This window comes from Coregonus clupeaformis, chromosome 35 (assembly GCF_020615455.1).
Source record: "Coregonus clupeaformis isolate EN_2021a chromosome 35, ASM2061545v1, whole genome shotgun sequence".
In the NCBI taxonomy this organism is placed as follows: domain Eukaryota; kingdom Metazoa; phylum Chordata; class Actinopteri; order Salmoniformes; family Salmonidae; genus Coregonus; species Coregonus clupeaformis.
The window spans coordinates 8,961,201-9,105,379 of record NC_059226.1 but is presented as its reverse complement, the minus strand read 5'-3'; the positions used below and the strand labels follow the sequence as shown (position 1 = coordinate 9,105,379).

General features: G+C 43.6%; 4 protein-coding genes across 4 annotated transcripts in view; all 4 read right to left on the bottom strand.

The window, feature by feature from the left end:
• Positions 1–12: 12 nt before the first annotated feature.
• LOC121550701 (probable G-protein coupled receptor 146) lies at positions 13–14,982 on the bottom strand. Its single transcript, XM_041863060.2, has 2 exons — positions 14,721–14,982; positions 13–2,937 (listed from the first exon to the last, which is right to left on the bottom strand). The coding sequence occupies exon 2, from the start codon at positions 2,893–2,895 to the stop codon at positions 1,888–1,890; it is 1,008 nt and encodes a 335-aa protein (XP_041718994.1). The 5' UTR covers positions 2,896–2,937; positions 14,721–14,982; the 3' UTR covers positions 13–1,887.
• A 49,190-nt stretch (positions 14,983–64,172) lies between these two features.
• Positions 64,173–105,732, bottom strand: LOC121551271 (BAI1-associated protein 3-like). Its single transcript, XM_041863839.2, has 34 exons — positions 105,450–105,732; positions 98,786–98,938; positions 86,979–87,066; positions 85,715–85,798; positions 83,863–83,970; positions 81,481–81,540; positions 79,783–79,849; positions 79,094–79,307; positions 78,912–78,956; positions 78,710–78,787; positions 78,447–78,555; positions 77,440–77,547; positions 77,268–77,360; positions 77,057–77,160; positions 76,684–76,801; positions 76,287–76,411; positions 75,496–75,586; positions 75,354–75,410; positions 75,152–75,249; positions 74,979–75,030; positions 74,648–74,799; positions 74,317–74,440; positions 69,118–69,258; positions 68,811–68,906; positions 68,281–68,496; positions 67,920–67,988; positions 67,690–67,769; positions 67,299–67,407; positions 66,678–66,752; positions 66,469–66,552; positions 66,081–66,201; positions 65,738–65,861; positions 65,367–65,572; positions 64,173–64,993 (listed from the first exon to the last, which is right to left on the bottom strand). Exons 2-34 carry the CDS (start codon positions 98,929–98,931, stop codon positions 64,890–64,892), a joined length of 3,546 nt encoding a protein of 1,181 aa, XP_041719773.2. The 5' UTR covers positions 98,932–98,938; positions 105,450–105,732; the 3' UTR covers positions 64,173–64,889.
• A 7,459-nt stretch (positions 105,733–113,191) lies between these two features.
• Positions 113,192–133,076, bottom strand: LOC121550698 (SUMO-conjugating enzyme UBC9-B). The gene is made up of 7 exons (XM_041863057.2): positions 132,944–133,076; positions 127,478–127,559; positions 125,370–125,453; positions 124,924–124,996; positions 123,564–123,673; positions 113,981–114,060; positions 113,192–113,769 (listed from the first exon to the last, which is right to left on the bottom strand). Exons 2-7 carry the CDS (start codon positions 127,541–127,543, stop codon positions 113,709–113,711), a joined length of 474 nt encoding a protein of 157 aa, XP_041718991.1. The 5' UTR covers positions 127,544–127,559; positions 132,944–133,076; the 3' UTR covers positions 113,192–113,708.
• A 4,762-nt stretch (positions 133,077–137,838) lies between these two features.
• LOC121550695 (BTB/POZ domain-containing protein KCTD5) overlaps positions 137,839–144,179 on the bottom strand; it is a 6,711-nt gene continuing 370 nt past the window's right edge. The window contains exons 2-6 of the mRNA XM_041863054.2: positions 142,853–142,961; positions 142,521–142,612; positions 141,794–141,889; positions 140,787–140,912; positions 137,839–140,126 (exon numbers count right to left, since the gene is read on the bottom strand). Of these exons, the coding sequence (XP_041718988.1) occupies positions 140,097–140,126; positions 140,787–140,912; positions 141,794–141,889; positions 142,521–142,612; positions 142,853–142,961 (453 nt within the window). The 3' untranslated portion in view covers positions 137,839–140,096. The remainder of the gene's footprint in view (positions 140,127–140,786; positions 140,913–141,793; positions 141,890–142,520; positions 142,613–142,852; positions 142,962–144,179) is intronic.

Here is a 144,179-nt window from a genome sequence, read left to right as displayed (position 1 = left end):
AAAGAACAGTCATTGTGTTTAATTCCCATGTTAGTTTATTGTTTAATCAGTCCTTGACTCAACACACAACAGAGAAGATTACTGAAGCTAGAGTATCTAAATATATATTTGAGAAAATAATACTGTATTTGTGAGAGGACATGGTGTTTTTCCAGTAAAACTCTAACATACAATATATACAGATATTTCATATTATACATATATACTGGTATATACACAGTCACAAAAGCATCACATCTGAAACTGGATTCATCTTGACCTGTGTAGCTAAACCTCATGAAATAAAATACATTTGTATCTCTGCTTATATAGGTAGATTTAAAAGAATAGCATACTCTAACATACAGTACTGGTTCTTTAAAAATATATACTAATTATGGTGGGTTATAATGGCTCAACATAAAGGGGAGGTAAAGGGCAATGGAATCTGTCTTGCTAAAACTAAGAATCACATTAAAGTGATGCTCCAAAGGTTTCGTATAATTTCAGCCAGTAATTTTGAAAGTAGTGCTCACAAGCCAAAACAGGTCCCCGAAAATGGTGTACTATGTCATCCATTCCATATGATATGTTAGGAATCCTCCCCGAGAATAGTTTTTTCTATATTTTTGCAATTCGTATGATATGTTATGAATTCCAATTTGTACAATATGTTACAAATTTGTAAGTGCTTAAGATCTCGGCCAGAATCTTTAATTGTGAGAATTTACTGTTCCCTATTTCAGTTCCTATTCCTAACAGTTCTTTATTTCCTGGTGTTGTTGGTCATATCTAAAGGTAGCATAACATTGCTTATAACTAAGTTTACCATGCAAGAGCCAGAATCTGCCTCAGTCCTTTTCATTTTGTGACATTTTCAGTGAACTCTACCATCATCCAACAACCCTAGGAATTCAAATTTGCCAATATAAGTCTAGACATAAGTCATTTGTTTGTTTCTGAAAGTAGCAGGGCAGAACATGTGACATGTCTGTCCCTCTGTTGCTCTACTGCTCAAAAAGAGCATTTCAACTGTAATAAATTAGGACTTTGACCAGAGCTTAACTAATGATTAACAGGGTGTGGACTCATTTTTAGGATTCCTCAGCATGAAACTCAAATGGTTTTGCTGATCTTGTAATTAAGTCAATACTTATCATGAGGTGGCCTGGATACACCAGCAGTAGCAAGTAGCAACACGTTTAAACAACGGGCTATAGCTTATCATTATATTGTCTCTTTCAAAGTGGAGATGACTAAACTGACCTTTTCATTTTAGCAACAAAGACTTCAACACTTCATAGCATCACATAATCACATGCAATAACGGACATCATCATAACATGACAAGAGTGAAATGTGATTGACGTGTTCATTATTTAGCTGAATTATAAATAGGACACATTTCATATATAAACAGTCTTCCTCTTTAGTGGGAAGCAAGATAGCAAAGTAGCTGTGCAGGTCACTTCTGTGCCTCTAAGCAGCTTTTAGACATCACATAAACTGAGCCAAGGCAACTGTTCCCCACACAATGACTGGGTGTTGGGTGCAGGCAGTTAAGTGATAGCATTCTAGGACACAAGAGGTAAGTCGGCCATGTCTGAACCCTGAATAGAAGCTGTGTGGAGAATTCTCTAACAACCAAGTGTCCAAGTGACAAGCTTGCTAATGCACTTAGTGGTTTCTGCTTGGTTTGTCTTCTTGCTACAGAACTGGACAAATAAAGTCAAGTTCGGTAAAGTCAATGAAGATTCCTTAGTTTCATTTAAAGTCAAGACTCAGCCAGAGTAGCAGCAATAGACCTGTAGCTGACTTCTAAGGCCATGTGTTGCTGTCTCTGTGGGGTCTGTGATAATAAGTGCAGGCTGGGTAGGAGGATGGGGGTTAGTAAGGCCAGGCCCTGTCTCACGTCACCATCTGCTGCACTGTGGAGCGTTCGTGAGAGCAGGATGTGTCCCTGCAATGTAGCCTCTTTAGCAGCCGCTGCAGCTTGTGGGAGAAGTTCTTGTTCATCTGCCTGTACATGAGAGGCATGGCGAAGCTACTGGAGAAGGCCAGCAGTTCTGACAGACACCTCAGGAAGAAATAAATTGTAAGGCGCTGTTTGTTGTTGTTGCCGTAGCTCCCCGGCGCCCCAGCTATAGTGTGTACCAATAGAGTCATGTAGTACGGGGTCCATAGAACAAACTGCATGCAGACTGAGGCCAGCAGCAGCCTGTGGATAGAAGGGTCCAGGCGGGATGAGTCCTGGTCCAGCGGGGTGGACTCCTTCCTAATGCGCAGGATGAGCACAAAAGCATACAGCACGGCCACGGCCGGAACCACGTAGCCAATGAACATCATGATGGCGTCCGCAGCCTCCTTGTTCTGCATCTTGGAGCACTCGATGATCTTGGTGGAGACGTGGTTGCACACGTAGAAGAGCAGCGAGGAGAAGCTGGTGAGTACGGCGCCGCCCCAGATGAAGCCGCACACGTGCTTGGTGTTGTACACGCTGGACATGTAGGTGCGCGGCAGCGCTCGCTCGATGTAGTAGTCCAGGCTGAGCAGCGTGGTGGAGTACATGATGACCAAGGAGGAGATGTTGAAGAGGATGAGCAGGGTGATGTAGACCTCGTTGTTGTACTCCCACATGGGCCAGCGGGTGAAGCTGGGGCCCAGAAGCTCCACAGGGGCCACCAGGTTGAGGACCAGGCCAGCGATGGCCATGTTGACGAAGTAGACGTCTGGCATGGTCATGGACACCTTGTTGGCGAGGTTGACCACCACCAGCAGGGCGTTGTAGCAGAGCCCTATGGGGAAGCACACCATGAGGTAGAACAAGGAGAAGACGGAAAGGATGAGGCCTAAGTCCTGGCAGAGCCGGTGTTCGGAGCTGGAGTCCGTCTCATTGTAAGCCATACAGCTCCACATAGCTGGGCTCTGAGGGAGGGCTGCACTGGTGCACTGACTTGGCTGGAGACAGACAGACATGGAGAGAGGAGAACAACATTAGTTAAGTTATCTTGTTTTTCATTACATAAACAAGTGCTGATGTGTGATCAAATATTAACACTGCTGACTGAGGAGAAAACGGCTGATGTGTGGTCAAGTATTAACACTGATGACTGAGGAGAAAACGTTGTCCTCAGAGACCGGGGTTCAATCCCCTGGTTCAATCACCCGGTCTGACATTTCTCCACCCTCATCTGTCTCCCCCTCTCCTTCCTACTGTTTCAATTAAATCAACAAAAATATGAAGAGATAATAGGATCCCATTTTCCTTTAAACAATCTCATAATCCACCATAAATATATTTTTCTATGTGGGAAATCACAAACTAAACTAAACAATAGTCATTGGTTTTTCTCATTTCAAGTGTTTGCTTGAGACATGTTGTAGGACTTTATCTATGTATTGGTGTCATTCTTGTGGTTCTTTAAAAGTGCTATGCTGTGGAGAGAAGAAGCAAGACCCCTCACACACACACACACACACACACACACACACACACACACACACACACACACACACACACACACACACACACACACACACACACAAACAGGCCAGACACGGCATGGCTATTATGCCTGGGGTAACACCATGAATTCCACTTCATTGCATTTCACTGGCTGAATAAAAAACTCCTCACAATATGTTTCATTGGCTATCTCCAGCCTTAAAAAAACATTATTTCTTTCTGCAGTGCTCAGGGCCGCTCCAGCCAGAGCAATTGAGGCCCTTGTTCTAATGGAAGAATAAAAAAGTGCATTTGTTTGACACCCCTGTAAACTGCCTTGCTCTCTCTGCTTCTTATTTTCTTTGTCTTTCTCCTTCCCTCTTTCTCTGTGCAGGCCCAGTCCTCTGTCACAGTCACATGCAGGGGCCAGGCTGCCTTTGGAGAGTTGCCCTTGTGCCTTTCAAATGGCCCTCCAGATGAAGACCTCCCTCTTTACTATAGCCTCACTCTGCAGGCCGCTTGGCTTCTACTTCTTCCAATCCATCTTCCAAAGCATGACAGCCTTCTGTTCAGGTTACTACTCTGGTGTGTGAGTGAGAGCGAGAGAGAGAGAGAGAGAGAGAGAGAGAGAGGGAGTGAGAGAGAGCGCAAAGGAGTTTGCGGGATGTTGTGGGTGATGGGTAGATTTATAGACTGTGAAATGTGATGCAGGCCCCCTGCGCCTGGCCGGGCGGGCCCAGGGAGGGGTCAGTGTGGAGTGGACTGAGCGTGAGGTTGGAGTTCAGGGCAAGGTCAGAGAGAACGCCTGGACACATGGAGGGGGAACGGCCTGACTTGGGATCAAGCCTGCTGCTCCGCGCAGTGCGAGGCTGCTCATTAAAACACCTGTTACATAACTAACTCTGCCTGCCGGAGTCTGAACTGGAACATGCCAACTCAGATCATATTAATTCTGCTCAGGAAGAAGTGAAAGCATACGCTAACTAAAGAGCTTATGTCAGGTGGGAAAGGAACAAGGGGAGAATTCTCACCATTGTATTCAAGCTTGGACAGTTCATAATGAAAAATATAGAATCAATGATAAGATTCCACTAAGAGAGATGTGGGGTTTGATGCTTCGTAAAAGCGCCAGACAAAACAACTTATGATTTCAAAAGGTTGGATGAATCAACTGGTGCACAAGTCGCTCTCGTGCAAAGTAAGGAAGCAGTGTTTACCTGGTGACCGGTCAGACTACTACAAAATACAATTTCCAGACAATGTTTTGGAAACAGAGCAGAGGGATGATTTTGTTTGCAAGAGGCTGAGGCCGGGAAGATGCCACTGCCAGTAAAGAGAACATTCCTCCTTTCAATTACATAACCTCCATTTTTGCCTGAGGACACACACACACCCACACACATGCATATTGATGCCACAATTACCTCAACTACCTTGTATCCCTGCACATTGACTCGATACAGGTATTCCTGCTATTTTATTGTGTTACTATTTCCATTTATTTATTTTTGCTAATCTTTTCCAACTTTTTAACTCTACATTGTTGGGAAAGGGCTCGTAAATAAGCATTTCACGGTAAAGTCTACACCTGTTGTATTCGGCGCATGCAACAAATACAATTTGATTTGACACACATACACAGTGTTCCTGTGTGCTCCTCCACACCTCTCCAGCTGGCTGTAAGGAGAGTACCCTGCATGGAGGGGCATGCAGCAGGGGGGCGGTGTACGGTTACCCTTTCAAAAACTCCCAGACGCTTTCCCATCCCAGAGACAGGTGAAATGGGGCTGCCACTGCCCCTTGTAAAAACCACTCTAAAACCACCAGGTGACTAGTTTTCTGCTTGAGTTGAAAGGGGTGGGAGGAGGGGCTCACTAAGACTAAAAGGCAAAGGCATGTGTAACTTGTTTTGGCCCTGTGGGTAAGGCAGATCCTGGGCTGTCTCTGGGACTAAGACCCTGCTGTACTGAACAGGAAGAACAGGTGTGTATCTTGAGCTCTCAACCCCCTAGTTACAGTCTGTCTCTCCTCAAATCAAAGTTTATTGGACACGTACACAGTTTAGCAGATGTTATAGTGGGTGCAGCGAAATGCTTGTGTTACTTGCTCCTAACATAGAATCCAGTATATGAATAAGAATCCAGTATACACTGAGTGTACAAAACATTAAGAACACCTTCCTAATACTGAGTGCCCAGTATATAAATACGCGGTGTGTATAAACGGTGTGACAAAACTGCAATGTACAGTAGTAGATATATTAGAAAGAGCAATTTGAAGAACACAGTATAAATACACAGTGTGAAAAACAGTATAAAAGAAACAGTCCAGTGTTTAATGTCTCTATATTCATGAGCCAGCAGTGTTGGTTGTGTGTGTCCTCCCAGAGAGACCTTGGCCAGTGTGTTAATAATGAACACAGCAGCCTAATTGGCTGTGGAAGAGTGTGTGAACAATCAAAGGCACAGCACACGGTGTGCTTGAGACGTAATTGCCTTTCATGTCTCACTGTCACCCCCTCTTCATTACCCACACTGAACATAAAAACACAACTCATTTCTTTTGTATTCCAGTACACTCTTCGTGTTGGAATAGACTGCAGTGGTTCTCTGTAAAGCTCTTTTCATTCACCGGTTTTCCAGCCCCTTTTCTCTCTCAAGAGACCATGACAAAACATGGTGTGAAAACAGTGAGCTACGCCGCTGACGCTTCACTTACAGTAACAGGCACATCAACACAACAGGGCATTCCATAGGCGCTTTCATCACTATAAAGGGCACCTGGTTGAGATGGGAAAATGTCATTCACAGGACACCTGGTTGAATTGTAAGACGCCTTCGGTCAACAGTATGTCACGAAACCCTACCATGACTCTGGTATTACACTAGCCTGCTCCAATATTGTATGCTGTAACCATAGAAGTTGACTACAGCACATTTAGTTTGGGAACACCAAGATAATATTACACCTGACCTGATCCAAGGCAATCTGCTCTTTTCACTCTATCTTCAAGGTTCAACATTGTTAGTTTAATATTCCCAGAAGTAGAATAGGACAATCTCTGCTTTGGCAGGTCCCGTTCAGGGACACAGATGGACTTGACATCTTTGGGTTTTTGATGTGAATAGTGTGACGCGCTGTGATTGGCTCACACCCCTCATATCCCCGCTGGAATGTACAGCTATTTCTCAGAATTGCCTGAAGGACATCACATGATAGCACATACATGCATGTCTGTAATCGTGTTTGATAGCAAGAGCAATAGCAGCTTTTTGGAAAGATCATACTGCACATTTGGAGACTTACTTAGATGTTGTGCAAACTAACAACAGAGCATTCAATCAACTCTGAATCTAACCACAATTAGATTAGGCCAATATTTCCTACAAAGCTCATTTCATACCATACAAGCAATTTCATCTGCTCAAAAATCTATCTATTCTCCCAAACAGCATAACATTGGCATCACATCTGGTTTTACACCGATTGTGCTCTTTGCACTTTGTTAGAGGAGAGGCTAGGAGGGAACACACATTAACATTTCAGAACGATGAGAGAATACGTTACTGTTTCATGAATAATTCCACCTGTGAAAGTCCTTCAGCTCTCATGCATAGCTCCATTTGATATTCTCACCTGCTTTCTATTCCCTCAGAGCTGCATAACAAATGAGGGGAGCGGCGTGTGATTTGTGCCCGCTCTGGTGTGCCGCAGGCTTAGGGTTTGTTATATACCATAACACTCAACAGTGTAAAACCTGGTGCATTTTCACTCATTATAATTATTTGCCGTACCGTGACTTTGTTACACAATCACAGCAAAACTATGAGCAAAACTATGCATTCTGGTTTTGTATGTCATGTGGCAGGTGGCTTCTCTTACTAGTTCAGTGCACAAAACCAAGCTTATTTACAATATTGCGGTAAATAGAGTTTGACACACTCTAATCTACTGACTTTATTCCACACTATTCTTCACCTCACCTCACCTCACCTCAGTGCTTTCTATTTATAATCCAGCCGGTCCTTAATCTCAGCCAGTCTGTGTATACAGGCTAGACAAGAGACTAGGGGAGATAAAGAACAGTGATCAACCTCAGTCTAAAAGTGTGACCTCTGACCTCTTGAAAATATTGCATAATTCCTGTAAACACTTTTTCAGTTGTTTGGATCCAAAAACCAGTTTGGACGGCACTCTGAGTGAAGTGACGACGAAATGGGAAAATGTGATAATATGTCTCTTATGTAATCCAGTAGAGAGAGGTTGTCAGCTACACACTTGGAAAAACCCACCCGAGTGCTTCCCCTAGTTTTCATATAGGGGAATACTGCTACTAAGGAAGCATGGATTCATTTAAACTCATGAACTTCTGTTCCATATTGGCATTCCAGAGTTTTTCTTCATTAACAGCTTGACAAAATAATATAGTATGCTAATCTTTGAGATGCTGCAGAACTTCTGAGGACCACTTGTTTCATGGCCTTCAGAGGAGGATGAGTGTCCCTAAAGACTGATCAGCTGGAACAACATTAGGCTACTATCACACTTGATGATAAAGATGTGTAGTCCTCAGTTACAGTTACCCATCCACAACAAACACAGAGGACATGTTAACAGAACTGTTTTGATGCTCTGGAGCTTGCAGTTAAGTTAAGTTGGTTTGTCCTGTGGTGCTACAGCCATGGTGGCTTCCTATAGGGACACCATGCTGAAGGTATAGAGGCCACCAACAAAAGTCTCAGTTCAATGATATTTCCACATTATGAGATCGAAATAACACTAGAAAATTATGACAATTTTGATAATGCACTTTTAGTGTAAGAGCTTAAAAAATAAATTTAATAAAACTAGAATTTCAGCCTATTCAGGTGGGATGGAGTTTTTGGCCCACAGTGTGACATCACAATCGGATCCGATTATTCTGACCAATGATCAGTCATCTTTTATTTGCATGCGTATCCTCCTACTTTGAAGGGGTAAGCGGGAAAGGCTCTAGAGCAGGGGTATTCAACTCTTACCCTATATGGTCCGGAGCCTGCTGGTTTTCTGTTCTAACTGAAAATGAATTACACCCACCTGGTGTCCCAGGTCTAAATCAGTGCCTGATTAAAGTGGTCTAGAAGATCCTATCCGCCAATTTTATTTATTTATTTCACCTTTATTTACCCAATCAGGGCTGTGTATGTAAATATATTTACAGTGAGGGAAAAAAGTATTTGATCCCCTGCTGATTTTGTACGTTTGCCCACTGACAAAGACATGATCAGTCTATAATTTTAATGGTAGGTTTGTTTGAACAGTGAGAGACAGAATAACAACAACAAAAATCCAGAAAAACACATGTCAAGTATGTTATAATTTTATTTGCATTTTAATGAGGGAAATAAGTATTTGACCCCTCTGCAAAACATTACTTAGTACTTGGTGGCAAAACCCTTGTTGGCAATCACAGAGGTCAGACGTTTTTTGTAGTTGGCCACCAGGTTTGCACACATCTCAGGAGGGATTATGTCCCACTTCTCTTTGCAGATCTTCTCCAAGTCATTAAGGTTTCGAGCCTGACGTTTGGCAACTCGAACCTTCAGCTCCCTCCACAGATTTTCATGAGAACCAACATGTGAAGTTCATAGGAGCATATCAAATTGAGTGTCAAATGAAAGCTAAGAGTCTATTTTTTGGGGAAGTGAAGGCATAGATACATTTTTCAACCAGTTCCATCTTAAAAATTAGGCATAAGTAATGACTTTGATTTCTGGTCAAACAGATGGAAAAGAGGTCTTAGAAAACATCTACCAGAAAAAGTCTTAAAAGGTATTAGAAATACATCAAAACACATTAATATCGAAGTAAAGACCTCTGACAAATAATATCAACACTTATATTTAGTTTTGGGTAAATTATTTGCCTTCTGTAAGTTTAAGAAACATTGCCTTGTGCATTGTAATTTCGTTACCAAAACCCCACATATCTTTAAGATATTTTTTTCTTTCTCTCCCTCATGAGGGAGGATAATGAAAGTTTGCACATGTAACAAGTAAAGGTAGACCTATCATTTCGTTTTTTCACTGATATACATTTGTATTTATTAAAACTTGTAATTCTATCACCAAATCAGTAACAGAATGATGAAAAATCTGTAACAGAATTACTGCAATTGAATTGGCTACAATGGGAAATCATAGTAGTCACAAACCACAGTTGGGTCACCTGCTACTGTCCTCCCTCCCACTGGCATACTGTTATGTTCAGCTCATACTGTTTTCTTTCTCTTTCTGTTGTCTGGTAGTCAAAGCGAGAGTGTGAAAACAGTCTGGAGAATCCCTCCCTCTTCTCTCTCTCCCCAGTTAATGTTACCTCTCCCGGCTCTTACTGACACCTACCTATGAGCCCCGTGTCTTTCCACTTACTGTAACCAGCATCAGCACTGGCCGTCGCTGGATTCTAATGAACTCTTTTGGTTGGTCTGGACCGGACCAAATCTGAACTAACCATAGACGTCTATGTTTCACAAGTTTGGACAGCACAGCACAGTACAGTAAGAGTACCCATGTCCGATGTCTGTAGGAGCGACATCACCATGAAGATAATGACATTCATATCCATAATTATGCATTTCTGTGTAGTACAGATCAGGTACCCATGATGTAATTATGTTACTGCAATTCTGTTACTGCACTTACTGTAGTTCAATAACCCAAACAGATTTTTTTCAAATTCAAGGTGTCTTGTCATAGCTGACACCCCATTCTTTCTGCATCTTTGAATCTTAATTCGGAGCAGATATTTAGTTTTGGGAAAACGTGGTCGCATTAAAATCTGAGGGAGATTTTACCGTAATTCTGTTACCAAACTTTGCACCTGTACAGTTCTTCCAGTAAATGTGTTTTTGTTCAATTTTCTGTGTAAATTGTTCAAAGTAGTCCTTGTGCATATATTTGTATGGTTTGTTACACTTTTAAATCAATGGTTTTTGTTTGGCATACATTTTAAAGTGAAAAATCTGAGTCTGAACGTAATTCCGTTACGTGGAATTGCCCTTGATGCAATAGGCCCATAATTACACATTAAAGTCACAGGTGGACTTTAACAACATGGTTTCAGAGCATTTCGTATTATTCTGTAAGGAAATCCGAAACACTTCATTTAATATATGTTATGTTTCGTATGGTATGTATACATTTGTGGATGCCCATCATCCATTTCGTATGATATGTCACAAATTACAATTCGTATGATATGTTACAAATTGCAATTCAAATCAAATGTTATTTGTCACATACACGTGTTTAGCAGATGTTATTGCGGATGTAGTGAAGTGCTTCTAGCTCCGACAGTGCAGTAATATCTAACAAGTACTATCTAACAATTTCAAAACATACAGTTGAAGTCGGAAGTTTACATACAATTAGGTTGGAGTCATTAAAACTTGTTTTTCAACCACTCCACAAATTTCTTGTTAACAAACTATAGTTTTGTCAAGTCGGTTAGGACATCTACTTTGTGAATGACACAAGTAATTTTTCCAACAATTGTTTACAGACAGATTATTTCACTTATAATTCACTGTATCACAATTCCAGTGTGTCAGAAGTTTACATACACTAAGTTGACTGTGCCTTCAAACAGCTTGCAAAATTCCAGAAAATGATGTCATGGCTTTAGAAGCTTCTGATAGGCTAATTGACATCATTTGAGTCAATTGGAGGTGTACCTGTGGATGTATTTCAAGGCCTACCTTCAAACTCAGTGCCTCTTTGCTTGACATCATGGGAAAATCAAAAGAAATCAGCCAAGACCTCAGAAAAAAATGTGTAGACCTCCACAAGTCTGGTTCATCCTTGGGAGCAATTTCCAAACGCCTGAAGGTACCACGTTCATCTGTACAAACAATAGTACGCAAGTATAAACACCATGGGACCGCGCAGCTGTCATACCGCTCAGGAAGGAGACGCGTTCTGTCTCCTAGAGATTAACGTACTTTGGTGCGAAAAGTGCAAATCAATCCCAGAACAACAGCAAAGGACCTTGTCAAAATGCTGGAGGAAACAGGTACAAAGGTATCTATATCCACAGTAAAACGAGTCCTATATCGACATAACCTGAAAGGCCGCTCAGCAAGGAAGAAGTCACTGCTCCAAAACCGCCATAAAAAAGCCAGACTACGGTTTTCAACTGCACATGGGGACAAAGATCGTACTTTTTGGAGAAACAAAAATTGAACTGTTTGGCCATAATGACCATCGTAATGTTTGGAGGAAAAAGGGTGTAGCTTGCAAGCCGAAGAACACCATCCCAACCGTGAAGCACGGGGGTGGCAGCATCATAATGTCGGGGTGCTTTGCTGCAGGAGGGACTGGTGCACTTCACAAAAGAGAAGGCATCATGAGGAAGGAAAATTATGTGGATACATTGAAGCAACATCTCAAGACATCGGTCAGGAAGTTAAAGCTTGGTCACAAATGGGTCTTCCAAATGGACAATGACCCCAAGCATACTTCCAAAGTTGTGGCAAAATGGCTTAAGGACAACAAAGTCAAGGTATTGGAGTGGCCATCACAAACCTCAATCCTATAGAAAATGTGTGGGCAGAACTGAAAAAGCGTGTGCGAGCAAGGAGGCCTACAAACCTGACTCAGTTACACCAGCTCTGTCAGGAGGAATGGGCCAAAATTGTGGGAAGCTTGTGGAAGGCTACCCGAAACGTTTGACCCAAGTTTTAAAAATGTAAAGGCAATGCTACCAAATACTAATTGAATGTATGTAAACTTCTGACCCACTGGGAATGTGATGAAATAAATAAAAGCTGAAAAAAATCACTCTCTACTATTATTCTGACATTTCACATTCTTAAAATAAAGTGGTGATCCTAACTGACCTAAGACAGGGACTTTTTACTAGGATTAAATGTCATTAATTGTGAAAAACTGAGTTTAAATGTATTTGGCTAAGGTGTCTGTAAACTTCCGACTTCAACTGTATACCCAATACACACAAATACATTTGTACAATATGTTACAAATTGCAATTTGTACAATAGGTAATGAATTTTGCTAAATGTACAACATATTCCGAATTAACAAAACGTATGATATGTTACGAATTCCAATTTGTTGTGGCTAACGATGGCTAGGTGGCTAAAGCTAACATTTGCTAGCACTAGGGGGTAGGAGTTAGGTAAAAGGGTTAGGGGAAGGGTTAGCTAAAATATTTAAGGTTAGGGTTAGGGGAAGGGTTAGCTAACATGCTAAGTAGTTGCAAAGTAGCTCAAAAGTAGTAAGTAGTTGCAAAGTAGCGAATTAGCTCAAATGCTAAAGTTATCCGTGATGAAATTCGAACACGGAACCTTTGGGTTGCTAGACGTTCATGTTATATGCCTACCCATCCACCCCGACCAATCACCCTCTTTTTGTTTTTTTGCCTTGAGTAACCTTCTATCTTATGTAACCACACAAAACATAACATACACTATATATACAAAATCATAGGGTGTCACCTTTCCAACAAGTCAGTTCGTTAAATTTCTGCCCTGCTAGAGCTGCCCCAGTCAACTGTAAGTGCTGTTATTGTGAAGTGGAAACATCTAGGGGCAACAACGGGTCAGCCGCGAAGTGGTAGACCACACAAGCTCACAGAACGGGACCGGCGAGTGCTGTCCTCGGTTGCAACACTCACCACCGTGTTCCAAACTGCCTCTGGAAGCAACGTGAGCAAAATAACTGTTTGTCGGGAACTTCATGAAATGGGTTTCCATGGCCGAGCAGCCTAATATCGCCATGTGCAATGCCAAGCGCCAGCTGGAGTGGTGTAAAGCGCGCCGCCACTGGACTCTGGAGCTGTGTAAACATGTTCTCTGGAGTGATGGCTTCACCATCTGGCAGTCCGACAGACGAATCTGGGTTTGGCGAATGCCAGGAGAACACTACCTGCCCGAATGCATAGTGCCAACTGTAAAGTTTGATGAAGGAGGAATAATGGTCTGGGGCTGTTTTTCATGGTTCAGGCTAGGCCCCTTAGTTCCAGTAAAGGGAAATCATAACTCTACAGCATACAATTACATTCTAGATGATTCTATGCTTCCAACTTTGTGGCAACAGTTTGGGGAAGGCCCTTTCCTGTTTCAGCATGACAATGCCCCCGTGCACAAAGCGAGGTCCATACAGAAATGGTTTGTCGAGATCGGTTTGGAAGAACTTGACTGGCCTGCACATAACCCTGACCTCAACCCCATCAAACACCTTTGGGATGAATTGAGAGCCAGGTCTAATCGCCCAACATCAGTGCACGACTTCACTAATGCTCGTGGCTGAATGGAAGCAAGACCCTGTAGCAATGTTCCAACACCTAGTGGAAAGCCTTCCCAGAAGGGTGGAGGCTGTTATAGCAACAAAGGGGGGACCAACTCCATATTCATGCCCATGATTTTGGAATGAGATGTTCGACGAGCAGGTGTCCACATACTTTTGGTCATGTAGTGTATCATACTAATTTGAGTGTCCCGGATTTACGTTTACTATGTTACAGTCTGTCTAGTCTATGAGACCAGTCTGACTTTAATGGTAGGTTAATGTAAAATGTCCATATGTTTGTAAGTTATTTCATCCTTCAAATCAATGTTGTTGATGATAGTCACAGTATAACCTACCTATGCATGAATTAGATTGCTGGTGATAGGGTATTTAGTAGATTTACCAAACCTATGTGTGCAAGTGTTTCCAGAAACATTAAAGCACATCAATGCTTCTGAGTTATGTGATCACTGCTAATCAGTCCATTAAATGTTGGCTATCAAATCAAATGTTATATGAATACATGTATGTAGGTATGAATTATGTTATTTTAGACAAATTATTTAAAAGTCAGCTGTGTGTTTATGTTTCTTCAAGCTGTTAAAAGATTACTTTTTCGTAACTTATTGAACTGTCATGCAATACATCCTGCTAAACTAATAGCAATGTATCATTATATCGGTTACAGAATCTGGACACGCGGATACGTTGTATCCATTTGCTTGTTTCCTATTCGGCGCCGATTTCTTATGGGTGCTTCGGATCATTGAGATCTAAGCGAGGATAACTGTCATCTATTGTTGATAAAAAAGCAATAACGTCTGCGAGGCTACTGTTGACCACTACATTCAAACACACGCTATATTTTATCATAGCCTACCTATTTATTCTACAGCCATATTCAACCGTAAAGGCAATGCTTTCGTCCGAACATATATAGGAAATATGTGTGTCTGAAACTCCATATGCAGTCTGCTGAAAAAGGATACAAACATTTTTGGAAAACTCACCAGAAAAGTAAAGATTTGGCACGGCGACAAGTCTACGGAGGCATCGGGTTTTGCTGTACTTCCACTGACATTTCTCTGTAGTTACATTTGGTGTTGACTTGCAACAAACATCGTATCCTTTTCTATTCGAATTTTTTTGTACAAAAACGGTATAGTTAGATCTATTACTTTTTGCGTAGTTACTTAGGCTACTGCTGCATTTAGCAATACCGTTTGTAGTCTGACGAAGCTTGTTCTCGAAAGGGGAGGACGTTGACAACTTACTACGAATTGAGTGGTACTGAACCCTACACTGTATACACACGTGACCCTCCCCCACAGTCTCCTTCGTTTGGTCGATGAGGCCCGACTGGCCCTCGACGCACTCATTGGACGAAGTAGATCAGAAGGGTGCTTGGAGGGACTCTCAACAACATACCCCGCTTCTACATGCGAAAAAACACTCAGTCAAACGGAGGGAGTTTTAGGCCAGTAATGTATGCTGTCATATGCAGGAAAAGTTGTTAGGAAAATCAGTTTTACTTTGAGTTTGCCGTTATCAGTGTTCTGTGTTTTTGTCTCTCTCAATCAGTAATAGCCTACTATTCACTGTAATTGTGAAAATGTATTCCTTATTACTCACAAGCAACAGGGTTGTTTGGCTGTCTTCAAAGTGCATGTACGCAATGTATATCACAATCACCTGCTTCTAATATAAATCTGACAACTCCAAACAAATACAGCCCTAATTCTAGAAATTGCAATGTAGCTAGTAATAAGCAGAAATTGTGATGATGCATGATGTAACAGGATTATATCTGGACATGGAATGCCTGTATCAGATAACTGGAGCTATGGCTATGTTTTAACTCTTTCACACCTCATCTCTGTGTTTTCATTTGGTTATGTTTACATAAATATATTGACCAACTCTGCATGAAATACTAATAATAGTGTGGGATGAACTGCCCTGTGGTCTGTTCGTCAACTGTCTGGTGTGAAGTGATTGTTGCTTTGACAGGAGAGGGTTGTGGATTTGGGGGTAGGTTTGTGTGTTGTCCCTGTCATGTCCCAGAGAGGCAGGTCTAACTTAACTCTAACTGGAGAAATTCCTGAATCAGACAAATCTATCCCCTGATCTACCACTGGTTTGGACCGGTGGACTGGGGAGAGGGCTAAAAACAGAGGGCTTACAGCAGTCTTTGCTTACTTTAACTGAGAGGGGGAAATCTTATAATGCAAACAGGTACTGATGAACTGCATTTTCTTAATAAGCATATACTCAAATGAATAAGAAGGATGTTCTGTTAGTTATAACAACATTTATTACATTATAAGGCATACTGTTTGTGGTTGGAATGAGACTACTGGAGTTTGCTAAGAAGAATAAGGATTACAGAAGTAGTGGCCAACTGTAAATAGTTTACTACTGTTTATGACCCACATACTCTATCTCTGTGCTGACCCACACAGAGAGAGGGTTTGTAATGAACTTTGTGTGTGTTCTAATTGGACAACAGCCAGGTTCAAGCTCATATACAAATGACAGGGTGAAACATACTATTGATCATGTTGTTCTATCTTAAAACAGATTATCTATAAACACTAATCTGTTCATTAATCATGTTTATAACAGCGTTGTAACTTCGAGATGCATTTCTGACCCAAATATGTCAGCATGATCATTTGCTTGGAAACCTACCTATTATATACTACAAGCTTGTGTTTTAGATGGGTATAGTCAATCTTGTTAAGAGTGAAACCACTGATTGCCCTTCTCACCATTGAGTAATAGTTTTTAAGTGGATAATACATCAGGTATATTTTATTATGATATTTTGGATATGCAGTTTGATAGTGAAACCAATGCTGTTTTTTGGTTGGTCTTTGTTAGAACATATCACACTGAGAAGACATCCACTATCAGCATCATGTTACATTTCATTAGTCTGTGTGTCCTGCTAAAACCCCTCTCTCAACAGCTCCTTGAGATTTCTCTGAAGAGATTTCACCAGAGGTTTCTGATGACATGGTCAGGTCTTTATTAGTGCTGGGCTCCTATGAACACAGAGCCACACTTTCATTTCCTGCTCTGCACCTGAGGGGCAGAAGAGATACGGCAATAAAACACCCTGGGCCGAACCCTCTGGGTCGTCACTGGTATGAGGCATGTGATGACCTTGCTGCTGCTGTTGTTTCATTTGAAATGTCCTGGTATACGCCCTATCTATCCCTCACACCCTCTACTCAAACAGTAAACTACACTCGAGCAGGTCTATTGCAGCTTTTGTAAATAGCTAAATAGTTCGGCCCAAGAAGATCCATGCAGCCGATTCCCTGGTGTAAGTGTTACTGTAAGACCATACAGAGGCACTAGGGGAGTATATGAATACCATAGCAGTAAGAATATGTGTGCCAGACCACAATGTTCTCCTCAGGGAAAGGTTATGGTATTGATCTCCACCTTTTAAATAGGGGAATATAGCAGTATATTTATGCCTCAGGGCGTTTGCGTCATCCTATTGATTGATGTGCTTGAGTGATGTGGGCTCATATTTACAATACATATCCCCAATGAATATGGATGAACAAATCAACGTTTTGAATCAAATCAAGCTTTATTTATACAGCACATTTCAGACATGGAATGCAACACAATGTGCTATAAAGGAAAAAACAAATAATGGTCTACCTCTTCTTGTTTGTGCCGTGGGGGAAATTATTGGGATTTGTCTGTGTTTGCCATTCATAGAGATTCAAGTGTACCTTTGTGTTTGGAACTGTGGGATTTATGTAATAAAAACACGTAAACACAGTACTCCTGAGTGGCGCAGTGGTCTAAGGCACTGCATCGCAGTGCTAACTGTGCCACTAGAGATCCTGGTTTGAATCCAGGCTCTGTCGCAGCCGGCCGCGACCGGGAGACTCATGGGCGGCGCACAATTGGCCCAGTGTCGTCCAGGGTAGGGGAGGGAATGGCCGGCAGGGATGTAGCTCAGTTGATAGAGCATGGCGTTTGCAACGCCAGGGTTGTGGGTTCGATTCCCACGGGGGGCCAGTATGAAAAAAGAAAAAAAAAATGTATTCACTAACTGTAAGTCGCTCTGGATAAGAGCGTCTGCTAAATGACTAAAATGTAATGTAAATGTAAATTTTAATGTCGAGCTTCCTGAAATCCAGGATGTTCTAACACGTAATTACAGGGTACAATGCATGGTTGTGGCTGGACAGGTTTAAGACTCAGGGAACTCTAACCAAAAATTGGTTATTTTCAGTTCCTTCAGTTCTCCAGCTCCATCATAAAGCTACTTAAATGGCCTCTCGTTTTGAGTTGACTTGTGTTAAAAGTCCCTGGGACAGCCAGGCCTAGTGTGCTCCTTGCCAGAGACTTGTGTCTCGTGCTGTCTGACGTAGTTCCTGACTCTGGAACACAGTCTTTCCAGGTGTCTTCTGAGAAGTTTACCCCTCCTAAGGATTACGTTGTTTTGATATGACTATTTCTTCTGCTGATTTGTTTATGCATTTGTAGTAATAACCGTAAGTCAGGGAAGGAGTAAGGAAAGGGAGGTTGTCTGCATCCAGAGCATGAGACGATTGGCTGTTGTCTCCAATTTAGAGTGGATTTGTAAGCTGTCCAGTTTAGCTGGGGGAGTGAGGTGCTGGATAGGTAATGCCGGAATTTGAACCTCGTGTGTCTGTTAGCTTTCACTGTCAGGGCTAGGATCACAGCACAGATGCACATTTGAATTCTCTGGGATGACTGAGAATGTGGTCTTGTTGTTGTGACATTGATTGCAATTGCCTTTGCACACTGAAGAAGGCTCATACACGAAACGTTCGTGAGGCAATAGAAATATGTCAATTTAAGTTGATTCACCGGAGTGCTGTCCTATTCTGTTTTTTTTAATTTGAATTATCTCCCAGGTAAATGAAGAAGGAAGTCAAAAGGGTGCCATCTGACAAGATTATAGAGCCCAGTCTGCATTTCCCCCCAACACCTTATGATCTTGACCTTGCACAAGCATAGACCTTCCCCTCCCATTCTCATGCAGATATATTACAGTAACATTAACACCATGATAATGGTATTACAAGAGTCTTATCACAATTATCAGTGAGAGGGGGATTAAAGATGTACTATTGTTAGTTTAATCTGACATAAATACATGTTTTGCTGGCAGCTCCAGCAGGAGCAGCTGTGACTCAGAGGTGAGAAATGATTAATGGGTGTATCCATGAACTAAAGACAGGGGAAACAAACACTACATGAGCTCACTGACAGGCAGACCCTGTAAAAGGGCAGAGACGGGCTGGAAATGAACAGCCTCGTATGATCTTCAAAGTCCCAGAAAAAGAGTTAGAGATTTGATAGATCCCAAATCCCTTATGTACTTTGCATTTTTCATTATACAGATGTAGGATCCTAATTTGATCAACTGTTGCAGGAGAACTTTCCTGCAATGCAGGGCATTTAAAACTTGTAGTGTATTTGAGGTTTAAAAAGGCTTTTGAAGTTTGTAATTTCCACTTTTAAAATAAAATGTAAAAATGTATCAACCCCTACAAAATTGTACCTTAATTATAATCAACATAATAATTCAATTTTCCTCTTGCTGCAGGATTATTTTCCTGATGTAGCAAACTGGCTCAAATTAAGATCCTACATCTGTACACTACTAAACTGTCAAGTCTAATTAAGAACTCTGCATGCTGTATGATATGGTGATACTGTATATAGGGATTTGCATAGTGATAGCATTTTGGAAAGTTGTACTGTGGTCTGGTTTTACAAACATACTGTCAATTAGGTTTAGTGCATTTTTGAAAATGTTATTGAGTTACAGTGTTTGCTACTTCAGATGCTTTAGCCTTGAACGTTCACTCAACAATCTCCCTGTTGAATCTCCTTTCTGTCAGTTCAGTTCCCTCACAAAGAACCTGTTCCATGAGTCAAACTAGGCCATGTCAGAGGTATTCCATTGACAGGAAACTGAATGTTTTTCAGTTAAGCAGCATTGTTCTGTCCCCTTATATGGCCATTATGGTTTCATCCAAGATGTGAGTCATACTGAGAATTAATGGGACGACATCTTATCATAACTGGTGGAATGAGGGCTGTACAGTAAGCATGCAGGCTTCTCTGTATGAGGATGCATTCAGCGCTGAATGTTCTGCTCTGAAAGTTGTCCTGATATTGACCATGACCAAACACAGACCGTGATGAAGCAGAGATTGTCTAGCTCTTCTAGAACCTTAACTTCTCTCTATGTACTACACTGGTGCAGTATGACCTCTGGAGGAGTTGCGGTGATGAATTGGAGGACTAACAGTTTTTATAGTGGATTGAAAGCATTTTTGTTGTGTTTGTATAATACAATTATGATAAGAAGAAGAAAACCAACTTAAGTGGGAGCAGATTTGTTCCGTGTTTTAGGTTTCTGTCTGTGTCTGTAACAGGATTTGTAGCATAGCTATACATGTCCTTTGCATTGAGGAGGGAGAGTGAGTGAGTGGAGAGAGAGAGGGAAAAGGTTTGAACCACCATGGACCCTGAAGATTAAATCACTGTTTATCCCCAATCAGGCTCTAAAATCTGTCCTATTCCTGGAAGCTCCAGCAGCACTGTAAGGCAATGGCCTGCATTCACCTTCCTTTTAACACTAAAACCACTTGGCCTCGAGGGACCCCCCTTCAAGCTAATGAGCAGTCATTTTGACTGCAACATTCTAACAGTGTAATTAATACATTTGATATATGCTATCGCAAAAATAATCATTTGGTTGTGTTTATGAAGTTCTAAGGTAACAGTAACTAAGGTAACATTTTATTTAAAGTAACACAATAGCATTTTCTGGCCCTACTGTCAGGAGAAGGAGGGGCACTGGGTAAAACCATAAAGAAAATGACAAGCCCTCATAAAACTGGTTATAACTCCAGTTCTGTTTGTGATATTAAGATTCTAAATTCATGAGCAGTCAAAATGACTGTTTATTGTTAAAGACATTAGGGCGACATATGGGCTGTTTACAAATGAAAGTCCGCCAGTACTCTCAGCCTCAGCCCCACTCACAGCTCACGGCTCCGTGTCAACTGTTTGCTCAGTTACTCTCACACCAGATGGCCAGAGACACGTAATACTGAATGTGTGGGTGATAATGAATAAAAACAAGGCGGTGTTGGAAACATTGAAATGCTCATTGCTTGGATTCTAAAGAGATTGAGTAAAGTCTTTCCTGGTAAATGGGAGGGTTGTTGAAATACCATATATTTCCTGGACAGGAAGCCTAGCTCTACCCTTTGATGCTTTCTGCTGCTCTTCCTGTTGCTGGGGCAAAGGCCTTCCCAGCAGGAACCTTCCCTTCTATGTTTGTGGACTTGTATGTTGAGGACTCATCACATAACTCTAACTGTGTTGTTAGGCATGTCCTGAGCTAGCTATAGGAAATCAGCTGATTAGAAAGCAGTTGCACTTCTTTTTTACTGGAGGACATAAACAAAGTCATTTTCAAAGATTGTAGAACAAACACACACACACACACACACACACACACACACACACACACACACACACACACACACACACACACACACACACACACACACACACACACACACACACACACGCCTGTCAGCCCAGATAGAGGCCTGGTGGTAGTGCACATTAAACCCATTAAGGCTGGTGGAGATTATGGCCTATAGCAGCCAGCCCAGCCCAGCCCAGCCCAGGAACGGGCAGGCGGAGGGAAAGCGTATGTGACATCCCCAGGGAAGGGAAGAGGCAGAGAGAGAGATTTAACCCCCCGCCCCTTTAGTATCACTTCAAGATGTGACCACAGATCCCATACAGACAACTGGCAGACAGTCATGTCTTATAAATGCAGTATAACAGAACACTGAGCACAGCCAGTTACAATAACTTAGATATTTTCTCATCTTGTTATGTGGATCTTGTTTAAGTGCTATGTAAATCTCAGAGATGGTGATTAATTGGAAATACACATACAACAAATACATTGTACACATTTGCTGTCTGTTTAGTAAAAGGTTAAGACTTCCATTTGTCAACTGTCTTTTTTATAATGTTTTATTACTGTAACAGGGCACGTCAACAGGTTGGATGGCAACAGGCCTGATGCCTAGTAACCTGTAAGGTTACCTAATGTCATTTTCCCTGGGAGGAATAACAGATGGAGAGGGAACAATCAAGTTATTTATCAGATCCGGCCTCCTGCAGGGAGGACATTGGCTTTATGATACAAACATCACTGTGACCCGTCCTCTTGCTTATGTTTTGTTCTGGTGATAGAGATGTGACGACTGTGACTGCACCACACTGAGGTTGTCATCCTGTCAGATTGGTTAATGGAAAAAGGCCTCTCGGACCGGGACCCCATGGAGCTGCTGATGTTTGTAGGAGAAGGACCAGATGCACAGGCTGTGTGTTTGTGTGTGCGTGTGTGTTGATGCTTGATTCTGTGTGTTTTTGCATATATGCATGGATGTCCGTCTGTGTGTACGGGAGCAGATGTAGGTATGCATTTCCAGGCGCTGCAGAGAGGGAATGGAATGGCATTGGTCCTGGATTAAGATAAGGTTGTGTAAGCCAGTTTCATAAGCCTGTGTGTGTGTGGTGCTTGTGTTTGTGTGTTTGTCTGCTGGAACAAATGATGCTTTGGAAAGATTTTTCGATAATACAATTTCATTTTGATATCCCTTCCCCATCTGCTGTAGTACTCATATGATTTTCCCCATGTCTCATTAACCTTTTGTGCTTTGCAACGCAAATTATGTCATGGGCAGTGGTGATCCCTGGCCCTGCCATGCAGGCAGGCCTCTCTCCTTTGTTTATACTCAAATGAGTGGTGGGCCTTGGTGGCAAGGGGCTGATAACATCTCTGCTGAGAGGCAGCATCTCTCTAGAGCCTACCTCCACTGAGGGGTTAATCTCCCTGGAAGAGGCCAAGGGGAGCCTGCTCCAAATGTGGGCTCTACTCTGTCTCCTACCCCCAGACAACAAGCTTCAAAGGGGCTGCTGTAGGGCATAGTTACTTTAGAGTCAGATGAAAATCAAGCGAGGAAGTTAAAAGAGTAATTGCAGAGTTACTCTGGCGATAAAAACTAACAACCCAGCCAAAACACTGATGCTGTAATTCCCAGAGAGCACATCCCAAATGTGCAGGATTGCACACAGATGCACATACAAATACACAAATGCAAGAAAACACCCACTCTCACACAGATGGGAGGTTTCCGCACACATACGCGTCATACTACTTGGCTGGAGAGAGGCCTGCATTGCAGAGAGACATTCCTGGAGTCAGTGAACTGGGCAGATAGTGTTTTGGCACGCGTGTCCACAGGGAGATCACAAGGTTGAAGTGTCTTTGGCTCAGAGTAGTCAGTTCGTCAGGCAGCAGCAGCACATCAAACCTGGCAGCTCAGTTGAGTCTGTCCGACCACTGCTCTGAGTCCGTCCGCCCACTGCTCCGCCCACTGCTCCGCTGAGCTCCAAACAGACCCATGGTGTCTTACGCCTCGACCACACCTACAGCGTCATTGTGCAAAATGGTACGTAGCATCATCTGGATATGTGTGCAACAAAAGTTAAACATTCACCTTTTGCTACCATTTCTGTCAACCCGTCTACGCAAACAGCTTGACGCATACGTTCGATAAATCCAACGTATGCACCATACAGAACGCACTGCTACTGCCTCTACAACGCAGTGCTGCAGGGCAAACACAGCACAATTCCATTGGAAATGAATGTACTTCTGATGTACCAAAATGCAATGACGCTGTCGGTGTGATCGAGGCATTAGGGAGTGAGGCATGGATGACTGACCTGAAGTCAACCCTGTAATGTTGCCTTTTCAATAACATCCACCTCCACCATACACTTAAACAGTTTTTTATATGGCACTTTCCCCATTTTCCTCTTTTCATCCCCTTGAGAGGAGATTTATACATGTTGTCTTCTGTCACATTATAGGAGTCCACCTTGGGATAACACCCATATCCTGAGTGTAAGGGCAGAGAACGGCTCCTGAGACACTCCAGGCGGCTCCTGTTATCAGAGCATATTGACCTTAAACTGAGATTAACCCCTAATCCTAATTCCAATCCTAACCCTTGCCAACCACACCAGCCTATGTGGTCAGCCAGGCCAGGCAGACACCACACATTCAGGCTGGCAGTGATCACATCTAGGTTAAGTCATAGAAAACACCCCAGGCCCTTACAGCAGGTCAGCATCTACAGCTTGTATTAATGCAGCCTGGTCAGGAAAGTCCATGGTAATCCTTTTGCACCTAATCCAGTGAAGAATGTATAGGGTTTAGACCTTTTTATTGTCTGAGAGAGCCTTGTTGGATTTAATGCTGAGCCTTGATGTCCATGCTACAATAGGCACATACTGTAGGATCAGTCATTGCATTCGCATGCAGTTGCACATGCACATAGAATGACTGTGTAATTATAGAATTACTACATGGACTGAAACATTGGCACTAAGGTCTGTGGAGATTATCCAGGGTAAATAGGACAAGAACTAGATGAACAAATAGTACTAATTAGCTCATTAATCATATCAAGAGATTTGTGTGTGTGTGTGTGTTTGTGTCTTGTCTGCCTGCGTTTGTGTTGCCTGCCTGCTTGTGTTTGTGTAATGATATTTGAATGACACACAATGCACTTTCCTGGTAATGGTAATCTGGGGTCTGTTATAGAAATATATTGGAACAGTATTGGTATTACCCAGAAATGCTCTGGGGTGGTGAACAGCTGGAACTTGACAAAGCTTTGTTACATACTGTATGAACTCTTATACAACGGGTGGGTCTAATCCTGAATGCTGATTGGTTAAAACCACATTCCAGCGGTGTCTATTCAAGTTACCACCAGCTACATTTATGACGTTAAACTGCCTATTTACTCTGTTCCATCTGACTTCTCAATCCACTGTCTCATCAGCCCAGCCAGGCAACTTAAAAATGTGATCTCCACTATAAAAAGCATCTAGACATTATCTCACATTTCTTTTAGACTAATATTTAGTTTTCAACTAACAACACCCATGCCAATATATCCTCCAAACACCGGCTTCTCGGGCATTATCACCCTGTGGTTCAAATGATGTCATAAAGTATTTCCACAGGTTCAGTCTATTAAAACATCAGCAAAGTGATGAAGTATAATCAGGAAATGTGACCTTTGGCCACTGTAGTAGTAAGTTACTTCTTATACAGAAGATCTCCTAAGAACTGCCTGCTGGGGTAGCCACTAGCTCTGAGGCTTTACATCTTATCCAGAGCAATTAGGGTTAAGTGCCTTGCTCAAGGGCACATCAACAGATTGTATTCACCTTATCAGCTCGGGGATTCAAACCAGCGACCTTTCGGTTACTGTCCCAACTCTCTAACCGCTAGGCTACCTGCCACACACTCTTCACACTCACTACAGGTGTCTGGGATGTTACAGATCAGATGTGTGTGTGTGCGTGCGTGCGTGCATCGGGGAGTGTGAAGCAGATGCTACCCCAGGATGTTGTTTGATTTCCTCCCCCGTGTGGACAGGATCAGTCTCCCTCTGGCTGTAAAGAGACATAGAGAAGAACAGAGCTGAGCCGCGAGGCCGCCAGCCAGGCCTCCAGCCCACGTCTCTGGTCCTGGGCCCCCTGACCCATTCTTCTCTGGGTGTAAGCCAAGATTATTACGCTGTTTGGTTAACCAGATGCTGCAGCGCCACTGGATGAGTTCCGTCTGGCCTGGATGGACACATATATAAGGGGGATTAAAGGGTTGCTGGGGCCGAGCAGCGGGCGCCGGCGGGAGGCCGTCCACACACAGCTGTGTGTCTCTGTGTTTCATAATGCCAAGGCCCCAGCCTCACCCCCACCTCTGCCCACAGCCCCCCGGCCTCGGCTCCACCCTCCTCTCCCAATGACCCCCATGGCAGGCAATCTGCAGCAGGAACTCTGGAAAAGCATGAGCTCTCTAGGAAACATGATTCTCCCTCGTGTTTTCTGGGTTACATTGGGGAAAGGCGAGAGGAGTGATTCTTCAGCCAGATATTGATATATGTACTCCGTGTCTACATGCAATAATGCAATTGCATCTGTTTGTAATGTGTACTATATATATATACAGTGCATTCGGAAAGTATTAAGACCCCTTGACTTTTTAAAAATTTTGTTACGTTACAGCCTTATTCTAAAATGGATGAAATTGTTTTTTTTTTCTCATCAATCTACACACAATATCCCATAATGACAAAGCAAAAACAGGTTTTTAAACATTTTTGCAAATTTATTTATAAACGGAAATATGACATTTACATAAGTATTCAGACCTTTTACTCAGTACTTTGTCGAAGCACCTTTGGCAGTGATTACAGCCTCGAGTCTTCTTGGGTATGACGCTACAAGCTTGGCACACCTGTATTTGGGGAGTATCTCCCATTCTTCTCTGCAGATCCTCTCAAGCTCTGTCAGGTTGGATGGGGAGCGTCGCTGCACAGCTATTTTCAGGTCTCTCAAGAGATGTTCGATCAGGTTCAAGTCCAGGGTCTGGCTGGGCCACTCAAGGACATTCAGAGACTTGTCCCGAAGCCACTACTGCGTTGTCTTGGCTGTGTGCTTAGGGTCGTTGTCCTGTTGGAAGGTGAACCTTCGCCCTAGTCTGAGGTCCTGAGCGCTCTAGAGCAGGATTTCATCAAGGATCTCTCTGTACTTTGCTCCATTCATCTTTCCCTCGATCCTGACTAGTCTCCCAGTCCATGCCGCTGAAAAACATCCCCACAGCATGATGCTGCCACCACTATGCTTCACCGTAGGGATGGTGCCAGGTTTCCTCCAGACATGACGCTTGGCATTCAGGCCAGAGAATCTTGTTTCTCATGGTCTGAGAGTCTTTAGGTGCCTTTTCGCAAACTCCAAGTGGGCTGTGATGTGCCTTTTACTGAGGAGTGGCTTCCGTCTGGCCACTCTACCATAAAGGCCTGATTAGTGGAGTGCTGCAGAGATGGTTGTCCTTCTGGAAGTTTCTCCCATCTCCACAGATGAACTCTGGAGCTCTGTCAGAGTTACCATCAGGTTCTTGGTCACCTCCCTGACCAAGGCCCTTCTCCCCCTGATTGCTCAGTTTAGCCGGGCGGCCAGCTCTAGGAAGAGTCTTGGTGGTTCCAAACTTCTTCCATTTAAGAATGATGGAGGCCACTGTGTTCTTGGGGACCTTCAATGCTGCAGAAATGTTTTGGTACCCTTCTCCAGATCTGTGCCTCGAAACAATCCTGTCTCGGAGCTCTACGGACAATTCCTTCGACCTCATGGCTTGGTTTTTGCTCTGACATGCACTGTCAACTGTGGGACCTTGTATAGACAGGTGTGTGTCTTTCCAAATCATGTCCGATCAATTGAATTTACCACAGGTGGACTCCAATCAAGTTGTAGAAACATCTCAAGGATGATCAATGGAAACAGGATGCACCTGAGATCAATTTAGAGTCTCATAGCAAAGGGTCTGAATGCTTATGTAAATAAGGTATTTCTGTTTTTTATTTTTAATACATTTGCAAACATTTCTGAAAACGTGTTTTCGCTCAATTTTAGAATAAGGCTGTAACGTAACAAAATGTGGAAAAAGTCAAAGGGTCTGAATACTTTCCGAATGCACTGTATCATATAAACCATAAGAAAGTCTTCTTAACTTTATCAACTTTTTGATCTATTATTCTATATTGGGTTTTGCATCTACAGTATTTTCAACAGTATTATGCTTCTCGTGAGAGTTCTTGATCAAAACCCAAACATACCCATTTCCTCTCAAGGACAAAAAGTAATCATATAAACTTCACAATAATCATCAAGGGACCAACCAAATGCCATGTCTATGAAGGTTTACTAAACATTGGCTACCTGTATGTGACAGAGGGAGCTGTTGCCATGACAGGGCAGGTGAGGTTGCCAAGTCCTGTTTAGATCCTGTCAGCACGTGTGCTCATATTTCATGTCCCCATGGCTGCAACTGGTGACTGGTGACAGGTCCTATTTACCGAGAAGAAAAAACTGCCGAACAAAGGTTTTCCCTGATGGAAAATATCAGATAGTAAATCTCTCATGGTGAGAGTCAGGTGTTCTGATGAACACCATTATAGGTGTTGCAACAGCTTACTGTAAATTACTTACTCACTGGTTACTGGGAAATTGCTGCAACATACAGGACATTCTCATTGCTCAATAGCAAACCAAAATACTTTTTCCAAGAAAAGGGAGCGTGAAGAGGTCAAGAAAACTACCCTCCTGCACTTTTATCTCTCTCTCTCTCTCTCTCTCTCTCTCTCTCTCTCTCTCTCTCTCTCTCTCTCTCTCTCTCTCTCTCTCTCTCTCTCTCTCTCTCTCTCTCTCTCTCTCTCTCTCTCTCTCTCTGGCTCAGTACAGAGTGGTTACTTTGGGCTTCATTCTGACTCATTGGCTTACTGCCTACTCCCTGCGGTCTACCATCCACTGTAAGAGCTGCCAGTGTGTGTGTGCATTCATGCGTGCGTGTGTTTTCCACAATTAACATTATTCTGTTTTGAATGTTATTCTATCTTGAAAATGGCTTTGTTTTTGTCTGAAAACAACAAAAGCATGTCCTCCAGGTCACAGTACAAATAAACACATACACTGAGTGTACAAAACAAAACTGCTCTTTCCATGACATAGACTGACCAGGTGAATCCAGGTGAAAGCTGTGATCCCTTATTGATGTCTCTTGTTAAATCCACTTCAATCAGTGTAGATGAAGGGGAGGAGACATGTTAAAGAAGGATTTTTAAGCCTTGAGAGAAAATTGTGTATGTGTGCCATTCAGAGGGTGAATGGACAAGAGAAAAAATGTAAGTGCCTTTGAAAAGGGTATGTAAGTAGATGTCAGGCAAACCGGTTTGTGTCAAGAACTGCAACGCTGCTTGGCTTTTCACACTCAACAGTTTCCTGTGTCTATCAAGAAAGGTCCACCACTCATATAAGGAAACAGTCAATTGAAATAAATTCATTAGGCCCTAATCTCTGGATTTCACATGACTGGGAATAGAGAAATGCATCTGTTGGACACAGATACCTTTAAATGGAATGGGTGACATGTCTGGTGAGTATGCAGGCCATGGAAGAACTGGAACATTTTCAGCTTCCAGGAATTGTGTACAGATGCTTGCGACATGGAGCCATGTATTATCATGCTGAAACATGAGGTGATGGTGGCGGATGAATGGCACGACAATGTGCCTCAGGATGTCTTCACGGTATTTCTGTGCATTCAAATTGCCATCGATAAATTTGCAGTTGTGTTCATTATCTGTAGTTTATGCTTGCCTATAACATAACCCCACCACCACCATAGGGGACTCTGTTCACAATGTTGACATCAGCAAACCACTCGCCCACATGACGCCATATACGCTGTCTAACTCTGCCGGCATTCATTCTGAAGAGCACACTTCTCCAGCGTGCCAGTGGCCATCGAAGGTGAGCATTTGCCCACTGAAGTCGGTTACGACGCCGAACTGTAGTCAGGTCAAGATCCTGGTGAGGATGACAAGCATGCAGATGAGCTTCCCTGAGAAAGATTAGCTTTTCTGACAGTCTGTGCAGAAATTCTTCAGTTGGGCAAACCCACAGTTTCATCAGCTGTCCGGGTGGTTGGTCTCAGATTGAAGAAGCCAGATGTGGAGGTCCTGGGTTGGCGTGGTTACACGTGGTCTGCGGTTGTGAGGCCGGTTGGACGTACAGCCAAATTCTCTAAAACAATGTTGGAGGCGGCTTATGGTAGAGAAATTAACATTCAATTATCTGGCAACAGCTCTGGTGGACATTCCTGCAGTCAGCATTCCCATTTACACGCTCCCTCAAAACTTGAGACATCTGTGGCATTGTGTTGTGTGACAAAACTGCACATTTTTGTCCCCAGTACAAGGTGCACCTGTGTAATGATCATGCTGTTAAATCAGCTTCTTGATATGCCACACCTGTCAGGTGGATTGATTATCTTGGCAAAGGAGAAATGCTCACTACCATGGATGTAAACAAATGTGTACACAAACTTTTATTTCAGCTCATGAAACATGGGACCAACACTATACATGTTGCGTTTATATTTTTGTTCAGTAACGTATAGTACTGTAGCAGCTAGCTCAGGAGATGCCTAACAAGCATGTCCTGTGATGGAGGAGAGGAGGTAGCATCACCTCAAGAGGCCCAGTTATAGAACATTTTCATTAGACTTTAATGAAACCCTGTGGCCTTCCACTTTAATCACAGTTATCCAGTTAGTGATGGTAGCCAGGCCAGGAGAGAAGAGAGGCAGAGGCAACGCAGCCTAGACAGAGTGAGTGGTCTGGGAAGGGAACTGCTGAGCTTGTCTTCTGAGAGATGACCTGTCCTTCGTTCACCTGGGGCACTTGGAGAAGTGCAGCACTTCTCTTCTGTAGTATAGCTCTGCAGCTCACTAACCCCTCATTAGTAATAGACCAACCTTGAGAAATGGAAAGTGAATGTTTGATACTAAGTAATCTTGGTTAACCCAGAACTAAGGTCTGGTGTAATTGGCTACCTGCTCGATTAAGTTCTGGGTCCATACATGTTATGGGAAGGGATCAAGAAATGCTAGAATGAGGAGCTCCACCTACTCTTTTTGCAAGTTACGGGCTGAACGTCCCCTCCCCTTCTGAAATTTGATTTGATTTCACTTTTTGTTCAGCAGTGGTGGTGTGATCATTGAGAATGCTAGATGGGCTGAAACAAAGGCACTGATTTGTCATGTTGTGCTGAACATAATAGTTGTGGTTTTGATAGAAGCTGTATTATTTGTGAAGAATATTATCAGTCTTTTACATAATGGATAAAGGCCTCAAAGGTGGTATCTACTCTACTCTACTCTACTATTGTGTCTATACAGTATGACCGGAACCAGGACAGAAAGGGAGAGGAGCAGAGAGAGAGCTGCAACACAGGAAGTGTGAGAATGGCACTGACTCTTTGCATTCTGACCATTTACAACTTTTTGAACCTCTTCGTGAAATTGTGTTCTTATGCACGGACCATCTCAGTATCTAGCAGGGCAGCAGAGTTATGACTGCTACGCTGCATCTGAAGTATTGGGAATGTGATTGGTGCAGGATGATTGTGGAAGGGAATGAATGACAGCAGGGGGAGGAAATGCTAATGATGTTTGTCAGCAATAAACAGGGCAATACATCCTCAGGCTGATAGATGCACATGACCTCTGCAGTGATTTTGTGACACTCCAGAGTCAATCTGAGTTAAGGAGGAAGATTGACGTCAAAAGACTTTTGAAGCTCTAGTGAAGCAGAGCAGAAGAAGAATACCAACGTTGTAAAGCTAGGCATTCTGAGGCTATTACTGTTTGTCGTTTCTTTCTCTAAATGCTCCACTTACATCAAATACCTGCCTATCCCTTCCTGGATGTGCTTAGCTCTCGATGACTCAGAGTAGGACGTAGGATTTCAGAGTTCCGTCTATTTCTCTGGACCCACAGAGACTCATACAGAGTAGTACCCTACTCTATTTGTTTTAATCCTGTAATTGTCATGGTAAATAACTGTATAATCAACAGTAACATACTGTATGAGCTGAATACAGTAGATTACCATAAATTACATTGCATTGTGGGGAAAAACAGCCGGGAAATATTTGATGTTTTGGACATTACCGTAAAAAATGCTACGTAAAACACAGTAGCAGTTCACTTACTGTATTTGTGAATATTCAAAATAGAACGCCACACAAAAAGCAGACAGACTACAAAATCAAAGCACATCCTCCGAAGCAAGAGAGAAAATGTTTTTGTTAATATTATTATAAATGTCATATTTTATTCTTAGTTAATTGGTACCTGTCTTGTTATTTTATATGCATTGCTGTGTTTGTGGCCATGCTGTTTTATATTGTAGTAAAAATATAATATCAGAAAGGCACATCATACAAATAAATCATTTTCAATTGTTAAAAGTAAACCAAGAACACACATAATAGGAGCTACATGTAAAACGCAGGCGCCTTGTGGAAATTAGGTGAATTGCAACTTCACTTAGCCTGAATTCAAACAACTCTCCCCCTTCTCTCCCCCACCTCATACAATAAATTACAGTACCAGTATTGGTACCGTCAATGGATTACAGTAAAGATATTGTTTATGGTCACTTATTGGCAGCCAGTTACCTGTAAGTTACTGGAAAACAACAGTAATCATTATCATTATCGTATTTCACATGCTCTACTGCAGGTTGATTTTTCATATCTGTGTTTTTGCATGTACAAAGTGGGGTCCGAAGTTATTGACACCCTTGATAAAGATGAGCAGCAATACATTTAAAATACATAATACAAATACTGAGCTATATTGTATGCTCCAAAAGTAATACCGTGGAGAAATGTTACCCCGGTATATTATATGCTTTTGGCATAATTTATACAGTTATTGGAAGTGTCTAGGTATTTAGGAATATATAGATTATTGCCTGAATATGTTATTGTGCATTTCATGTCTTTTTTTAAGATAATTGTAACACTGATTTGTGATTGGTTGAAAATGGTGCAGTCCAAGGTTAGGCCTGATGGGATATTTAAACCCTGTCATTTCATGGCGCCATTATTTGCCAGTTTGTTTGATTTATTGAGCTCAACCTTTATTTGATTTATTTTCAGTTATTACCAGTTTATGTACCTGTCTACGTTTGGTTTGTTATTTTGTTAGTACAAATGTACATCATGTACAGTTAGCCACTCCTGCACTGTAAATAAACTTCCAACCTGGACATTGCACTGCCAATTCTTGTTGCCTCCTCACCAAAGGCTTGCATACATGGCACTAGACGCCTAACTGGCGACATTTTTCACGCAGCAGGTTTGCAAATTATGTTCAGAGGTGCTAAGTACTCTCGGCCAGTAAAGGCTATTGGTGTGTCTGAGCCATAAAACCTCCACTGCTAGGGAGGCTTCCGTTACAATTGGAAGCAAGGATAGAGGAAAGCATGTGTGCTATATTTGATGCTCTTACCTTTATGGTCTTTTAATCTTTGTTTTAGCCTTTTAGCTCTTAGCCTGATTTTAATGACTTGTTGTTGTATTGATCTATTTATTGACAATACATTTTTGGAGGAAAACTGTTCCTGACCTTTTTATGTGCACCGTAACGGCCAACTTTATCACAGTACTGTAAATTAATTACAGTAACATTATTGGGTACTGTAGAATACGCTACAGTAACATACTATTCCATCCTAACTTACTGGCTGCCAGTAAGTTACTGTAAAAACAACCGTAATTTTTATTTTATTTACTTTTTTTACAGTGTAGTACCTACAGAGTAAAACATGCCTGCTGTGTCATTCTTTCCTCACAAAGTTACCATTGATGCCGACCTGTATCTCCCTTCCCCCGCACATCCTTCTGTCTGCCTGCTCTAGTTTAGATTATATTATTGATCTCTGTGGTTTCACTTTGCCATTGACCTGACCTAGCCCGGCTGACCGGGCATGCTCGTGTGTACTTAAAATGTGTAAATCTTTATTTTCTGTTTGTGTTGCACTCTATGATCAGAGATGAAAGGGGGGAGGGGAGGCGCCCTTCACAGTGGAGTAATATTGAGGGGCCTCCTGCAGCAGCCTCAATGGAGCAGAAAGGCCTCCCTCCCTCCCTCCCCTAACTCCCTTCCCTGCCACTGCCAACCCTGAGATGCCATGGGGCCCCTTCATCAGATAACGCCAGCACTGACAAGCCCTGCTCTGTCTACTGCCTGTCCCACACTGAGGGGGGCATGCCTCCTCCTCAGCCCTGCACAGCAAACACACAAACATGCATCAACACACACACACACACATGCATTAGCACACACACACACAATTGTACTGGACAGGCTTAGGGACTAATACAAGTAATGATGCATTGTACACAGTCGAGCTCGTCCACCTTCAAAATCCTGCAGCACAAAGTCTTTAGCTGTAAATCAACAATTATGGTCTTCATGCTTGTTGAACTAATCAAATCTGAATGGAGATTATCTTCTTAGATTTTTTTTTCAAACTCTCTACATCCTTCAGATAAGATTTTGTTATGGCACAAATGCTATTCCTGAACATATGTTTTCAATTTATGACTAAGAACAAAGTACAAGAATGTTAGGTGATCCTGGCTTTAAATTCAAAGGTGTCTCTTCCTGGAAAAATATCATGTTCTGACACCATCCTCTCTGACACCTGTTGCTGTCGATATGTGATAAGTGCAAAAGAGACCATGTACTGTAACTTCCTCCTTTTCCCGTAATAATGGGGTTGATATGCATGTGGCTGTTATTATGATCAAAGTACGTAATACTTCCATGTTGTGGTCATAATCATCATTATTTCCCACACTATGGACCCAAAAAGAAAAAGATTCATGTACTTACTCTCTGCATACAGATTGTGGTGCACCAAATAGTAGGTCTAACTAGTGAAATACCTCCCATTAGCAACCGTTAGTAGTACAGAACTACTATTGTAAAGGGAGAAAACCATCATGTGTTTCACAGTCCTATCAGATATCATTGTGGGCTGGATATGCTTACACAGCAGTACCCACATGCATGGACTCTGAAGTAGGTCACATATACAATAGAATATGTATTACAGGAAATGAGCTGCTCTAAAAAGAGTGAAATATAGCCTAATGTAAATCAATCTTTATGTGCCCCTCAATAGCATCATTAAACATCAAACCTGGCCATATAATACCCTGACATAAAAAGATGGACGGACGGACAAATAGACAGACAAAAATACAAAACAGTGTTTGCGACAAATCCCTGCTGCCTCGTGACAGTATCAGTATTTAGCATAGATGGTATACTAAAACAGAGCAGTCATGAACGACCTGTCCTGAGATGAAGTACCTTGTGTTTATTCCCCTTCCATTATGAATTCACTGGCGTGTATTAACCCATGGCATCCCATCAAGGCTTTTCATCACAAAGCTATGTTTCTGCTTCATGAACAGGCAAAGGACTATTCTTTCATATAACCAGCTTCAACCAGAGGCTAATCAGCATTCCTGGGCCAATATTTTTCAAAAAAGTTGAAAGTGAGTCAGCTCAGCTTAGTACATCATGCAGTTCACCAGCCCTGTGGAATCTCTTCTGGCTCTAAGTACAGATGCAGTAGAAAGGAGAGAAGTTGAATTGTAAGTAACTTGTTTTTAGAGCAGGTATGACCTCCAAGTTAGCTGGAGACAACAAGAAAGGATGGTCAAAGAGCAGTTTGTTAAAGCCTGCTGACCAGGGCCATGCAAATATTAGGCTACTACGATTATTTAGTTACATAAAATAAATAGATGGCCACATCTTAATGGCAAATTAAATGACATAAATAAATAACCCTTAGTCTCAAAGTAATGTCATAACTCTAATAATTTGGGGGGTTCTTATATTTGTCCTGTTCACACAAGTGTGTAATGGAAATGTGTTGTTTTGCATATCCCAAATTCCCCTGAGACACCCACATGGAGTGGGGTCATAATTGTACAGTGCCCCTGGAGCAATTAAGATGAAGTGCCTTTCTCAAGGGCACAGCAATTTCTTCACCTTGCCGGCGCCGGTATTCAAACCAGCAACCTTTCGGTTAGGGGCCTAACGCTCTAACCTCGAGGCTACCTGCCACCCCTTTTATAGTCACGTAGCACATAGCTCCCACGTGGCACAGATGTCTATTCCACGTTGGTTCCACGTCATTTCATTGAAACAATGTTGATTCAACCAGTGTGTGCCCAGTGGGCTATTACATTCCTTGCTTTGCTTAACCCTTTACAATCGTGGAAATTGGCCTATATGGATAGGGCCACATTTAAATGTTTCTAACAGAAGAAATATAAAAAGCATGTGCATGACCATGGTAGCAATTGAAAGAGAACACTTTGGAGATTATGTGGAAATTATCAGACCAAAGGCGATGACAACAGTTCACCTGACATAAGACTGAATCAAAACATTACATTATTTTATGTGCATTTTACATTTGAAGTAGCCTACTTTTCACAGCATTTGTCAATAACGAAATCTCAAAATACTCTGAATACATTCAGTAACATAATAAGAATATTCAATGAAATTTTGGGGTAGGTGCAACATAAGAAAAATCGATTACAAGGGTTTGAGTGAGAGGTCTATGTCACTAAGCCGATGTGGATGTGGTGGAGGAGTCAAGCGCAGGAAACAGAGGTTTAGTCCAACAAGACTTTAATAGTCTCAATACACGAGTAGAAAACCCCGACCTCGAAAAACACGAAGTGGCGAGGGAAAATTACGCACTAAGTAAAACACTAAACATGAAATGACACGGAAAACAAACACGTAGCAAAGACAAAGTGGCAACAGAATAACAACACACAATTACCCTACAGCAAAACAAGGAACTTATAAGACACGTAATCAACACCCAAACAGACACAGGTGTGACAGACAGACAAAAGCAATCAAATACAGAAACATAGAGCGGTGGCAGCTAGTACTCCGGGGACGGCGAACGCCGAAGCCTGCCCGAACCAGGAGGAGGAGCAGCCTCGGCCGAAACCGTGACAGTCTAACTGGTGTCTCCAAGTGGCCACACACCTCTCCAAAGTGTGCACAGTTCCTAAGTAATTTCAATGCACTTTTATGACTCAAGGAAAAGGTGCTTTTTTGATCTATCCTACCTTTGCTGTTGAGGAACTGAAGTGATCACACTTTTTTTTGCCCTAGCACTACACAGCTGATTCAAATAATCAAAGCTTGATGATTAGATGATTATTTGAATCAGCTGTGTAGCACTAGGGCAAAAACCAAAACGTTCACCCCCAGGACCGAGTTTGGCAAACGGTGCCATACATACTATCGCGAGTGATCTGTGAAGTGGAGACCCTGAGCTCTGACATCATGTTTAGCATGTTACTGCACAGCGTTGTGTTCCAATTTAGGCGCTTATCAGTGACCAAATCTGCCATTTTCAGCGACTTTAACGACAACTTGCAGACAGTGAGTTCAGAACAATACTACTACCCAAAAGGCCACTTTGGAGACTGGAAGGGCAACAGGTAGAGCCCTACATGAGCACATGCCTGCTGATCTGACTCTGAACCTTACTGCAAGGTGACTCAAATGTGCTTAAGTAATGGAAGATCATATCCCCCTTCAAATAAGGCCTGCAGATAAGATTTACATTTACATTTACGTCAGGTGGATGTGAGAGGGAGTAGAGGAGGGAGAGAAGGAGGTTGAGGTATGAGGGAGATGACCACTGAGTACACATCCAACATCCTGTCACCAGTTGGTGGTGTGGGCAGCTCTCCTCTAATGGTTCCTGGCCAGCTTAATCATTAGACTATCACACGCACGCATGAACACACACACACCACACACACACCACACACACACCACACACACACCACACACACACCATGCACACACACCACACACACACCACACACACACCACACACACACCACACACACACCACACACACACCACACACACACACACCACACACACACCACACACACACCGCACACACACCACACACACACCACACACACACCATGCACAGGGACAGCCCTGAGCTCTCTGCCTCATGCCTCTCCTCTCTCACACGGCCAAGCAAAACAGATGAGGCCGAAAGAGAAGCCTTGGGAAGTAAAAAAAAGGTCTCTGTTCAACCTCAAGGTGATGCATTTATCACTGGGCACACTATTAAAGCAAAAGCCTGGTTGAGGCTCTGAAACAATGGCCATTTTGTCTCAGCCACATGGTCTTCAACTCGAGTTCAACCAAAGTGTTATGCGCTGCACGCACGCTGCATGTCGCTGAAAACAAAAAAAAGATGAAGAGACCAACTTATGATTTGACAGATTTTAGCCCCATGACCTCCCTATGGCAGAAGAGAGGACAGTTGGCCTGTTGTTTTTCATCTATTGCATCTAAATAAATACAGAACAGGGCATGTTTATGATGTCTATGTGGTTGGTAAAGGTGGGAAATCACATTGGTTCGTCTGTGTGGGAGTGGTGGTGTACTGTTAGCAGAGTGGTTGTGGTGAGTGTGCCGGCCTCCTCCTCCCCCACTCCTCCCTCTCCCCATCCCGCTGGGCTGTGGACCGTACTGCAGCCCCTCTATGGGCCCCCGTCCCCCACTGAAGCCCTCCTAATCTCCATTGTTCTTGTGGTGGCTGCCTCCCTGTGAGGTGAGTCCCTATCAACAGCACAGCCTGCTCCCTCCCTATAGTTCCCCCTACTTCTCTCCTCCCTGCTTTCCTAGATCCCCTCCCTAAAACAAACTATGACACCAAACAGGATTGAACAGGGTCGGCCTCCCTTCAATCCTCCCGGAGCACTGCCAGTGCAACCCAACCTAGCTCTTTCTGTCTGGTTACATCAGATCTCACCCTGCTCCCAGCCCTCCCCAGACACTGGGTATTACTGGCACTACTAGATTCTGTTTGGTTTCCTCTTTGCTACAAACTTAGCCTCCTGTGTAAACTTTCCCTGTAACTACATCTTAGTGTTTAGACCACTGGTTACTGAAGGTTATTTTGCTTGTCTTGTTCTGTAGAGCTCTGTACTGTCTGTGTGTGTGTGTGCCTGCGTGGGTGTGTCTCTGTGTATGTTTTGCATGTGTGTGTGTGTACTGTTCAGCTCCACTGGTTCCAATGGGAGAGGGATGAGCTATGTGAGTGAGTCTGGTGATGTCATGTTGAGGTGGGTGGGGCACAGCACACACATGTTTATAGTGAACACATGTAAGGGATTGGATGGTATCTAGATCTGTGGCCTCCTGGAGAATCATTACCGAGAGAGGGGTTGTTTTTACACATCAGCCACAACATTCCCTTGACAGCCAAAACATGTGACTAAACTAAATACACTGGACATGCTTCAGTTAGAATCATTAGAGAAAATATACAGACTGTCAATTTAACTGTAAATGTACACAAACGATATCTATCCATATACTGCTATAAATCAATTCCTCAAACTTGCAAAACTTGGAAATATTCCCTTTGACATAGTAGCTCGGATTCTGTAGTGGCCCTAACTAGTGCTAAGCGATTAACCGAAATGTTGGTTATTTTCTGGTTTTTAAACAACTAATTGACTGACATCAATTCAATTATTTGAATTCCATGTAGTTTTTTTTCAGTGAGCTCGATGCGCAGTTTCTCTAGAGATAAATCAGATCAAGCCCAAACTGTGAGATGTAGTAGGGAGTTGTTGTTTCCAACAGGCCAATATTCTACATAGTTTAGCACAGAAAACGTGGTAATTAACTACAATGACCATAATCCATTGCATGCCTACTTGTCTGGTCTGTGTTTGGCAGACAGAGAGAAGAACGCGCGATCAAGAGGGATAGAGAGCAGTTGCTTCACGAGGTATCGATACCTGAAAATACATGATGTAAGTGATTGATAGTTGGTATTCAGCAGTCATAAAAATATGCCTTATTTACTTTGAAGAAATAGTGATTTAGTCAGACAGCATAGGCAGCAGCTCTATAGAAATTAGATGATTATTTGGAATTTGGAAAAAAATGCAACATACAAAAGAACTGAAATATTGTATTAAAGTAAAGTAATGGGCAGTCACTACCATCATGGGACTTTTATTAATAGTTTTATTTTATGTTGTTATACAGCATTCAACCCACATAATCGAAAACCGTGATTCTTTTTTAATAATCGAACCGAACCGAACCGACCCCAAAAAGCACTAATAACTCAGCACTAACCCTAACCTTTCACAGTACGGCCCTGCTAGATATGTAGGCTTGTTATAAAGAGCCAGATTAGAGACCTGGGCCTTTCCACTCCACTCTATCAGATAAGGATAAGCCCAAAAAACAGGCCTGGTGTGAGGTTAGCATTCCACCACTGCTGCCTGCCACACACAAGGCTGCCTTTGTATGCCCACTCTATCTCCGCATGGTGGGTTCTCTTCCTTTGGGCTGTGTTGTGCTGGAGGTTGTATGTAATGTGTTGGAGGATGAATGGTGGATGCATGCTATTTATTAGATAGACAAGGTTTTGGCTCTTCTGTCCTGTATTTTGATCACACAGGAAGGGGATTCGATTAAAGCCCACATATTCACCTAGGCATGGGGACCACCCAGTTGTGGCATCCAGAAGCAGAGAGAGGTTTGGCAGGGAGATAGTGGGGACTGGAGGCATACACTTTTTCACCACTCACCATATCCACAAACCTCTGATGACATTTAAGTGCATTTATAGTAGAGAGTGGTTTGGAAAGGGCTGTTATAGGCCGTAAATTCTCTTTGTCATGATTCCGTTATTAAGGATGTTTTTTTAGTGTGATGGAGTAATTTTCAGTTATAGCTACAGACTAAAGCGTGATATGGTTTAGATTACGTTTTATTCTATGGGATTCAAGCCCTTGACTGAGGACAATTGCATTACATTGAACTCTAAACAATGATAAAATGTAATTCCCTGCTGCATGTGTGCATTAAAAATAATCTCCAAACCAACTCCTCTCTCTCTCTCTCTCTCTTTCTCTTTCTGAGTAAACATATTCTTAATTAACTTTCTCCAGAACAGAATGCAATGCTCAAATTCACTATCAAATCTGTATGCATATGTGACTGGAACAGAACCAGCCTTACATAATTATCTGTTTCCTGTCAGGAGATGCATTTACTGTAATTACTTACAGAAAATAAATGTCAGTTGAAATTTTTTCTCGCTCCATTGTTCAAAAGAAAACTCATAAGCACTTTCCCCCATCTGTGTTGCAGTTTGCATAATCCTAATGTTCGTGATTATGTAGCTTGACTATTGAAGTCGGGCCAAAACATTAAATCATTGTGCAAATTAGTTATTGTCCATCGACAAAAGATGTCATGGCATCATTGTATTTCCAGATTTAGCGTAAATAATATGGCGTCATTATATGTAATGATTGTGTTACTGTTATGTTTTCTTGTGGGGGTTCATATCATATGAGCCTTTTGTGCCAACCTCCCATAGTACAACACAGGCAGACAGACTGAGGACAGAAACTGTTTCATTAGTATTGATTTAACCTCAAGCCTCTGGATGTGACAGTGATAATCAAAAATGGTGTCACCATGTTTGTCTATATCACATCTCTCATAATCCTTATGGTATCCTCCCCAAGCTTTCAGATGATGGAAGTGCCAAAGTGTAGAATAACTGCATGTTTATTGTTTTAATTATGGAATGGGCATTCTTTGCCTGTCATTTTGATGTAACTACAGTGTTCTGCCACAATTAACAGGGAGCAGACAGGTTTTAAAGTCCCATCAGAGACAAAGCAATTTGACAGCCCCGTGCTTTCTTTCTATGTAGTTGGCAGACAAGTGCAGCCAGCTGAATCTCCTATGCCAAGATAACACAGACAAATTAAATGCTGAGAAGGCTTGTGTGTGTGTGTGTGTGTGTGTGTGTAGGGGGGGTAATAAGAGAGAGAAAGAGTGTGTGTGTGTTATTATGTACAGCAGGGGTTCTCAGAGAGACGTCGTGGCACCTTCCCCTCCACGCTTCCCTGCTTCTTCATAGAGAGAAAACACACCATGAAGTGAGGAGCACTGCAGACTGCAGACCTTGGCATTGTGTAATAACACATCATGGTTTTCTAAGACTGCTCACCGGAGGCCTGCCTTTTCATGGAACGATTCCAGAAAATTGGATAACCTTCCCCTGCCCTGACTCGTAATAATTACAAATTCCAGTAAATTCCACTCTTTTGAAATATCTCACCTTTTTTCATTCATGGTTCATGGTCTGTCCCATGAAAAGTCCTAAAGTGCATGGTATTAAAGCAGACGTTCTTCCTCGGCTTTTTACCAGATCATTTCTAGTAATGTTACAATTATTTAGAACTGTGAGGAGTCGCCCCACCCTAACAACACACACCTGGGCTCTCTCACTGAATAACCACAGAACACAGTCTACATGAAGATGCCGAACAGGGAACAGGAAAGTATCGGACTTCTATGGGGTTGTGTAGGGACACAGATCGGCTGCTAAAAGGACTAGAGAGGAGCATGGGATGGGACGGGACAGCACTGGCTTGTGTTGCCAATTAACAGTCATCTGGATGTAGTTGCTCCCCCAGGCCAGCGGGGCTGGATCCCCAGCATGGTCAGGCAGGCCTCTGCTCTGCTCACTAAACAAACAGCCAGATCTGCCATGATTCAAACCAGAGGTCCAGCCCCTCTCCCTTAGATACACTAGTGTGCTTGTCAAAGGGCCAGTTTTAATAACACTTCCCTCAGAGGGAAGAGTTCATTTTCTGCCCAGGCAGCTCTGTGGTCAGAGTAGGGAGGGAGGGCTCTGTAGAAGAGAGAGGGATCTGGTTGTCCAACCTTGAGTTGGTTTGAACATTTTTGTGAATGAGGAATAAAAACAGTGCGTGTTTGGGCCTGGGTTTGGGCCTTGTGATTCAGGCTGAATCATTATTCTGTGGGCTTTCAGATTCACTCTGAGAAGGAAGTCAAAACACAGTAGTTCCTGCTAATCGCCAATTATCATAAAATGTTGTATTTACATTTGGAAAAATACAGCAACCATCCAAAATGGACTATGAGCTATTATTCAGGGGTTGGAGCGAGATGACTGTAGTAAACAGATCCATTAAAACAGATCCTCTCTCCTATAAAGTCTGTTGTCAACAGGAACAAATGATGGGAATATAACAGGACCCTATTAAGCAACATATGAGAGTAAATGATGTAGGTCTCAAAGCCTCGGCTCAATGACACACACAATTTTCACTCCTTTTCATCCCAACTTAGTGCACACTAGATTTGACCAGCATTAGAGTAGGGTAGCCCGTGCCAGGGAGCGAGAGGAGGGGAGGGTACAGCACCGAGCCACACTGGGGATAGAGGTTTAGCATTAGATGGCAGGTCCTTCAGGAAAGCCGAGCTCGCCACATAACATCCACATGACACAAAAACAGAGTGCAGAGCTGAACGGCGAAGCCACAATCCCACACAGCCTGCTGCTGTGGTTGTGGGGGCTGGTGAGAGCAGATCGTGAGTGTTGGCAGCAGCCTCGGTGGTCCCTTATAAGTCAACGATGACATCCAACAGGCAATAGAGCCTACGATGTGGGATTTAGGCTAAATCCATGGCTGGATGGATGGATACACACACACACTCTTGGTATGTTGGGGACATGTTGCTATGTGCTTTAGAGTAAAATGTTGGATTGAAGCCAGGGCCCTTTTCCCTGACAGGAAACCAACCCCAAAGACTCTATATACAGCATGTCATGTCAGAATGTTCTTCTCTCACAACACATATCATCCCTAATGTCGATATGGACTCAGTCATTCAGTCATGAACTACATGTCGAGGGCCTACAGTTAGTTCTCACCTGTAGCGCTCATGTGGGATGTTCATTTGCAACAGGAAACACGTGTTCCCAGTTGGAGTTGGAAATAAAGTGGACAGCTGAGCGAGTTGAGACACATGGTTTCTCTACGTGCTTTGAGAGAATGTTAGGATAACATTTTAACAGCTGTTCCTGCCTTAATCAAAACCTTACACCCCACCTCCCCTCTACCGCACCCCCATCCCTCTGCTGTTGAACCGCCCATTCAATCCCCCTACCTTGGGTGGGTTGGAGGTTGAGCTGGATGGTGGATAGGTATCATGCAGGCCTGGAGAGATCTGGGTCTTGAGTCCCTGGGTCTTGTTTCTATGTGGTCTGATGGAGGTCTGGGAGAGAGAGTGAAGTTGACATAGTAAACTGTTCCTCGGACACACATACTGTACCCACTACAGCCTCCTCGTGACCATGGAGCTAGAGAGAGAGGCTGTGTGTGTTGGAATCTGTGTTTCTCACTCAGACTGAGGTCCCTAGTGGGAAGGCTCCCTGAGTACATTCCCACAGCCTCCATGTCCTGGTCCCACCAGGAGTCAGCGAGGTCACAGAAGGAGAAGAAAGAGCTCTTTCTAGGCCTACGTCTCCCTCACAACACAGACCTACAGTGGGGGAAAAAAGTATTTAGTCAGCCACCAATTGTGCAAGTTCTCCCACTTAAAAAGATGAGAGAGACCTGTAATTTTCATCATAGGTACATGTCAACTATGACAGAGAAAATTAGGAAAAAAAATCCAGAAAATCACATTGTAGGATTTTTAATGAATTGATTTGCAAATTATGGTGGAAAATAAGTATTTGGTCAATAACAAAAGTTTCTCAATACTTTGTTATATACCCTTTGTTGGCAATGACACAGGTCAAACGTTTTCTGTAAGTCTTCACAAGGTTTTCACACACTGTTGCTGGTATTTTGGCCCATTCCTCCATGCAGATCTCCTCTAGAGCAGTGATGTTTTGGGGCTGTCGCTGGGCAACACAGACTTTCAACTCCCTCCAAAGATTTTCTATGGGGTTGAGATCTGGAGACTGGCTAGGCCACTCCAGGACCTTGAAATGCTTCTTACGAAGCCACTCCTTCGTTGCCCGGGCGGTGTGTTTGGGATCATTGTCATGCTGAAAGACCCAGCCACGTTTCATCTTCAATGCCCTTGCTGATGGAAGGAGGTTTTCACTCAAAATCTCACGATACATGGCCCCATTCATTCTTTCCTTTACACGGATCAGTCGTCCTGGTCCCTTTGCAGAAAAACAGCCCCAAAGCATGATGTTTCCACCCCCATGGTTCACAGTAGGTATGGTGTTCTTTGGATGCAACTCAGCATTCTTTGTCCTCCAAACACAACGAGTTTAGTTTTTACCAAACATTTCTATTTTGGTTTCATCTGACCATATGACATTCTCCCAATCCTCTTCTGGATCATCCAAATGCACTCTAGCAAACTTCAGACGGGCCTGGACATGTACTGGCTTAAGCAGGGGGACATGTCTGGCACTGCAGGATTTGAGTCCCTGGCGGCGTAGTGTGTTACTGATGGTAGGCTTTGTTACTTTGGTCCCAGCTCTCTGCAGGTCATTCACTAGGTCCCCCCGTGTGGTTCTGGGATTTTTGCTCACCGTTCTTGTGATCATTTTGACCCCACGGGGTGAGATCTTGCGTGGAGCCCCAGATCGAGGGAGATTATCAGTGTTCTTGTATGTCTTCCATTTCCTAATAATTGCTCCCACAGTTGATTTCTTCAAACCAAGCTGCTTACCTATTGCAGATTCAGTCTTCCCAGCCTGGTGCAGGTCTACAATTTTGTTTCTGGTGTCCTTCGACAGCTCTTTGGTCTTGGCCATAGTGGAGTTTGGAGTGTGACTGTTTGAGGTCGTGGACAGGTGTCTTTTATACTGATAACAAGTTCAAACAGGTGCCATTAATACAGGTAACAAGTGGAGGACAGAGGAGCCTCTTAAAGAAGAAGTTACAGGTCTGTGAAAGCCAGAAATCTTGCTTGTTTGTAGGTGACCAAATACTTATTTTCCACCATAATTTGCAAATAAATTCATAAAGAATCCTACAATGTGATTTTCTGGAGAAAAACAATTCTCAATTTGTCTGTCATAGTTGACGTGTACCTATGATGAAAATTACAGGCCTCTCTCATCTTTTTAAGTGGGAGAACTTGCAGAATTGGTGGCTGACTAAATACTTTTTTCCCCCACTGTATATCCATCCTGCCCTGCCTTTCGAAGGTTTTTGAAAGCCATGTTAACAAACAGATCACCGACCATTTCGAATCCCACCGTACCTTCTCCGCTATGCAATCCGGTTTCCGAGCTGGTCATGGGTGCACCTCAGCCACGCTCAAGGTCCTAAACGATATTATAACCACGATCGATAATAGACAGTACTGTGCAGCCATCTTCATTGACCTGGCCAAGGCTTTCGACTCTGTCAACCACTGCATTTTTATTGGCAGACTAACTAGCCTTGGTTTCTCAAATGACTGCCTCGCCTGGTTCACCAACTACTTCTCAGATAGAGTTCAATGTGTCAAATCGGAGGGCCTGTTGTCTGGACCTATGGCAGGTTCAATTCTTGGGCAGACTCTTTTCTCAGTGTATATCAATGATGTCACTCTTGCTGCTGGTGATTTTGTAAACATCTGGCCCTTTATTGGACACTGTGTTAACAAACCTCCAAACAAGCTTCAATGCCATACAACACTCCTTCCGTAGCATGCTCTTCAATCGAACGCTGCTGGCACCCGCCCACCCGACTAGAATCACTACTCTCGACAGGTCTGACCTAGAGTATGTGGACAACTACAAATACCTAGGTATCTGGTTAGACTGTAAACTCTCCTTCCAGACTCACATTAAGCATCTCCAATCCAAAGTTAAATCTAGAATCGGCTTCCTATTTCGCAACAAAGCCTCCTTCACTCATGCTGCAAAACATGCCCTCGTAAAACTGACTATCCTACCGATCCTTGACTTCGGCGATGTCATTTACAAAATAGCCTCCAACACTCTACTCAGCAAATTGGATGTAGTCTATCACAGTGTCATCCATTTTGTCACCAAAGCCCCATATACTACCCACCACTGTGACCTGTACGCTCTCGTTGGCTGGTCCTCACTACATATTCGTCGCCAAACCCACTGGCTCCAGGCCATCTATAAATCACTGCTAGGCAAATCTCTGCCTTATCTTAGCTCATTGGTCACCATAGCAACACCCACCCGTAGTATGCGCTCCAGCAGGTATATCTCACTGGTCATCCCCAAAGCCAACACCTCCTTTGGCCGCCATTCCTTCCAGTTCTTCATTTGGAGACCGTTGCTTTTGTATTACTTTTGTCTCTGCTTGTCCTCAAATGTGTATCTCGCCCTCTCAGTGTTGTGCGTCAGTGTTAGCGGTGCGATGGAGGGACTTGAGGCCCTTCACATGCACTGACTGGCACTGGTCCAACAGGACTGAATGGTTGGCATTATACTGATATAATATAATACACTTGTTTTTACCCTGCACTGCAATCTTTCCATTCATCCAATACTGATTAGGCTACACTGTTCAACAAGGAAGGACGTAATCCGATAAACAGTATGCAGTGTCATTTTATCAAGAAGGTTTGGAAACTATTACTGTCTGTTTAGTGTTTCCACATTTTCATTGTTTTAATTCTATGTTCCAGTTCGTGTATATTAGCCAAGCTAGCAAGACTGTTTTTCCATGTTAGGGAAGTCTGCTGACCTTGAGATGAACCAGGAGATGACATATATGGCAACTGGTTGCATTCTTTCTCATTCACTTCTGGAGGTCATGGATACGGTGGTCTTTGTTACTCGCTGGTCATCAAAGACATCAAAGCGACAGTTGTGAACACTTTGGCTTGGGGATTGACCACTTGACCCTCGGATGCCCTCTTCGTGGAGAGCTGTAGTAGGAAATGAACTGAAGATTACTACCGCCACAATGTCAATGGATGAGTGTGAGCTTTACATCATAGGGATAATGTCGATTCAGAGAGCAGAAAAGAGAATGGGAGGGGGGGGCATCCAGAGACAAATACGAGGGTGGGGGGCATCCAGAGACAAATACGAGGGTGGGGGGCATCCAGAGACAAATACGAGGGTGGGGGGCATCCAGAGACAAATACGAGGGTGGGGGTGCATCCAGAGACAAATACGAGGGTGGGGGGCATCCAGAGACAAATACGAGGGTGGGGGGCATCCAGAGACAAATACGAGGGTGGGGGGCATCCAGAGACAAATACGAGGGTGGGGGGGCATCCAGAGACAAATACGAGGGTGGGGGGCATCCAGAGACAAATACGAGGGTGGGGTGCATCCAGAGACAAATACGAGGTTGGGGGGCATCCAGAGACAAATACAAGGGTGGGGGGCATCCAGAGACAAATACAAGGGTGGGGGGCAACCAGAGACAAATACGAGGGTGGTGGGCATCCAGAGACAAATGCGAGGGTGGGGGGCATCCAGAGACAAATATGAGGGTGGGGAGCAACCAGAGACAAATACGAGGGTGTTGGGCATTCAGAGACAAATACGAGGGTGGTGGGCATCCAGAGACAAATACGAGGGTGGTGGGCATCCAGAGACAAATACGAGGGTGGTGGGCATCCAGAGACAAATACGAGGGTGGTGGTCCTTCAAATTCAATTAATGCTGACTTCAGTGGTGACTGGACTGCTCATTAATTCTTCTCTTTCTTTTGTTTGTAAGATATATTATTTATTTTCTACAATACAAAACATCCTTCTCTTTCTATACTCTTTCATTAGACAGACATGGAAACCCATGATAGACTGTGAGATAGAAAAAAAGATAGAAAATATAGATACAATGAAGAAAGATAGAAAGCAGGAAGACTAATAAACTGCTCTGGTCAAAGTGTCATCTCTGAAGTCACCTCGGTCCCTGATGTAATGGTGTGGTTTAGATTTGCATTAGCTTCGACTCATTCAGCCCAGTTACACGTGAGCTGATCCCCATGCAACCACCCCAGACTAATCCTCACTCTGTGAAATTCTGCTCAAGGCCAATAAATGATTTAATAACAAACTCATGATTAGACGGATGCATCAAGCTCAAACCAAATCTGAAGTTATAACAAACTGCAATATACAGTATATAGACAAGTACTCTGGAAGTCCCTTCGATTTCTAATCTCGGATTATGTTTGTGAGGTTTGTGAGGTTTGAACTAGACGTAAAGTTACAGATTCTTCAGCGCGGACACTGAGTCTAACTGTTTGGGGCGTGTGTGCTGTAGCAGAAAGCCTGGGCGCTGATGTGTGTGTAAGGGGCCAGTGGAGGGAACCACAGTGTCTGTGAAAAGCAGAGCTGAATAGGTAAGTAGAGGATTCATGTGGTCAGGCCACGCCACAATATTGTATACTACTCTACAGAGGCCTACAGACCAGTCCAGAGAGAGGAAAACTCAGGCTGCTTTCATTCCGGTACTAGAAATGAACGTCTCCCAGCACTTCAAAAGGTTTTCTGGGATTGGTTGAGCAGCTTCACTTTCAAAATGTTCTGATCTTTATTTTGGAGACTTTGTTTTTGCAGTATTGCCAATCTCATCATGGTGAGCCAACCATCAATTGGCTGCAGGCAGAGGGAAAAAACAAACTAACAAAGTAGTCAATATGTTGTGATTAGATTGCCTATATAAGGATGGGAGCCAACATTGATCAGGCCAGCTGAAGGCCCTAGAGTCAATAGGAATTGTGAGGCAAAACTTGTTTTCCACTGCTGGCTTCAGTCCATTCTATTTCTGAGAAAGTGTCAGCCACAGAAACACAAGGACCAGGGGAGAATCAGCTGCAGCTCATGTGATGCCTTCCTTGTGTTTTTCTGGCTGGGATTATGCAGAAATAGATCCTGTGGCTGAACTGGAGGGAGCACTCATATAGAGCTCTATTCAGAAAGGCCGCAATGAAAAATTGTTATGTGATCATTGGAAACAACTTAGTGCCTATGTCTTCAGTCATTACTTTTTGCCTTGGGGTGCTTTCTACGTTCTAGAAAAAGTCATATTTTATTACCTAGAACTCATTCACTGCTTACAGTGTGCTGTTAGGACAATAGTGTCTTCTGATTATTGTTTACCACGTGTATAACTAGTGCAATCATAGGGCTGTACATGAACACCAGCTTTATGATACACACCTAGATAATGAGACACCTCATCCCTCCACTATTTCCCTCTTCCTCTTTGATTCCCTCATGCCTTCCTTCCCTCTCTCTCTCCCTCCCTCCCTCCCTCCCTCCCTCCCTCCCTCCCTGCCTACCTACCTACCTTCCTTCCTTCCACCATTACATTTACATTTTAGTCATTTAGCAGACGCTCTCCATCACTCACTCATTCACGCTCTCACTCACTCCCCTACTCCTTCTCCCTGAGGGAGAGCCATAGGTGTGACTCTGCAGTTTTCTGGCCCCATGCCGAGTGATTGGGAGCAACGGGCCCTTTTTAAGCAGCTCAGTGGAGGCGAGGCGCTGGGCTCGGCCCGTGTCCAGCCCCGTCCCAGCTGCATTCCTCCGGGGCGAGCTGTCCAATATCATTTCTGCTCTCTCTGCCAGGGGCCCCCGAAATCACAAAGGACCCGCTGTGTTTGCCTCTCCTCACCCTGGCCTCTCCAGGCCACCATCTCCACTGGAGAGGAGAGGCTGGGGCTCTGAAGTACGTAATTATCCCGACGCCACGGCCAAACCGTGCAGACCACATCCAAAGAGTCTGTCAACAGGTGTCTGTGCCCACGTTGTGTGTGCCGGGCCAGAGAGGACGCTATTTGTGGGAATCTCATTAGGCCCTGTCAGTTCAAAGCACAGTGTTTCTGACACATTGGTCTTGATCACATTTTCAATCACTGATAAGAAGGTTTCTTGGCTGGGTGGATTTCCCAACCAGTGGCATTACATTATTCATTGCTCCAGTAACTTCTTGTTAAGAAGATACATGTTAAGGGAGGAGGGGGTTCTTTCTACTGTAAGTTTCAGTTTTTGATACAGCTGCACTGTATCAAAGACAACCACACACAAGTCTGAACACGAACAGAGTAAAGTGCGCCCTGGCATTAATGAAAGCCCTTTGCCTATAAATCCCAGATGTAAATATATCTTCTATGATATCATGACTAAGCCTGCAGAGGTACAGGTTTCCCAGGTAGCCCAGGCAGCCTGGGACGCTGCAGGTGTGTGTGTGTGCTTTAATTTGAGAGAGAGGGAGAGGGAGAGGGAGAGAGAGAGAGAGAGAGAGAGAGAGAGGAGAGGGGGGGTTGGCCTGAACTCCAGAGCAGGGATCTAAAGTGTTACATTTCTGTGGGGGGATTAGGGTTGTCTGACGGGAGATGGGCATGTGAGATCACAGTGCTGTTAAACGTACCTGCCAGAGACAGAGACCCAGCCAGGGCTAGATCCCAGAGCCAGCTGGTGGCACCTTAATTGGGGAGGACGGGCCCATAGTAATGGCTGGAACGGAGTAAATGGAATGGTATTAAACACATCAAACAAATGGTTTCAGTGTGTTTGATAGCATTCCATTTACTCCACTCCATCAGTCATTATGAGCCATCCTCCCCTCACCAGCCTCCTGTGATAAAGTCCCTGATGAAGGCAGCTCAGTATGCTCAAAGACCAGAGAAGGTTTATCTGATACCCTAACTTACTGTATATGGATCTCTGACTCACTTGGCTTCCAATATGTTTCCATATTTACATAACGGTATGTACTCTAGTAGCCTAGCTACCCAGTGGGCAAAGCTGGTTTTAATGACCTCATGGCAACCAGTTTTTCTGGGTGGGGGAAACATAGCCTACATGTAGAACATTCAAATCAAATCAAATCAAATCAAATCACATTTTATTGGCCACATGCGCCGAATACAACAGGTGCAGACATTACAGTGAAATGCTTACTTACATCCCTTAACCAACAGTGCATTTATTTTTAATAAAAAAGTAGAATAAAACAACAAAAAAGTGTTGAGAAAAAAAGAGCAGAAGTAAAATAAAATAACAGTAGGGAGGCTATATATACAGGGGGGTACCGGTGCAGAGTCAATGTGCTAGTTGAGGTAGTTGAAGTAATATGTACATGTGGGTAGAGTTAAAGTGACTATGCATAAATAATTCACAGAGTAGCAGCAGCGTAAAAAGATGTGGTGGGGGGGCAGTGCAAATAGTCTGGGTAGCCATGATTAGCTATTCAGGAGTCTTACGGCTTGGGGGTAGAAGCTGTTGAGAAGTCTTTTGGACCTAGACTTGGCACTCCGGTACCGCTTGCCGTGTGGTAGCAGAGAGAACAGTCTATGACTAGGGTGGCTGGAGTCTTTGACAATTTTGAGGGCCTTCCTCTGACACCGCCTGGTATAGAGGTCCTGGATGGCAGGAAGCTTGGCCCCAGTGATGTACTGGGCCGTACGCACTATCCTCAGAGGAGGAAGGGGAGGACCATCCTCCTCAGTGAATTTCATAAAAATAAACATAGTGAAACATTAAAAAAGTTAGCATTTTTAGATAAAACTATACAAAATATATACACTTCACTAAATAATTGATTAAAACACAATGTTTTGCAATGAAGGTCTACAGTACCCTCAACTTAATATGTTGTGAAATCTGTTATGAATGTATTGTAATGTTTTTAAAATGTATAACTGCCTTAATTTTGTTGGACCCCAGGAAGAGTAGCTGCTGCCTTCGCAGCAGCTAATGGGGATCCATAATAAATACAAATACAATACAGCACCCTGTGGGGTAGCACTACGGTGATACATTGATTTCAATACAAAACCTAGGAGGCTCATGGTTCTTACCCCCTTCCATAGACTTACACAGTAATTATGACAACTTCGGAGGACGTCCTCCAACCTATCAGAGCTCTTGCAGCATGAACTGACATGTTGTCCATCCAATCAAAGGATCAGAGAATGTCACGCCCTGGCCTTGAAAGGCCGGTTGTCTTTAGTTGGTTTGGTCAGGGCGTGAGTATCTATGTTAGAATTTCTATGTTTAGGTTCTAGGTTTTCTATTTCTATGTCTGGCCGGGTATGATTCCCAATCAGAGGTAGCTGTCGCTCATTGTCTCTGATTGGGGATCATACTTAGGTAGCCCATTGCCTACTGTGTATTGTGGGATCTTGTTCCTGTTTAGGCTGGCATTTGTATAGCCCTTTGGACTTCACGTTACGTTGTTTCTTGTTTTGGTTTGTATGTTTATTGGGTGAAATAAACATGTACGCTTTTCACGCTGCACCTTGGTCCGACCCGTCTCTCAACGTTCGTGACAGAAGATCCCACCAAACGAGGACTAGCAGCGTGGCCGGGAGGAGCAAACACCCGGGACACAGCGGGAGGCTACGTTGGTAGATGTCCTCCTCGGTTGGGGGAAAATCACAGAGGAGGAGGCCGTCCGTTACGGTAAGGCAATGAAGGAGGAAGCCCGGGTAGGAGAGGATCAACGATGACATCAACGGTGCCGGCCGAAGAGGAAGCCAGAGAAGCAGCCCCAAGAAAAACAATTTGGGGGGCTCACGGGGTGGACGACGAGGCAGCAGGAGGCCATGAAAGGGCTGACTAGAGAGGAGGAGGCCGCTATTTTAGAGGTCCTCCAAGACCTGCGGATCGAGAGTCTGAGAGAGGAGGCCACCACGTTATGGGGGCTGTTAGCTCAGAGGGAGCAGGAGTTATCCGTTCAGAGGGAGGCGCTACAGGAGGCTCAAAGGGAGAAGGAAGTAGTGGAGGCAAGGAGAGAGGAGCTGGTCAGGCAACAGAAGGAGTGTGTGTTCATAGAGGAACCTAGGTAGGCGGAGATACGCACTGTGTCGCCAGTGCGCATTCACAGCCCAGTGCGTCCTGTGCCAGTGCCCCGCACGTGTCGTGCGAAAGTGGGCATCCAGCCAGGACGGGTTGTGCCGGCTCAACGCTCCTGGTCTCCAGTGCGCCTTCACGGTCCAGTATATCCTGCGCCAGTCCTACGCACTGTGTCGCCAGTGCGCGTTCACAGCCCAGTGCGTACTGTGCCAGCACCCTGCACGTGCCGTGCGAAAGTGGGCATCCAGCCAGGACGGGTTGTACCAGCTGTACACTCCAGACCTCCAGTACGCCTCCACGGTCCAGTATATCCTGCTCCGGTTCTACGCACTGTGTCACCAGTGCGCCTCACCAGTCCAGTACGGCCCGTGCCTGCTCCCCGCACCAAGCCAGTGGTGCGTGTATCTAGTCCGGCAAGGCCCGTGCCTGCTCCTCGCACCAAACCAGTGGTGCCTGTCGCCAGCCTGGTACGCCCCGTACCTGCTCCCCGCACCAAACCAGTGGTTCGTGTATCCGGTCCAGTACGGCTCGTACCTGCTCCCCGCTCCAAACCAGTGGTGTGTGTTCCCAGTCCGGCCCGGCCCGTTCCTGCTCCTCGCACCAAACCAGTGGTGTGTGTTCCCAGTCCGGCCCGGCCCGTTCCTGCTCCTCGCACCAGACCTGTGGTGCGTTTCCCCAGTCCGGCCCGGCCCGGCCCGTTCCTGCTCCTCGCACCAAACCAGTGGTGTGTGTCGCCAACCCGGTACACCCCGTACCTACTCCCCGCACCAGGCCAGTGGTGCGTGTTCCCAGTCCGGCCCGGCCCGTTCCTGCTCCTCGCACCAGACCTGTGGTGCGTGTTCCCAGTCCGGCCCGGCCCGTTCCTGCTCCTCGCACCAGACCTGTGGTGCGTGTCCCCAGTCTGGCCAGGCCCGTTCCTGCTCCTCGCACCAGACCTGTGGTGCGTGTCGCCAGTCCAGCTCCGGTCAGCTACTCCATTCCGGAGTCAGAGTAGTCCGCTCCACTGGTGCCCAGTCCAGCTCCGGTCAGCGGCTCCATTCCAGAGTCAGAGCATTCCGCTCCACCGGGGTCCAGTCCAGCTCCGGTCAGCGGTTCCACTCCGGAGCCAGAGCAGTCCGCTCCACCGGTGCCCAGTCCAGCTCCAGTCAGCGGCTCCACTCCGGAGCCAGAACAGTCCGCTCCACCGGTGCCCAGTCCAGCTCCGGTCAGCGTATCCATTCCGGAGCTAGAGCAGTCCGCTCCACTGGTGCCCAGTCCAGCTCCGGTCAGCAGCTCCACTCCGGAGCCAGAGCAGTCCACTCCACCAGTTTTCAGTCCAGCTCTGGGCAGCGGTTCCACTCCGGAGCCAGAGCAGTCCGCTCCACCGGGGTCCAGTTCAGCTCCGGTCAGCGGCTCCACTTCAGACCCAGAAGTCAGCCCCTCTCCAGGGTCGGGGCCTCCCACACCAGGGTCCAGACAGGGCTTGGTGCATCGCGGGAGGAAGGAGAGGGGAAGCATCGCGCCGAGGTCCAGACCAGACCAGGGGCGCAACGGGGAGGCAGAGAGGGAGAGGTCGTCACGCCCAGAGCCGGATCCGCCTCCGAGGCTGAAAGCCCACCCGGACCCTCCCCTAATGAGTCAGGTTGGTGCGGCCGGAGTACACACCTTTGGGGGTGGGTACTGTCACGTCCTGGCCTTGAAATGCCGGTTGTCTTTAGTTGGTTTGGTCAGGGCGTGAGTATCTATGTTAGAATTTCTAGGTTTAGGTTCTAGGTTTTCTATTTCTATGTCTGGCTGGGTATGATTCCCAATCAGAGGCAGTTGTCGCTCATTGTCTCTGATTGGGGATCATACTTAGGTAGCCCATTGCCTACTGTGTATTGTGGGATCTTGTTCCTGTTTAGGCTGGTATTTGAATAACCCTTTGGACTTCACTTTACGTTGTTTCTTGTTTTGGTTTGTATGTTTATTGGGTGAAATAAAAATTTACGCTTTTCACGCTGCACCTTGGTCCGACCCGTCTCTCAACGTTTGTGACAGAGAATTAATCTAAACTCAGCAAAAAAAGAAATGTCCCTTTTTCAGGACCCTTTCTTTCAAAGATAATTAGTAAAAATCCAAATAACTTCACACATCTTCATTGTAAAGGGTTTAAACACTGTTTCCCATGCTTGTTCAATGAACCATAAACAATTCATGAACATGCACCAGTGGAACGGTCGTTAAGACACTAACAGCTTACAGACGGTAGGCAATTAAGGTCACAGTTATGAAAACTTAGGACACTAAAGAGGCCTTTCTATTGACTCTAAAAAACACCAAAAGAAAGATGCCCAGGGTCCCTGCTCATCTGCAGGAATGTGCTTTAGGCATGCTGCAAGGAGGCATGAGGACTGCAGATGTGGCCAGGGCAATAAATTGAAATGTCCGTACTGTGAGATGCCTAAGACAGCGCTACAGGGAGACAGGATGGACAGCTGATCGTCCTCGCATTGGCAGACCACGTGTAACAACACCTGCACAGGATTGGTACATCTGAACATCATACCTGCGGGACAGGTACAGGATGGCAACAACTACTGCCCGAGTTATGCCAGGAAGGCACAATCCCTCCATCAGTGCTCAGACTGTCCGCAATAGGCTGAGAGAGGCTGGACTGAGGGCTTGTAGGCCTGTTGTAAGGCAAGTCCTCACCAGACATCACCGGCAACAACGTCGCCTATGGGCACAAACTCACCATCACTGGACCAGACAGGACTGGCAAAAAGTGCTCTTCACTGACGAGTCACGGTTTTGTCTCAACAGGGGTAATGGTCGGATTCGTATTTATCGTCGAAGGAATGAGCGTTACACCGAGGCCTGTACTCTGGAGCGGGATCGATTTGGAAGTGGAGGGTCGGTCATTACATTTACATTTACGTCATTTAGCAGACGCTCTTATCCAGAGCGACTTACAAATTGGTGCATTCACCTTATAGCCAGTGGGATAACCACTGGGGGGTAAGGGGGGGGTAGAAGGATTACTTTATCCTATCCCAGGTATTCCTTAAAGAGGTGGGGTTTCAAGTGTCTCCGGAAGGTGGTGAGTGACTCCGCTGTCCTGGCGTCATGAGGGAGCTTGTTCCACCATTGGGGTGCCAGAGCAGCGAACAGTTTTGACTGGGCTGAGCGGGAACTGTGCTTCCGCAGAGGTAGGTAGGGGGGCCAGCAGGCCAGAGGTGGGTGAACGCAATGCCCTCGTTTGGGTGTAGGGACTGATCAGAGCCTGAAGGTACGGAGGTGCCGTTCCCCTCACAGCTCCGTAGGCAAGCACCATGGTCTTGTAGCAGATGCAAGCTTCAACTGGAAGCCAGTGGAGTGTGCGGAGGAGTGGGGTGACGTGAGAGAACTTGGGAAGGTTGAACACCAGACGGGCTGCGGCATTCTGGATGAGTTGTAGGGGTTTAATGGCACAGGCAGGGAGCCCAGCCAACAGCGAGTTGCAGTAATCCAGACGGGAGATGACAAGTGCCTGGATTAGGACCTGTGCCGCTTCCTGTGTAAGACAGGGTCGTACTCTCCGAATGTTGTAGAGCATGAACCTACAGGATCGGGTCACCGCCTTGATGTTAGCGGAGAACGACAGGGTGTTGTCCAGGGTCATGCCAAGGCTCTTCGCACTCTGGGAGGAGGACACAACGGAGTTGTCAACCGTGATGGCAAGATCATGGAACGGGCAGTCCTTCCCCGGGAGGAAGAGCAGCTCCGTCTTGCCAAGGTTCAGCTTGAGGTGGTGATCCGTCATCCACACTGATATGTCTGCCAGACATGCAGAGATGCGATTCGCCACCTGGTTATCAGAAGTGGGAAAGGAGAAGATGAGTTGTGTGTCGTCTGCGTAGCAATGATAGGAGAGGCCATGTGAGGATATGACAGAGCCAAGTGACTTGGTGTATAGCGAGAATAGGAGAGGGCCTAGAACTGAGCCCTGGGGGACACCAGTGGTGAGAGCACGTGGTGCGGAGAAAGCTTCTCGCCACGCCACTTGGTAGGAGCGACCGGTCAGGTAAGACGCAATCCAAGAGTGAGCCGCGCCGGAGATGCCCAGCTCAGAGAGGGTGGAGAGGAGGATCTGATGGTTCACAGTATCAAAGGCAGCAGACAGGTCTAGAAGGACAAGAGCAGAGGAGAGAGAGTTAGCTTTAGCAGTGCGGAGAGCCTCCGTGACACAGAGAAGAGCAGTCTCAGTTGAATGACCAGTTAGATAGTTGGCTAAAGATAGTTGGCTAAAGACGGCACGCTCAAGAGTTTTGGAGAGAAAAGAAAGAAGGGATACTGGTCTGTAGTTGTTGACATCAGAGCGATCGAGTGTTGGTTTTTTGAGAAGGGGTGCAACTCTCGCTCTCTTGAAGACGGAAGGGACATAGCCAGCGGTCAAGGATGAGTTGATGAGCGAGGTGAGGTAAGGGAGAAGGTCACCGGAGATGGTCTGGAGAAGAGAGGAGGGGATAGGGTCAAGCGGGCAGGTTGTTGGGCGGCCGGCCGTCACAAGTCGCAAGATTTTATCTGGAGAGAGAGGGGAGAAAGAAGTCAAAGCATAGGGTAGGGCAGTGTGAGCAGGACCAGCAGTGTCATTTGACTTATAATAATAAGCCATTTAGCAGACGCTTTTATCCAAAGCGACTCACAGTCATGTGTGCATACATTTTTTTTGTGTGTATGGGTGTTCCCAGGGATCGAACCCACAACCCTGGCGTTACAAGCACTGTGCTCTACCAGCTGAGCTATAGAGGACTTAACAAACGAGGATCGGATGTCGTCAACCTTCTTTTCAAAACCGTTGACGAAGTCATCCACAGAGACGGAGGGGTGGGGGAGGGGGAGGAGGATTCAGTAGGGAGGAGAAGGTGGCAAAGAGTTTCCTAGGGTTAGAGGCAGATGCTTGGAATTTAGAGTGGTAGAAAGTCGCTTTAGCAGCAGAAACAGATGAAGAAAATGTAGAGAGGAGGGAGTGAAAAGATGCCAGGTCTGGGGCGGTGTGTTACAGCATCATCGGACTGAGCTTGTTGTCATTGCAGGCAATCTCAGCACTGTGCATTACAGGGAAGACATCCTCCTCCCACATGTGGTACCCTTCCTGCAGGCTCATCCTGACATGACCCTCTAGCATGACAATGCCATCATTCATACTGCTCAATCTGTGCGTGATTTCCTGCAAGACAGGAATGTCAGTGTTCTGCCATGGCCAGCGAAGAGCCCGGATCTCAATCCCATTGAGCACGTCTGGGACCTGTTAGATCGGAAGGTGAGGGCTAGGGCCATTCCCCCCAGAAATGTCCGGGAACTTGCAGGTGCCTTGGTGGAAGAGTGGGGTAACATCTCACAGCAAGAACTGGCAAATCTGGTGCAGTCCATGAGGAGGAGATGCGGCAGGTAGCTTAGTGGTTAAGAGCGTTGTACCAGTAACCGAAAGGTCACTGGTTCTAATCCCCGAGCCGACTAGGTGAAAAATCTGTCGATGTGCCCTTGAGCAAGGCACTTAACCCTAATTGCTCCTGTAAGTTGTTCTGGACAAGAGCGTCTGCTAAATGACTAAAATGTCAAAATGCACTGCAATACTTAATGCAGCTGGTGGCCACACCAGGTACTGACTGTTACTTTAGAATGTGTCACTGTCTGTCATCTCGATTACTCTAATTTTTCTCTCGACCTATGCACCTATGTTGTAAACTTTAATTCATAAGCTAGGTTGTAGCAACCTCATGATGGGTATAGGGAAATTTAGAGTATCACGTAGTAGCCTAAACCTATCGATATTACATTGAGCTGGGTGAATGGAATATGAATGGCAGTCATCCAATATGCTGTAATAGAAATAAGGCCATGCTCATTAAAAAAATATATAATCCTCCCTCATCTTAAACATCACTGACCGCCACTGGTAGCTACAGTGCATTCGGAAAGTATTGAGACTCCTTGACTTTATCCACATTTTGTTACATTACAGCCTTTTTCTAAAATGGATTAAATCATATTTTTTCCTCATCAATACCCTATAATGACAAAGCAAAAACAGGTTTTTAGACATTTTTGCAAAAACTGAAATATCACATTTACATAAGTCTTCAGACCCTTTACTCAGTACTTGGTTGAGGCACCTTTGGCAGTGATTACAGCCTCGAGTCTTCTTGGGTATGACGCTACAAGCTTGGCACACCTGTATTTTGGGAGTTTCTCCCATTCTTCTCTGCAGATCCTCTCAAGCTCTGTCAGGTTGGATAGGGAGTGTCGCTGCACAGCTATTTTCAGGTCTCTCCAGAGATGTTCGATCAGTTTCAAGTCCGGGCTCTGGCTGTGCCACTCAAGGACATTCAGAGAATTGTCCCGAAGCCACTCCTGCGTTGTCTTGGCTTTGTACTTAGAGTAGTTGTCCTGAACCTTCTCCCCAGTCTGAGATCCTGAGTGCTCTGGAGCAGGTTTTCATCAAGGATCTCGCTGTACTTTGCTCTGTTCATCTTTCCCTCGATCCTGACTAGTCTCCCAGTCCCTGCCGCTGAAAAACATCCACATATCATGAAACTGCCACCACCATGCTTCACCGTAGGGATGGTGCCAGGTTTCCTCCAGATGTGACACTTGGCATTCAGGCCAAAGAGTTCAATCTTGGTTTCAACAGACCATAGAATCTTGTTTTCATGGTCTGAGAGTCCTTTAGGTGGCTTTTGGCAAACTCCAAGCGAGCTGCCATGTGCCTTTTACTGAGGAGTGGCTTCTGTCTGGCCACTGTACCATGAAGGCCTGATTGGTGGAGTGCTGCAGAGATGGTTGTCCTTCTGGAAGGTTCTCCCATCTCCACAGAGGAACTCTGGAGCTCTGTCAGAGTGACCATCGGTTTCCTTGTCACCTCCCTGACCAAGGCCCTTCTTCCCCGATTGCTCAATTTGGCCAGGCAGCCAACTCTAGGAAGAGTCGTGGTGGTTCCAAACTTCTTCCATTTAAGAATGATGGAGGCCACTGTGTTCTTGGGGACCTTCAATCCTGCAGAAATGTTTTGGCACCCTTCCCCAGATCTGTGCCTCGACACAATCCTGTCTCAGAGCTCTACAGACAATTCCTTCGACCTCATGGCTTGGTTTTTGCTCTGACATGCACTGTCAACTGTGGGACCTTATATAGACAGGTGTGTGCCTTTCCAAATCATGTCCAATCAATTGCATTTACCACAGGTGGACTCCAATCAAGTTGTAGAAACATCTCAAGGATGATCAATGGAAACAGGATGCACCAGAGCCCAATTTCGTGTCTCATAGCAAAGGGTCTGAATACTTATGTAAATAAGGTTTTTCTGTTTTTATTTTTAATAAATGTGCAAAAATTTCTTAAAACCTGTTTTTGCTTTGTCATTATGAGGTATTGTGTGTAGATTGATGGGGGAGGGGAAATAATTTAATCAATTTTAGAATAAGGCTGTAACGTAACAAAATGTGGAAAAAGTCAAAGGGTCTGAATACTTTCCGAATGCACTGTATGTGTATGACAGGTTACACAATGATAGCAATGATAGGATAGCACAATGTACAGTAAGTCATGTGTACACCTCTGTATCCACATCTCTCCTTCTCCTCTGGTTCCATCTGTTCTGTATTACTGTGGCCTCAGGAGGAGTCCTCTCCATGGAGTTGTCTGTCCCTGACACACATAGAGAGGGAGCCATGACCCACAGCAGGCCCACTGTGGGCCCTCTCTCTCCCCTCACACATGTGCTCTGAGGAGGGTCAGAGCCCTGTGGGGGCTGGGCCAGCAGCATCAAGGATAGGGCACAGTCCTCCTGGTTCACCCTCAAAGACCTCAACCTCCACTGAGTCTGAGCTCCTAAAGAGGCCCATATAGACCATGCCAGGAAGGGCACAATGGAAGTGGATAGAGTCCAACATACATCCTACAAGTACGGAGAAATACAATCCCTCCCCATAAGGGAAAGTGGGTTTGTCACCAGCATCAGACACTGCCTGAGGAGGGAGACAGCTCTTCCCCCTCAGGAGGCTGAAAATATTTGGCATGGGCGCTCAGATCCTCAAAAAGTTATACAGCGGAACCATTGAGAGCATCTTAACTGGCTGCATCACCGCTTGGTATGGCAACTGCTTGGCATCCGACCGCAAAGCGCTACAGAGGGTAGTGCGTACGGCCCAGTACATCTCTGGGGCCGAGTTCCCTGCCATCCAGGACCTATACACGGCGGTGTCAGAGTAAGGCCCTAAAAATTGTCAAAGACTTCAGCCACCCAAGTCATAGACTGTTCTCTCTGCTACCGCACGGCAAGCGGTACCGATGCACCAAGCCTGGAACCAACAGGACCCTGAACAGCTTCAAGCCCGAAGCCATAAGACTACTAAATAGTTAGTTAAATTGTTAACCAAATAGCTACCCGGACTATCTGCATTGGCTAACGTTTTTGACTCATCACAACATACGCTGCTGCTACTGTTTACTATCTATCACTTTATTCCTAGTTATATGTACATACTGTATCTACCTCAATTACATCGTACCCCTGCACATCGACTCGGTACTGGTACCACTTGTATATAGCCAAGTTATCTTTACTCATTGTGTATCTATTATTACGTGTTTTACTTTTCTATTATTTCTCTATTTTCTTTCTCTCTGCATTGTTGGGAAGGGCACGTAAGTAAGCATTTCACTGTTAGTCCACACCTGTTGTTTACAAAGCATTTGATGAATACAATTTGATTGGACCAAAACATATATACTTGGTAAATCAAGATTTTACATTTTAGTCATTTAGCAGACGCTCTTATCCAGAGCAACTTACAGTTAGTGAGTGCATACATTTTCATACTGGCCCCCCATGGGAATCGAACCCACAACCCTGGCGTTGCAAATGCCATGCTCTACCAACTGAGCTACACGGGGCCTTGTATTTAATGTATCAACATTTGACTGCTAAATGTTTTGTTTTGCTTTAATTACTATGCATTCACCAGACTTGTTCCTCCCCCACTCTAGTTCCACCTCCAGCTGTAGTTCATTTCTCTGCAAGGCCTTGAATCAGAGGCTGTGGGACGATGAGGCTGTGTTACCATGGTGCCTGATGACCTGGGAGCTCCCAGCAGGGTGATTCAACGATCCTGTTGCTCAACACAGATGTAGAGTGACACAAGGATGACCAGAGACATGCTGTTATTGTGACTTAGTAATGAGTTCAACCAATATAGATCCAGCATGGATCACCAAGTCTAGTGCCATGTGCCACCTAATGTCAGAATAGAGAACTGATAAAAAGTGGTTTGTGAAACTATGGGGACACCTAGTGGTTAAAGCTCTTACTGTCTGGGTATCGACGCAAATGCTGTTTTGAGCATCCTCTCACACAACCCAATAATCACTATCTCAATTGAAAAATAGAAGAGCTTAATTTACTTTTTAGTGATACAGCTACCACATGCAGCATTTTCATGAGTGTCAATAGCCAAAGCTCATTGTGTGAATGTTACATGTTGATTGATGTTCTTCTTTCTTAGTGTGTAATCTGCAGAAATGTATTTGGTCATACTATACATAAATTCCCTCCATTTGCTTCTCTGTGTTGCTGCTTCAACAAACGGCAAAATAAAAGCATACCTGTTGGTTTGGAGCTGTAGTGTAGATTCCTGTTGCAGTACAGTGAACCAATCAGAGGGTGGGAGAGTGAGGCTGTGGAATGGAATGGTAATGAAGCTGAGATAGAAACAGAGAGCTGCCAGGTGGCATGATAGCTACATTAAACAGGTTCTGACCACAGGGCATGACGTCTGGATTACAGAACCATGAAATGTCTGCTCCCCATCACACCTGAGACACCACAGCACTGGCCACACTCAAACCAATACCAGCTACTCAATGTTGGGTTTGGTGATTTTTGTTCTGGGGGGGTGTAGTTTGATTGATTGATATTACCACATAAACACTCCCTCTCTCTGTGACACATCACAACATATCCATCAAAACACTACCGATCTCTATCTATCTATCTATCTATCTATCTATCTATCTATCTATCTATCTATCTATCTATCTATCTATCTATCTATCTATCTATCTATCTATCTATCTATCTATCTTAGCCCATATTATTGCAGAAGCCCGTCAGTCACAAACACGTCGGACTGTGTGTGGGTGGATGGGGATGTAACCAGGTCATTGTGGTTCAGACTTTTATGATTTGATAGATTAGACATAATCAACATAACCTTGCTGCCCTTATTACTGGACTCTGAGTGTTTCATTGTGTTTCTCTTTGGGGTCACTGTTGTCGTGCAGCAGCGTGTTTTCCCTCCAAGGTGGCTCTCTTGTGGTGAGTGAAGGTCTGAAAGGTCAAGGGGGAACCGGAGGAGGACTGTGATAAAGGGAACACTGTGGAGGAAGAGGGGGACTGGAAGGAAAATGGAGGTGGAGGTGGTGGTGGGGGCGGACAGGCCTGCATCTGAGAATGACATTTGAAGGGAAGTGAGGAGAGAGAGAGAGAGAGTGAGTGCCTGCAAACAGACGTATGCTGTTTCCTTTTGTAAGCCTTGAAACTGAGTGACAAGAGCAGAGAGAGAGAGGGGGGGGTAGAGATAGAGTGAGAAAAGAAAAATAAAGAGACAGAGAAGCGAGAGAACATGTAGAGAAGACTGACAGAGACGGAAATCTAAATTAACCCTGGCATTTAGTGTTAAACACAAAGGACAGTTTTTCCCCCCAGAAGATTTCTAATCAATGTTTTTCTTGGTGTCTAGTGCTGCTATATGTTTGTGAGTCCATTTAGGTTTCCATTTAGAAAAAGACTCATGCAACATGAAGAGCAACATGTTGATGTCACAAGTCCACTACAAAGAAGGAAACATATCTTACATTTACGTTTTACATTTCTTCTAAGGAGCACAGAATGTTATAAGAGCTAATGAATCATATTCAAATACAATCTTTATTTATAGACAGCTTCATCTGAATGGTACAATAAACAGCAGCACAATCCATTACAATTGAAGGACAAGTTGTTCACATTTACAATATAACAAATAGAGGACTAATACTATTTTCTTCAGGAATATGTTTCATCATCTGAAGAGATATAAACATCCAATTAACAATCATCAATGAGCACAGATGGGGTCACATAGGCTGCATTTACACAGGAAGCCTAATTCTGATCCTTTTTTCTATTTTTTTTTAACTTATTGGTCTTTGACTAATCAGATCAGCTCTGAAAAAGAGCTGATGTGAAAAGATCTGATGTGATTGGTCAAAAGACCAATTAGTGGGAAAAAATATCAGAATTGGGCTGCCTGTGTAAACGTAACCATTTGTGACACTACTCCTTGTGTTGACTTACAAAACCTGGCTACAGATGGCTTTTCCTTGCAGTGATTCATCCTTGTGCTACTTCGCCATAAACTCAGAAACGGTAGTGAGTATTTATTTTTTTAACAATTGATCCACCCACATGATTTGACTGAATACATATCAATTATAAATTATTTTTTGATTCAGAGTTAGATGTTAGAGATCTAATATAACAAAGATAACATTCATAGAGCTCTTTAGAAAACAAAACAATAATTATAGGGTAAGCTATTTCTCACATTTCTCAGATAGGACCCTTGGATTTTTCATACTTTTTAACTCCATTGGGAAAGGGCTCGTAAGTATGCATTTCACGGTAAAGTCTACACCTGTTGTATTCGGCGCATGTGACAAATAACATCTGATTTGATTTGGTAAACAGAGGCATAAAAATACAGCATTGAGACAGGACATTCGTATTCCAATTAAAAAAGTCATGCCTTACTGTGTTTTTTTCAGCATTACATTTTCAGTGCACGTACAAGAGGATTTGAAAACTGTAAACATTGTAAACATACGGTAGTACAACAAGTACAAAAGCACATGTGGCAAAGACATGGTCAGAATACACCAATACACCAGACCAGTGCTGACAGCTTCACTCCTCTTCCATAGATTTCTCAATCTCCTTTAGCTTCCTCACAAACTCCTGAGCCTCTCCGTCTCCTGTCCGTGCGTCCAGAATCCTCATGATTGGCTTCTCTGTATGGAGAGAGCACACAGAGACGTAAGTGCATCCATCCAACGCCTACCACAATTACCTTTAGATTGAATGGGTCGCTAGGTTGGATTACAGAAGTAATAGGAAACCCTTCCCAGACTTAACACACTCTGCTCCCTGGGGGCCTGTTCCCTCTCAGTGAGGAGTAGAGGGGTGGTGTTATGTACTGTAGTCTATCCGGTGGACCGTCCTACCAGGGTTGGGGTCAATTCCATTCAATTCAGTAAATTCAGGAAGTAAAGTGAAATTACAATTCAAATTTTCCTCAATTATTTTAAATTTGGAATTAGAATTCCGGTTTACTTAATGAATTGACTGAATTTAAATCAAATTGACCCTAACCCTGCTCCCTACCGCTGGGTTTGCTCCGGGCCAGGTGCAGAATGGTCGGCTGGATGGTCTTTCCGGCCGCTGAGGCGTTGGGTCTCCCTGGCCAACAGAAGTCACTGAGCGGGGCCAAGGCCTCCCCAGCAAAATCATTGGTGGACAGCCAATCATAATCCATCACAGTAAAAGTCAGACAGGCAAACCTGTGCCTGTACTGCTCTGGGCTGACATGGCTGTGGGACAGCAGATAAAATAAAATGAGTCAAACAGAAGTCTACATCTCCATGTTAGCTTTTCAATCTAGATGCTGTCAAGAGGGAATTATCATATCATCCACCAATCACAATACAACATTTCCTTCTCTGTTAGTGCATACAGAAGGCAGATTAGACACTCACAAATAGAAGAGCTCATCAAATACTGGGTGCAGGGTCTTGAGCTTCACTTGGGTGCGCTGGCTCTTGGCCATTGGGAAGAGGTGGTGGGGACAGAGCTCCACGACGACAAAGGGGTCACTCAGGCCTGTGTGGCACCAGAGAGAGCGAGAGAGAGAGAGAGAGAGAGAGAGAGAGAGAGAGAGAGAGAGAGAGAGAGAGAGAGAGAGAGAGAGAGAGAGAGAGAGAGAGAGAGAGAGAGAGAGAGAGAGAGAGGAACAGGAATGAATGAGGGGCTCATACAGAAGATTGGATTGGCAGTCTTTCTGCATATGGAGCTGCATGCCAATGGAACTCTGATATTTACCATTGGCGTCCAGGGCAATGAGATCAGCAGCATGCAGGATCTCCACAGTGAGCCTCTGCTCAGAAGCATCATAGTAACACTTCACACTGATGCGGCCAAAGCGTGTGTGCTTCAGTGTTCTCTGAAAGACAGATCCATATTATAAAGCATATATAAACAGATTATTGATTGGATTGGATTTGTATACATCCATTCAGTATGATGAATCCTGGACATGCCTGTAAAGTTGTTCTAGTGTTCTAAAATAAACCGTTCTTATAGAATACAGTTAGTGACCACATTAGCATTAAAGAGATCAAGAAAAATAACATGTGTTGTGATCTTTCAGCTCCTAATCAACACTCCCCCACTACACTAGCCTGGGGCAGCCCAGCAGGCTGCAGACTACCTGCTGAGAGATCTTCTCCAGGAAGTACTGCTCGATCAGCTCAAAGGACGAACACTTGTTCAGCCTCAGCTCCTCGTCAAGAGCCTATAGGAACAGCAGTGGGGAGGGGGGTCATCAGAAACCAGCTGAACAACCCCCTCTAAAAAAGGCCCTCTACCATGGTCAGGCATTAAGTAGCTAAATGGTACATAAACCGTTGGTGCTCTGACCTTGTAGTCTGCATGGTTCTTCAGATCTTCTATGGCAAGTCCCTCTCCCTCAGCATAGAAGAACTGCACCAGGGCCTGAAAGGAGCATTGTGGTGGGGAAGGTTTCAGTTTTCAGGGTACATGGTCTGATACTCTGCTCTGTTCGACTGGCATGACTAGCTAATTAGCGGTGGTAACTATAACTAACACCTTTGGTTGGAGCATATGTCAGAGGATATTAGCAGACCGGTATGTATCCTCGCTAACAGCGTGAAGCCCCCGGTAGGAGAAGGAGATCACCATGGAACACACCACATGTTCTACCCACGCAACTTTGCATTTTCCTGACTTTTCATCCAAATCTGTCATGTGTCCCTTGCCAGCTCTATGCTCCATTAGAATACAGGAACTGTCACACATTGCCATTCTAGTGGGGACTCTCCTCAGCAGGGACTGAGCAGCCAAGAGACCTGATGAATATCAGTGGTATGGAAATTATACCACACAAGTAATTAGCAAGGATTAAGTAGCTGAAGATGAGCAAGAGGGGGAAATATGGCCCCTACTGTATTCTCCCTGTCTCTGGGGTCAACTACGAGAGGGAGGGAGGGAGGAAGGGAGGGAGGGAGGGAGACCACTGACCTCCACGGTGTACTGGAAGCGGTTGTAGAACTCCACCTGGACTCCCATGTTTTCTGCCACCGTGTCTAGGATCATTCTGAGGAGCAGCTCCCACATGCCGAGGAGAACTCTGTGCAGAACACAGGAGAACACAGTTAGACAACAACCCGGCTTATCCAGCACCACATACTAAAGACATGCAACACCCACACACCAATGTTTATCATGACAGTCTAAACAATATCCTACAAACAGCAATTACCTAATCAATGGACTATCCTGCTGTATGTCATGTGATCATAATGGCTAGATAATGACCAGCACTACAGCATAATGTGTCAGAGGGGTATCATTATTGTGTGCATGTCTAAGATGCTCATCTAGATAAAGATGTGACACAGCATGTAATTACCTAGCTAGATTCTCCTTCACCAGAGACTCGCTGAGGATGACTAAAGTGTCGTGTAAGTACTTCATGAGGGGGGACACGGCCTGAAACAGAACAATGTCACAGAACAGTGTCCCATCTTAGGGGGAAGCCTATTGGAAAAATGTCTTAAAACCCAGTAAGGACAAAGAAAGAAAGCAGAGAGGTCGCTGCTACGTAACAGAAGCAGAGCACAATGTACTGTTCAGTCTTACATCATCGTTGTTGATGGAGTCAGGGGACAGGCTGATGTGCTGGAGGTACCTCTTCAGCTCTGAAAGCATCTAGACAAAACACACAATATCACAATGCACCGGTTTGCCTCTCTGTTCAAGGCAATGTGACCAGGCAAGAATGGAACAGTCCCAAATGTGAAACCCCCGACCGTCTTGCACTCCAAGCAAGCTCCAAGCAAGCTCCATCAAATGCCCAAAGGCATTTGAAAGAAAACAAATACTATTTGAACCAAGGTCTGTATCATTTATGTAACCCATTCTCATGAAAACTGATATTGACGTGCATGACTGGTTACTAAGTATGACCGACAGAGAGGACGGTTCAGTGAGATGGAGGGACCTTGTCTGTGAGGTGGGTGATGAGGCGCTTGGCCTCCCTCTGTAGGTCCACATCCACGTTGTAGCGCTGTCCATTCAGGGCCTTGTTGACCTGCTCCTTCCCCTCCGCCCCGCAAGACTCCTCCATGGCCTGCTCCACGCCCTGCCAGTCCAGGTCCCGAGGCAGGTGGCCCAGGAACACACGCACATGCTCTGTGTTGTTCAGGGCGATGCACAGCTAGCCCACACCAAGACCCAGGAAGTACATTAGCAGAGGGAAGAAGAGAAAGCCAGAGGAAAGGTCGAGAAGGGTTGAAGAAGACAAATGAATAAAAAAGAGGCAGGGCTAAAAAAAAAGAGGCAGGTATGGAATTGGGGGAGGGAGTAAATGATTGACAATGAAAAGAGGTAGGACGGTAAGTAGACCAAACATATTACACTGCGGACAACCCGCTGAGGTCTTTGTGTTGCCAGGGAAAGAACACTCGCTGACATTTACTTCCCACGTCATCCTGAAGCCCCCCTTCCTTCCTGCCTTCCCACAGGCGTTACCTGCACTGTAAGGCTCTTGATGTCTCGACCCGGCTGGCTCCTCTCAATCTTGCGCTTTATCATCTCTGAGTAACACACGGCCTCACTGCAGAAATTCTGCAACACAGACAACATCTCACTCCCCATCATCATTGAGAGTAAAACCCCTCAATTAGCATTCTCTGGTTGTTTGTGATTGTGGCTTGCCACTTGTAGAGCTTTTCACTCTGTCTCTGAATGTGTAGTGTGTGTGAAAGGGTGCACTTGTGTGTGTGTGTGTGTGCGTGCGTTGGGTGTGTGTTTGTGTGTGTGTGGCGGTGGCACTCACGTCTGTCAGGCGGGTGACAAAGATGAAGGCCCCTGCAGAGTCTGGCCAGGCCAGCTGGTTCCAGAACTCCCGCACCTGGATGAAACATGCTGTCACATCCACCGCCGAGGAGCTGTGTTTGGCCTGCTGTACTGGCTCCAGCTGTTCAGTACACACACACACACACATTCTGTGAGAAACAACTAACAGAAGGTCATACACATGTACTGTATTAGAAATACACTGAGACACACGTACAGTACATCGAAACGAACTCATATTCAGAGTACATTAAATACAAACATCAAATCAAATCAAATTTTATTACTTACTTACTTACAAGCCCTTAACCAACAATGCAGTTTTAAGAAAGAATACAACAAAAAAATCACAAAAAAATACAATATAAAATAATACTAAATAAAAGTAACAAATAATTAAAGAGCAGCAGTAAAAATAACAATAGCGAGGCTATATACAGGGGGTACCGGTACCGAGTCAATGTGCGGGGGCACCGGTTAGTCGAGGTAATTGAGATAATATGTACATGTAGGTAGAGTTATGGCAATGCAAATAGTCTGGGTAGCCATTTGATTAGATGTTCAGGAGTCTTATGGCTTGGGGATAGAAGCTGTTTAGAAGTCTCTTGGACCTAGACTTGGCGCTCCGGTACCTCTTGCTGTGCAGTAGCAGAAAGAACAGTCTATGACTAGGGTGGCTGGAGTCTTTGACCATTTTTAGGGCCTTCCTCTGACACCGCCTGGTATAGAGGTCCTGGATGGCAGGAAGCTTGGCCCCAGTGATATACTGGGCCGTGTGCGCTACCCTCTGTAGTGCCTTGCGGTCGGAGGCCGAGCAGTTGCCACACCAGGCAGTGATGCAACCAGTCAGGATGCTCTCGATGGCGCAGCTGTAGAATCTTTTGAGGATCTGAGGACCCATGCCAAATCTTTTCAGTCTCCTTAGGGGAGACTGTCTTGGTGTGCTTGGACCATGTTAGTTTGTTGGTGATGTGGACACCAAGGAACTTGAAGCTCTCAACCTGCTCCACTACAGCCCTGTCGATGAGAATGGGGGCGTGATCGGTCCACTTCCTTTTCCTGTAGTCCACAATCATCTCCTTTGTCTCGATCACGTTGAGGGAGAGGTTGTTGTCCTGGCACCACATGGTCAGGTCTCTGACCTCCTCCCTATAGGCTGTCTCGTCGTTGTCGGTGATCAGGCCTACCACTGTTGTGTCATCGGAAAACTTAATGATGGAGTTGGAGTCGTGCCTGGCCATGCAGTCATGAGTGAACAGGGAGTACAGGAGGGGACTGAGCACGCACCCCTGAGGGGCCCCCGTGTTGAGGATCAGCGTGGCGGATGTGTTGTTACCAACCCTTACCACCTAGGGGCGGCCCATCAGGAAGTCCAGGATCCAGTTGCAGAGGGAGGTGTTTAGTCTCAGGGTCCTTAGCTTAGTGATGTGCTTTGAGGGCACTATGGTGTTGAACGCTGAGCTGTAGTCAATGAATAGCATTCTCACATAGGTGTTCCTTTTGTCCAGGTGTGAAAGGGCAGTGTGGAGCGCAATAGAGATTGCATCATCTGTGGATCTGTTGGGGCAGTATGCAAATTGGAGTGGGTCTAGGGTTTCTGGGATAATGGTGTTGATGTGAGCCATGACCAGCCTTTCAGAGCACTTAATGGCTACAGACGTGAGTGCTACGGGTCGGTAGTCATTTAGGCAGGTTATCTTAGTGTTTTTGGAAACAGGGACTATGGTGGTCTGCTTGAAACATGTTGGTATTACAGACTCAGACAGGGAGAGGTTGAAAATGTCAGTGAAGACACTTGCCAGTTGGTCAGCGCATGCTCGGAGTACACGTCCTGGTAATCCGTCTGGCCCTGCGGCCTTGTGAATATTGACCTGTTTAAAGGTCTTACTCACATCGGCTATGGAGAGCGTGATCACACAGTTGTCTGGAACAGTGAATGCTCTCATGCATGTTTCAGTGTTACTTGCCTCAACACGAGCATAGAAGTAATTTAGCTCGTCTGGTAGGCTCGTGTCATTGGGCAGCTCGCGGCTGTGCCTCCCTTTGTAGTCTGTAATAGTTTGCAAGCCCTGCCACATCCGACGAGCGTCGGAGCCGGTGTAGTACGATTCGATCTTAGTCCTGTATTGACTCTTTGCCTGTTTGATGATTCGTCGGAGGGCATAGCAGGATTTCTTATAAGCTTCTGGGTTAGAGTCCCGCTCCTTGAAAGCGGTGGCTCTACCCTTTAGCTCAGTGCGGATGTTGCCTGTAATCCATGGCTTCTGGTTGGGGTATGTACAGTCACTGTGGGGATGACATCATTGATGCACTTGATGAAGCCAGTGACTGATGTGGTGTACTCCTCAATGCCATTGGAAGAATCCCGGAACATATTCCAGTCTGTGCTAGCAAAACAGTCCTGTAGCTTAGCATCTGCGTCATCTGACCACTTCCTTATTAACTGAGTCACTGGTACATCCTGCTTTAGTTTTTGCTTGTAAGCAGGAATCAGGATGATATAATTATGGTCAGATTTGCCAAATGGAGGGCGAGGGAGAGCTTTGTATGCGTCTCTGTGTGTGGAGTAAAGGTGGTCTAGAGTTTTTTTCCCTCTGGTTGCACATTTAACATGCTGGTAGAAATGAGGTAAAACAGATGTAAGTTTCCCTGCATTAAAGTCTGCGGCCACTATGAGCGCCGACTCTGGATGAGCATTTTCCTGTTTGCTTATGGCCGTATACAGTTAATTGAGTGCCGTCTTAGTGCCAGCTTCGGTTTGTGGTGGTAAATAGACAGCTACGAAGAATATAGATGAAAACTCTCTTGGTAGATAGTGTGGTCTACAGCTTATCATGAGATACTCTACCTCAGGTGACTAAAACCTTGAGACTTCCTTAGATATCATGCACCAGCTGTTGTTTACAAATATACATAGACCGCCACCCCTTGTCTTACCAGAGGCTGCTGTTCTATCCTGCCGATACAGTGTACAGTCGTGGTCAAAAGTTTTGAGAATGACACAAGTATTGGTCTTCACAAAGTTTGCTGCTTCAGTGTTTTTAGATATTTTTGTCAGATGTTACTATGGTATACTGAAGTATAATTACAAGCATTCCATAACTGTCAAAGGCCTTTATTGACAATTACATTAAGTTTATGCAAAGAGTCAATATTTGCAGTGTTGACCCTTCTTTTTCAAGACCTCTGCAATCCGCCCTGGCATGCTGTCAATTAACTTCTGGGCCACATCCTGACTAATGGCAGCCCATTCTTGCATAATCAATGCTTGGAGTTTGTCAGAATTTGTGGGTTTTTGTTTGTTCACCCGCCTCTTCAGGATCGACCACAAGTTCTCAATGGGATTAAGGTCTGGGGAGTTTCCTGGCCATGGACCCAAAATGTTGATGTTTTGTTCCCCGAGCCACTTAGTTATCACTTTTGCCTTATGGCAAGGTGCTCCATCATGCTGGAAAAGGCATTGTTCGTCACCAAACTGTTCTTGGATGGTTGGGAGAAGTTGCTCTCGGAGAATGTGTTGGTACCATTGTTTATTCATGGCTGTGTTCTTAGGCAAACTTGTGAGTGAGCCCACTCCCTTGGCTGAGAAGCAACCCCACACATGAATGGTCTCAGGATGCTTTACTGTTGGCATGACACAGGACTGATGGTAGCGCTCGCCTTGTCTTCTCCGGACAAGCTTTTTTCCGGATGGCCCAAACAATCGGAAAGGGGATTCATCAGAGAAAATGACGCCAGTCCTCAGCAGTCCAATCCCTGTACCTTTTGCAGAATATCAGTCTGTCCCTGATGTTTTTCCTGGAGAGAAGGGGCTTCCTCGCTGCCCTTCTTGACACCAGGCCATCCTCCAAAAGTCTTCGTCTCACTGTGCGTGCAGATGCACTCACACCTGCCTGCTGCCATTCCTGAGCAAGCTCTGCACTGGTGGTGCCCCGATCCCGCAGCTGAATGAACTTTAGGAGACAGTCCTGGCGCTTGCTGGACTTTCTTGGGCGCCCTGAAGCCTTCTTCACAACAATTGAACCTCTCTCCTTGAAGTTCTTGATGATCCGATAAATGGTTGATTTAGGTGCAATCTTACTAGCAGCAAAATCCTTGCCTGTGAAGCCCTTTTTGTACAAAGCAATGATGATGGCACGTGTTTCCTTGCAGGTAACCATGGTTAACAGAGGAAGAACAATGATTTCAAGCACCACCCTCCTTTTAAAGCTTCCAGTCTGTTATTCTAACTCAATCAGCATGACAGAGTGATCTCTAGCCTTGTCCTCGTCAACACTCTCACCTGTGTTAACGAGAGAATCACTGACATGATGTCAGCTGGTCCTTTTGTGGCAGGGCTGAAATGCAGTGGAAAGTTTTTTGGGGGGATTAAGTTCATTTTCATGGCAAAGAGGGACTTTGCAATTAATTGCAATTCATCTGATCACTCTTCATAACATTCTGGAGTATATGCAAATTGCCATCATAAAAACGGAGGCAGCAGACTTTGTGAAATATAATATTTGTGTCATTCTCAAAACTTTTGACCACGACTGTATAACATGCCAGTTGTATGTTATTCATGTCTTCGTTCAGCTACGACTCGGTGAAACATAAGATATTACAGTTTTGAATGTCCCATTGGTAGGATATACGTGCCTGTAGTTTGTCCACTTTATTATCAAGCGATTGTAAATTGGCCAATAGTATCGATGGCAAAGGCAGATTAGCCACTCGTCGCCTGCTCCTTACCAGGCACCCCAATCTCCTTCCGCAATATCTCATTTTCTTTCTACTGCGAATGACGGGGATGAGGGCCCTGTCGGGTGTCTGGAGCAAATCCCTCTCGTCCGACTCATTAAAGAAACATTATTTGTCCAGTTCAAGGTGAGTAATCGCTGTTCTGATGTCCAGAAGCTCTTTTCGGTCATAAGAGACGGTAGCAGCAACATTATGTACAAAATAAGTTACAAACAATGCGAAAAAACACACAAAATAGCACGGTTGGAGTCCATAAAACGGCAGCCATCCCCTCCGGCGCCATCTTCAACAGGCTCCTCATGGTGGGTTACAGATTATCAATTGGTTCTGCTGTAGAAGTGTAATGGATATCCTGATTGCCGTATGTTTAATGTTTTCCCAGACTGCTTTTCATAGAAAAGCAATCTCTACAGACACTTCCATAAGACGCCTTTCTCACCTGGTCCATGTCTACTGCTCTGCGGATCCTGTCACAAGACTTGTCATGGACTATCTGCAGCCACTTGTGGATAGACATCTTGAACCAGTTGTGATAGCCAGTCAAGGCCAACATCTTAGCATCCCTGAGAGAGGAATACTCATTAACCACCTGACATTTAGCTATTCTACTGAATGTTCAAGCATATGGAGAGGAAGTTCAATGCAAGATCAAATCACCAAGCAATAATGACGTCTAAACAATCTCCCTGTTTTCTAAAAGTTCAATGCAACCAAGCTGAACATCCACTATCCTACAGTCTGACCAGGTAACAGGGTGTTGACAAACTCACTTGAGAGGGAGGAACTCTCTGAAGCGTTTGAGTATTTTCAGAGACATGTAGAGCTCTAACAGAGTCTCCCCCATGGTCTGAGTTAGCCTGGAGCTCTCCTGCTCTAGAGTGCCACACACCCTCTCCATGGCAACGCTCACGTCGTCCGCGACCTGGGGGAGCACAGGGGTCAGTCACCCCATCTCAGAGGTCAAGGGTCAACGGTGAGGATACATGCATGCTGAACATACAGGAACACTATATGCATCAGCATACTGTATATCATCAAATGTCATGTATGGATAAAGATGTTGGCAGGTCCTATCCCTTTTGGTTTCAAAGGAATTCTCACCAGTTTCTCCAACTGTCTATACGTGATGCTAAAGAAATCCACTTTCACTGCACTGGGGGATTTCAAAAGACAATACAAAGAAAATTATTCACTTGCTATTTGGCATAATCAACATGATTCTACTTAAAAGTCAAGTTGATTGACACAATAAACTGCAGGGACTGTTTGTGTACCTGTAGAAGAGCTTGTTGTAGACGTTCTGTCCCCTCTGTACATCTGCACACACTGCATCCACCACCTGGACCAGTCTCCTCAGCTGCTCCTCCAGAGCCTATAGCACCATCACACAACAGCTCACACACCAACACACAACCCCGACAGGCCCATAATGTGTTATGACTTTGTGTGTTAGCAAGTCTTATGATGTCAACCTACCCCCTCCTCTGGTTTGAATTGTGAAATTGTGCTCTCGTACCACTCCGCTGTACCTTTCTGTTGAAATCAAATATTGCAGTCATTCGAATTAGTCAGGCAACAGCGTTAACACGAACAGGTCTTCCTTATATTTATGTTGTACCTTGACAATAGTGGCAATTTCCAAATGCAGTTCATTTCGAAGGGGACATGCAGTCTTGAAGGCCGGCATGGTCTGCATGTGTCCTACACCCCTGAGTCACAAACACAAAGGGAGAGAAACATGGTCATTTCTGTCAGCCTTTTTACGCTAAGGTGACTGACAGCAAGAATGATTTGTATGTGTTTGAGTATATGTTTTTATGTGTGTTGTCTGTGTCCACTGTACACAGTGTCCTATGAGATCTCTGTAGGAGTGTCAATCACTGGGCAGACTTTGAAATCTTATTGGAAAAGGCCCTCCATTCATCTGGTCTGTGCGACACAGAAGTACAGTGCCCCGTGGGGCTGCTCACAGAGAAAGAGCATAGCAACATGAGCCTCAAGAAACACAGCTGCTTTTATTGGCATAGTCATCACCATTCAAGTAGAAAACCCGCCCGATAGGCTTATGACTTAGTCACCCTTCCCTCCTATTGGATTGACTGTTCTAGGTACTATGGTTCTATGGTCTGTGCTTCTATTCTAGTGACTTAGTTGAGTGTTTGGTCTGGTATGACAGCGCTGGCGAGTGTTTGATGCAGTGTTGTGGTGAGAGAGAGAGAGGGGGGTGGTGGGAGTCACAGGCGGCTGGCGGCACCTTAATTGGGGAGCACATGCTCCTAGTAATGGCTGGAACGGAATGAATGGAATGGTACACGTTTTCCATATGGTTTAATGTCATTCCATTCACTCCATTCCAGCCATTACTATGAGCCTTCCTCCCCTCACCAGCCTCCTGTGGTATGAGTTTACCTCAGCATGAGCTCGCAGCGTGTGACGGCGGCTGGACTGGCACAGGGGAACACCTGGCGCATGTTCTTCATCAGACACAGACAGTGGTCCGTGTACAGCCTGAAGCTGTCCGACAGCTGCCGCTCCTGAACACAGGAAGTACATCACATCATTCAACCTCACAATGATCCATCTAGCCAATAACAGCACATTCAGACAGACTTCTAGGCTTCAGTCTAGTCAATCAAAAACAGTTTCCAGACAAACTACCGCACCGAAACAACCAGGTTTTGATTGAATAACAGACCCCTAGGTTATAAGATAATGGATGTTGAGTGGTGAGTTAATGAGGTGTCCTAATGTCAGATGAAAAGTGATTGTGAGCCAGAGGGGAGCTGTGAGGAGACAGTAGGCTTACCAGGTCTCCCTGTACAGCTTGGGGATCCCATTCTGCATCGATGGTCCTCAGGAGCCGCAGCAGCAGGGTATAGCACATCCTCTGGGACCGGTGGTGGCTGCTGTAGCACTGCCAGCGACTGCAGACGAGAGCATTATATACTACTATACATCTACCGTACATGACCATGACCTCTCATTGGAGATGAATGGTTTCAGACCTAAAAGGACTAGGAAGGAAAAGGTGCAACTCTCACTCATAATTAAAAATGTGGTACTTTATTGGCACAGGCTTCTCCAGCTTGGCTTGGCATAACTTCGATTTTCGAATTTTGACCACTGCAATACCTTTGGTATATGATCTACATTGAAGTGTTACTATTGTAGCTACTTACATGATGGCCTGTTGCAGGGGTGAGAGGTCAGTTTGCACAGCATGATGGGACAGCACAGTCCATGCTGGAGGAGTCACCTGCCCATTCCAGTTATAAGGCTCTTTCTGGAGAGAAAAATAAGATTATTTAAATGAATATCATAAGGAAGCCATCCATAGCCATTTCTGTAGTTTTACTTGATAATAGAATGCACTGTATAGTAGAGTTTCACCTGAATATGAGCATGCTCATACTCCAGAATCTGACTCAGCATCTTCTTGTGAATGACTTCTTTTGATTCCCTCTTACTCAGGGTTGTGTCTCTCTGGGGAACAAAATGAAATGATCAAGTGACTTGGGTGGACTAGACAGGTACTGTGGAAAAAAGAGACTGTAGTAGCTACCTGGGTAGTGAAGAGCCTCAGAATCAGGTAACATTCTCCCTGGACCTTGGAGGCACTGGACCGGGGCTCCAGCTTAAACCATTTGTCATATCCCATCACAGGAATCTCCTACAGGCGAACAACAGACAGGCTAGACCAGGGTTGGGCAACTTTGATGATGGTGGGGACCACAAAAAGTCTGAACTCATCATAAGGGGCCGCAGTTGCTCGCTGGTCTGCGTGCCCACATCCAGTTTTACAGCTAATTTCCTGCAATTCTACACATTCTGCCATGGAGTGGAGAGAAATGTTAGCCATTTTTAATATGATATCTGAGTGAGACTGATAAAAAGTTTAGATAGGTGGCTGCTAAACTAACTTAGCAATCTAAAAAAAAAATGCTGACCTGGGCTAATTGACTGACTATCAGTGACTGACATTACAAGAGAAAGACTGCTGATGCACATCCAAATTTCGAAATTGAACCTTGTTTATTCTCCTATTCTAACACTCAAAAGTAAGTTGAGACCCCAACTGAGTTCCTAAATATAAATATAGATGTTTTATATTGATCCGAGGGCCTGTCTAGCCCATGGCCTAGACACTAAGCCAGGAAAAATGGGTTTTGTGCTCAAACAACTGGAACAGAGGTGCTGCCTTCAATAATAGTGGATTTCTTTAGAGGTAGAGGCGCGACATTCTCTCCATTATAAAACTATCATTTATTCTAAATCCATTAAAACCAAATGAAGTTCCGGTCTGATGAAGGTGTAGACCGAAACGTCACACTGTCTTTGATGGATTTACAATAAATTATATTTTTATAACGGGTGTTGCGCCTCTCTGATAGACAGTGAGCCAGGAACCAAGTTTGGTGGAGTATAATTAATAACTGTTAGTTAATACTTATAATAGCTAATAGATACGTATGTTAGAATAAACTGCATCAAGTAAAATGTATTACTACTGTATCGAATAAGAAACAATATCAGTTGGGAAGTTTAAGCACTGTAACTTTAAAGTCTTACATTCAGTGGAATGTTGATGCAGCCCAGGAAGTCATCAGCATTGTCCTCAGATGATCCTGATGACGACGTCCCATTGGACCGCACCGATTTGGCAATCTGCTTAAAATACCTGGTGGGATAAGGTACTGATGAATACATGAAATATAACACAGAGCAATCGACCAGCATCTCAATGACCTGACAGTCAAGACCTCCATTCACTATACTTTATTAAAGGGCCTATTTCACCGACTTCACACTCAGCAAATAAAAGCCTGTTCTACCTGCCCATTCCTCTAAGTCCACTGACTTCATTCAGTTTTTTGCAAGCCTCTGCAACAGAGACATCATCGTCATGGTCCCTGAGAAGAAGAGCAAAGGTTAGTAGGACAGTTGGATCACTTTGGCATGCAGATTCCTGAAACGTTTTCAGGAATCTGGAATTTGGACTGAAAGTGGAAAGGCCCACACTGTGTTTAACCTTACCATATGTCCATATGCAGTAGATCACTGTGGACATCATCAATGTCACTATTTGAAGAAAGAAAATATCATAATTTGGCATTGTGTAAACAAACATTGTTACCGTTAGGCTCTGAGACACATACCAATGTCAAGCATTCTGCCAACAACTTCCAGAATCGGTGTACTGTCAGTACTGTACTTACAAAACAAAGTGCTGGTTCCAGACTGGGTTGAGAGTCTCTGGCTTGACCTCAGTCACCTGGATGCACGTGGCTGCTAGAACATCCTTGTTACTGGACCTCTTCTCCAGCTTCTCCTTCCTCTTCCTGAAGCTGAACTTCCTTTCCTTCTTCTCATCTGTCTCCCGGGGGCTCTGGCCCAGGAGGATTCCCAGCATGCAATAGGGGTCGCTGTACCCTACCCAGACCCGGGGGTAGATGGCACAGTAAGGGTTAAACTAATTTAGCAACACACTGAGATTGTACTCTTAGAATGATGGTGATGTACTCTACTGAGGTTCAGGAATCAAAAGCAATTGGTCTGCTGGTAATAGCAGACTGTGTCCTTTTAGACAAAGTGATGTCCAGTGTAGTCTAAAGTGGACAGTGATGTGATGATGGTTCTAGTGTCTTGGTAGAAACACATAATACCTGGAACAGTCCAGTGGATCATGAGGGGTTTTTCTTTTTCTTCCAGACAGAAAGAACAACATGGCTCACTCAATATAGTCGATCTGAAAATGTTCTAATCTTATTTCAATAGCAAACAATTGCATTCATTGTCAATGGGGAGTTGGAGTTGGCATACGGAAACGATGACATTTCATATCCATGCACAGAAAACAAATGCTGCTTCCCATCAATAGCAGTAAATGAACACAAACACCCCTCACCATTTGCATCCTTTGCCATTAGATTTTTCCCTTTCATGACAGACACTCTCAGGGTGAAACTGGCTCTCTGCAAAACAAAGTAACAGTAGTAGTACACAAGCTAAGAGTCATGCATTATTATATACTGGGTGGTTCGATCCAGCTGATTGGCTGAAAGTTGTGGTATATCAGACCGTATACCACGGGTATGACAAAACATTTATTTTTACTTCTATAATTACGTTGATAACCAGTTTATAATAGCAATAAGGCACCTCGGGGGTTTGTGATATATAGCCAATATACCACAGCTAAGGGCTGTGTCCTAGCACTCCGCGTTGCTTCGTGCAGAAGAACAGCCCATAACCGTGGTATATTGCCCATGTACCACACCCCCTCAGGCCTTATTGCTTAAGTGAGACATCTCGCTGAAACAATCCATAAGCACGCTGCATTCCAAAATTGGGACTTGAACAGAGTACACAGAGTGCACTTTGAAAACAAAAGCTAGTCGGTGTACTTAATTTTTATTCAGATTCTTTAACCCGACAAATGCACTTTCACAGTGGTAAACAAAATACCAGCAATCACTGCAGTGAGACCTGAGTCTGTCAAGAGAGAATAATCAATGTGTGTTTTCTTTGTCTGGTGTATAATGCGAGGGTTTTGTGTGTCACTAAGGTGGAAAGACACTGCTGTGCCGGCGAGAAGCAGAGATCATTGTAGGAAGGAACATTTCAATGGCACAATATGTTCCTCTCTGCCCACAACCTTTCATGGAGTCTAGCAGAAGAGCCCAGCATCTCTTTCAATCTGACATTTGAAAGGTTGCTGGTAGTCAAGGGCATCATACAAAGTGGGCTTTCAGAGATCATTATGTCTCCTGGTGCACAGTGAGCCTCACTATGGCTATCAATACACTCCATCAGCTGAGTCTCTCCGGGTACATAGGGCTGTTAGTGCTTTCCATGCATTTGACTTTAACCTTGTGAATGCAACGTGCTATACACTGAGTATACCAAACATTAGGAACACCTTCCTAATATTGAGTTGCATCCCCCCCCCCCCTTTGCCCTCAGAACAGCCTCAATTTGTCGGGGCATGGACTCTACAAGGTGTCAAAAGAGTTCCACAGGGATGCTGGCCCATGTTTACTCCAATGATTGCCACAGTTGTGTCAAGTTGGCTGGATGTCTTGATACAAATGGCAAACTGTTGAGCATGAAAAACCCAGCAGTGTTTCAATTCTTGACACAAACCAATGTGCCTGCCTGGCACCTACTACCATACCCCGTTCAAAGGCACTGAAATATTTTGTCTTACCCATTCACCCTCTGAATGGCACACACACACAATTCAGTTCTCAATTGTCTCAAGGCTTCGAAATCCTTCTTTAACCTGTCTCCTCCCCTTCATCTAAACTGATTTAAGTGGATTTAACAAGTGGCATCAATAAGGGATCATAGCTTTCACCTGGATTCACCTGGTCATTCTATGTCATGGAAAGAGCAGTTTTGTACCATCAGTGTATATCTATATACAAAAGAAAGGCACATTATATGGTGCAGACTTGAAGATCCTCACAGTGACAAGTCAGTGGTGCTATCTTGTTCATACAGTTTACATGGCGTGTGTCTGCGGGTGGGAGATACAGTAAGAGACAGGAGAAGAGACAGGAGATGGAAATTGACAAGATGCAAGTGGAACAAAGCATCTCACCTTGGATTCTTGGACTCTCTGCAGAATGATGTCATGTTCCTCCTGACCCATATCAAATAACTAGGAGAGAGGATAGAGGGGCGACAGTGGAAAAGGTCACTCTTCGCAAGAGTGCCTCATAGGTCTGTGAGCATATTTGCAATACACATTCAACTATACTCCTGCCGGCATTTTGACCTGTACACTTCAGAAATCACAGCATAACTTCAAAACAATAATACAATGATGATAAGCCTTACATCCCTTGCCAATGATTTGCGTTCTCATAAACCCGATCCAAGATGGCTGTACAGGTTCAATCTCACTATCTTCAAAGGACAAAGAGAACCAGGGGTAACTTCAAAGCATGGGGACATGTGCCCCGGTCCACCACCTCAAGCAAAGACCGACAGAGGAAGCAAGGATGCAGCTTTGGAGTGACAGCGTCTGAATCGATGTAATATTACAGCTGAACATCAATACTCAGTGGGCCTGGGCTTTGATGTTTAATCAGGTCTGAGCCAAAGCACATCAACTCAGTCTTCTACAGATGTTTCAAAGCAAGAATGGCTCTCTACCGCCAGACTGAACCTCTAGGATCAGTTGGTGAGGAGGGGGATTAGAGAAGGGGTTTACAACAGGATTCACATGACAAGACAATCTGATTTCTGCTGTAGTTTTCTAGGACAGCAATTATTACAGCTTAATTGGCTCTTTCTGGTCTTGTCTATTTTATTAGTCAGTATTTTAAGTGGAAAAGACAGCACACTAGTGTGCGTTCATACAGTACCAGTCAAAGGTTTGGACACACCTACTCATTCAAGGATTTTTCTTTATTTTTACTATTTTTTACATTGTAGAATAATGGTGAAGACATCAAAACTATGAAATAACACATATGGAATCATGTGGTAACCAAAAAAGTGTTAAACAAATCAAAATATATTTTATATTTGAGATTCTTCAAATAGCCACCCTTTGCCTTGATGACAGCTTTGCACACTCTTGGCATTCTCTCAAACAGCTTCACCTGGAATGCTTTTCCAACAGTCTTGAAGGAGTTCCCACATATGCTGAGCACTTGTTGGCTGCTTTTCCTTCACTCTGCCGTCCGACTCATCCCAAACCATCTCAATTGAGTTGAGGTCGGGGGATTGTGGAGGCCAGGTCATCTGATGCAGCACTCCATCACTCTCCTTCTTGGTCAAATAGCCCTTACACAACCTGGAGGTGTGTTGGGTCATTGTCCTGTTGAAAAACAAATGATAGTCCCACTAAGCCCAAACCAGATGGGATGGCGTATCACTGCAGAATGCTGTGGTAGCCATGTTGGTTAAGTGTGCCTTGAATTCTAAATAAATCACAGACAGTGTCACCAGCAAAGCACCCCCACACCATCACACCTCCTCCTCCATGCTTTACCGTGGGAAATACACATGCGGAGATCATCCGTTCACCCACACCGCATCTCACAAAGACACAGCGGTTGGAACCAAAAATCTCCAATTTGGACTCCAGACCAAAAGACACATTTCCACCGGTCTAATGTCCATTGCTCGTGTTTCTTGGCCCAAGCAGGTCTCTTCTTCTTATTGGTGTCCTTTAGTAGTGGTTTCTTTGCAGCAATTCAACCATGAAGGCCTGATTCACACAGTCCCCTCTGAACAGTTGATGTTGAGATGTGTCTGTTACTTGAACTCTGTGAAGCATTTATTTGGGCTGCAATTTCTGAGGCTGGTAACTCTAATTAACATATCCTCTGCAGCAGAGGTAACTCTGGTTCTTCCATTCCTGTGGCAGTCCTCATGAAGGCATGAAGTCAGTTTCATCATAGCGCTTGATGGTTTTTGCGACTGCACTTGAAGAAACTTTCAAAGTTCTTGACATTTTCATTATTGACTGACCTTCATGTCTTAAAGTAATGATGGACTGTCGTTTCTCTTTGCTTAGTTGAGCTGTTCTTGCCACAATATAGACTTGGTATTTTACCAGGCTATCTTCTGTACCCCCCCCCCCCCCCCCCACCCCAGGTGACTACCTCATGAAACTGGTTGAGAGAATGCCAAGAGTGTGCAAAGCTGTCATCAAGGCAAATGGTGGCTATTTGAAGAATCTCAAATATAAAATATATTTTGATTTGAATAACACTTTTTTGGTTACTATATGATTCCATGTGTGATCTTTCATAGTTTTGATGTCTTCACGATTATTCTACAATGTAACAAATTGTAAAAATAAAGAAAAACCCTTGAATGAGTAGGTGTGTCCAAACTTTTGACTGGTAGTGTACGTGCGTGTGTGCTTATCTGTGTTAGAGTAAGTGTTTGTTTGGTGTGTGTGTGAGAGTTTGGCCAGGTGGGCTGTTCAGTAAACTGATTTAGCCGATCAAAGGAGTGTGTGTACCTTCAGCAGATAGCTGAAGATGTCTCCTTCATTGGTGACGTACTCTGGCGAGGGCACGCCCACCCTGTTGACTACCGTGTAAATGGCCTCTTCATACAGGAGGTCCAGCTGGAAGAAAACAACCTCAGTGAATGCCTTAACCACAGTCTCATGCATCTTTCTTAAAGCAGTGTCACTGCAAAATAAGAGCTGGGAAACATGTCTCTGTCAATAGAATGATGTGATCTTACTGTAGCTAAGAATGTGGAAGGTTTAAGCAACAGCGTAGCTAGCTAAAGCCGTGTGAGGACAGAGGAAAACTGGGTTCGGGACACTGGATTCTAGTGGGGGAGCTAGATATGAGAAAAGGCCAATAACAAGTCAAATATAGTGAGAGAAAAAAGTATTTGATCCCCTGCTGATTTTGTACATTTGCCCACTGACAAAGACATGATCAGTCTATAATTTTAATGGTAGGTTTATTTGAACAGTGAGAGACAGAATAACAACAAAATAATCAAGAAAAACGCATGTCAAAAATGTTATAAATTGATTTGCATTTCAATGAGGGAAATAAGTATTTGACCCCTCTGCAAAACATGACTTAGTACTTGATGGCAAAACCCTTGTTGGCAATCACAGAGGTCAGACGTTTCTTGTAGTTGGCCACCAGGTTTGCACTCATCTCAGGAGGGATTTTGTTCCACTCCTCTTTGCAGATCTTCTCCAAGTCATTAAGGTTTCGAGGCTGACGTTTGGCAACTCAAACCTTCAGCTCCCTCCACAGATTTGGCTAGGCCACTCCAGGACCTTAATGTGCTTCTTCTTGAGCCACTCCTTTGTTGCCTTGGCCGTGTGTTTTGGGTCATTGTCATGCTGGAATACCCATCCACGACCCATTTTCAATGCCCTGGCTGAGACAAGGAGGTTCTCACCCAAGATTTGACGGTACATGGCCCCGTCCATCGTCCCTTTGATGCGGTGAAGTTGTCCTGTCCCCTTAGCAGAAAAACACCCCCAAAGCATAATGTTTCCACCTCCATGTTTGACGGTGGGGATGGTGTTCTTGGGGTCATAGGCAGCATTCCTCCTCCTCCAAACACGGCGAGTTGAGTTGATGCCAAAGAGCTCCATTTTGGTCTCATCTGACCACAACACTTTCACCCAGTTCTCCTCTGAATCATTCAGATGTTCATTGGCAAACTTCAGACGGCCCTGTATATGTGCTTTCTTGAGCAGGGGGACCTTGCGGGTGCTGCAGGATTTCAGTCCTTCACGGCGTAGTGTGTTACCAATTGTTTTCTTGGTGACTATGGTCCCAGCTGCCTTGAAATCATTGACAAGATCCTCCCGTGTAGTTCTGGGCTGATTCCTCACCGTTCTCATGATCATTGCAACTCCACGAGGTGAGATCTTGCATGGAGGCCCAGGCTGAGGATGATTGACAGTTCTTTTGTGTTTCTTCCATTTGCAAATAATCGCACCATCTGTTGTCACCTTCTCACCAAGCTGCTTGGCGATGGTCTTGTAGCCCATTCCAGCCTTGTGTAGGTCTACAATCTTGTCCTTGACATCCTTGGAGAGCTCTTTGGTCTTGGCCATGGTGGAGAGTTTGGAAACTGATTGATTGATTGCTTCTGTGGATAGGTGTCTTTTATACAGGTAACAAGCTGAGATTAGGAGCACTCCCTTTTTTGTTGTTATTCTGTCTCTCACTGTTCAAATAAACCTACCATTAAAATTATAGACTGATCATTTCTTTGTCAGTGGGCAAACGTACAAAATCAGCAGGGGATCAAATACTTTTTTCCCTCACTGTATCCCTCCATTTCTAGAGCTGAATGTTCTACCCTAGGGAGCCCAGGCTACTCACCTCTCTCCTGCTGGACCTCTCTGGAACGAAGGCCTGGTCTACGTGCTCTGCTGGTAGTGCGGCTGTGTTACCTTCCCCTTCGCACTGCGGATACACACAGAGAGATAACCTCAAACCGCAGAGCCACACACTCTCCCTTAAGCAGGCTCCATCACCATGACTGCTTCAATAAGGCTTGGAAAGGGTTGTGAGGTTAAGTCACAATGAGCTGTTATCGCCGAACAAACACTTTCGCTTTCAATCGCGGCACACAATCAAAGAGGCAATGACTGCATCATTGATTTTCTTTTTGTTCCCCACTTTAATACCCGAAGAGGGTGGGAAACAAGTGCTCTCAGATAAACATCTTAATAGGACCCCATTCAATCCCAGTCTCTTTCCTCTTGCGTGGGAAGTGAGGGGGTAGAGAGCCACAGAGAGCAGCTTCTTGTGACAGCTGAGCCTCCAGCCTTTTGAGAGGCCTTCTCAACCTTGTCAGTCTGTCCCCTCACGCCATAGCCTTCTACTTGGTGTAATACAGAGTTAAGAACGTACTGTAAGCTCGCGCCACAGCTAGCTTGAAATGTACCAGATTGAGGGATCCAGTCGGTACCTTTTGGGTGGCTCAACCCATTGGAACGTTATTAAGGAGGGCGGTCACGTGTGTTACGAAGCAGAGGATCGTTGGTTCGAGCCCAGTATGGGGCAGTCGGACAGCGGAGGAAGCTGTTAGCAGCACATTGACCACCGTTACATATGCATAGCCCAGAGAGCTATATAGTATGTATATACTACCCAAGACCTTTCCTCTATGGTCTCCTTAAAAAAATTGATTTTCATTTCAAGGGACTTCCTGCTTAAAGCCCCCATGCAGTCTTTTTTATTTTTAAATCATCATTGTGTGTGATTATTTCATGAAAATAACTCCAAATATATTTTTTATCATTTATTTCCCTAAGCCTCCTTTTGCCATTGAAATGCTCAGTCTGATCGTGTGGGTGTGTTGACACAAATGTAAATGTATTTACATGCACAGCCCTGATTGGCAGATAGGATTGTCTAGAGCCTACCCTTTCAAAGTAGAAGGATACATATGCAAATAAAAGATGACTGGTCATTGGTCAGAATAATCAGATCAGATTAACTCCAACACTAATAGGGCATTATCACAATTTCAGACTGTTAATTCGACCTCATAGTGTGGAAATATCGTCTCTTTTTTTTTAAAATCACGTTTTTGACTGCACTGCCCCTTTAAATAAACATAAGGAGGGTTAGGGTTTACCTCAGCCTGGGCAGCCCGCAGCAGATTCTCTTGTTTCTGGAGGATGCCATTCATACGCTCAAAGAACTCTCCATTCCCCTCAGACAGCCTGTAATACATACACAGGAATAACACTGTCAATTCAATTCTCATTTGACACGTTCTGTTAAATATGACTTATGAACTTTATGTTAAGATTATAGAAACAAAACTGTCCTAAAGGGTCTATATAGATACATGCTTTCTTAACCCCTCAGTAAACACTGTTACTCACAGATGCTTCTGTCGTCCTTAGTAAATGTGGATGAGCATTATTATGCTTGGTTTCCATTTTGCAAAAGACTAAAGGAGACCTAATGCTGAGCTGTCAATCACAACCAGCAGCACATACAGTAGAGTATCATGAACAAACTGTTACATCATATGTGATTCAGTATCCCTGGTCTTTCACTAGACTAGACAGACATTCCTTCCTGCAGCAACAAACCTGAGGGGAATTGTCTGTCAATAACATCTGTGTGTCTGGGGAACTTATGGTAGCTTAAGACCCGTGTAAACAGACAGTGGATAGAAGGTGAGAAAGCATCCCATCTTAGTGGTGAATAAGAACTATCTCACTGCACTACCCTTAAGGTCCATGGGAGTTGCTGTATTCCCTTGAGTAATAGCGTAATATGAAGCTCAACAAAGACTCATAGCCACCCTACCATGTCTGCCATAGAACGTTATTCTAATCCAGGGAAGATACAAAATACATTGTATTTTTTTATCTGAGTGGGTGAACTCCTGGACTCCTGCCACTTGCTAATTTCAAAGCCCCAGTCGCCATGGTGATGGAGGCACATTCACGGCGGCGGGATTCACTGGCACAGCTGAACACCTTGGGAATACCCCCCCCCCTCCCCCTACCCTCCTTTCTCCCTCCCCAGACTAGAGGAGTGTTCTGGAATGAGTCATGTGGCAGAGCACCAGGAGCAACAATACAGGTCTGACACCACCCCACCCCCCATGCCCCCCCACCTGTCTCCTAGCCCAGACCCCCTGTCTCATTATGCAGAGAGGACAGAGGAGCTGTCCACATGGCCCCCTCTCAGTCACACGCCTTTATTAACGCTGCCTGTCACATCACAGCGGGTGCGTGGCAGTCTGGTGGCAGCCGACACAGTGCCCACTGATCTCCCCATGCATTGCATTCCACGCCTCTGTCTGAGACAGTGTCTCCAGGGAGCAGGAGGTAGTGGGTGGTAACACCCCTGATTATTTGTGGTCAGGGTACGTTTAGTGCGGGACGGGAATGACAGAGGAATGATGATGTCTGTCTGTCTTTACAATGGAAGCTTGACAGGATCCCCAAAGAGTTAAAATACGTAATTTCTGTAGACATCTAATTAAGGAGCATGAAAAACATTCCTTCAATACAGTGACATAATCCAAGGTACAGATATTTGATTTAGGCTGGAAAATTGTAGTCTTGTAACGTGTCGCGCCAATTAAATAGGTACATTCATATCTGACAGCTAGCCTGACATTTTTGTGAAGCAGCATGAAGGCATGCCAAGCTTGTCTGCTTAGTTACCAGGTTGGTTACAGCATGAGTCATACGGTGATTAAAGAGGTTATTTGAGTCTATCAACATTTAAGACTATGTATCCAAAACAAGACTTTGGTTCAATATTCAGTGTGCCACCAGCACCTTTTTGCTTTTAACCTTTGTAAGTGTATTTTCTGACGTCTGGATTCTCTTTGAATGTTTGTATGATTAAGAAAAACCCACAATCACAAATGATAGGGGTCTGTGTGAGTCAGTCAATCTCTTTCTCTCTCCCTCTCTCTACTTCTCTCTGTCTCCCTTTCTCTAATTCTCTCGCTCTGTCTCACTCGCTCTCTCTATCTCTCTCTCTGTATTTATCTCTCTCTCTCTCTCACACACACGCACGCACACACGCACACACAATTTTATGTTGCTAGGAAACAGCTTCTTCCGATACAGTTTATTATTAATATTCCATTTTATTTTGAATATTTATTCAAATGCTTTGCTCATGTTTTGCTGTCTAAAAGGTGAATTATGAGATGAAACAGGCAAATAGACATGCAGACTCAGAGGAACATATACAGACGAATACAGAGGAATACCTCATGTGTTTGGGTATATGCTGAAATAAGACTTAAAATACTTAAAATACATACAAAATAAATGTTCTCTCTTACATTTAATCTTACATAGCCTGTGTCCCCATATGAATAGACATCATGAGGGTTATGAGGATGCAGTTTCAAAGCTTCATAAAGTATTTCCCAAAACACCACATAGAGAGAATGTTTGCTAGGTGTGAGTGTTCTGGTCTTTTCTGCATTCTTTAATATTCATGATAATGAATTAAGAAATAAAATGTTTTGACAATTAAAATCCCTCTAATGGTGTTACAAATCAATGAACTTGGAATAATTCGGTAATAACACCTATATGTGATGTCTCTTTATGCATGACTAACAAATAATGACCTCCCTCCATCCATGGATGAGAACCTACAGTGTGATTATTTAGTTCTGCCTGAAGAAACAACTGCTTATAATCTTTTCCCCAATGTGTGTTTGTCTCTGACCTGGAACTGGCATCACGTCAGACGCCCATCTGGGTCATTTGCACACTGGGTCGTCTACACTGGGCCGGGCACTGAAGCTTTAGTCCTGCCTCATTTGCATCCTTGGTATTAATGAGCGTCAGTGTGGATCATAGGTGTCAGCTCTCTCTCTATCCCTCTCTATGGCTAATGATGGACACAAACAGGCTTTCACGCAACCTAATGATGAGCATTCTGCGGCTCAGTCAGACTTCACTCAGGGTCCTCTCTGGCAGTCCTCAGTGGGAGACGATGATGATCCGCACCATGGTCGCTGCCTGGCAGAGGAAGACAAGTCTCTCTCTATCTCCTTCCTCCATCTCCCTCTACCTCTCCTTCCTCCCTCTTCTCTCCAAGTGGTGAGAGAGTGAGTGATCATTTAGAGCCATCATGGTGACACAGGGGCCAGGTCTAATCATAATCTCTCTCGTTGCAGTCCAGGTAGGTACAAAATGATGGATGGATGGATAGATGGAGAATGTCAAATTTTCAGTGCAAAACAAAGGGTCAGATTGATGTTATACTGATCCAATTGATCTCCCATAGCTGGGTTGATATAGGGGAGACTGGGGTTGATTGTCACACTTATTTTTTACTATTTTTTACAGCACCAGTACTCTTAAGGTGTCAGCATGCTTCGGTCAAACAATTTGCATGAAAACAAGTCGTCTCTCGTTGAATGACAACACAATCTCTACTGTTGACCAATCGCCGACGAAGGGGCATAGACTTCGGCTACCGACTTCGGCTACCGACTTCGGCTTGCCTCGAGAAACATTTCTGTGTGCACGAATAGCCCCAAAAAAACGAGCCGAAGACCAAAACGAAGAAAACGTCACAAAATGTTGTCATAATATATAAACAAACTGTTCCGAACTGTTTCAGATGGGAAGCATGCGGACGCCTTTACAAGACTTGTTTCAATATTAGGAGAAAGAACAATGTCTTGGGTTGAAATGGGGAGCATTTTTTTATCTTATTCCAACATGGAGTTATAAGCCATCAAACACACTCAGCCCCATCGCGGGGTTGGATGTCACAGTATGAGGTTGGTTGTTCGCTACTAGCTAATTCCTTTTGTAACACGAAATGAAGCTATATAGGATACAGTGTCTTAGAAATAGCAAAGCCTTTCTTTGCATTAACAATATTCCTAACAAAATTAAGCATTTTATTCCGTGAGAATACCATATGACATTTTGAGTAAATGTGCGTGTGTTTGCACATGCATGTGTGCGTGTGTGGGTGTTAATCAGACAGACAGACAGACAGACAGACAGAGTGCATTCGGAATGTATTCAGACCCCTTCACTTTTTCCACATTTTGTTACATTACAGCCTTATTCTAAAATTGATTAAATGTTTATTTTCAATAAGGAGCACTCCCTATCAATGGAAACAGGATGCACCTGAGCTCAATTTCGAGTCTCATAGCAAAGGGTCTGAATACTTATGTAAATAAGGTATTTCTGTTTTTAATTTTTAATAAATTAGCAAACATTTCTAAAAACCGGTTTTGCTTTGTCATTATGGTGTATTGTGTGTGGATTGATGAGGAAAACATTTAATTTCAAGGGGTCTGAATACTTTCCGAATGCACTGTAGATAGATAGATAGATAGATAGATAGATAGATAGATAGATAGATAGATAGATAGATAGATAGATAGATAGATAGATAGATAGATAGATAGATAGATAGATAGATAGATAGATAGATAGATAGATAGATAGATAGATAGATAGATAGATAGATAGATAGATAGATAGATAGAGTGAAAAAGTGTTTGCCCCCTTCCTGATTTCTTATTTGTTTGCATGTTTGTCACACTTCAATGTTTCAGATCATCAAACAAATTTAAATATTAGTCAAAGATAACACAAGTAAACACAAAATGCAGTTTTGAAATGAAGGTTGTTATTATTAAGGGAAAACAAAATCCAAACCCACATGGCCCTGTGTGAAAAAGTGATTGCCCCTACAACCTAATAACTGGTTGGGCCACCCTTAGCAGCAACAACTGCAATCAAGCGTTTGCGATAACTTGCAATGAGTCTTTTACAGCGCTGTGGAGGAATTTTGGCCCACTCATCTTTGCAGAATTGTTGTAATTCAGCCACATTGGAGGGTTTCCGAGCATGAACTGCCTTTTTAAGGTCATGCCACAGCATCTCAATAGGATTCAGGTCAGGACTTTGACTAGGCCACTCCAAAGTCTTCATTTTGTTTTTCTTCAGCCATTCAGAGGTGGACTTGCTGGTGTGTTTTGGATCATTGTCCTGCTGCAGAACCCAAGTTCGCTTCAGCTTGAGGTCACGAACGGATGGCCGGACATTTTCCTTCAGGATTCTTTGGTAGACATCAGAATTCATGGTTCCATTTATCACAGCAAGTCTTCCTGGTCCTGAAGCAGCAAAACAGGCCCAGACCATCACAATACCACCAACATATTTTACTGTTGGTATGATGTTCTTTTTCTGAAATGAGGTGTTACTTTTACGCCAGATGTAATGGGACACACACCTTCCAAAAAGTTCAACTTTTGTCTCGTCAGTCCACAGAGTATTTTCCCAAAGGTCTTGGGGATCATCAAGATGTTTTCTGGCAAAAATGAGACAAGCCTTAATGTTCTTTTTGCTCAGCAGTGGTTTTCGTCTTGGAACTCTGCCATGCAGGGCATTTTTGCCCAGTCTCTTTCTTATGGTGGAGTCATAAACACTGACCTTAACTGAGGCAAGTGAGGCCTGCAGCTCTTTGGATGTTGTTGTGGGGTCTTTTGTGACCTCTTGGATGAGTCGTCGCTACGCTCTTGGGGTAATTTTGGTCGGCCGGCCACTCCTGGGAAGGTTCACCACTGTTCCATGTTTTCGCCATTTGTGGATAATGGCTCTCACTGTGGTTCGCTGGAGTCCCAAAGCTTTAGAAATGGCTTTATAACCTTTTCCAGACTGATGGATCTCAATTACTTTCTTTCTCATTTGTGCCTGAATTTCTTTGGATCTCGGCATGATGTCTAGCTTTTGAGGATCTTTTGGTCTACTTCACTTTGTCAGGCAGGTCCTATTTAAGTGATTCCTTGATTGAGAACAGGTGTGGCAGTAATCAGGCCTTGGTGTAGCTAGAGGAATTGAACTCAGGTGTGATAAACCACAGTTGAGTTGTGTTATAACAGGGGGGCAAACACTTTTTCACACAGGGCCATGTAGGTTTGGATTTTGTTTTTCCCTTAATAATAACAACCTTCATTTCAAAACTGCATTTTGTGTTTACTTGTGTTATCTTTGACTAATATTTACATTTGTTTGATGATCTGAAACATTTAAGTGTGATAAACATGCAAACAAATAACAAATCAGGAAGGTGGCAAAAAAAAATTCACACCACTGTAGATAGATAGATAGATAGATAGTGTGGTGAATGATGGACGGAGTCAGGCGCAGGAGTAAAATAACCGGATGCAGATGTATTCCTTCCAGACATACAGTGAGGGAAAAAAGTATTTGATCCCCTGCTGATTTTGTACGTTTGCCCACTGACAAAGAAATGATCAGTCCATAATTTTAATGGTAGGTTTATTTGAACAGTGAGAGACAGAATAACAACAACAAAATCCAGAAAAACGCATGTCAAAAATGTTATAAATTGATTTGCATTTTAATTAGGGAAATAAGTATTTGACCCCCTCTCAATCAGAAAGATTTCTGGCTCCCAGGTGTCTTTTATACAGGTAACGAGCTGAGATTCAGAGCACACTCTTAAAGGGAGTGCTCCTAATCTCAGCTTGTTACCCATATAAAAGACACCTGTCCACAGAAGCAATCAATCAATCAGATTCCAAACTCTCCACCATGGCCAAGACCAAAGAGCTCTCCAAGGATGTCAAGGACAAGATTGTAGACCTACACAAGGCTGGAATGGGCTACAAGACCATCGCCAAGCAGCTTGGTGAGAAGGTGACAACATTTGGTGCAATTATTCGCAAATGGAAGATACACAAAATAACTGTCAATCTCCCTCGGCCTGGGGCTCCATGCAAGATCTCACCTCGTGGAGTTGCAATGATCATGAGAACGGTGAGGAATCAGCCCAGAACTACACGGGAGGATCTTGTCAATGATTTCAAGGCAGCTGGGACCATAATCACCAAGAAAACAATTGGTAACACACTATGCCGTGAAGGACTGAAATCCTGCAATGCCCGCAAGGTCCCCCTGTTCAAGAAAGCACATATACAGGGCCGTCTGAAGTTTGCCAATTAACATCTGAATGATTCAGAGGAGAACTGGGTGAAAGTGTTGTGGTCAGATGAGACCAAAATGGAGCTCTTTGGCATCAACTCAACTCGCCGTGTTTGGAGGAGGAGGAATGCTGCCTATGACCCCAAGAACAACATCCCCACCGTCAAACATGGAGGTGGAAACATTATGCTTTGGGGGTGTTTTTCTGCTAAGGGGACAGGACAACTTCACCGCATCAAAGGGACGATGGACGGGGCCATGTACCGTCAAATCTTGGGTGAGAACCTCCTTCCCTCAGCCAGGGCATTGAAAATGGGTCGTGGATGGGTATTCCAGCATGACAATGACCCAAAACACACGGCCAAGGCAACAAAGGAGTGGCTCAAGAAGAAGCACATTAAGGTCCTGGAGTGGCCTAGCCAGTCTCCAGACCTTAATCCCATAGAAAATCTGTGGAGGGAGCTGAAGGTTCGAGTTGACAAACGTCAGGCTCGAAACCTTAATGACTTGGAGAAGATCTGCAAAGAGGAGTGGGACAAAATCCCTCTTGAGATGTGTGCAAACCTGGTGGCCAACTACAAGAAACGTCTGACCTCTGTGATTGCCAAAAGGGTTTTGCCACCAAGTACTAAGTCATGTTTTGCAGAGGGGTCAAATACTTATTTCCCTCATTAAAATGCAAATAGATTTATAACATTTTTGACATGCGTTTTTTTTATATTTTTTTGTTGTTATTCTGTCTCTCACTGTTCAAATAAACCTACCATTAAAATTATAGACTGATAATTTCTTTGTCAGTGGGCAAACGTACAAAATCAGCAGGGGATCAAATACTTTTTTCCCTCATTGTACAATGCGCCTGAAACAGGTACAGGGGAAACAATCCTCCCTGACCAAACACAGTCTCAGAAAATACAATAAATGTAATGACACAGGGGAAAATCAACCCTGGCAAAATAAATGCGAGAGTATCTCAACCGAGCTACTCTCCTCCCACATGGAACAATCACTCACAAAGACAAGGGGGCAGAGGGAACACTTATACACAGACTAATTAGGGGATGAGCACCAGGTGTGTGTGATTGACAAGACAAGACAAGTGGAGTAATGAGAATGGGAGTGGCAGTAGCTAGTAAGCCGGTGACGACGAACGCCGAAACCTGCCCGAACAAGGAGGGGAGGCAGCCTCGGCGGAAGTCGTGATAGATAGATAGATAGATAGATAGATAGATAGATAGATAGATAGATAGATAGATAGATAGATAGATAGATAGATAGATAGATAGATAGATAGATAGATAGATAGATAGATAGATAGATAGATAGATAGATAGATAGATAGATAGATAGATAGATAGATAGATAGATAGATAGATAGATAGATAGATAGATAGATACAGTGGGGGAAAAAAGTATTTAGTCAGCCACCAATTGTGCAAGTTCTCCCACTTAAAAAGATGTAATTTTCATCATAGGTACACGTCAACTATGACAGACAAATTGAGAAAAAAAAATCCAGAAAATCACATTGTAGGATTTCTAATGAATTTATTTGCAAATTATTGTGGAAAATAAGTATTTGGTCACCTACAAACAAGCAAGATTTCTGGCTCTCACAGACCTGTAACTTATTCTTTAAGAGGCTCCTCTGTCCTCCACTCGTTACCTGTATTAATGGCACCTGTTTGAACTTGTTATCAGTATAAAAGACACCTGTCCACAACCTCAAACAGTCACACTCCAAACTCCACTATGGCCAAGACCAAAGAGCTGTCAAAGGACACCAGAAACAAAATTGTAGACCTGCACCAGGCTGGGAAGACTGAATCTGCAATAGGTAAGCAGCTTGGTTTGAAGAAATCAACTGTGGGAGCAATTATTAGGAAATGGAAGACATACAAGACCACTGATAATCTCCCTCGATCTGGGGCTCCACGCAAGATCTCACCCCGTAGGGTCAAAATGATCACAAGAACGGTGAGCAAAAATCCCAGAACCACACGGGGGGACCTAGTGAATGACCTGCAGAGAGCTGGGACCAAAGTAACAAAGCCTACCATCAGTAACAAACTACGCCGCCAGGGACTCAAATCCTGCAGTGCCAGACGTGTCTCCCTGCTTAAGCCAGTACATGTCCAGGCCCGTCTGAAGTTTGCTAGAGTGCATTTGGATGATCCAGAAGAGGATTGGGAGAATGTCATATGGTCAGATGAAACCAAAATATAACTTTTTGGTAAAAACTCAACTCGTCGTGTTTGGAGGACAAAGAATGCTGAGTTGCATCCAAAGAACACCATACCTACTGTGAAGCATGGGGGTGGAAACATCATGCTTTGGGGCTGTTTTTCTGCAAAGGGACCAAGGAAAGAATGAATGGGGCCATGTATCGTGAGATTTTGAGTGAAAACCTCCTTCCATCAGCAAGGGCATTGAAGATGAAACGTGGCTGGGTCTTTCAGCATGACAATGATCCCAAACACACCGTCCAGGCAACGAAGGAGTGGCTTCGTAAGAAGCATTTCAAGGTCCTGGAGTGGCCTAGCCAGTCTCCAGATCTCAACCCCATAGAAAATCTTTGGAGGGAGTTGAAAGTCCGTGTTGCCCAGCGATAGCCCCAAAACATCACTGCTCTAGAGGAGATCTGCATGGAGGAATGGGCCAAAATACCAGCAACAGTGTGTGAAAACCTTGTGAGGACTTACAAAAAACGTTTGACCTGTGTCATTGCCAACAAAGGGTATATAACAAAGTATTGAGAAACTTTTGTTATTGACCAAATACTTATTTTCCACCATAATTTGCAAATCAATTCATTAAAAATCCTACAATGTGATTTTCTGGATTTTTTTTCCTCATTTTGTCTGTCATAGTTGATGTGTACCTATGATGAAAATTACAGGCCTCTCTCATCTTTTTAAGTGGGAGAACTTGCACAATTGGTGGCTGACTAATAGGTCATCGAGGATGACACAAAAAAGTTTGAAAACGTATTTCCATTGTGGTCCTCTAAAATAAATGGTTCAAAAATTTACAAACAGACATAGTAGACCTAGGCTAGACATATAACACATAACAAAACAAAGGACAGGACGACATTGTCATAGCCTAGAGCATTACATACAGACATCATTTTTAGCCAGCTTTTGACATTCTTCTTAAATTACGTTAAGGTCGGCATGGCTTTGAGTTGCTGTGGTAGTTTGTTCCACTCAACAGCGCCGGTGTATAAAAAGGTGTTTTTACCAGATAGACTCTTACATGTAAAAATGAGTTAAGATGCTAGTTACCACATGGCTTGACCTAGAAACCTTTACAAATAAAGTACCAATATATACATGTTTTGATTTTACCTATGAAAAACACATGAATTCCCCTCACCTCAATGTTTCATTATACTGACATAAATTGACCAGGTGGATGAGTAATTCTCCCCTACCCTATCAATAGTATTAGTTCGTTGTAGTTCCTCAAGTCTTTTACAGAGCCAGTGTTAAATAATTCAACAGATTAAATTAATAATTACAAAAGGTTCTGCTCAGAGCATCGCAGGTGTTTAACTCCCTCGCAAATAAAATAGGCGCCGTCATTAACAATCTAGCTGTTCATATTTTAGGAGCAGGCTGTAACAAATAGACATTGTTGGGTTGCTATAGAAACCTCAAGGTTTACATGCCCATTACTATTGGCTTTGACATTCAGCTGAAGAGCAATCAAAACAGAAGACTCGCACCAAATGATGACTGGAAAAACTATTGGTTTATTCACCTGTGCCTGTCGATTCTGCTGTGGCCTATTCATCTGCCAATATTCTTAGGATGACAGCTCATCACAACCATCTCAGTTTGGGGTTAATCAATCAAATAAACGTGTTAATCAATAACATAAGAACATTCTGTTTACACATATTGGATTCATTTGGTTAGTTTATTTTCGATAAAAGTTATGAAAAGTTATAGAGTTATATATTAAAGATAAATGATAGACCATTTAAGTATTTCTAAGTGTTGTTCCCCCAAAAGCAATGTTCCCCATTCACTGAGTGTCTGACTGTGCATGTAGCGGTTGGTATTTTGGGATGGTTAATGTCTCCTTGGGGAAGACCAGACTGATCGAGGCATTTTAGAAACAGGTCCCATCTCTGGAGTAGAGGCGAGGGACACATTAAACATATTGGGCTTGTCCAGAATATTTATGGTCCTCAGCACCAGACTAGGCCTTCTTCTCAGAGACTGCCAGAGGAACATTTCCTTCATCCAGTCTGAATGTGCCTGTGTGTAGCTGTCTCTGTCAGACTGACTTTCTCCATGGCTAACCATCGATGCCCCTCTCTCCGCTCAAGCCATACCAGGGACTGACTGCCTTTTCAAACTGTCTTTGAAGCTGACTAGAGACACCTTTCGCTTTCCATTTTTTATAATTAGTTGCTTTGCAAGCGCTTTGAGATTCTATGTTGTGATGAAACGCACTATATTATTATTATTACCGGAGTGAATGAGTGAGTGAATATGCGTGTTTACATGCATGTGTGCACCGGAATGATTGTGTGATTATAACAGCTGTTGATTCTGTGAGCCACTGAGACTCACCCATGAGGTAGCTGATCAGGGCAGTGTGTGAGACTCACCCATGAGGTAGTTGGTCATGGCAGTGTGTGAGACTCACCCGTGAGGTAGTTGGTCAGGGCAGTGTGTGAGACTCACCCGTGAGGTAGTTGGTCATGGCAGTGTGTGAGACTCACCCATGAGGTAGTTGGTCATGGCAGTGTGTGAGACTCACCCGTGAGGTAGTTGGTCAGGGCAGTGTGTGAGACTCACCCGTGAGGTAGTTGGTCAGGGCAGTGTGTGAGACTCACCCGTGAGGTAGTTGGTCAGGGCAGTGTGTGAGACTCACCCGTGAGGTAGTTGGTCATGGCAGTGTGTGAGACTCACCCGTGAGGTAGTTGGTCAGGGCAGTGTGTGAGACTCACCCGTGAGGTAGCTGGTCAGGGCAGTGTGTGACGGGGATGCAGCTGGCTGCTGAGGCTGCTGGCTCCCTCCTCCCCCTCAGAGACTGGCTCCTCTGCACCTGCCTCAGCACACTGCTCTTCAGGTCCAGCAACGTCGTCATGCTCATTCACTACCTGGGGTCACAAGGAGAATAATTCACATGAACATGAGCCTAACAACATTATGGAACTAAAACAAGTGTCAGGTAGTACAACAATGTTCAGTAAATGTCTGGAAATACTTATCCCAGTGCATATTTGAACTATAGTTGGATATACAGTATCTACCACAGATGTGATATATCCACTTGAGGAGCTTCCCTTTGGCTACATATACACAGGGCTAATCACAGTAATCACCCCCTCTTAACTCAATTATACTCAGCCATGGCAGAAGGTACGTGCTATTTCTGTCCAAGGCTGACTGATATCGTATGCTGGTCGATTCATCATAGATTTGCTGGTTGGCCACTGTTGTGACAAGCCTACCTGCAATAACTCTCATTAAAGCAACACTCTCTCAAATCGTATTCCACCGACCCCCATCTACTGTAGCAGAGAGAAGTGCTGCTAAGATAGAAGTATCATCATCACAGACGTTTAATTCATTTCTGACCTTGTTCTTAAGGGTTCTAGTTAAACTGTGATCAGATGAGAGATTTCTAAAGAACAAGGCCATCCTTAGGTTCCACCTCAGTGAGAATGAGTCACTCTCCAGCCTCCGCCAGCTTGTATGGTGGCTGACACCAGTAGAGGCAGCAACAGCACAATGCAGAGGCAGAGAAACAAACAGAAAGGCACTAAAATAGAAGAAATGACATGGATACAAGAGAGAGGGTTTGATTGATGGAGAAGTTGTTTCAGGGGACAGATAGACATTCTTTTCATCAGCTGACAGCAAATGTCTTTCTTTTGTCACATCTCTAAGGGAAGAAGAAGAGACAGAGTACACTGGCAGCTCTGTGTTCTGCTTTCTCTCAAACAGTGAAAGTTACACATTAAATAACACAGCTAGCTAGACAATATATTTGTAATAGGAATTAACTCAATGTAACTGGTCGAGACAGATAGTGAGCTTGCCTAGTACTTTTAGTTAGAATATCAATAGTATCATTCATGTAGGTATTCATATGTCTATGATGCCACCAGTGAGGAAGGTTTTGGATTGCAGTGCCCCTTGGATATTGGTCGAAAGAGTTACTGGCTATGAATGAAGTGGGTTTGAATCCACCATTCTTATACAGTGACAGCATAGTTAAACCCACGTGATGAGAAGTGCTGTTTTCATTTCACATTTTCATTTCTCAAGGGAGGCTTTTGTGAGAGAGATTATTTTATATATTGGTCATCTGTGTGCACCTTTTCATGTTTCCCCAAGGCCATTAGAGACCTGATGCTGTTTTAACAGAGCAAACTACTAACACCAGATACCTGCTTGTGTCTCAGATCCAATACCTGTCTGCTAGGTAGGCACTTGCAGCTCTGACTGGTGACAGTTAGCAAAGTGTCACAGTTAGGGAGAAGCCTTCTCCCAGGTGAGCAGCTCATTTCAATTAGACGTGGCTGGCCTCCCAACTGGATGTCACTCTGTCTCAGTCATCAAGTCCCAGTGACAAAAATGAGTCAACGTGTCACCATACACAGGGCGCCAGCTGCCAAGGAAACACTCACAGCCAAGTGAATGCAAGTCTCTCTCTCTCTCTCTCTTTCTCTCTCTCTCTTCCTCTCTATTCCTCTCTCTCTTCCTCTCTCTCTTCCTATCTCAATTCCTCTCTCAATTCCTCTCTCTCTTCCTCTCTCTCTTCCTCTCTCTTTCCTCACCACAGGTGCCCGAACCTTGCCAGGGACTCAACAGTGTATTTCTCCTGTGAGAAGCCAGCGAGCCCCGGCAGCGAAAGGCTCCTTGCTGTTAGTGGATGGAGGGGTCTCTATGGTAACGGCAGAGGGAGGGAAAGGGGTTGGTAAATCCAGGTAGACAGAATTCTACCGAGGCAGGCTGCATAAATAACCACTTGATGTTATTATATCAGTCTTCCCCTGGCCAGGCTAGCTTAACACACCACAGCACGAATGAGGCAAATGTGGGTCCTGATCCCACCTGAATTCTCATCTCCTCAGCTCCATACGCTCCGTATTCAGGGAGGCTAAAGGACTGCAAATGCCCCATCATCAGACTCCCAGGGAGACAGAATGACACACTTCTTTTCAAAGCCAATTGGGATGGAGATAATAATGGATTTATGACTCATAAAAAATCTCCCATTCTGTCGGTGGGGACTCATCCTGCCACTGATATCATTTTCATCCTTATAGATTGGTTAACCTACTGGTATCTATCAAATGGCATCAGCCAGCCTAGACTGCTGCTGTAAAATGTATCCATCAGTGTGACCCTGGAGTGTCGCAGCACAGCTTTCCTTGATCTAATTTCTTCAGGATTGAGTGAAGAAATTCTGACATGATATCATATCCAAAATAGAGGGCAGGCATTTTTAGAAAGAAGAACAAATGTAATTTGAATACCATTGTTATCAATTAGTCCACAAGTGTTATCTATTTAGTCATGTTCGGTGACGGTCCTGCCAATCCCTCAGAATACAGATGGTTTAAATGATCTTCTTTGGTCCTATGGGAGGTCTACTTGATTATGTGCATGGACTGTACTGTATATGGCCTACTGTGTGTGTGTGCGTGTGTGTGTGTGTGTGTGTGTGTGTGTGTGTGTGTGTGTGTGTGTGTGTGTGTGTGTGTGTGTGTGTGTGTGTGTGTGTGTGTGTGTGTGTGTGTGTGCCTGCGTTTGCATGTGACTTACAATCTCTTAATTTCTCTAATCCAATTGTATTTTCCGCAGTTGTCGTTTCTCAATATTATTTTGGCTTTTACACTGGAAGTCATTCATTATATTATTCATTATATTATGTATGTTCAGGATGCTCTAAAAACCACTGAAATGTCAAGAATCCTTTTGATTAATGACTGGCAATCAAATGGACAAAGATATCCACATGATGACCTTCAGCTTTGTCAAAATGTAATTACATCGTTCCTTGAGGGAAAGGTAATACTATTCAAAGACAAACAAAAACAACATCATTATGGAACAAACCCGATTAACAACTATCTATTTGCTTGATGAATCCTTTGTGTGTGGGCCAAATGAGGTGGTCACTCAGGCCCACAGACTGAAACCTCTGTGAATGGCTCATCTACAGATAATCAGGGAGGAAAGGACCTTATTGATTTGACAAGGGCTCACTTATATCCACCACACACATAACAGCCATACTAGAGGCCTGGGCATTGTGACATGGCAGACAGAACGTGTTGCGCTGGGAGCTCCACAACAAGCCTTTAAGGCTCTTGTTGAACATGGAGAGAAAGTTCCTCACATGGAATGGGGAGACATAGCAACAGTATCATTAAGATCTGTGTGCATGTCTAGATAGATAAGGGCTCTGATCCCCTCCAGGCTTTGACAGAACCACCGGAGGACAATCAGAGGTTCCACGGTAGCAGCTTATTCTCAGCAGCCCCTGCACAGCCAATGAGACAATCTGTTAGGGTGATCCGCGGGCGCTCAATTCAGGATTGACATAAGACTGACACTTTGCATCTGAGATCGATAGGCAGTGAACATTCAGCAGTGTTGGTGGGAAAGAGGCTGGGAGCTATTATACAGCTTGGGTAAAGTCTTTCTGTGCTATTTAGGCTATACAAAGCCACAACCTGGCAACACAGCAGAAATTACTTAGAGAGCCACATGAACAAGGGCATACTGCAGGGAGCAACAATGCTCTATTCAATGAGAATTCACTACTATAACTATTCTCTGAATACACTGGGTACATGCAGCGCATTTCATGATATGCAAAACAATACAGACTGGTTATGTTATGTAGATAAGGAAGGTCTCCTCTCTATGCTACTCAACTCAATTCTCAATACAAATACAACCTCAAACACAACACAATATCAACCATGGTGACTATGACAGGATATTCATTATTATATGAAAGGTTGCATGATGGTGAAGGTAAATGCTTATGAGCTCAATCCTTTACAAAACCATGATCCTGTGTGAAGTGAAAAATGAATGATTCACAGTGTGTTCATCTTTCTTTATATAAAAGGACCAGGGAACCCTTCAACCAACATAATATGCCCTGGAGCCTTAGAATCATTGTCATAATTATACCTACTATAAGGGCCAAATTGACATACAGACACATCAAAATGAAGTTACCCTCTCACTCAACCTTTTCACAAGTTGCTCTTTGGATGTCTAAGGAGAGAGAGAGGAGTGTGGGGAATAGACAGGGTTAGCCAGAGTTTTTATAGCACCAGTAGTGTTCAGAGAGTGACTCATAGAGCTAGACTCTAGAATCAAGTAGTCTCTAACCTGCCACAGGAAGCTTTCTCAAAGCTCTGAGGGAAAAAACTGTACCACACAGATAGATTTAAACTGTCAATCAACAAGATAATGGAATTTATATAGCCATAGATGTGGAAACAATCACTCAAGTGACTGTCGTGCTTAGAAAGATATCTCTGCGACAGCGATTTCTAATCAACCGTGTTTTTCATATCTCAAACTGAAGTGACCGTTACAGAACCAAGCAATCAATCAATCACATATCACAATACATTAGGCATAACCCAACAATAACAGCACTATCGAACTGTGTGCTAATGTTACTCTTAATGCAGCATTGTAAACGCAGTGTGCAGACATAACATGACTATACTGCAATTGTTCTCTTTGTATAAGATTGAGAGACTTATTTTCTCAAGAGAACTCAAGGGGACTTCTAAGAATTATGTGAAACAAAAGGGTAAAATATCAACGAATTCAGTGTTTTCTGTCTTCTAGGACATTATGGATGTGTGTCCAGAGGCACATTTTGTTAATTGATGTTGATTAGTGTAATATGATGCAGGAAAGTTACAGGCTATGAGACTACGCATGTAGGAGAGGCAAAATTCAGTGGAGGAAATAATATTTTCTTCACTGAACGCATCCACTGGGGACATGATGATTAAATGTAAATCATTATTAAAACTCTAAGTGATTACTCTGTAGGTGCAGTGGAAATATAACAACACCTGTCTGAGTTATTGGTCTCCTTAAGATACTTGACGAGCTCCTTCTAAGTGGACACTTAGGACCCCTCTTGTTTTTGTTTACCTCTAAAGTGCTTCATTAAAAAAGGAAATCATATTCCTGCAATCTGCATAACAGTCATTCACCTCTCTGGTACATGCAAATAACCCTGTCCTCTGAGTGCATTGGCACAAAGACCAGACTGATTATGCATTAACCCTCTTCATTGAAATTCACAAATGAGGGTCAATATCGCATAATTATTGGAGAGAGAACATCGGTACTTTCAGAAGTATTGTTAAAAGTTAAAAGGGAGGTTACCAGGAGTGATTGATATAATGAACACAACAACCATCCCTACATCAGGTTAGTCCGTTTCCAAGACAACTGCATGCTATATACATAAGAAAGGTTCCCTTGGTGAATACATCCCTTATGCAGAAAACTACGCCTCATGACAATTTAGCAAGACTGGTTGATTGGGGAAAAGTATGCTCTACAAAGGATTCTGATTGTACAGTAATGGAGATTTGTTGAGAGCACTATAAGTGTAACTATGCAGTTATTATCAATTCATACATCTAGCCTTTATGTGAAAATAATAAGTGATAGACATACTTGAGTAGTTTTTTAAAAAAGGTGTCTGTTTCATTAATTATTTCTATATGCCAAATAAGAGTTTCAGTTCAGCAAGGTTGGGTTGCCTTGACCAATGCAGGGAACTGGTTGCAGTTTTTCAAAACGAATCACTGACATGAACAACTAAGATGGAATAATAGGATGAAATCTTTGGAAGATCACATGCAGAGTGCATGTTAGAGAACACACGATCCTCTGAAAGATAGGTGACCAATTATAGCCTACAACTAAATGACTTAATAATATCTTCGTGCGTACCATTAGGTGGTCCTCTGTAGCTCAATTGGTAGAGCATGGCGCTTGTAACACCAGGGTAGTGGGTTCGATCCCCGGGACCACCCATACGTAAAAATGTATGCGCACATTACTGTAAGTCGCTTTGGATAAAAGCGTCTGCTAAATGGCATATTATTAGCCAACATCTTGTTGAGGAAATTAAATCACCTGTTCCTATTTTTTTCTGGTCAATAATCAACCAACAGATCAACCAAAAGCCTCATGAATAACTAGGGTTTCGGCATATTTGAAATATGTCTTAATTCTAAAACAGAAATTAATATTAGGGGATGGATAAACAACTTTTTCTTAGAATAAGAAACTTAAAGGGGGACTAGCAGATAAGTGACAACAACGACAGTCATAGACATAAGCTTTACCATGGCATAAAATATGTATCTGTCAACTTATTAAAATATTCGTTGATTAGGCACGCAAATTGGTTACAATTCAAATCAACAGGTATGAAAGCAATGAAATGTCCCCTCCAAAATGTTCACATATTGAAACAGCAGACAATCAATTATGCAAAGTGCTATTTTCACCTTTAAAACAGACATGGAATAGATATGGTATATGTGCAACTAAATAAAGTTGAAATACTGTAGATAAAGAAAAAATAATGCTCACCTGTAGCTTTCTCATTCACAGTTGCGATGTGCGTATGTTTTTGCTCGCGTCTCTGAGTTCCTGTTTTAGCACAACAAAATCGACGGAAAATACGTGTTTGTCTCTTTAAGATAGGATATAGTCATGGCCGCAATAAACGATTAATATTTTTTGGGATCACAGACAAACGCTCTCATTTTTCCCGGAGATGTTTTCTTCTTCACTCATGCTATACGGGTGGTCTCCATATATAGTCACAGGAAGTGCAGGCACACTTTCCCCGCATCGGGCTGTTGCCGAGGGATGTAAGAAATCCACTCTGCGAAGAAGAGGGTAGATCCACCTGTCACATTTAGTTAGCTCTACCTGTGTGTTCTGTCATAATCATCTGTTATAGCTTCAAAATTACACAATAATTAAGGCTATTTGTGTTCAAGCAACTACACCAGCATTAACACAAGAGGTTGTTGTAAATTTGGTACAGGGAACAGTTGATGGAATATGTAGCCTACCTGAAGTCAAACATTATCAAGTCAACATGTAAATCAAGGTTACCCAACTGCCAGCACAGGGGCCGAATTTGGCCTGCAGGTGGTTTTATTATTAGACATGAAAGACTGTAAAAACACCAGGAAATCAGCTCCAATAGATTTTAATTTAGGATATATGTTGCCAAATATTACCACGCATAATAGAGAGACACGTCAATGTATACAAATGTAAGCAAGGTTTGAAATGATTGTTTTAGTCAAATATGATATCTGTTTGGGCTTCTTGCGGTCAATTTGCGGTCTACAAATTATTTGTAATTATGTTCCGGCCCAAACTGTCTATCGGTTGGTTCACTACTTCAATTTACAGATCATAGCATAGACCCCTGGGAATTAACCCGGTCATGTTCTTATCCCATCGCGCACTAGCGACTCCTGTTCTTGTCCCATCGCGAACCAGCGACTCCTGTTCTTGTCCCATCCGCACTAGCGACTCCTGTGGCGGGCCGGGCGCAGTGCACGCTGACACGGTCGCCAGGTGTACGGTGTTTCCTCCGACACGTTGGTGCGTCTGGCTTCCAGGTTAAGCGGGCATTGTGTCAAGAAGCAGTGCGGCTCGGTTGGTTTTTGTTTCGGAGGACGCACGGTTCCTATGGAGTAAATGCAAGCCAATACTTAATATTGCAATATTGCAACTGTCAGGTTCTGTAGGGGTCTTATATCTGCCCAATTTTAGGTTTTATCAGTGGTGTGCCCACTTAAGGTATATTACTGACTGGATCACAAATGATGACTCCGCTATTTGGTTAGATATTGAGACTTCTTTTTCAAAATACCCCTTGCAGGATCTTTTATTTTTCAGAAGCTTCAAATCTGTAAAAGATAGCTGCAATAATCCTGTTTCACTTTATACACTCAAAGCATGGAGATCAGTTCAACATTTTGAGGGAAGGTCCAAACTAACCTCTGCTCTTACCCCGATTCTTAACAACCCTGATTTTGTACAAGGATTGCTGGATGTTGGCTTTAACCTTTGGCTTAATAAGGGCATAGGCAGACTAAATGATTTATTAGCTGACACGATTCTAATGTCATCTGAGCAGATGGTTGAGAAATATTGGCTCCCTAAGCAGGACTTTTTCAGCTTTCTAAACGTCTGACATATTTTGAAGAGCACCACGTTGGTTGGCAACCCTGATGCGTCTGTCATTGAAATAATGTTTTTTTTCTCACAAAGAAAAATGTCTGTACGTTTATTTTATGATGCTTTGAGGCCCTTTTCTACTGTAGACACATAAGGGGTCAAGCGAGTGTTACTAATGACGAGGAGATGTGGGAGGACATTTGGAGATATGCAAAAACTATATCTAAAACTGTAATCGCACTAGAGCAATCCAATTAAGAATAATATACAGATTGCATATATCGCCGAATCGCAGACATGCGTCTAACCATTCCTCCTCTCCTCAGTGCTTATGGTCATGTTCCAAATTACAAAAGTACTGTTCTAATGTCCTTCAAGAAATTGAACAAATTCTAGGGGTCGACCTAGAATTGGACCCAATTTCTTTGCTGTTAGGTCTCCCTAGTAGGCATGTTACTTCTGTGGGTAAGAGGAGGCTGTAAAACATCCTTACCTTCTCAGCGAGGAAAAACATCCTCTTACAGTGGATTACTGACAAGGTCCCATCTTTTAAAGGTTGGCATAAGATACTATTTCAATGGGTTCCATTGGAATTGGAATATTTGACATGTACATTACATTCTAAAACAGATCAGTTGTACAAAGTGTGGGAACCTTATTTGAATGACCAAGAACCTGATTTATCAGCTATTATGATGCAAGTATTCTTTTAGAATGGTTGTTTACTTGTCTCTTGATTATACTGTACGTTCCATGTATTGGGGCTAATTCCTTTATTTAAACCGAACTTTAGGGTTTAATTCACATCTGTTCATTCATTGTTTTATTTTTATTTTTATTGTTATTCATATTTTATCTTTTTGTTTTATCTCTTAATATGGAAGAAAACTGTGAAATTCCAATAAAAATACTATTACAAAAAAAAAACAGTGGACTAATGAAACAAATATCAAAAGATAGTTTTTGAGTGGTATTTTGGATCTAGCCTCATATGGGAAGGGCTGCTACGAAACCAGGCTTTGGCTCAGAGAAGACCATAGCTGGCTTCCTCCTTGTGAACCTATAATGCACTTGAAGGATGGCCACCAATACTGCCAACATGACTTTTAGGGTTCTGCGTTATTTGATGGTGGGCTGTATGTTATACTGTTGTGAACAGGCTGCAGTATTTCAAATCCCATAACCCATGTAAGGACTGGCTATCTCTTTCCTAGCTTTTGACAGGTTTTCAGATCAGAAGCTTTTTCCCTTTGGATTGTGGAGGCTATTTCGCCTGCCTATTCAAATGCTGTCCAAGAGTCCCCGCAGGGGTTCTGAGTCACAGCATGGGTGTTACCACCTCCTGCGCACTGCTCAGAGGTGATCTGTTGAGGACATCTGTGCTGCAACCATCTGGGCATCCATGCACACATTGTGGGATTTGTAATTTGATTATTACAGACTTTTAACTAGTGTACGGGGCCCCAAGCATCTGTAAGGTCTCTCCTGTGCCTTGAATGAGTATGCTGCATTATTCAGTGTGATTGTAGATCATCTTCAGCCTGAGTTAAATGTATTACATGTTATTCCCCTCAGCCAGGAAACCAAGATTTCATATTGTAATCAGACTTTTTGAAATAGGCCCACAATTCCTCTTTTAGAAGTGATAAACTACATGAGAATATTTTCAGCAATGAAAACTTGTTTTTCTTTCACACACAACAACACATGATGGCAACTTGAGAGGGTTTCCTTCCCAGTTCCAATGAACCAGCATGGAGGAAGTGAAAGGCACCATCACCAAGAACAACTCTTAGCTTCCCTGTCAAAATCAAATCAAATCAAATTGTATTTGTTACATGCGTCAAATACAACAGGTGTAGACCTTATAGTGAAATGCTTACTTACAAGCCCTTAACCAAAAATGCAGTTGAAAGAAAAGTAAGTGTTAAGAAAGTATTTACTAAATAAACTGAAGTTTAAAAAATGTAGAAAATGTCAGCTACTACACATCACTCTCTTCCTCTCTCTCCATCTTTCTCTCTTGCACACACAAAAGCTATAAATAGGCATAGACACATTAATTACGCGGCTGCTGGGGTGAGGTGCCTCTCTATGTGCAGAAATGATTCCACACACAGCCAGTGAAACCAAAGCTCCAGTCAGGCACCATTTCATGGCACAGGGACTGACACTTCCCAAATAGAACCACTTAGCGCCAGCGGAAAAACCAAGGCGCAACAGGATCTTGTGATTAGGACACGTTCCTTATTGGCTGTTCACATCCATTGATCTGCTGACGGAAAGGCAATTCAAGGGCACTTGTCATGCTCTTTTGAGTTTTAATTGACTTCAATTATTTGGATGGAATTATACTGAACAAAAATATAAACACAACATGATAAGTGCTGGTCCCATGTTTCATGAGCTGAAATAAAAGATCCCAGAAATTTTCCATAAGCACAAAAAGCTTATTTCTCTTACATTTTGTTCACAAATTTGTTTTCATCTCTGTTAGTGAGCATTTCTCCTTTGCCAAGATAATCCATCCACCTGACAGGTGTAGCATATCAAGAAGCTGATTAAACAGCATGATCATTACACTGGTGCACCTTGTGCTGGGGACAATAAAAGGCCACTCTAAAATGTGCAGTTCGGTCACACAACACAATGCCATAGATATCTCAAGTTTTGAGGGAGCGTGCAATTGGCATGCTAACTGCAGGAATGTCCAGCAGAGCTGCCGCCAGATAATTCAATGTTCAACCGCAGACCACGTGTAATAATGCCAGCCCAGGACCTCCACATCCGGCTTCTTCACCTGTAGGATCGTCTGAGAGCCTAGACACCCGGACAGCTGATGAAACTGAGGAGTATTTCTGTCTGTAATAAAGCCCTTTCGTGGGGAAAAACACATTCTGATTGGCTGGGCCTGGCTCCCCAGTGGGTGGACCTGGCTCCCAAGTTAGGCAGACTGTGGGCGAGCAATGCCATTAACAGATACACTGAGTTGGTTATTTTAATGTTTCCTCTTTAATAATGAAAATGAATGGCCTGCCCCAGTCATTGACAATTAGAGACTTAGGGTTCAGCAAGGATTAGACTGTGATTGGACTGTTGCCCATGTAAAGAGCCCCTCTAAACTTAATTGTTTGTCTGCTGCTAGGTGCCTTTCTTTCTAAGGACCTCTCAATAGTATACTCTTAGAAAAAAGGTGCTATCTAGAACTTAAAGGGGTTCTTCAGCTGTCCCCATAGCATAACTCTTTGAAGAACCCTTTTGGGTTCCATATAAAACCCTTTCCACAGAGGGTTCTACATGGAACACAAAAAGGAGTTCTACCTGGAACCATAAAGGGGTTCTCCTATGGGGACAGCCAAATAACCCTTTTGGAACACTGTTTTCTAAGAGCGTACCTGTACCGGAATACATTTTAATGGCTTGTTGCAGCACTTGGCCTCCTGGGCTCCCAGAGAGTAGGAAATTAGAAATGAAAGCACAGCATTGAAAAAGGATGCAGCAGTCCAGTCAATGGGACCTCATAGGCCAGGGTTCTTCAATTCCGGTCCTGGAGGGCCGAAACACTTGTTTTTTATTTCTACCTGGTAGTTAATTGCACTCACCTGGTGTCCCAGGTCTGAATTAGCCCCTGATTAGAAGGAGAGGATGAAAAACAGAGGTGTTTCGGCCCTCCAGGACCGGAATTGAAGAACCCTGTCATAGGCCTTTGAAGTTGCAGCTAGATGGAGCACCTGTACTCCCTCCTCCACCTACACGTCAAGGAGAGGTTGCGACTCTCTTCCATTTGCTGATTAACCTAGTATAGGATTCCCTGGCCTGCCTTGTCCCACATCCCAGTTACCAGGTTTCAAAAAGTAAGATTCCTCCACAGCAAATAAGCATGGTTGAATGAATACGCAATTAAGTTTGCCGTTGTACTGTGAATGTTGTTCAAAATCGTGCAGTGGATTGGGCAGACATTCTATGTATATACTGTACCTACCCTGAAGGCTCCTAGGTGTGATTAAAGATTATAGAGTTACTAGTCCCTCCCTCTGGTTTATTCCATGTTTTATCTGGTTTGTCTTCCATTGTGTCAGCTATCCTAACTATAAATCTGCAAACAAAGGATTTTCCTTGTTTTGTGCTTAGTGATAAGACACAGGGTGACCCTCTGGCCGCTCCGTTTCCATGGCCACATCATTAGTGCACCGCCCCAGCTGGCTGGAACGGTTTGAAGTGGCAATGGCACAGCATATTTAAAATAACAAGCCCCCTAGTTTAGGGAGTAAGGAGGGGAAAAGCACTTTGGGCAAAAAATGATTAGCTTTAATCCATGTTTGATGACACCCCATAAAGCCACCCTGCAGATAGTAATTAATGCTCTTCCATTTCACCCATTTTTTTGTTCTCACCCTGAAATTACTTTCATTATGCCTTTTAAGCTGATCAACATCCCGTTTTTTAATGTGGGGTTGTCATACAGCACCACAAGCAGCGAACATTGACTTAACACTGACTAAATCAATAGCCATCCACAACAAACCACCTTGTCACTGAGGTGTAATCAAGGTTTGTATCATGCTTATTAGTGAGTATGACACAAAGGAGATTTTCTGAAAGTGATTGCCGTAGTGGATGAAGTAAGCTGATTAGAAATCTGACTTACAGAACTATGCCACTTCAAAACAAGGAACACCTTCTGGAATCGGCTTGGTTCATCAACACAGCGACACTCATTTTGGTTATCTATTTTCATGTATACAGTAAGAGTAGCAATTCTAGGCGCATCAGAGGAAACTAAGGAATAAGGGACAAAAAACCCTCACAAAAATCAGACAGAAATGAGTAACTTCAAATCACACAGCCTGATAAACATGTTGGTAATGGAATATCAACACTGATTTGTGTTCCTGAGCAAACCTGCCACAAAACAGGATGTATAGCTGGAGTGTGCATGATGGTGAATGCGCCAATGATTTAATTTGCATCACAAAACCTGGAATTTGCATGGTGTTAATTGCTAGCTGTAACCAGCAGGTGGAATGCAATCATAAGGGCCCATGGGGTTAGAGTAGAGTGAAGAGGATTCCCTCTTTGAAAGGTGTGACATGCGCACACACACACACACACTGAAGTCAATTACTATGCCCTTGTTACATTGATTAAAAGGGATAAGAGCGAGATTTTGGCTATTTTGCCTTTTTCTACCTGCCCAGTCAGATGAACTCATGGATAACATTTTTATGTCTTAATAGCCAAAATCTCACTATCCCTTTAGAGCAGGGATCATCAACTAGATTCAGCACGGGACGATATTCCCTTGAGCGGATGGTCAGGGTGCCGGAACATAATTACAAATATTTGTTGACTGCAAATTGACCGCAAGAAGCCCAAAAAGATACTTGACAAAACAATCATCTCAAAACTTGCTTACGATCACTTCTCTCCATTATGCGTGGGAATACTTTGAAACAGATTTCTCAAATTAAAATCACTTGGAGCTGATTTGTTGGTGTTTTAGTCTTATGTCCAACAATTTAAATCTGAAAACCAAATAAATCAGGGTCCGCCAGGATCTATAAACCCTTTACATCCCCCATTAAAAAGGGTCCCTTATGTAGGGTTACCAGATTTCATCCCATAGGTACGGTCTCGTTTGAGCGGTCCTGACATTCACTCAAAACCTATTACTAATATAATCCAGTATCCTTACCATGCACAAACAGCTTTAAAAGGCACAAAAAACAGCCCCAGCTCCTCCGCTTTCTCAGTTTTCAAACTGAAATGGGGTGTGCCTTTGGTGGTTCATCAACATGTGTCATTCGGTCATGCATGCAGCGACCAACATAGCTAGTTCATTAGCTAAGCTAGCCACTTGTAGCTAGGCAGTACCTCCTCCAGTATGTGATGTCATGTCACAGGATTTGTTTTTGTACAGAAGCTGTAGAGATCAGTAAGAAATGGCACTTCTGTAGCCAAATATCTTATTTCATCAATTTTTGTTTCTAAGCATTAAAATGACCTGGTATGATTGTGATTTGATCAGTTATACAGCCTAAAGCCGTTATTTTTGCTCAAAGTCTACCTTTAAGAGTAACATTCAACTGGCAACACAATGCATTGGGAAAGATGGAACTGAGTCCATCTATGTTTTAACACTGGCTTTGTACAAACATTTTTATTTAATCTAAATATTTGGAACAAAACAACTTAACAGTCTGATGCAGATACACTAAACTACCATTGATGGGATTCATTGAGGCTGTTTTCGTCCTTTATCAGAACATAAGCAAAGTAATTCTAACATTGAATACATTAATAAAGATGAATAGAAGTGACTCTCCCATTTCGTACAGTCTTTCCTGACTAGCGTGAGCTCTGGCAAAAAAAAAAAAAAAGATAAAATACCACAGTTGGAGTACGGAAAATCCTTTGTGGTGGCGGCATAGTCCACCTTCAAATCCAGGACCTCCAAATCAAAAAGAAAAAGGGGTGCATCAGAATGGTGGGTGATGGACAGAGAAATGGCACAAAATATTCAGTTTTAAAACAGTCCAGCACAAAATAGGTGTGCAATGGACATAGTTTTGGAGACAGACAAAAAGGGGGCAGAGAAAAATTCTCAGCAAACCAATATCTTAAATCTTGTGTAGTCTTGAACCTTTATGGAGAAAACTTTTTGGCTTGTGCTCGAACCCTTTTTTCATATTCCACTCTGTTTTGGCTGAAATGAAAGAGATGGAGGCATGTTATGGGGAATGTATCAACTAACAGCCTTGCAACAATGTTTGCTAACAGCTAGACATCAAAATATTGGCCAGGATGGGCACAAGCTAATGAGAAGATTTGCCAGCAGCTGTGTACCCTATTCGGACTGATATTTGACAAATATTTTACTGAATTAAAATATCTACTGGCTCATACCGCAGACTCACCAGTAAATTGTATACGCCTCAGCTTGTGCAGGATCCTGGATATTTGGTTCATTTAGGAGCTCTTGGATTCCTAACAATATCTGTGGATGAAAACAAAGTTTAAATGGAAATCTTGTGTTAGCAACCTCCCATGGCGTTTATTCAATTTCACCTAATAAGTAACCACCATGAAGCTATGCTGCCCTCCTCAGCAAAGCCGTTTACATTGCAGCCAAGAGTCGCCTGTATACACAAGTGCAGTTCGCATCCACACTGATGCAAAGATCTCAAGTAAATGTATATCTCCATATGCATTTGGACAGTGAAGCTAAAAATGTTAGTCTCTACACTCCAGCATTTTGGATTTGAGATCAAATGTTTCATGTGAGGCAACAGTGCAGAATGTCACCTTTTATTCAAGGGTATTTTCATACATATCCGTTTTACTGTTTTGAAATGAAAACTTTGTATTATTGTGAATCATGGTAAGTGAGAAGGTTAGAGGCACAAAGATCATACCCCCACCCAAAACGCTAATATCCCGTTATTGGTAATGGTGAGAAGTTAACATGTTTTGTTGTAGCCTCTGAATGGGGCGGCAGGTAGCTTAGTGGTTAAGAGCGTTGTGCCAGTAATCGAAAGGTCGCTGGTTCTAATCCCAGAGCCGACTATCTGTCGATGTGCCCTTGAGCAAGGCACTTAACCCTAATTGCTCCTGTAAGTCGCTCTGGATAAGAGCGTCTGCTAAATGACTAAAATGTAAAATGAATGGCATCATTCATGATTTCTTAAATCATTGCATTGTCGGGACCTCTCTCACAGAAAGAAAATTACTTCAGTCATCAAATCACCATTCAGTTCCTATTTGGAAAAACAAAACCCAAATCAAACTGCAAATGCATCCAATGAGTTTGTAGAGTCACAAGCTTGATGTAGTCATTGTGTGAAAGGAATATAGGACCAAATACACAATTTTTGACACTACATACTATTTACCAAGTGAGTGGTTATCTATATTTTTCGTAGCTGTCTATTTACCAACACAAACCGATGCCGTCACTAAGACCGCACGCAACGAGCTGTATAGGGTCATAAGCAAACAAAATGCTCATCCAGAAGCAGTGCTCCTAGTGGCTGGTGATTTTAAAGCAGGGAAACTGAAATCCATTTGACAATTTCTACTAGCATGTCACCTGAGCAACTAGAACAACTCTTGATCACCTTCACCCTCTACACAGATATAAAGCTCTCCCTCATCCTCCATTTGGCAAATCTCACCATAACTCCATCCTCCCGATTCCTGCTTACAAGCAAATACTCAGAGGACGTACCAGTGACACGATGTTCCAAATGCCTGTATCACAAGAATAAAGGTTAATGTATTTATGAGCGCTTATCTTTTTGGGCTCATCTCCTTCGCTCCTTCCCACTTGCAGACACCAAACACCTCCCCCCACCAATCACAACAAAGACGTAAGGTCCTCCTCTGACAAGCAGTTTCAACTCGTTATTTGCATTTGGTCCAACAAAGTCATATGGTCACCGAAACACATTGAGCCTATTTTACTGTAATAGAGAACTTCTCCTTTGTAACGATACCCTTATGTCTCAACTCCCAAAATGTAGAACAGAGCAGACCCTACTAAGCAGGGAGTATCAATTAATAGGATTGTGGAAAATTAAGTCTCAGTTTGTCGCGTGTGGTATCACATACCAATAGCAGCATTTTAGCCAGACTTCTGTGCTAGCAGTCTAGTCAGTTTTATATGTGCAATGGGCATCTACATAAGGAATTGGCATCTCGTTCTCATTCTGAGAAATAAGCATCTTACCCAGGTAGGCCACTTGATTTCAACATCTAAACAAATGAACAGGCTGTTGTTCAAACAGTTGGAGACAGGAGGGTGTATTCATAATAATTCAACTGTTCTACCCTGTTAGCAACCAAATAGTTCCAGCTTGGCTAGACTTTAAATATAAAGATTAGCTGGCTACTCACTAGCAGGTGGGCTCGAGACCTGTGTTAATTTTCTATATTGCCTGCTACCAGAAGTTTGTCATTATTTGTGGATGTGCATGGTTCTGGTTAAATTTGTAACACAATTTCAATTTTTAGAGTTGAAAGTCAGATCAGTGATTATTACCAAAAAAACAGGTTAAAAGGGTAGGTAGCATAAACGTAACCTATTTAGTTTTCTATTGATTTAAAACTGATCAGAATTCCGAAGAATGCAAAAGTAATGCCGCAATCAATTGCACTCAATAAAATTCAGCCAACTTACAAGCAAATACTTTATGAATGTATTGTTACAAATTAGCTTGCAAGTCAACTAGCCTGATAGTGAGTCAGCCGGTTGCTATCAACCAGAGGAGGCTAATGGGAGGAGCTATAGGAGGACAGGCTCATTGTATTGGCATTAATTTGATTACATTCCATTTTTTCCATCCAGCCATTACAATGACACAGTCCTCCTACAGCTCCTCCCACCAGCCTCCACTGCTATCATCACCTAGGTTACTGCTAGATTAAAGTAAACCAAAGTTTTGGAAACACCTAACGCCATCTACCCAGTTATCAAATAATGTTACCGGTATATGCAGTTCTTAGCCAGCAAGCCAGCCAGCTACGGTTAGTTATTTTAGCCTGCTAACTAGCCTAGCCAGCTAACTAGCCAACCACCATGGTCTACATAGCTAAATAGTAGGGCAGAGAACAACTAGTCTAGCACAGACAGGAACCCACAGAAGACAAAAGCCAGCAGATCTAAAGTAAAGAGAGCGGAGACCTACCAATTGACGGCCGAGTTAGCTAGCAAAGTCAAAGAAGAGGCCTTCTGAGGGAGAGTCAGCTAGCTAATCCAATAGCAATATAGGGAGGTAAGTCCACATTGAATTTAGCTGGTTTATCTCCATTACTGCTGACACACCGGTAGGTAATAGAAGTAGCAGGCTTCACATTCACGCTAGGAACCTGGTTTCAGTCAGTCGTATTCTGAATCCTGACTTCCACTGGTTATACTAAGCCATCAAAGACCTCCGGGGTGAAATGAGCACTGCATACAGTAGACTTACCATACTTCAAGCCACTCGCTTCAACCAGACAAACTGTTCCTACTTCAAAGCTTGCTTCTTGTTTTTGGGCCACAAATGAGTCGTAACCCTGTCCTTGTGGGCATTACTGCACTAGCTACAAACGACAGAAAACTACTACACCACTCACTCGACTACCAAACCGAACGGTTTGGCCTAAAAACTATTATGACCCCCTCTCTCACGAACACGATGGTGTTCTGTTTTGCTCTACGGCCCCCCACAAGCGTCTTGGACTCGTCTGAAGTCGGTACAGCCGATCTGCCAACTTCGGTCTGTAGCATCCGAACAGTTTGGGCTACACTAATATGACCCTTCTGTGGAAAGGTGAGACGCTTACGAACACCTCAGACGAGCCATCAAACAGGCAAAGCGCCAATACAGGACTAAGACAGAATCCTACTACACCGGCTCTGATGCTCTTTGGATGAGGCAGGGCTTGCAAACTTTCACGGAATACAAAAGGAAAACCCAGTTGCAAGCTGCCCAGTGACGCAAGCCTACCAGACGAGCTAAACGCATTCCATGCTCGCTTTGAGGCAAGCAACACTGAACCATGGATGAGAGCACCAGCTGTTCCGGACGACTGATCACGCTCTCCGTAGCCGATGTGAGGAAGACCTTTAAACAGGTTAACATTTAAATGGCTGCAGGGCCAGATGGATTACCAGGACGCGTACTATAAGCATGCGCTGACCAGCTTGCAAGTGTCTTCACTGACATTTTCAACTTCTCCCTGACCCAGTCTGTAATACCTACATGTTTCAAGCAGACCACCATAATCGCTGTGCCCAAGAATGCCAAGGTAACCAGTCTAAATGACAATCACCCCGTAGCACTAATCTGTAGCCATGAAATGCTTTGAAAGGCTGGTCATGGCTCACAACAGCATCATCCCAGACCCAAACCAACTCACACCGCCCCAAAAGAGCCACAGATGAGGCAATCTATTGCGCTCCACACGGCCTTCTCCCACCTGGACAAGAGGAACACCTATGTGAGAATGCTGTTCATTGGCTACAGCTCAGCATTCAACACCATAGTGCCCTCCAAGCTCAACACTAAACTAAGGTCCCTGGGACTGAATACCTCCCTCTGCAACTGGATCCTGGACTTCCTGACAGGTCGCCCCCAGGTGGTGAGGGTAGGCAACAACACATCCATCACGCTGACCCTCAACACTGGGGCCCCACAGCGCTCAACTCCATCATTACATTTGCTGACGACAATGGTGATAGGCCTGATCACCAACAACGATGAGACAGCCTACAGGGATGTCAGAGAACTGGCAGTGTGGTGCCAGGACAACAACCTCTCCCTTAACGTCAGCAAGACAAAGGAGCTGATCGCGGACTACAGGAAATGAAGGACTAGCACACCGCCATTCACGTCGACAGGGCTGTAGTCCGAGCAGGTCGAGAGCTTCAAGTTCCTCAGTGTCAACGTCACTAAGGATCTAGCATATTCCACATACAGCAACAGTTGTGAAGAGGGCATGACAACACCTCTTGCCCCTCAGGAGGCTGAAAAGATTTGGCATGGGCCCTCAGATCAAAGTTCTACAGCCGCACCATTAAAAATCATCTTTACAGGCGGCATCATTGCTTGGTATGGCAACTGCTTGGCATCCAACCACAAGGCGCTACAAAGGGTAGTGTGTACGGCCCAATACATCAATGGGGCCGAGCTCCCTGCCATCCAAGACCTCTATACCAGGCAGTGTCAGAGGAAGGCCCAACATTTTTTTAAAGACTCCAGCCACCCAAGTCATAGACTTCTCTGCTACCGCACGGCAAGCGGTATCGATGCACCAAGTCTGGAACCAACAGGACCATGAACAGCTTCTACCGCCAAGCCATAAGAACGCTATATACAGTTGAAGTTTACATACACTTAGGTTGGAGTCATTAAAACTAGTTTTTCAACCACTCCAAAAATGTCTTGTTAACAAACTATAGTTTTGGCAAGTCAGTTAGGACATCTACTTTGTGCATGACAAGTAATTTTTCCAACAATTGTTTACAGACAGATTATTTCACTATCACAATTCCAGTGGGTCAAAAGATTACATACACCAAGTTGACAGTGCCTTTAAACAGCTTGGAAAATTCCAGAAAATGTCATGGCTTTAGAATCTTATGATAGGCTAATTGACATAATTTGAGTCAATTGGAGATGTACCTGTGGATGCATTTCAAGGCCTACCTTCAAACTCAGTGCCTCTTTGCATGACATCATGGGAAAATAAAAAATAAAAAAAATCAGCCAAGGGAGCAATTTCCAAACGCCTGAAGGTACCACGTTCATCTGTACAAACAATAGTACGCAAGTATAAACACCATGGGACCACACAGCCGTCATACCGCTCAGGAAGGAGACGTGTTCTGTCTCCTAGAGATTAACGTACTTTGGTGCGAAAAGCGCAAATCAATCCCAGAACAGCAAAAGGACCTTGTGAAGATGCTGGAGGAAACGGGTACAAAAGTATCTATATCCACAGTAAAACGAGTCCTATATCGACATAACCTGAAAGGCTGCTCATTAAGGAAGAAGCCACTGCTCCAAAACCGGCATTAAAAAAAAGCCAGACTACGGTTTGCAACTGCACATGGGCACAAAGATCTTACTTTTTGGAGAAATGTCCTCTGGTCTGATGAAACAAAAATAGAACTGTTTGGCCATAATGACCATTGTTATGTTTGGAGGAAAAAGGGGGTCGCATGCAAGCCGGAGAACACCATCCCAATCGTGAAGCACAGGGGTGGCAGCATCATGCTGTGGCAGTGCTTTGCTGCAGGAGGGTATGGTGCACGTCACAAAATAGATGGCATCATGAGGAAGGAAAATTATCTGGATATATTGAAGCAACATCAAGACATCAGTCAGGAAGTTAAAGCTTGGTCACAAAGCCCTGACCTCAATCTTACAGAAAATGTGTGGGCAGAACTGAAAAAGCATGTGCGAGCAAGGAGGCCTACAAACCTGACTCAGTTACACCAGCTCTTTCAGGAGGAATGGGCCAAAATTCACCCAACTTATTATGGGAAGCTTGTGGAAGGCTATCCGAAACATTTGACCCAAGTTAAACAATTTAAAGGCAAAGCTACAGTGAGGGGAAAAAAGTATTTGATCCCCTGCTGATTTTGTACATTTGCCCACTGACAAAGACATGATCAGTCTATAATTTGAATGGTAGGTTTATTTGAACAGTGAGAGACAGAATAACAACAAAAATCCAGAAAAACGCATGTCAAAAATGTTATACATTTATTTGCATTTTAATGAGGGAAATAAGTATTTGACCCCTCTGCAAAACATGACTTAGTACTTGGTGGCAAAACCCTTGTTGGCAATCACAGAGGTCAGACGTTTCTTGTAGTTGGCCACCAGGTTTGCACACATCTCAGGAGGGATTTTGTCCCACTCCTCTTTGCAGATCTTCCCCAAGTCATTAAGGTTTCGAGGCTGACGTTTGGCAACTCGAACCTTCAGCTCCCTCCACAGATTTTCTATGGGATTAAGGTCTGGAGACTGGCTAGGCCACTCCACTTCTTGAGCCACTCCTTTGTGGCCTTGGCCGTGTGTTTTGGGTCATTGTCATGCTGGAATACCCATCCACGACCCATTTTCAATGCCCTGGCTGAGGGAAGGAGGTTCTCACCCAAGATTTGACAGTACATGGCCCCGTCCATCATCCCTTTGATGCGGAGAAGTTGTCCTGTCCCCTTAGCAGAAAAACACCCCCAAAGCATAATGTTTCCACCTCCATGTTTGACGGTGGTGGTGGTGTTCTTGGGGTCATAGGCAGCATTCCTCCTCCTCCTCCAAACACGGCGAGTTGAGTTGAGTTGATGCCAAAGAGCTCGATCTGACCACAAGACTTTCACCCAGTTCTCCTCTGAATCATTCAGATGTTCATTGGCAAACTTCAGACGGGCCTGTATATGTGCTTTCTTGAGCAGGGGGACCTTGCGGGCGCTGCAGGATTTCAGTCCTTCACGGCGTAGTGTGTTACCAATTGTTTTCTTGGTGATTATGGTCCCAGCTGCGTTGAGATCATTGACAAGATCCTCCCGTGTAGTTCTGGGCTAATTCCTCACCGTTACATTTACATTTTAGTCATTTAGCAGACGCTCTTATCCAGAGCGACTTAGTTAGTGCAAAGTTTTTCATACTGCAATGATCATTGCAACTCCACGAGGTGAGATCTTGCATGGAGCCCCAGGCCGAGGGAGATTGACAGTTCTTTTGTGTTTCTTCCATTTGCGAATAATCGCACCAACTGTTGTCACCTTCTCACCAAGCTGCTTGGCGATGGTCTTGTAGCCCATTCCAGCCTTGTGTAGGTCTACAATCTTGTCCCTGACATCCTTGGAGAGCTCTTTGGTCTTGGCCATGGTGGAGAGTTTGGAATCTGATTGATTGCTTCTGTGGACAGGTGTCTTTTATACAGGTAACAAATTGAGATTAGGAGCACTCCCTTTAAGAGTGTGCTCCTAATCTCAGCTCATTACCTGTATAAAAGACACCTGGGAGCCAGAAATCTTTCTGATTGAGAGGTCAAATACTTATTTCCCTCATTAAAATGCAAATCAATTTATAACTTTTTTGACATGCATTTTTCTGGATTTTTGTTGTTATTCTGTCTCTCACTGTTCAAATAAACCTACCATTAAAATTATAGACTGATCATTTCTTTGTCAGTGGGCAAATGTACAAAATCAGCAGGGGATCAAATACTTTTTTCCCCTCACTGTACCAAATACTAATTGAGTGCATGTAAACTCCTGACCCACTGGGAAAGTGATGAAAGAAATAAAAGCTGAAATAAATCAATCATTCTCTCTACTATTATTCTGACATTTCACATTCTTAAAATAAAAGTGGTGATCCTAACTGACCTAAGACAGGGAATTTTTACTAGGATTAAAATGTCAGGAATTGTGAAAAACTGAGTTTAAATGTATTTGGCTAAGGTGTATGTAAACTTCCAACTTCAACTAGTTAAATAGCTACCCGGACTATCTGCATTGACCATTTCTGCACTAACTCACATACACTGCTGCTACTGTTTATTATCTATCCTGTTGCCAAGTCACTTTATTCCTAGTTATATGTACATACAGTGCATTCGGAAAGTATTCAGAACATTAAATTTTTCCACATTTTGTTTTGTTACAGCCTTACTCTAGAATGGATTTTTATTTTAAAAAATATTCTCCCCTCAATCTACACACAGTACCCCATAATGACAAAGCAAAAACAGGTTTAGAAAGGTTTGCAAATGTATATATATAAAAAATAAAAAAAAATTACATATCACATTTACGTAATTATTCAGACCCTTTAATCAGTACTTTGTTGAAGCACCTTTGGCTGCGATTACAGCCTTGAGTATGACGCTGCAAGCTTGGCACACCTGTATTTGGGGAGTTTCTTCCATTCTTCCCTGCAGAGTCTCTCAAGCTCGGTCAGGTTGGATGGGGAGCGTCGCTGCACAGACATTTTCAGGTCTCTCCAGATGTTCGATCGGGTTCAAGTCCGGGCTCTGGCTGGGCCTCTCAAGGACATTCAGAGACTGGTCATGAAGCCAGTCCTGCGTTGTCTTGGCTGAGTGCTTAGGATCGTTGTCCCGTTGGAAGGTGACACTTCACCCCAGTCGGAGGTCCTGAGCAGGTTTTCATCAAGGATCTCTGTACTTCGCTCAATTAATCTTTCCCTTGATCCTGACTAGTGACGCTTGGCATTCAGGCCAAAGAGTTCAATCTTGGTTTCAGACCAGAGAATCTTGTTTCTCATGGTCTGAGAATCCTTTAGGTGCCTTTTGGCAAACTCCAAGCGGGCTGTCATGTGCCTTTTACTGAGTGGCTGCTGTCTGGCCACTCTACCATAAAGGCCTGATTGGTGGAGTGCTGCAGAGATGGTTGTCCTTCTGGAAGGTTCTCCCATCTCCACAGAGGAACTCTGTCAGAGTGACCATCAGGTTCTTGGGCACCTCCCTGATCAAGAACCTTATCCCCAGATTGCTCAGTTTAGCCAGCTCTAGGAAGAGTCTCGGTGGTTCCAAAAACGTCTTCCATTTAAGAATGATGTAGGCCACTGTGTTCTTGGGGACCTTCAATGCCGCAGAAATGTTTTGGTACCCTTCCCCACATCTGTGCCTCGACACAATAATGTCTCGGAGCTCTACGGACAATTCCCTAGCCCTCATGGCTTGGTTTTTGCTCTGACATGCACTGTCAACAATGGGACCTAGATACATAAAGTGCTTTAAATTCTCAAATGATTAAAAACAGATCTGTATGAAAACACCCTGAAATAAAATGTGACATTCTGTACCGTCGCCTCATATGAAACGTTGATCTCAAATCCAAAACACTGGAGTATACAGGCAAATTTTTAATATTAGCTTCACTGTCCAAATACATACAGAGTGGAGTGTATTTACCATTCCTAGGGTTATATGCAAAGAAAACGCTAAAACCAGAGAAGGGTCTTGGATGAAAGCTCTTACTTGTTTGATAGTGATGGCCGGCCTCCAGTCTTTGTCCTCCTCTAAAATCGATAGACAGACTGTACCAGAGGGATATACATTTGGATGGAACAAAGGGGGCTCAAATTTGCCTACCAAGAGTGGAGAAAATATAATTATTAGATTGTTAGCACAATCTGGAGAAAATTCCAGTTTGCACTTATTTACAGTTCATTAAACGCCGTGATTTGATAGATATCTCCCCCTCGCTCTATCCACACTATGAGGTTGGAATAATACTGAAAATGATAATGCCCTTTTAGTGTAAGAGCCTGAAATTTCAGCCTGTTTTGGTGGGATGGAGTTTCAGCCTGCCTGGTAAAATTAGTTACTAGACCAATAAGGAGAGTTCAAAACCGAGTTCCCCTACCCACTCACACAACCAGTCCTAGCTAAATTATTGCTTGAGCAATTGCTTTTCGCTAAGCTATTTTTGTTTGTTGGCCATTCTATTGGCAACAGTAAACATGTCGTCCCACACAAATGATGCAGCGCCCCTTGGGGCAATCATTTGGCAAGACTCATCATTCACCCAAGTTGTCAAATCGGGCCTGTGGTGTCTGAGATATCATGTGGGTTAGCTAGACTCATATCCCTGAGCATGTGTGCCAAATTTCATCAGAGTCAAACAGATAGACAAAAACATTGTCCGTTATAGCACCACCATGTGGTCGATATAAATGCTCTTGCTTATGTTGGCTTCTTAACAGTGTTTGCAACGTGTGTACCAAGTTGTTACAATAAGAACATCCTTGACTGATTTATATGCATTTGTGTGCCAGACCACGTCCACGTGAACATTTACTGGTCAATAGCGGCCATGTTTTAGGTACTAGTGTTAGGTATTGCGTTGAGAGACCTTTGTCCATAGATGCCATATCAAGTTTCATGTAGAGCCGTAATTTGGTGCCAGAAGAGTAGCACTAAGTGTTTCACACATTTCTAGATGGCGGAAAATACATTATGGCAGACCTTATGGATCACCGAGGCAAATATGTTCCTTGTGAAGAGAGGGAAGCATGTACTGAATTTCATGACTGTCAAACGGAGTGAGGGGCATGACCTTTGAAAGTTTGCATTTTCAAAATCTCTTATAGCGCCACCATCTGCCTAATCAGTGTAATTTTGTAAATGCTGGAGCTCTATGGCAAGACGCAGCATTCACCCAAGTTTAATCAAAATCAGGCCTGAGATTTCACGTGTGACTAATATACAGAGACAAATCCACAGTCCCCTCCCAGATTTCACCGTGGGGGACACCAGTCACAGTAAATAACTTAATTGTTACCCATAAATGATATAGATAACAGCTGCATTGGACTTTTAAAAAGAGAAAACATACACTTTGGAGGTGAAGAAGGATAGTCATCCTTGAAGAGCATTCGCAGTTTAAACAAGCCCCCCTCCCATGGTGTCTGTGGAGAGAAATACAGCAACTTGGTCAACACTCCTTCGGTAACTGTAGAGTTGTTCATAGTGAAGCAATGAGAACATCGCACATCTGTGTTAATCAATTAACATTGGTTCATTGGTCATCCAGCAGCTTTACAGTTTCTAACAGTATACAGACATTAAATACCGTACTCTGAAGTGCTTGTAGTCGCCTACAACCAGTTAACACCCTGCTTAGTTGTATTAAAACAAAATCTGCTGTCCAGTTGAAAAACACCATACAGTGCCAACTTAAGCTGCATATGAGTGATCGCTTCCTCCAGTCTGAACATAGTGGTACCTACAATACATATACAGAGAAAGTTATCTGCGCTCACTGCAGAGAGAGACTCTTACCCCCTTCTTTCCAGGGATGGCACACTCCCAATTCATCAAGTTCATTGTTCCATCTGGGTTTTTTGTTGGCACAGCAACAAACCCCTAGGGAGAGGGAAGAGATATTGTTCAACACGTTAAATGTCCAACTCCATGAACTTGCCAACTATGGCCCTGCCCAGAATCAATCCTTAGCCCCCTACCCTCTATGGATGCGTAACTCAATGTGTTTAGTTGGCAGCGCTACCTGTTAACAGCACAGTCACCTGTCATGTACTGTCAAGTATTGGTCTTCAAAGTTTGCTGCTTCATTGTTTTTAGATATTGGTCAGATGCATTCCATAAGTGTCAAAGGCTTTTATTGACAATTACATTAAGTTTATGCAGTGTTGACCCTTCTTTTTCAAGACCTCTGCAATCCACCCTAGCATGCTGTCAATTAACTTCTGGGCCACATCCTGACTGATGGCAGTCCATTCTTGCATAATCAATGCTTGGAGTCTGTGGGTTTTTGTTTGTCCACCCGCCTCGAGGATTGACCACAAGTTCTCAATGGGATTAAGGTCTGGGGAGTTTCCTGGCCATGGACCCAAAATGTCGATGTTTTGTTCCCCGAGCCACTTAGTTATCACTTTTGCCTTATGGCAAGGTGCTCCATCATGCTAGAAAAGGCATTGTTCGTCACCAAACTGTTCTTGGATGGTTGGGAGAAGTTGCTCTCAGAGGATGTGTTGGTACCAGTCTTTATTCATGGCTGTTTTCTTAGGCAAACTTGTGAGTGAGCCCACTTCCTTGGCTGAAAAGCAACCCCACACATGAATGGTCTCAGGATGCTTTACTGTTGGCATGACACAGGACTGATGGTAGCGCTCACCTTGTCTTCTCCGGAGAAGCTTTTTTCCAGATGGCCCAAACAATCGGAAAGTGGATTCAGAGAAAATGATGAATCCCCTTTCTGATCGTTTGGGGCATCTGGAAAAAAAGCTTGTTCGGAGAAGGCAAGGTGAGCGCTACCCCAGTCCTCAGCAGTCCAATCCCTGTACCTTTTGCAGAATATCAGTCTGTCCCTGATGTTTTTCCTGGAGAGAAGTGGCTTCCTCGCTGCCCTTCTTGACACCAGGCCATCCTCCAAAAGTCTTCGTCTCACTGTGCATACAGATGCACTCACACCTGCCTGCTGCCATTCCTGAGCAAGCTCTGCACTGGTGGTGCCCCGATCCCGCAGCTGAATCAACTTTAGGAGACAGTCCTGGCGCTTGCTGGACTTTCTTGGGCGCCCTGACACCTTCTTCACAACAATTGAACCGCTCTCCTTGAAGTTCTTGATGAACCGATAAATGGTTGATTTAGGTGCAATCTTACTAGCAGCAATATCCTTGCCTGTGAAGCCCTTTTTGTGCAAAGCAATGACAGCACGGGTTTCCTTGCAGGTAACCATGGTTAACAGAGGAAGAACAATGATTTCAAGCACCACCCTCCTTTTAAAGCTTCCAGTCTGTTATTCTAACTCAATCAGCATGACAGTGAACTCCAGCCTCGTCCTCGTCAACACTCTCACCTGTATTAACAAGAGAATCACTGACATGATGTCAGCTGGTCCTTTTACGGCAGGGCTGAAATGCAGTGGACATGTTTTTTTTGGGATGAAGTTCATTTTCATGGCAAAGAGGGTCTTTGCAATTCATCTGATCACTCTTCATAACATTCTGGAGTATATGCAAATTGCCATCATAAAAACCGAGGCAGTAGACTTTGTGAAAATTAATATTTGTGTCATTCTCAAAACTTTTGACCACGACTGTAGGCTAGTGCGTCAGTACCAACAGCCATCAGTTATGCAGTACGTGTTCAGATGTAGGCATGTGTCTGTGTTGTCCCCCTATAAGAGTCTTATGCTGGTGACAAATCCAATTTCCCATCTGGGATCAATAAAAAGTTTATTCAACCAGGGCAGTACAGCTCTGCTTGGCATAGTGTAACACGTTCTGGAATAGACTACTATCCAGAAAACAAATTTCTACAAACAGGTCTTCCAACATGACACATGCCTTTAAAGATCCAGATAGGCTTATATGCAAAAGGAACTGTTGATATGAAAATGACTTCCACCCAAGTCCCTTGATACTCACAAAAGGATGGTCTTTTCGCCAGGCCTTTCTTTCTTGTGCAAGACGACTTAAGGCTATACCAGACATGACTTGTGACGACTCCCTAAATCAAAAACATTTCAGATTTTAAACAAAAGGGATCAACAATGGTGTACAGTTCTATTGAAATAAACAATTTTAGATGTGATGCACAAGTTCGGCCCACAGATAAGTTCAGCTGGTTTTCGTTTCCCTGACACTTGCTCAATTAATGTTACTGGTCTCTGGATAACAGAGCACAGCCAAATGTGGTGCTCAGACAGCTCACAATGCTGCAGCCACTTCATCTAGGTCACATCCACAGGTTCCAAAGGGACAAACCTGAGACCTAGCCTAAATGTGTTCAATATGAACTCAGTCCTTCATGTTGTTTTCATTATCATTATGCAGATTGTTGCTCATGAGGGAGGTGAGGGAAGTGAGGGAAAAAAGTATTTGATCCCATGCTGATTTTGTACGTTTACCCACTGACAAAGACATGATCAGTCTATAATTTTAATGGTAGGTTTATTTGAACAGTGAGAGACAGAATAACAACAAAAATCCAGAAAAACGCATGTAAAAAATGTTATACATTTATTTGCATTTTAATGAGGGAAATAAGTATTTGACCCCTCTGCAAAACATGACTTAGTACTTGGTGGCAAAACCCTTGTTGGCAATCACAGAGGTCAGACGTTTCTTGTAGTTGGCCACCAGGTTTGCACACATCTCAAGAGGGATTTTGTCCCACTCTTTGCAGATATTCTCCAAGTCATTAAGGTTTCGAGGCTGATGTTTGGCAACTCGAACCTTCAGCTCCCTCCACAGATTTTCTATGGGATTAAGGTCTGGAAACTGGTTAGGCCACTCCAGGACCTTAATGTGCTTCTTCTTGAGCCACTCCTTTGTTGCCTTGGCCGTGTGTTTTGGGTCATTGTCATGCTGGAATAACCATCCACGACCGATTTTCAATGCCCTGGCTGAGGGAAGGAAGTTCTCACCCAAGATTTGACAGTACATGGCCCCGTCCATCGTCCCTTTGATGCGGTGAAGTTGTCCTGTCCCCTTAGCAGAAAAACACCCCCAAAGCATAATGTTTCCACCTCCATGTTTGACGGTGGGGATGGTGTTCTTGGGGTCATAGGCAGCATTCCTCATCCTCCAAACACGGCGAGTTGAGTTGATGCCAAAGAGCTCGATTTTGGTCTCATCTGACCACAACACTTTCACCCAGTTCTCCTCTGAATCATTCAGATGTTCATTGGCAAACTTCAGATGGGCCTGTATATGTGCTTTTTTGAGCAGGGGGACCTTGCGGGCGCTGCAGGATTTCAGTCCTTCACGGTGTAGTGTGTTACCAATTGTTTTCTTGGTGACTATGGTCCCAGCTGCCTTGAGATCATTGACAAGATCTTTCCGTGTAGTTCTGGGCTGATTCCTCACCGTTCTCATGATCATTGCAACTCCACGAGGTGAGATCTTGCATGGAGCCCCAGGCCGAGGGAGATTGACAGTTATTTTGTGTTTCTTCCATTTGCAAATAATCGCACCAACTGTTGTCACCTTCTCATCAAGCTGTTGGCGATGGTCTTGTAGCCCATTCCAGCCTTGTGTAGGTCTATAATCTTGTCCCTGACATCCTTGGAGAGTTCTTTGGTCTTGGCCATGGTGGAGAGTTTGGAATCTGATTGATTGATTGCTTCTGTGGACAGGTGTCTTTTATACAGGTAACAAACTGAGATTAGGAGCACTCCCTTTAAGAGTGTGCTCCTAATCTCAGCTCGTTACCTGTATAAAAAGACACCTGGGAGCCAGAAATCTTTCTGATTGAGAGGGGGTCAAATACTTATTTCCCTCATTAAAATGCAAATCAATTTATAACATTTTTGACATGCGTTTTTCTGGATTGTTTTGGTGTTATTCTGTCTCTCACTGTTCAAATAAACATACCATTAAAATTATAGACCGATCATTTCTTTGTCAGTGGGCAAACGTACAAAATCAGCAGGGGATCAAATACTTTTGTCCCTCATTGTACACTACTGGTCAAAAGTTTTAGAACGCCTACTCATTCAAGGGTTTTTATTTTTACTATTTTCTACATTATAGAATAATAGAAGACATCAAAACTATGAAATAACACATATGGAATCATGCAGTAACCAAAAGTGTTAAATCAAAATATGTTATATTTGAGATTCTTCAAATAGCCACCCGTTGCCTTGATGACAGCTTTGCACACTCTTGGCATTCTCTCAACCAGCTTCACCTGGAATGCTTTTCCAACAGTCTTGAAGGAGTTCCCACATATGCTGAGCACTTGTTGGCTGCTTTTCCTTCACTCTGCGGTCCGACTCATCCCAAACCATCTCAATTTGGTTTAGGTCAGGGGATTGTGAAGGCCAGGTCATCTGATGCAGCACTCCATCACTCTCCTTCTTGGTCAAATAGCCCTTACACAGCCTGGAGGTGTGTTGGGTCATTGTCCTGTTGAAAAACAAATGATAGTCCCACTAAGCCCAAACCAGATGGGATGGCGTATCGCTGCAGAATGCTGTGGTAGCCATGCTGGTTAAGTGTGCCTTGAATTCTAAATAAATCACTGACAGTGTCACCAGCAAAGCACCCCCACACCTCCTCCAACATGCTTTACCGTGGGAAATACACATGCGGAGATCATCCGTTCACCCACACCGCGTCTCACAAGGACACGGCGGTTAGAACCAAAAATCTCAAATTTGGACTCCAGACCAAAAGGACACATTTCCACCGGTCTAATGTCCATTGCTAGTGTTTCTTGGCCCAATCAAGGCTCTTCTTCTTAGTTGTGTCCTTTAGTAGTGGTTTCTTTGCAGCAAATCGACCATGAAGGCCTGATTCACACAGTCCCCTCTGAACAGTAGATGTTGAGATGTCTGTTACTTGAACTCTGTGAAGCATTTATTTGGGCTGCAATTTCTGAGGCTGGTAACTAATGAACTTATCCTCTGCAGCAGAGGTAACTCTGGGTGTTCTATTCCTGTGGCGGTCCTCATGAGAGCCAGTATCATCATAGCGCCTGATGGTTTTTGCGACTGCACTTGAAGAAACTTTCAAAGTACTTGACATTTCCCAGATTGACTGACCATGTCTTAAAGTAATGATGGACTGTCGTTTCTCTTTGCTTATTTGAGCTGTTCTTGCCATAATATGGACTTGGTATTTACCAAATAGGGCTATCTTCTGTATAACCCCCCTACCTCGTCACAACACAACTGATTGGCTCAAACGCAATAAGGAAAGAAATTCCACAAATTAACTTTTAAGGCACACCTGTTAATTGAAATACATTCCAGGTGACTACCTCATGAAGCTGGTTGAGATAATGCCAAGAGTGTGAAAAGCTGTCATCAAAGCAAAGGGTGGCAATTTGAAAAATCTCGAATATATTTTGATTTGTTTAACACTTTTGGTTACTACATGATTTCATGTGTGTTATTTCATAGTTTTGATGTCTTCACTTTTATTCTACAATGTAGAAAATAGTAAAAATAAAGAAAAACCCTTTAATGAGTAGGTGTTCTAAAACTTTTGACCGGTATTGTTATCACAGCCATTAGGCATGTGTGTAGTAAAAAGTAAAACTGACTTCCATTCAACAGGTAGGCACAATTATTATTATTTTTTTTACCTTTATTTAACCAGGTAGGCCTGTTGAGAACAAGTTCTCATTTACAACTACGACCTGGCCAAGGTAAAGCAAAGCAGTGAGGAAAAAAAACAATTACATATGGGATAAACAAAAACTTACACTCAATAACACAATAGAAAATCTATATACAGTGTGTGCAAATGTAGTAAGTTATGGAGGTAAGGTAATAAATAGGCCATAGTGCAAAATAATTACAATTTAGTATTAACACTGGAGTGATAGATGTGTAGAAGATGATGTGCAAATAGAGATACTGGGGTGCAAATGAGCAAAAATAAATAACAATATGGGGATGAGGTGGGTGGGCTAATTACAGATGGGCTGTGTACAGGTGCAGTGATCGGTAAGCTGCTCTGACAACTGATGCTTAAAGTTAGTGAGGGAGATAAGAGTCTCCAGCTTCAGAGATTTTTGCAGTTCGTTCCAGTCATTGGCAGCAGAGAACTGGAAGGAATGGCGGCCAAAGGAGGTGTTGGCTTTGGGGATGACCAGTGAGATATACCTGCTGGAGCGCATACTACTGGGTGGGTGTTGCTATGGTGACCAATGAGCTAAGATAAGGCAGGGATTTGCCTAGCAGTGATTTATAAATGACCTGGAGCCAGTGGGTTTTGCGACGAATATGTAGTGAGGGCCAGCCAATGAGAGCGTACAGGTCACAATGGTGGGTAGTATATGGGGCTTTGGTGACAAAACGGATGGCACTGTGAGACTACATCCAATTTGCTTCTCCTACACTCAAAAAAAATAATAATAATGCCATCTAGAACCTAAAATGGTTCTTTAGCTGTCCTCATAAGAGAACCCTTTGTGTAAAGGGTTCTACTAGGAACCCAAAAGGGTTATCCTATGGGGACAGCCGAAGAACCCTTTTGGAACCGTTTTTTCTATGAGTATACTGTAAGCATTGCTTGCATAGAACAATCTAAAACCCAAATAAAAGATGAATAATCTGGTGGTGAAAATATTTTACATTATCTGGGAAGCCTGATTATTGTAGGTAGCTAGGGCCCCTAGTGTAGAAAAGCTATTGTATTGAAGCTTCATACCAGACTAGCTCAACTCATCTTTTGAATGTGCCACTATCAATATGCTGACAAGATTGAGAGACATAGAATATAATGACAGGGGAAACTTTGCCCTTGAGTTATAGGAATAACACTCTCACAACCGAGATATGTTATCACTCAGCGGGAATTGAATAAAGTAAAGTTAGCATTAACAGGTAACGTTGGTTTTATTTGAAATGCAACAATGTAGCCAACTAACTTGTTAACTATAGCAGCTTATTTTGTTGACAAACACATGCCCATTAATTATATATTGATTGGATAACTTGTACAGCGGTAGCTACACAATCGCACAGCCTTTCTGTTGTCCAAAGCGAATACGCAACTCTGCGCAATTCTGGCACGAAAAGCCGCTAAACAAGTGTGCAACTGCGCACTCTCAGCCGTCACATTTCGTGGCTATGTTAGCTTCATAGAAGTCCAGTTTATGAAGCCTTTACCGATTTAAATACATATATCAAAGCCGAGATAAAATAACAGGCATCGGTACGTGACGTTTAACATTAACGTAAATGTAAGTGTTTGTCTTCCGTCTGGATAGCGTAGTTAGTTAGTCAGCCAACTACTGTAGCCTAGCTAACTGTAGCAAGCTTTCTAGCTAGCTAGCGTTAGCTTCATAAACCCCAAACCAAAAACACGAAAATGTACACCGACTACGGACTTTAAAAAAACAAAAAACATTCTCAATGGGCAACAAACACTTACCTTCAGTGTGATAAAAATCACTAGCTATATTTTTTTAAGAACACTCGGGTGGCCCCCCAAAAAATTTAATCTAACTCGTTTCCCTCCTGAAAAAAAAACAGACATTTAGCCCAAGCTACATAGGACCTGATTACTTGCTATTGCCTGAAAACAATTTGCACTAATTACTTGATAGGACAATTAATGATCTACAAGGTGTTTCTTATTAAGAGTGGAAGTAATAAAATTGCTACCATCAAAAACGTATTATGAGATAGCTATTTAACAAAAACATGAAACATTGAATATTCTGTGAAATATGTGGTGTCACAACTAATACGATGAATGTATTATATTTTGCAGAAAATACAAGGTATGGCGTATGTTGGTACAAATTATATGATCTTTTAAGATTTTAACATGACTTTTCAGGCAAAGCATTTGACAGCTATGCATTTAAAGAGACAGTACATCCAAAGTTAGGGACTGAGTGTAGGCAAAAGATTTCGACCCTACCATTATACTTGTTTACACTGAGCTGCACTGGGGTCGGAACACCATCATAGTTAATTTAAGACACTGCAGAGCCAGCGGGAGATATGGGTCAGAAAACGTACCTTAATACAGGGATGGGATATGCCACTGTACTCAAAATTTGACCTTCAGCCAAACTGATACAGCGAGAAAATTAAAATACTGTTTTTTTTTCTTCAGAAAACTGCCCTTTTTCGACATCATGCTAACTAGCAGTAGTCACAGCAGCCATTATGTCGCATTATGTCACGTTGAACAACAACCTCCCTGCATTGAGGTACTTAATTTAACCATGATGGCATTCCAACCCCAGTAGAGCTCAGTGTAAACAAGAGTAATGGTAGGGTCGGAATCTTCTGGCTAGGACTGTGTGCAAAATATTACTTTATTCTATTTTACATTTTAGTCATTTAGCAGACACTCTTATCCAGAGCGACTTACAGTTAGTGAGTGCATACATTTTCATACTTATGACAATATTTTTGGTAATTACTCGAGAGTATTTTCATACTTAAATATTACAGTCTACCTACATGTACACATTACCTCAACTAACCTGTACCCCGCACATTGACCCCCCTGTACCCTGCACATTGACCCCCCTACTCACAAGGCAGGCAATACGCTTGACCTCATCTTTACTAGATGCTGTTCTTCTACTAATCTCACTGCAACTCCCCTCCATGTCTCCGACCACTACTTTGTATCCTTTTCTCTCTCGCTCTCCTCCAACACTACTCACTCTGCCCCTACACAGATGGTAATGCGCCGCCGCAACCTTCGCTCTCTCTCTCCCGCTACTCTCTCCTCTTCCATCCTATCATCTCTTCCCTCTGCTCAATTCTTCTCCCTCCAATCTCCTGATTCTGCCTCCTCAACCCTCCTCTCCTCGTTTTCTGCATCCTTTGACTCTCTATGTCCCCTATCCTCCCGGCCGGCTCGGTCCTCCCCTCCAGCTCCGTGGCTTGATGACTCATTGCGAGCTCACAGAACAGAGCTCCGGGCAGCTGAGCGGAAATGGAAGAAAACTAGACTCCCTGCGGACCTGGCATCTTTTCACTCCCTCCTCTCTACATTTTCTTCATCTGTTTCTGCTGCTAAGGCCACTTTCTACCACTCTAAATTCCAAGCATCTGCCTCTAACCATAGGAAGCTCTTTGCCACATTCTCCTCCCTGCTGAATCCTTTGTTGACGACATCCGATCCTCGTTTGTTAAGTCAAATGACACTGCTGGTCCTGCTCACACTGCCCGACCCTGTGCTTTGACTTCTTTCTCCCCTCTCTCTCCAGATAAAATCTTGCTACTTGTGACTGCAGGCTGCCCAACAACCTGCCCGCTTGACCCTATCTCTCCTCTCTTCTCCAGACCATCTCCGGTGACCTTCTTCCCTACCTCACCTCGCTGATCAACTCATCCTTGACCGCTGGCTATGTCCCTTCCGTCTTCAAGAGAGCGAGAGTTGCACCCCTTCTCAAAAAACCAACAGTCGATCCCTCTGATGTCAACAACTACAGACCAGTATCCCTTCTTTCTTTTCTTTCCAAAACTATTGAGCGTGCCATCTTTAGCCAACTCTCTTGCTATCTCTCTCAGAATGACCTTCTTGATCCAAACCAGTCAGGTTTCAGGACTGGTCATTCAACTGAGACTGCTCTTCTCTGTGTCACGGAGGCTCTCCGCACTGCTAAAGCTAACTCTCTCTCCTCTGCTCTTGTCCTTCTAGACCTGTCTGCTGCCTTTGATACTGTGAACCATCAGATCCTCCTCTCCACCCTCTCCGAGCTGGGCATCTCCGGCGCGGCTCACTCTTGGATTGCGTCCTACCTGACCGGTCGCTCCTACCAAGTGGCGTGGCGAGAAGCTGTCTCCGCACCACGTGCTCTCACCACTGGTGTCCCCCAGGGCTCAGTTCTAGGCCCTCTCCTATTCTCGCTATACACCAAGTCACTTGGCTCTGTCATATCCTCACATGGCCTCTCCTATCATTGCTACGCTGACGATACACAACTAATCTTCTCCTTTCCCCCTTCTGATAACCAGGTGGCGAATCGCATCTCTGCATGTCTGGCAGACATATCAGTATGGATGACGGATCACCACCTCAAGCTGAACCTTGGCAAGACGGAGCTGCTCTTCCTCCCGGGGAAGGACTGCCCGTTCCATGATCTCGCCATCACGGTTGACAACTCCGTTGTGTCCTCCTCCCAGAGTGCGAAGAGCCTTGGCGTGACCCTGGACAACACCCTGTCGTTCTCCGCTAACATCAAGGCGGTGACCCGATCCTGTAGGTTCATGCTCTACAACATTCGGAGAGTACGACCCTGCCTTACACAGGAAGCGGCACAGGTCCTAATCCAGGCACTTGTCATCTCCCGTCTGGATTACTGCAACTCGCTGTTGGCTGGGCTCCCTGCCTGTGCCATTAAACCCCTACAACTCATCCAGAATGCCGCAGCCCGTCTGGTGTTCAACCTTCCCAAGTTCTCTCACGTCACCCCGCTCCTCCGCACACTCCACTGGCTTCCAGTTGAAGCTCGCATCTGTTACAAGACCATGGTGCTTGCCTGTGGAGCTGTGAGGGGAACGGCACCTCCGTACCTTCAGGCTCTGATCAGTCCCTACACCCAAACGAGGGCATTGCGTTTATCCACCTCTGGCCTGCTGGCTCCCTTCCTCTGCGGAAGCATAGTTCCCGCTCAGCCCAGTCAAAACTGTTCGCTGCTCTGGCACCCCAATGGTGGAACAAGCTCCCTCACGACGCCAGGACAGCGGAGTCACTCACCACCTTCCGGAGACATTTGAAACCCCACCTCTTTAAGGAATACCTGGGATAGGATAAAGTAATCCTTCACCCCCCCCAAAAAAAAAAAAAAAAATGTAAAGTGGTTATTCCACTGGCTATAGGGTGAATGCACCAATTTGTAAGTCGCTCTGGATAAGAGCGTCTGCTAAATGACGTAAATGTAAATGTACCTGTACCCCCTGTATATAGCCTCGTTATTATTATTTTATTGTGTAACTTTTTATTTTATTTTTTACTTTATTTTATTTAGTAAACATTTTCTTGAACTGCATTGTTGGTTAAAGGCTTGTAAGTAAGCATTTCACGGTAAGGTCTGTTGTATTCGGCGCATGTGACTAATACAATTTGATTTGATATGGATAGTGATTCATTAATAAGCCTGATAGTAGCTGCTAAACAGTATGATGACAATAATCACACTACTTCGTTTCTAACACCTACAGATGATCACTTCACAATCGAGGTTTGTTCACAAAACCTGTATCGTGTTTAGGAGGGTACAACCAGCGAGGAACTAGAACATCTTTGGTGCATCATAGGCTACTGAAACTTTAGTTTAGATTGATTGACCAGAGAGTTCCTCGATGTGTTTCTATCTGAACGTTCTACGTTGTGCCACGGAGTTTCTAAACCCAGAGGCGCAACATCGCGAGACTTCCGGGAACGCTTGCTAAACAGACCAAGCACACCAGAACGGAGTTTGGGGTTTGAGAAGTCAATGAGAAAAGTGAAACATTATTCCTTAGTTGTTAATTTTCTCGAAATCTGAACGCACAACCTAGATTCGAGCCAATGTCTTAAGTAGTGGAACATGGTTTTACTCCAACCTCATGGAAGTGACAAACTGACACGTTTTCATTTTCGTAAAAAACTACTTTATATTGAAGGAGTGCCTTTGACAGCCTGTATGTGCACGGTCTGGACCATTAGACCTGATGACATTGCCTACATGTGTGAAAAGGGATTACAATAGAGTACCACAGTATGAGTCATAATACCCATAAAGCCTAGTGGTGAAACAGGGAAATGGTTCCAATTGTTTTCCCACCATTAATTTATTCCTTAGGGGATTTTAGAAACACTTAAAATAAGGGCTGTGTTTCATGTGGGCTTACCCTGGCATGACATTTTGAGAACCGTGTAAATCTCTCTAGGACAAGGTTACTTTTATCAATATATTCACCTGTATTTACCCCCCAAAACTGAAATGCTAATTAGCTGCTAATGTGGCAATCATAAAGAACTGCAAATGCCATGATGATCTGGACGAGACTGTCGAATCGAAGCAAAGGTAAGAATCTCTGAATTAACTATCTAATGTTGGCTATTTCTTAAAATTGAAAATTCTGTGAAAGGTCTTGTGCAAGTTTTAAATGGACACAATACCTGTTAGCAAAGGTGTCAGCTAGAGATGACGTGCAGGAGCTTGCAGGGATTTGTAGTCTTGCATGATGTCTACTTTGATGCTAATTAGCATTTTCAGGGTAAGCCTACACAAAACACAGCCCTTATTTTTATTTTTTTTCCTAGTATTTCTCTATGGCTCTGCAACAGTTTGTTCAAATACAATACAAAAGTTGAATTCATGACCATTTATTGATTAAATTCACCAGGTCTAGCATCACCATCATTTCCATTATCCCCAGTCAAAACTTGCTATTACATACATATAATATAGTATGTATATACAGTAAGCATAAAAAATACAAAACATTTGAGGATACTAATATATAGGAACAGCAGTGATCAAATGGAGCAAATAACAATTGTCTGCCTCTGTTCATAAAAAAATAATAAATTTAACAGATTAATGGAAAACTGGAACAATGTCCCATTAGAAACCCACATCAGCCTCAGAGAGGGATCACATGTGTCTTAATAAGCATTCTAGAACTAAATAACTGTCAAACAGGAGCTGAAGTGTCACAGTGGAGTGAAGTGGTGTCCTGCAGAGCTGAGGGCATGGTGGAAGGTGCATCAGGCCATGCATGCAATGGCTGACACGTCCTGTGTTTAAGAATCAGCAGTCAAAGGACACCACACTAGACACACATTGCCCACACTGTTCAATGTCTTCACTGTTACTGCAGGGTGGACACAAACAGTGAGCCCTTGTGGTTATGGGCATCAGTGCTACACAGATTTCACATGCACTGTGAAGCCTCAGGGGCAAAAGAGGCACTTATCACCAGAAGACAACTCAGTGACCAAGAAAAACTGTCCATGGAAAATTTAGGAAAACTATCCGTCTGCGTACTAGATACATGGCTGACAGAAACTACCTGGGTTTCTGGGATATGTAAACACAGTACTATACAGATGTTTAAACCAGCCAAATTAGAGGGTTGTGTCACAATGGCAAGGTAAGTAAAATCCAGATTATAAAACACTAGACATGTAAACTTTACCTTGATCAGGCAATAGGAGGGGTCCAATTGACCTCTACAGAGATTATAGCTTGTATTCCACTAGTTAAAGCCCTTAGTGTGTGTTAGGAAGAAATAGCATACACTGATAACACATCTGAATATTAGACTTCCTCTATGTACAATTCCTCATAGATATGCATGTAGACTACCAAAGAAATATCCTTAACCCTGACCAAAGAAATTCAGATTAAAGTTGAAATTCAGACATTGATTTGGTCATAGAAGAAAGGCAACATTTTCCTAGAGAAATGTTTTCATAAACTGACAATGTTAATGTATTCAATAAGTAGCTCAACCATCTACAAGTTGAACTATGGTAATGACTACAGATTATAATTGCCAATCTTTTCATAAATACATGACCAAAGAATTTTAGCTCAGAACTTGCATGATTGCATAGTCTCGAGCCACAGTTTGATGTATTTTTGCATGGTATATAGCCCTGTCAAGGCTCAATAGTCAATCCGCAGAAGCGTACGGGTTGTGTATACACACAAATTCATGCAAGAGACAAAGGCTTTTCTTTCTCACATAAAATGGAAAACAGGCCCTGTCACTGTCATATGTCAATGTGAAAAAACGTGCCTATCAAATGGCTCTAGGTATATCATGTCCTCTAAAATATAACAATGTGTTCCAGTTCCACAGGCAACCCAACTAAAACACGCCAGAGTCCAGGGATGGAAGACAACTTTTAGTCCTTTAATGTCTGGCATTCCCTAACATCACCCCAACCTCATTAACATACAATAACCCTGGTAGAAGTAGTTATAAGAATGTCCTCCTTCCAAACAGCTGATAATGTGCAGGTTGAAGGGATATTTGGGAAGGGACATAAATAATCTCAGTTTAAAGATATGTAAAAAATAAATAAACTGTCAATACAGTCTTTGCCTCGAACAAGACAGTATGAATCTATACAACTCCTTATAAATACAGTCTTAAATATCTAACTTTTAAAACATGCTTTTCAATTAACTTCTCAAAGAGGTTAGATTTTTGTATGTGAAGGACTCGCATAATGTAGTATGCATGGGTGTTTGAAATAATGTCCCACCAGACAGTGCACACCTATTGCATCTTCCAAAACACTATTAGAGACCCTGAGTAAATGATGGACCAAGTATAAATGCTGTGGACAATATTTCCTGCCTATTTGAGTGATAAGGCCCTTCTGTCTGTGTGGACAATCTACAGTCCAGTTTTACTATGTAGGCACAAAAAAAGAGTAACGCTATCGATTGCGCATTTTGATTTGATGTCTGAAAGAAAAATGTTGTGCAACGTGTAGAGCGCATTAGCCAGCTTCTTCAGCGTGCCATAACGTTCCTCAGAATGTGATGTGATTTGTGTCTTTATATCTGGACATCATGTCACGATGCAATCCTAAGGACTGCACAGTCTCTTCACATTCGAGAGCCTTGTTCTTGAAGAATCTGCAAAAGAAAACGGTAAGAGCAAAATAAGATGTTTAGGCCTGCATATTTCATACTAGACAGATGTTCCAAAAAACCTTTAACAACTCTTAATACTTTTTGTCAGCTTTCAACAGGCTTCCGTTTTGAGGAACGGAAAATTTAACCAGGAGACTGGAAAGCGGGGAGACTAAGGCTATGGAGAATTATATGAACTGCAGAAGCTAGTGACAGGAGGTCATTAAATATTAAAGTAGTTTAAATCATTATCGAGGCATTGCTCGTCTAGATAATGATTAGCGGGATGCTCTCTAGATAATGGGCTCATAGGGATGATATGGCACAAGGGGAGAAGGGGCTCTTGGAGAAGGGTTTAAGGCCACAATGGCAGGGGTCTAAGCAAAATCTCACCCATGTCCCCTTATATTCAAAGGTAGATACTTTCAGTGGCAAATTGATTCTAACACTTCTTGTACTTGTCCTCTGCAGGAAATGCAGCATGCAAAGAAAGTAATTGCAGCATGCATGACCAGTAAAAAAATATAATGCATTTATTTATGTAAGACAAAGCCATGTGACAGACAAAATGTACACCAAACTTGGTGTAAATCACAATACAGGTTGTAATAATGGTCAGGAAGTTGATGAAAGACATTTTTGTTGCAGTGCTGGGATACTCGCCTTGGCCTTTTCACTTGGTTCACTGCTTGTGCCGTATGACTGGTTATGTAGCTCCTTAGAGACAACACACAGGAACTCTGCCTGGTCTTCATTTCCATAGTTATATGAGGAGCCAATACTGACCAACTGAGGGAGAAAAAAAAGGGGGAACCAATGAGAAGGGAAATGTTTCTAAGGGACTAGAGGAAGCGCGCACACTTGGGAAATATAATATTTCCAACAACTTGCCAGGCAGTCAAAACAATTTAACAGATTACAGTAGACAATTTCTATTCTACCTAAGGATCATTGATAATTTTTTCAAAGTAACAAACACGGACTACTTATCTAGGACACCTGAGCACTTTGAGCTGTTACATTGCTCGTTCATGTTTAGTATTCCTTGGATTAGATTGGGGGTGAAATCTGTTGTTAAGGTGGTAGCTAATTCAAATAAACAGACTACACTATACAGTAGGTTCCCATTTTCACAAAGCTGCCACGAGCAGAATGCCTAACATTCTGGCACCTTGCAGGCACCCAAAAAAGGAACCGTGGGTACCAGCCTGAGCCCACTCATGAGTTCTCTCTGTGGGGAAGACCCTAACACCCTGCAAGGTCTAGAGAGAGGGGGCAAGTAACGGAAATGCACCCAGTACAGGGTGTCCTCCTGAATGAACAGAAACATCCCCTTTCTCTGCTGTTCCATAAACATCAGACAAAATCTAACTCTAGCAACCTGGCCTCTGACAGAAACCAGACTTGAAGTGTCCATTTGCACCAGGCACAGCCATAGCTCATTATAGGCCTCCTTTCGCACATGGTCAGACAATTCAGACTTTCACAAAAATAAATACAGTATCACAATAACAGCTATGTAACCAAATTATGCTGCAAGATTATTCACTGAACTCAGCATCCTCCGTGGACAGTAAATCAACCAACACAAGTCAAAGCGCAGCCGAAAGGAACATTTCTAAAGAAAGGAGGAAGAACACTCCCCAATGTCTTCCTTTCAGGAGATTTACCTGCTCAAACTTCCAACCATCTGACATGGTGGAAACCATTTGTGTTAGCTCCTCTTCTTGGCACTGCAAGACTCTGTAGACATGTTTTACAGGGAGCTGTGGAGAGAGAGAAAGAGGCTATGTTAATTCATAGCTGGAAATGCAACAGAGCAGTAAGTGCTCTCAATAGGCTACATACAAATCATCCATCCCCCCCCAGAGTAGAGCATAGCCAGTATGTGCCAATTCCTGATCGCATCTACATGGCAAGGCGACTCTGGACTAATGGCAATACATCAACAAGACCTGGACATCCGTGCGGCAGGTAGCTTAGTGGTTAAGAGCGTTGTGCCAGTAACCGAAAGGTCGCTGGTTCTAATCCCCGAGCCGACTAGGTGAAAAATCTGTCGATGTGCCCTTGAGCAAGGCACTTAACCCTAATTGCTCCTGTAAGTCGCCATGGATAAGAGCGTCTGCTAAATGACTTAAATCTAAATCTTAAGCGGAGCTTGTGCCCAGAGTCATCGCAGTATTAGGCCCTGTAAACAGAGGTGATCCTTGGGAGGGAGCTTGTCAAGGATGTGCCTCTCTCCAGTAGTTAGAGGGCCTTAGAGGCCCCAAGCCTGATATGCCACCCCACTGCCCCCTCTTATATCCAGAGCTCTGTATTAGTGATTACAACAGGACAGTCTCGGGGAAGAAAGAAATCACCCAGATAGCAATGGCAATTTTAGTCAAGCCCACACACCTGAACTGTTTTGCAGTCCCTCTCCCTGATTTTGTCTTTAATTAGCTTGATCAAAGAAGTGATATTGTAGAATTCAGCCTCTTCCAGTACACCTTGAGGGGAACAGAATGTATTTAACCAGTTATTAAAACCCCAATCATTGAAAACAACTATGTATGCTAATGAGAACTGCTGTGGTGTTAAATGTAAGAGGTAGTCAAAACAAATACGTGTGATTGTTAGCGTGTGAAGTGTTGGAGCGAAAAAGAAACAGCAACAAAGATGACAATGGCACAACTCTTCAGACATGTCTTAGCATATCCCAGAATATCCCTTAGACATTCTCATCATACCTTCCTCTGCAAGGCCTCTATTGAGCACCAGTTTCCCATGCCTCAGGTAGTTGAGCACTGGACCAAAGTACGTTGGATCTCGGTCTATCAAATAGGCACCCGTTTCATCCTGAAGAAAGAGAAGTCAATAACAATGACAAAAAGCAGTCAGTCAATAACAAATCAGGTGAGATACCATTAACAATTTTTGTACAGTGACAAACATCGAAACAGAACTGTGCAATCCTATAATTAGCCCATAGTCGATCCATGGATACACCAGCTCAATGTCCAGAGCATGGAGCAGCCAGAGGCGCCAACATGGGGTAACTGACATTTAGCAGGTCTCATTATCCCTGAAGAATCACCACAGCGGCCTTGCTCCAGCCTTCACACACACCATCATTAGCAAGAATCAATACAGAGGGCAGATACATCTTACCACATTACACTGGGCACATGAACATTACAGACTTTCACCTCAACTTCAAATGAGGAATGCTAATCAGCATAGTTATCTAGGATATTTACGAAACTATGGGATGAAACTATTCTGCTGGGATACTGTGGATCTTTCAGAGCCCAAGACTAATTGCAACTGCATCTGTATGACTGAGCCAACTTGTCTTGTAAGGTCTTTTGCCAGCTTTTAAATGTCATCCTCCTGTTAAATGGTGCATGGTGACCTTTGAGGGTTGAAAATCAGGATGGTAAACAAGTTCTCAACATGTTGATTATCATTCTCTCTCTTACAAGGGCAATGCTCCTTTTTCGGGGGGGGGGGTTCTCATTTGCACAATTGTATACTATAAGACCAATTATTTACAACAAACAAACAATCTACTGCTTGGTGGTTTTGTCAACAATGTATTTTATGGTCCATTTGCTTGTAGGCGTTATTCTGACGTTCACCAGTCCAACTGTTATCTCGCAAGTTAGATAGCTACAGTAACAGTTAACGTTACTTTTTATTGTGGTTGGCCAGCTAACTAACTTGCCATTTAGCTAGCTGACAGATACTAGTACTATATACGAATGTTATCTTAGTACTAGTAGAAAACGTGCTACTGTGCTGGTTGTGCAAATTCATATTTGTTAGTTAGATCTGTGGTCAGGAGGGTTAATCAGAAGAAAAAAAAGAGGAAAACAAACTAACGTTAGCTAGCTAGACAACTTCTTTTGAGTTAACGCACTGCTGGCCAGCTGAGCTAGCTAGCCTAGTGGTAGCTAACCGTTTGGCTTCCTTGCTAAACAACTAACGCTAACTAGTTAGTAAATCGGTCTGGATATGCTAGCTAGGTAACGTGTTAGAACATTCACATGATGTGTAAGACAGACTAAGGTTAGC

Coding starts and splice junctions, on each gene's coding strand:
- LOC121551271 (XM_041863839.2), bottom strand. CDS start 98,931: ATGAGCATGACGACGTTGCTGGACCTGAAGAGCAGTGTGCTGAGGCAG. Junction 78,788..78,911: donor CTACTGCATATGGACATATG/GTAAGGTTAAAC, acceptor TCTTCTTCTCAG/GGACCATGACGATGATGTCT. Junction 74,800..74,978: donor ATAGACAGTTGGAGAAACTG/GTGAGAATTCCT, acceptor GTGCTCCCCCAG/GTCGCGGACGACGTGAGCGT.
- LOC121550698 (XM_041863057.2), bottom strand. CDS start 127,543: ATGTCTGGTATAGCCTTAAGTCGTCTTGCACAAGAAAGAAAGGCCTGG. Junction 125,454..127,477: donor GGCGAAAAGACCATCCTTTT/GTGAGTATCAAG, acceptor CCCTCTCCCTAG/GGGTTTGTTGCTGTGCCAAC. Junction 113,770..113,980: donor GAGGCGTATACAATTTACTG/GTGAGTCTGCGG, acceptor CTTTCATTTCAG/CCAAAACAGAGTGGAATATG.
- LOC121550701 (XM_041863060.2), bottom strand. CDS start 2,895: ATGTGGAGCTGTATGGCTTACAATGAGACGGACTCCAGCTCCGAACAC.